Source organism: Thamnophis sirtalis, unplaced genomic scaffold, assembly GCF_051295495.1.
Source record: "Thamnophis sirtalis isolate CommonGarterSnake01/CBP01778 unplaced genomic scaffold, rThaSir2_p1.2 scaffold_3, whole genome shotgun sequence".
Classification (NCBI taxonomy): Eukaryota; Metazoa; Chordata; class Lepidosauria; order Squamata; family Natricidae; genus Thamnophis; species Thamnophis sirtalis.
The window spans coordinates 12,872,497-13,016,675 of NW_028261383.1; the positions used below are offsets into that span (position 1 = coordinate 12,872,497).

General features: G+C 44.3%; 4 protein-coding genes across 4 annotated transcripts; all 4 read right to left on the bottom strand.

Annotated features, from left to right (window-relative positions):
* Positions 1–11,530: 11,530 nt before the first annotated feature.
* LOC148047212 (uncharacterized) lies at positions 11,531–17,952 on the bottom strand. Its single transcript, XM_087711238.1, is given in 5 exon segments — positions 11,531–12,771; positions 12,774–14,380; positions 15,201–15,327; positions 16,908–17,021; positions 17,308–17,952. Coding segments are annotated over 5 exon segments (2,349 nt in total). The 5' UTR covers positions 17,662–17,952; the 3' UTR covers positions 11,531–12,624.
* A 791-nt stretch (positions 17,953–18,743) lies between these two features.
* On the bottom strand, positions 18,744–27,011 carry LOC106545174 (uncharacterized). The gene is made up of 4 exons (XM_087711250.1): positions 26,427–27,011; positions 22,704–22,823; positions 21,809–21,935; positions 18,744–21,379 (listed from the first exon to the last, which is right to left on the bottom strand). The coding sequence occupies exons 1-4, from the start codon at positions 26,778–26,780 to the stop codon at positions 19,929–19,931; spliced, it is 2,052 nt and encodes a 683-aa protein (XP_087567376.1). The 5' UTR covers positions 26,781–27,011; the 3' UTR covers positions 18,744–19,928.
* A 7,994-nt stretch (positions 27,012–35,005) lies between these two features.
* On the bottom strand, positions 35,006–98,556 carry LOC106538675 (alpha-1-macroglobulin). The gene is made up of 19 exons (XM_087711236.1): positions 98,351–98,556; positions 95,474–95,675; positions 95,143–95,308; positions 91,022–91,074; positions 90,329–90,349; positions 88,940–89,108; positions 87,709–87,793; positions 84,946–85,042; positions 75,881–75,995; positions 74,125–74,234; positions 70,613–70,774; positions 63,527–63,751; positions 60,356–60,419; positions 58,884–59,029; positions 57,511–57,660; positions 48,226–48,390; positions 46,152–46,215; positions 44,276–44,486; positions 35,006–35,346 (listed from the first exon to the last, which is right to left on the bottom strand). The coding sequence occupies exons 1-19, from the start codon at positions 98,443–98,445 to the stop codon at positions 35,136–35,138; spliced, it is 2,511 nt and encodes an 836-aa protein (XP_087567362.1). The 5' UTR covers positions 98,446–98,556; the 3' UTR covers positions 35,006–35,135.
* A 32,981-nt stretch (positions 98,557–131,537) lies between these two features.
* Positions 131,538–137,905, bottom strand: LOC106538681 (uncharacterized). Its single transcript, XM_087711239.1, is given in 5 exon segments — positions 131,538–132,979; positions 132,982–134,648; positions 135,286–135,412; positions 136,241–136,354; positions 137,389–137,905. Coding segments are annotated over 5 exon segments (2,337 nt in total). The 5' UTR covers positions 137,704–137,905; the 3' UTR covers positions 131,538–132,865.
* Between the last annotated feature and the right edge of the window lie 6,274 nt (positions 137,906–144,179).

Genomic DNA, 144,179 nt, shown 5'->3' on the forward strand with positions numbered 1-144,179 from the left:
AATGGTAAGGAAGAATTGCCATGGTAACTGCACAAATAGAGGTTGCTATTATAGGGCTAATCAATATTCCCTTACTTCCACTTTATGAGTGCTTCTGCCTCATGGGAAAGTAACAAAGGGAAAGTTTTGTTGAGCCCGTGGAGGGGTGAAAACAGTCCACAACTAACTTATTAAAGTCTGGCTGAGGAGCTTCTCAGACAGTACCTGTACTTGGCAAACAAAGGTTAAAACCAATCCTGTTTTCCAGCTATTCCTTAAAAATGTAGATCACTTTTAGGACACTCAGATAAAAGAGGAACCCAACCTTAAGACTAACAACAAAATTAATTAATGATCTTTCCAAGATAGAAAGTGGCAACACTTGGTAGCTTCCTGGTTGAGAAGGTAAATATGCTGTGGGAGGTAAGATAACTTCTTGGCTATAAATGAAAAGTCAGTTCTTTTTTAACATATCCTAATAAAATGGTGAAATTGCCTGAGCAAAGGAGTCCAACCCCAGCCATCTCAATTCACTGGTGCCAAAGATGTCAGTATATAGATGTTACAGCATTGAGCTTTTCTATGTTGACACTTCATATGTTCCACTATAATTTTGCTTTGGATGTTCTCTTCCTTCATGGAACCATCAGCAACAAGGCTTTAATCTTGTTTTAAAGATGCTTTAATCTAGCAATTCTTGAAAAGCCCCTTCTACACTGCATGCATTTATAAAGTTTCTCCCCTTTGTGAATTTATAATTTATTTGTTCCTCATATTTATAGGGGTTTTATCTCCCAAAACATGACTCTGGGCACATACAATGAAAGAGCATATAATTAACAATATTTTTAAAAAATTCTAATATTTTAAAAAATCATGCAGAGGAAGAATTCATCTTCAGATGGCAAGTCAGATATGCATCTTTTGCTACTGAAGCTTTTTCCACACTTCATACACAGTTTTATCTTTTGGCTTAAACTACAATCCATTCCAAATTTTACAAACACGTGGCTTGTGTGTCCTATGAAATATTTTAGGTAAAGTAAAAGAGAAGGAATAATTTATGTATTTTCTATGCTGTCTGGAGCTATGCTGTCTTCCTTAAGTTTGTCTTCTGTTATATTCACGTAATTCAAATTCATTTTTCTCTCTTTTGCTGTATTTTCTCTTTCTCTTCCCTTTCTGATCTTGCTGGGTAAAGAAGCCATGGATTTTAACAAGAAGGCAAGTGAAGAACTTCTCTTTATCTTTTCTGTGGCTTCTCTCTTGCATTTGTGGATCCCCTTGATAGCCAAACATCTCCTCCTCTTCCTCTTCTTGATTTGCTCTGCAATGTCAGTAACCTTGGCTGCTTGTCATTCTCATTCTCCTGTCCATCACCATCAGCTGCTTGGAAAAAATAAAGGAGAAATTGTCATTAGAATTTATATGTTTATCTCCTCTCCTTCACTTGTTAGATGTGGCCTTTCCTTCTTTGTGGATATGTTTGTTTGTTCTATCTCATCCTGTTTTTCCTTTAGATTTGGGGCCATTATCTCTTGAGAGGGACAGGATCATCTCTCTTTGCTTTTGTGGTAGGTTCTTTGGCTTCTTGCAGTAAAGACACCACTAGCCTGGTAATTAAGGGAGAGACTTTAGGATGAAAATGGAGATGCTTTGGGGACTAAAATGCATCTTTTGAAAACAGTTTTGGACAAATATCAAATTGCAGTGGGAAACAACAAATGCAATAGTGTGCAATATTCCTCCTAATCTGACCACAACCTGAGATCTCTTATCCTGAGATCTTCTTGATCAAATAAGAATATGGACCTTTCGCATTGTTGCAGCAGATTGTGGTTTGTAATCTACTTACGAAAGATCAGGACTTGAGACCACGAAGGAAGAGAAACAGGTTTATTGGATGCATCGAGTTCAGCGTGTTCACACACCAACATCTGAACTGAACTGGCTATGCCCAGGGCAGTGATTTTATACCTTTAATCAAACTTCATCAATCAGAGGGCGTTTAAAGAGGCGTATTCATACAAAACGTAAAAACCCCTGTTCAGAACAGGGAAGTACATCTTGGAAAAATACAAAAGCAGATATTCATACCAACAGTTTTCTGCAACTTCTCTGTTGTATCTCTACCCCACGCCTGGCTTCCTGTGCCCCTCCTTTACAGAGTCTTGCCACACTGTCAGCCCTATTTATAATATGAGGAAGTTAAAAGTCAACTTTGGGACTCCAGGGCACTGGAGTAAAAGGCCAAACTAAAATGAATCTATAAGGTCCATTCTATTAAGACCACCTAACCTGGCCAGCCACTGGTGGGTTTACCTGTGCAACCCATGCTGTATCATTCCCCCCTATTGAAACTTCACCCAATCCTAAGATTACTGTGTAGTTTCATAAATGGCAGGTTCCTCTCCATGAAGCATGAGCCCAACATATTTGCTCGAGCGTCCTTCTTCTGAGCGTCCCACCAGGCCAGGACCTTTGCAGTGGCCCATTTCTCCATCAAGAGGGGTGAAACCCTGGCAATTTCGGGAACCAGGAGTTAGAAGTGGAGGTTAAATCAAAACCTTTCCATTCCTGCCCTGGGACATGAGTGAGTTGCCTTATTTCTGTGGTGAGCTGCTTAATGACACGTTCAGTCTCATCAATGTGAAGGCAGCAATTAAACAAGTTGAACTTCCCACAGACCCTCCTTCCCTTGCGTGGAAGTAATCAAGAGCCAATCGATTTTGGTACACTGCAGTACAGAGTTTGCCAGTGGCACTGGAGAGGATATTCAGAGATTTATCAATCCTCTCCCCAGCCAAGTCCAATACTACCTGCAAATGCATGATCCAATTGATCATGTAGATTGGGGTGCGGTAACCCCAAGACCCATCCTCAGCCCAAGTGGCCCTCCCATATGTGCATACGATTCTCTCTGAGCTCCACATGTCAGATTTCTCGTATTCAGCCAGTTCCTTACAAGGAAAGTTAGAGAAGGCTGTGTCCACCTTCCTCTTCTGATGGATGGGGCCTACTGAGTCATCAGGACCCCTAGCACCTGTTGTGATTGGATGGGCAATAGAAAGAACGAAAGTTTTATCCATCCAAGAACACAGGGAGGACTTGGTAGGCCAATGTGCCACGAATCCAATACATGTTCTCCCCAAGTGCTAGATGGGGTTTTGTGGCTTTTTTTTTCCCCCCATGTTGTCCTTCTGTGGATCCTGCAGGCATTGAGTGCATTCCAATGGAGAGGGGGTAATGGCCTCCCTTGTGGCCCTGGGTTCCCTTGGGGCTCCCTTTTCCTTCCCTTGCGGGCCGCCCATCCCACCCTCCTGAGGGTCCACGTGGGATGGGGGTTCCTACCCTGTTGTAGGAGTGGCTCCAGAACCACCGTTCCCTTTCCCTGTGTATTTAGGGTGGCTATAGCTGTTCTGCTGAGGTTCTTGTCAAGTGTCCCTGCATGGCATTGATATGTTTCCAAGTAGTTGGATTGGGTTATCCAGACCTCCAGGCAACTGGCTTTAGCACTAGTGTTGCACGTTACACCTATGTGCCAGTACTTACTCAGGTCTTGTGCATCCATGCTTGACAGATTTTCATTCTCTGACCACCATTGTAGAAACCACTGATTCCCTATATCCCCAATAAGCTGATAAGTTATTTCCACTATTATGGGAATCTGGTCATAAGTTATATCATATTCCATTTTCAGACTGAAATCAAGGGGGGCCCACTTCACCTGAGCCCTTGTCCTTTCTGGAAAGGGTTCTGGGAAGGGTCTCTGAATGGACTTTTTTCGATGGCACCTAATGGTCAAAGTGTATCATTTGTTTAGTGCCCAAGTTGTGACATGGGGTTCATGCAACACTGCCAATAGTTCCCTGTCTCCTCTGAACAGGGCGATGGCCCCTCCTCCGGATGGCAATTTAATAACCAGCGTTCATTATACACAAAATGCAGTCCCTGTTCACCCTGATAAAAGCAGTCTTTGCAAAGGGGGAAAGGCCCTGAACCCATTTTTTACCCATAGAGTTGAGGGGCCTAGCTTCCGTTTGTTGGGGAGTACCCTCATTATCCTCATTCCCCCCTATAGGAAAGGATGGAGCGGGGGTCCTCGTAATCATTCGGAACTTCCCACACCACCAATGGGCCTCACCCTTTGCTCTGGCCAAGATTGCCTGATAGAGATAAAGAGAGTCAATGAGAATAGAAATGAATAGGAGAAAAACCACGATCAGCACTGCTGGCATCAGGCCTCTCCTAATGCACGCAGCTCGGCGTAGGCGCTAGTCAGTCTTCATGGTTGTGCCTGGGCATTGGACGGGGTGGAGTGTCCATGGTAGACGCAATATGTTGCCTGTGCGATGGGTGTCAACGGCACCTGGAGCGACACCTGCAGAGGGCGCTGGTTCTTCACCACCTGTTCGTAGAGCGACAGCTTCCCGTTGTCCGCAGAAGAGGTGGCGTTCCTCCTGGTGTTTCCGAAACGTGAGGTATAGAGGCTTGGCAGGGTCACTGGAGGCCTTCCAGTAAGCTTTCGCAGCCAATTTAAAACAGGTCCAGTGAATCCAAGGCCTAATTTCAGTTACCTTAACAACAAGGGGAGAAAAAACAACAACAGTATACGGCCCCCACCATTTGGGGCCCAATAGTGACTTCTACCAGTCCTTCACCCAGACTTCTTGTCCTGGGTGGAAGTTGTGGACTGGAGTTACAATTCCATGAGAACGACAAGACAGAACATATTTTTGCAATTTGTGGACTATGGCATCCAGGGCTGGCAACTGTTTGAGCTTCACCATGTCTGTAACTTGGGGTTGGGCAACACCTGTGGGCCACGCAAATTAGGAACCCTCCCATACAACAATTCAAATGGCGAGACACCCAACTCCTCGGTGAGAGTGCACCTCTTTGCCAGCAACGCCATGCTGTGGGCATCATCCGGCCATTTGAGATGGGTTTCCTGACAAATTTTGGCCAACTTATCCTCTATGGTGTGATCTGCCCTCTTGACCCTCCCACCTGAACTGGGCCTTGACGGAGGGTTATTAGCAGCACATACCTGACATTGAGAGCAAACAGCAGCTGCCAGGCTAGACAAATTGTTGATATAGACCTCCCTGAGCCAAGGCTTTTTCCAAAACCGTTTTTCCTAAGTGCAAATGCTTATGCAGGGAGGAGACAGCATCCCATGTCAACTGCTGGGAAACAAACACCTTTTTTTTTGTCCAGCAGAACCCACCACCCATCCAGTAGTTCCACCCCTATTGCTTCAGCTTGCCGGGTTCCTGAGTGACTATACGATGGGGGTTGTTCTTCCTGAGCCGGGGTCCACAGAGTAAGGCATGTGGCCTGTAAAGAAGGGGGATCCAAGGCTGCTGCTCTGGCAACTTGATCAACTTTGTTGTTTCCTCTTTCAGTTGTTGAAACCCCTTTCTGATGACACTATACATGCATAATGGCAACTTGTTTGGGGGCCAATACACTGTCCAACAAACGCATAATTTGGGCCATATTTGATGTCCTTTTCTCCAGCTGTGATGAGGCCCTTTTCCTGTGAAGAGCTTTTCCCTAAAGCTCCATGGACTTGGACGGTTAGGAAGGCCTATTTGGACTCTGTGTAAATGTTGACTCGTAGATCTCATGCCAATTCCAAAGCTTTGTGAGTTCTGCCAAGTGGGCACTGGTCTCTGGTGGTAGGGGCATGGCTTCCCACACATCATCAAGGGTGACTACAGCATAAGCTGCTTTTTGCATGCCCTCATGTAGAAAGCTGGTTCCATCTGTACAAAGAGATGCATCTTTGTGTGATGGGGGTTCATCCTTCAAATCTGGGTGACTGGCATAGGTCTCTTCAATAGTTTGCAAACAGTCATGAGTAATTTCAGAGTCTGGTTCAGGCAACAGAGTGGCAGGATTCAAAGCATAGATTGGACAAACTTGATGAGGGGGTTATGTGTAATAAGCCCCTGATACTTCAACATTCGTGGATTGGTAAGCCACAAATGACCTTTCTGGTCTAAGACAACTCGAAAAGCATGGGGGGTGTAGATATTTAATTGCTGTCCAAAAGTGAGCTTATTGGCTACCTGGGTAAGTAGGGCAGTTCCTGTCACAGCCTTGAGACAGGCTGACCACCCTTTGGCCACCGGATCCAGCTGTTTGGACAAATATGCAACCAGACGATACCATGTTCCCAACTTTTGGGTCAGTATCCCAATGGCCATATTCTGCTTAATGTCCACAAACAACTGAAAAGGCTGTCAAGTCAGAAAACTAGGAGCCTGAGTCACAGCATGCTTCAATTCCAAAAAGCTGTTCTGTTCCTCTTCCTCCTAACTCAAGGGTTCCTTTTCCATTCCCCTTGGTAGCTTCATAAAGTGGCTTTGCTAACAATGCAAAGTTGAGAATCCAAATGCGGCAAAATTCTGCTGCCCCCAAAAAGCTCCTTAATTCCTTCCTATTTCGTGGGGCTGGCAATTGGCAAATGGCTTCCTTCCTCTCATGGCCCAAAGTTCTTTGTCCCTGCTGGATGTTGTAGCCCAAATATTTAACTTCCAATTGGACTAATTGGGCTTTGGTCCGAGAGGCCTCGTAGGCTTTCTCCTGTAGGAGGAGCAGTAGGGCTGCTGCATTGGCATGACAGGTTTCCTCCATCTGGCCTGTGACCAACAGGTCAGCTACATCTTGCAAAACCACATCAGGTGGGGCAATGTCTAAAAGTTTCAAATCCATGGCTAATGCAGCTCCAAATAAGGTGGGGGAGTTTTTTCCAAAGCCTTGATGCAAGCGTGTCCAAGCATATTGCTGCTTTCTACCTGTGACTGGGCATTCGAAGACAAACAAGAAAGCATCTTTTGAATCAATGACTGAAAACCATTTTCCTCTGCATGCCATTGAAGGGCCTCCTGTGAGATTCACGTCTCCTGGGGCAGCTTGGTAGGGGGGATCCCTTGGCATCCTAGGGCGGTCATCTTCCCTTTCCTCAGGGGGTGGAGCCCAGTCCCGGTTGAGGCACTCCCCTCCCCAGTGGCCATGTTCGTAACAGATGGCACATCGGTTCCGTCCCAAGGGTGGGGGCCTGTTCCCCTCCCTAATTGCTGCCACGAGCACTTCTGCTTTTTTTCTGCATCTTTTGATTTTTTTTTCTTTTCCTCCAACAAGTCTCTATTGACGAGAGTTTTTCTAGCTACTTTCATAAGCTCATTGAGGGGCTTCCCCAGTGCCCCTTCCAGCTTCTACAGCTTGTGTCGGATGACTGAGAAACAAAGGCCATAACCAGCATCCGAGCATTTTCAGGAAGGTTAGTGGTTACCATAAATAAAAACCTCGGGGCTTTCAGCAGAGTTTAGACATTTTAGTGGCTGGCTTTCCTCCCAGCCAGACAGCCCTTACAATTAACTGTTGATGATTACGTAGCAGAGTCAACTGGTGGGGGTCATAGGGGCTCCATCTCGGGTCCCTTGAAGGGAAGCGTTGCTCAATAAAGTCAGCCAGATTGGTGTGAGCAGGAACATCAGGTTCTAGAATGTTAGACACTGCAATTCTAATCTTCTCCCTCTCTTCAGACTGCTCTATCTCCTCTTCCTTCTTCTCCCAAAATTCTCAGAGGGTCCCCACCCTCTGTCCCTCTGACAGGACTTTCTTCTGACATCATAGAGGTCACACCGTCCAGCCCTCACTCTATCCACTCCACAGATGCTTGGCTTGTTGATGCCCTCAAGTCTCTTGAGCTACTAGGTGTAGCCCCCCCTTTGGCATGGTCGTGGTGAGGGTCGTGGTGATCCTCTTCCTGTTCTGGCAAGTCTTCTGGGGCACTAGCTAGGATTGGTGGTCTCTGCTTGGGACATCTGGGGTGTGCAACCCAAGCAGCCATAAGAATACACTGTTGGTCTTTTGCATTTGTTTTTTTAGCCAAGCTGTCTCCTCAACAAATTGTACTACACGTCAATATACAGATCCTGTTTGATCAGGATTAAACACTAACCTATGGACATTCAAAGCTATGTTGGGATCAAAAATTGCCTTTGTTAGGCCTCCCAAAACCAAAAGTGGGCCATTCAGATTCACAAAATTTTTTAAGCTCATGCCTGCTTCACTCAATGCCATAGTCCTGAGTCACATATCCTTCTTTAAAATGATTTAACATACATTGTAATGGGATCCAGGGAACACTGCTGCCCCCACCCATGTCCTCCCAGGGCACCAAACAACAAAAATTTAGCAATCACCCCACACAGGCTTCTGACCCAGGATACCGGATGGACACGGCTATCGTAGGGAAATGCAGTAGCCCCCCCTCAATCACACACACACACACACATACACTAGACAATCCTCCCCAAAACCTTCCACCTAGTGAGGGAGATCAGGCCTCACCTCCGGCTCAACAAGGAGTCCGGGTCTAAATAGGGTTCCCACAGTACTTGCCTCATGTACTTGGCTTCCCTCCTGCGATGCTGGCCAGCCTTTTAGATGCCTGGTCTCTGGTCCTTCTCTGGTGGTTCTTGGAATCGCCAAACGCTGCTGCCAGAGCCCTCTGTCGCTGGGAAGTCCCTCGGATCAAACGGGTCCGTTGGCGCCAGGGAGGTTCCCCTTGACAAGATGAGCTCTGACACCGGGGTGGACGTTCCAGAGGGTCCCAAAGACCCCTCAACTCCTGGCTGGCTCGCCAAAAATGTTGCAGCAGATTGTGGTTTGTAATCTACTTACGAAAGATCAGGACTTGAGACCACGAAGGAAGAGAAACAGGTTTATTGGATGCATCGAGTTCAGCGTGTTCACACACCAACATCTGAACTGAACTGGCTATGCCCAGGGCAGTGATTTTATACCTTTAATCAAACTTCATCAATCAGAGGGCGTTTAAAGAGGCGTATTCATACAAAACGTAAAAACCCCTGTTCAGAACAGGGAAGTACATCTTGGAAAAATACAAAAGCAGATATTCATACCAACAGTTTTCTGCAACTTCTCTGTTGTATCTCTACCCCACGCCTGGCTTCCTGTGCCCCTCCTTTACAGAGTCTTGCCACACTGTCAGCCCTATTTATAATATGAGGAAGTTAAAAGTCAACTTTGGGACTCCAGGGCACTGGAGTAAAAGGCCAAACTAAAATGAATCTATAAGGTCCATTCTATTAAGACCACCTAACCTGGCCAGCCACTGGTGGGTTTACCTGTGCAACCCATGCTGTATCAGCATAAGATTACCACTTTAAGTGAACAAATGCTAAACCATGTCTCAACTGTGCCTGAACTGTAGTCATTTCTATCATGGTGGCTAACCAGATGTTTGAACTCATCTCTAATTAATTATGCTGAAATCGAGCAATGGCAATAACTATATTCAAACTTGATTTAGTTGTTTACTGTATATAATTACTTTCTCTGGTAACTGTGCTTACTGAAATCAAAAATCTTGAAGAGGAGGGGGAAAACCACTGTCTTTTTGCCCAGAAGTTCAATTTGGACCATCTAACCATAACTTTCATCTTTTATTTAATAACTTTGTCATTGGTTGTTGCTTTTTTACACTAAATGGCAGCTATGTAATTAACATACCTGCCCTTCATTGTTTGCTGCTTTCTCCGAAAATATTTTTTTAAAATATAAATATAAGAAAATAATATAACTGTTTAATATCTGATCCAATCCTTCCATGGAATTTTCACCAATGTGAAACAGAAGTGTTTGCCTGCCTCAAAAGGAAATCAGTTCCAAACTATTAGGATTTCCAGATAAGCGTGTCTGCGATTTTTTTTTATTTTTTTACAAAGGCTGGGAAATACATCAGCGTCCCACGGTGAACTGTTCTCACCTGCCGCCCCTTTGCGGGCTCAGGGCCACCGCCTAAGCGCAGCTCTCCGCCCCGCACTCCCTCAGCCAGCCCGCCAACTCCGGGGGTAGCAGGGCCAGCAGCTGCTCCAGCACCACCAGGTCCAGCATCTCGGCTTTGCTGCTCCGCTCGGGCCGCAGCCACCCCCGGCACAGCCGGCTGCAGAGCGCCCGCGGCCACTCGGGGAGGCCGCTCAGGCTGCCGCTTCCTCCGCCGGCCTCCCAGCCGCCGTTCCCCGCCAGAAGAGCTGCCGCTGCTCCCGGCCTCGGAGACTCCCGGGCTTCTTCGGTCTCGGGCTTCGCTGAAGCCGGAGGGGAAGCTCCCTCCAAAGGCCGCCTTTAGTCACGGCAGTCCCAACATTCCCCACTCCCCGCCCTTTTCCCGGTTTCCAGATGGAAAGAAGGCGATCTCCGTTTCCTCAGAGCTTTTCAGGGCAATTAGAATCGTTCCCGCCAAAACTTCCCGCGCTTTCAAGGCACGCGCGACCTTCATTTCCTGCCCTGGGGAAGAGAGCCGTACACACCCCCCCCACACTCAAAAGAAAACAACCCACAGCAGTGAGCACTGACAGGGACTTTCTGCGCGTGTTCCGTTCGTTGCCGACCGTTGAAAGCCGTTGGAACTCGGTCTTCAGGAGCACGCGCGGGAAGGGGAGAACGAGAGTATGTGGAGAACGAGCCGGGGATGTTGGTCAAGACAGAGGCTGAGTGGGGGCTGGAATGAAGAAAGCGGCCTTGGATGGAGATTGGTTTAATTGAAGCTTGTCTACATCTCGGATTTCTCTTTGGAATTCCTTTGGAAATGCGGATGCGTTCCTGGGACAGGTGGAAGGTGCGTATACACGCACGCACTCAGAGTTTAATAGTAAATTATATATATTTAATATATTAATAGATATATTTAATAGTAAATTTTATATCTATCTATCTGTTCCTGGGACAGGTGTAAGGTGTAACATATATATACACATACATTAGGTGTTTTGTCAAAGCACCTGGTATGTCCAAATATGTTGTAAAATAGCCCAAGTTCAAATCCCAGTAAGGGTATGGCTAGTTGATGAGAGCTAAATAGCTTGAAATAGATTTATACTAGTCTCCATTTATTTATCAGCAAAAAAATGTAACACACACATACACACACACACACACACACACCCCTATGAGGGAGCTGCTAATATGAGCAATGGAAAGACAAGAGCAGGCATTTCAGTGCAATTAATGGTCAAATCCAGCTCAGGGGCAAATTTTGGTTCCGGAGGTTGTACACACCTTCAAAATCAGATTGCGTAATCTGGGAAGACATCTGCACAGAAACAGAGAAAAAGATGGGGCCAAAAGATGAAAATAAGAAAAAAGTCTCCTTTATAGACCTTTTCTTTTAGTTGTCTGAGTTTAGGAGTATTGGTACCAAAGCACATGTTTTCATCTTGTGTTATGGCAAGGCTTGCTCAACACAGTGGTTCAGAAAAGGGGATTGACTTGTTGAATCCCCAGTCTGTGTGCAATTTGAAGTTTGTAGGGTTGGCAGGTTAGAGGCTTTTTAGGGAGCATTCAGTGATGGCATGGAGGAAGCCTTGCTAGAATGCAAAAAAGGTACACATGATGGATGTGAGCTACACCTATTCTTAGAGATAGTTAATATTTATTTTCTCTTCCAATCTGAATTCCTATTTTTCTGATCAACTGCCAAGGGTAGAGGGAGTACCCAAAACATCTCGAGAAATCATGGAACAAAATTATTTATATAATTTATACAAACCAAATGTTTCTGCTGGTTTTATTCGGTAAAACGTTTCCTCCTGTGTCTGCATCCTTTGATGATGAAAAAGTTGACTGTTTTGGATTAACTTTATTTCATGGGAGTTACAGGTAATCATAGATTCACGACCACAATTGAGCCCAAAATTTGTGTTGCTAAATGATTCATTTATTGAGTTTGCCCCATTTTATGACCTTTGTTGCCATAGTTGTTAAGTGAACTACTGTAGTTGTTAATAACAATAGCAATAACACTTAGACTTATATACCGCTTCACAGTGCTTTACAGCCCTGACTTTACAGAGTCAAAATATTGTCTCCCAACAATCTGGGTCCTCATTTTACCCAGCTCAGAAGGATGGAAGACTGAGTCAACCTTGAGCCTGGTGAGATTCGATGTGCCAAATTGCAGGCAGCTGACAGTCAGCAGAAGTAACCTTAAATTAGTCATTGTTGTTAAGTACATCTGGCTTCCCCACTGACTTTCTTGTCAGGTCACAAAAGGGGATCATGGGACCCTGGGACACTGCAACATCATAAGTATGAGTCAATTGCCTAGTATCTGAATTTTGATCACATGACCATTGGAATGCTACAACAGTCAGGTGAAAACTGGTCAGAAGTCACATTTTTCAGTGCTGTTAACTTTGAACAATCATTAAACGAATTGTTGAAAGTCAAGGACTACCCAGATATGGTTTTTCCCATGTGCATCTTTTTATGAGACACACACTACAGGTAGTCCTTGCTTTACGACAGTTCATTTAGCGACTGTTCAAAGTTACAATGGCACTGAAAAATGTGAGAGTTTTTCAGTTACAACCTTTGCAGCATCCCTATGATCATGTGATCAAAATTCAGACACTTGGTAATCGTTTAATCTTTATGACTCTTGCTGTGTCCCAGGTCATATGATCTCCTTTTGTGGCCTTCAGACGAACAAAGTCAGTGGGGAAGCCATATTCACTTAACAACTATATTAATAACTTTATCAACTGCAGTGATTCATTTAACAACTGTGGCAAAACAGATTGTAAAATGGGGCAAAACTCAAATGTCTCACTTAGCAGCAGAAATTTTGGGCTCAATTGTCATAAGTTGAAGAATACCTGTATTCTCAATGAAGTTTATTCCACATTCCATGCATTTATAATTTCCTCCTCTGTGGATGTCTTCATGACAAATAAAGGCCCTGCAGTCATTAAAAAGTTGTTTTCATCCTCACTGCATTTATAAGGACTCTCTCCTGTGTAGATCCTTTGGTGGCAATTAAGGTCTTTGTTCTCCATAAAGCTGTCTTCATACTCCATATATTTATATGGTCCCTCCCCCGTGTGGATCCTTTTATGAGAATTCAGTTTTCCTTTCTGAGTAAAGCTCTTTCCACACTCCAGGCATTTATATGGCCTCTCTCCTGAATGGATACTTTTATGAGAAATAAGTTTTCCTTTCTCAGTAAAGCTTTTTCCGCACTCCAGACATTTAAACGGCTTATCCCCTATGTGAATCATTTGGTGACGAATAAGATCTTTGTTGCCAAAAAAGCTCTTTCCACACTCTAGACATTTATATGGTCTGTTTCCTGTGTGGATCCTTTGATGGGAAGTTAGCTCTCTATTCTCAATGAATCTTTTCCCACATTCTCTGCAACCATATGGTTTTTCACCTGTGTGGATCCTCTGATGACGGTTCAGATAAGAGTTTCTACTGAAACCCTTTCCACATACTGTGCATTTATAAGGTTTCTCCCCTGTGTGGACCCTTTCATGACAAGTAAGATGTTCTTTCTGAGTGAAGCTCTTTTCACACTCCATGCATTTGTATGGTCTTTCACCTGTGTGAATCCTTTTATGAGAATTAAGTCGTCCTTCTTCAGCAAAGCTCTTTCCACATTCTCTGCATTTATATGGTCTTTCCCCTGTATGGATTCGTTCATGACGAGTAAGATGTCCTTTCTGAGTAAATCCTTTTCCACATGACATGCACTTGTAGGGAGTCTCTACAGGGTGGCTCCTTTCATGATGGGTAAAGTTGTCAGTAAAGCTTTTTTCACACTCCAGGCACCTATATTGACTCCGCTCTGTATTGATCCTTTCATGGCAAGTAAGGTCTCTGTTCTCAATAAACCTCTTTCCACATTCTACACATTTATATAGTCTCTCGCCTGTGTGGATCCTTCTATGAGAACTAAGTTGTCCTTTCTGTGCAAAGCTCTTTCCGCACTCTGTGCATATATATGGTTTCTCCCCTGTGTGAATCCTTCTATGATGAGTAAGATGTCCTTTCTGACTGAACTGCTTTCCGCACTCCATGCATTTATATGGTTTATCACCAGTGTGGACCTTCTGATGGCGATTGAGATTACTTTTGCTACTGAAGCTCTTTCCACACCTCATGCAGAGTTTTATCTTTCTGCCCAAAACGAAATCCCTCCCAAATTTTACAAAGGTATGTGCTTTGTGTTTCCCGTAGAGTTTTGTATGTAAAGCAACAGAGAAAAACTGATTGACATACTGTTTGGTGACATACTCTTTTCCTGTGCTCTGACCTCTGTCATATTCCCCTACATCAAATTCACTTTGCTCTCTTTTGCCATATTTTCCTTTTCTCTTCCCTTTGTGACCTTGCTGGGTAAGGAAGCCATGGATTTCAAAAGGGAAGGAAATGGAAGAGATCTCTCCATCTTCTGGGGGGCTTCTCACTTGCATTTGTGGATCCCTTTGATGGCCAAACATCATTTCTTCCATTTCATATTTTGCGGTTTGCATTGGCATTAATCTTGGCTGCTTGTCTTTCTCATTCTCCAGCCCACCACCTGGGGAAGAAAAGAAAATAGAAATTCCTATTAGAATTTAGATGTCAAGCAACAGAGAAATCAGGAGATTCAGGCAGTTCAAATGGGTATAAAGATTTATTGCAAACTTAAGCTCTCTAGAAGAATCTGAACTACTGATGGTTAAAGCAACTGGCGGTAGATAATAATCGAAGGAATTCTAGGTGGGCTGGACTTAAATATCTTGTGGGCTCAAAGGGATTCATGACTGATGACACGTTTGATCCCTCCCTCAGGCTCAGCTTGGTCCTCTGCTACGTTACAACTGTTAAGGAGAGGCAATTCCTTTTTTCAAATACATGCCATGTGTTTGGCTAGGAGACGTTGGGTGCAAGTTGTTATCTAGGAATTTTAATGAAATCCTAGGAATTTTTAGTTGGGAGTCTGGTTGATTTGTTATTCTGCCCAGGAATTTCCATGGAGCATCTAAGGCTTTCCCCAAAGCTACGATCAGTGTTTCTGCCAAGGCCTAGCTGTGATGAGAACCTTGGACAAAATTGCCCCTGAATTGTCTCTGCCCCTGAATTGTGATCCAGCAAGGTCCTGGCAGTTGAAAGGAATCAAGGAGAAATGGATGTTCTTTCCTGCAGTAGCTCTTTCATGGATATTTGCTAACTCCAAAACATGTGTCACCTTGATTGTTTCCTTGAGATTAGAAAAGGTTTTAAAGATGTGCTACTATTCAGATGACCGGGCAGAGTCCTCACCACCTTAAGCAAATAAGTGAAGGTATCTTCACTGTTTACCTTCCACTGAAAACACCTTTCCCAATGAATGGACCCAGAGCAAAGAGGGTTCTTACCCAGAATGGCCATATTCTTAGAAACCTCCAGCATGACTTCCCTGCATAAAGCCTTCTGGCCAGAATCCAGCAGTGCCCACTCCTCTTCTGTAAAGTCCACAGCCACCTCCTCAAAGGGAGCAGAACTCTAGAAAGAGAAACAACATCTTCATTAGCAGACAATATGTTTCAGGCACAAACCAGAAAAAGAGTTTTGCAAGAGACCAAATAGACATTTTATGGAAAAGCAGGCTTAAGTTTACTTCTCCCCATAATTAATTTGGCTGTGAAGCTCCAAGTTCAGGCTGTTGCTTTCGCTGTAACAATTTTGGCATCTAAGTAACAGAATGACAATACTGCTCTCACTGGGGAGCCTCTCCCTGGTCCAGAATAATTCAGCAAGGAAGTTGGGGAGAGAGTATCCTTGGCCTCACCTGTCGGGTTCAGCAAACTGATTAGAAAAATACATTTCTAAGTAGATGTGTTAGCATATTTCTGAAGCAGTTTTAATCCAACTTGGTATTGTTTCACTGCATGGTTTTTATTCTTTAACTTGTTTTGAAAAACATTAAGAAAGATGGAACTCTTTCAGCGCGATAAATTACAAAAAAAAAGGTTGAGACTCTAGAAAGAGTGCAGAGAAGAGCAACAAAGATGATTAGGGGACTGGAGGCTAAAACATAAAGTATAAAGAACGGTTGCTGGAACTGGATATGTCTAGTCTGATGAAAAGAAGGACTAGGGAAGACAAGATAGCAGTGTTCCAATATCTCAGGGGCTGCCACAAAGAAGAGGGAGTCACACTATTCTTCAAAGCACCTGAGGGCAGGACAAGAAACTAATCAAGGAGAGAAGCAACTTAGAACTGAGGAGAAATTTCCTGACAGTTAGAACAATTAATTAGTGAAACAACTTGTCTCCAGAAGTTGTAATGCACCAACACTGAAAGTTTTTAAGAAGAGATTGGATAATCATTTGTCTGAAGTGGTGTAGGGTTTCGTGCCTAAGCAGGGGCTTGGGCTAGAATCTCCAAAATCCCTTCCAACTCTGTTATTCTAAACATTTCCTAATACAGAATAACAGATTTGGAAGGAGGTCTTCTAGTCCAACCCTCTACTCAAACAGAAGACACTACAATTGCAGACAAGTGGCTGTCCAGTCTTTTCTCAAAAGCCTCCAGTGATGGCGAACCAGCAGCTTCTGAAAACAAGTTGTTCCACTGGTTAATTGTTCTCAATGCTAGGAAATTTCTCCTTAATTCCCAGTTGCTTCCCTTCTTGATTAGTTTCCATCCATTGTTTTTTTTGCCTTCCCTTCAGATGCATTGGAAAATAGGTTGATTCCCTCGTCCTTGTGCGAGCTGTTCAAATATTGGAACAATACTATGATGTCACCCGTAATTGTCCTTTACACTAAACATACACAATTCCTGCAATGCTCTTTATATGCTTTTGGCTGCAATATTCTTTTGCTCTTTTCTGCACTCTTTCCTAAGTCCCAACCTCTATTTTTATAATATAATATATGATTACCTTATATTATTTTACTATATTATTATTGTGAATAGTATGTTTGCATTCATAGAACAATCTTAAAAGATGAATGAATGTGACTCAGTGGGCCATTCTGGGGAGACACCATGTTCAAGTGCACAAACTCAGCATTTATTTGTAAGAACAGTTTATGAATGGAAGGAATTTAAACTTCTCATAAGAAACCCACACTTACCTGGCAAGGTGGCCCCAGTTGTATCCTTCTGAAAAAAAGCTCTTTAGAAGGATTGGATTGATCTCCTGTTTCCTGGAGCTCTGCTGAGATCTCCCCCATGAATGGCTCCTGCAACTGAAAGAACAGCCTGGTTTATGATCCACTTTCAAATGACTGTAACCCTGACAGATCACTTGCCTTACATTTTGCCTCTCCACTTGTACTACCCCAACCCAAGTCAGAGAACTTGAGCACGAAAACATTTCAGTTATGACTGTTCAGTCTGTGACTTGTCCTCATTCTGCAAAGTTATTCCCACATACTTTTTACACCACCGCAACAAGTGTTCTCTGGATGTTTGTTGCGACTATGTATAAAGAAGAGACACAAGAGGCGTAAGAAGAGGATGACATTCCCTCACCTGCCGCTCCTTTCCGGGTTCTGGGACGGCTCCGGGGCCGAGGAGGCAGCCTTCGGCCAGGGCCACGGCCTGGGCGCAGCTCTCAGCCCCGCACTCCCTCAGCCAGCCCGCCAGCTCCGGGGGCAGCAGGGCCAGCAACTGTTCCAGCACCACCAGGTCCAGCATCTCAGCTTTGCTGCTCCGCTCGGGCCGCAGCCACCCCCGGCACAGCTGGTGCAGGCGGCTGCAAAGCGCCCGCGGCCCCTCGGCCTCCCGGGTGCCGCAGCTGCGAAAGCGCCAGCGCTCAGCCTCGGAGCTGCGGGGGCCCTCGGAGAGGCCGCTCCCCGCCTGAAGGGGAGACCCCCAGGCCTCCATTCTATCTCCGGCTTCAGCGCAGCCCCGATAGGGATTACACTCCCTCCGAGGCCGCCGCCTTCGGTCCCGGCCGACTCTCCCCTGCCCACTTGCCACGCCCCTCTCCCGGTTTCACGGAGGGGAGAGAGGAGGGGTCTGCTCCTTCAGGGCTTCTGAGGCTGAGAAGATCAGCTGCAAATCGGTTCCTCCACAGGTTCCCCCTGCCCTCCCAGACACTGGGCCAGAGACGGCTGCATCCTAGAGGGGCAAAACCCTATTACTGTTCCTGTCTAGAGCGGCTCCTAATACAACTACAGTCTTTCCGGTCCTCTGCTCGGACTGGGAAAAAAGATCTCTGCGCATGCCCTATTCCATGCTGACGTTTAAAGGATGCCCGAGCATAGTTGCTGCGGAAGTTTTTAGTTAGGAGCGGGAGGGGAGGCGAGTATGAAGGCCTGGAAAGCTGGCGATTGAGCTGAAATGAATAAAGCAGCTTTGAATGAAACCTGTCGCTTCTGCATACCTGGGAGTTCTCTTTCTACTGCAATCCTCTGGAAAGGGGGATTCCTGGTACACATGGAAGAAATTTGGGGGAGGATGAAGACTTGAGGAAGGGCCCCATGGCAGGGATCCAGGCAGTAAATGTATATGTGTGTGTATGTATGTATGTATATATACATATATATACATACAATTAATGTATAAACAATAAATGATTTGGGATTCTTTCAGGCTAATTTATTTGTCCTTTCTGTTGTCTGTATTCCTGTGGTGATCCTCTTTAAACACCCCTCCCCCGCTTTTCTTGCAGAATACAATCTGCTCCATATCTTTTTAGATGCTATTTCTGTTCTACTGGAAGTCTTTACTTTTTTATTCATCATTTCACTTGATCTTTCCTGGATGATTGATTCTTAAAAAGCTGATCTGGTTTCAAGGGGCTGCGCTACCTAAAAAAAACAAAAAAACAAAAACAAAAACGAGAAATTGATCTCCTGAAGTTGGTTTCTCCCCCTAGTGGATTCAAAATTTGGGCTCCATATCATTGGCCATGATAACTGGGTCAGATAGTGAAAAAATACACGGAAGGAGACAGCAGGAAATTTACCGTATATGTCATAAGTTTATTAATAAGGTTCCAAGAGTAAAGAGTTTCTTCTCCAAAATGTGTTGGTGGTGAATAATTGCATTGGCAACTGCTCAAAAGGAGGCAGTATTTCGGAGGCTGATCTTTCTCCTGGTCAGAAGATATCAAAAGGAAATGAGTTTTCTTTAGCTAAAGAAGTGAAGAAACACAAACACTATTTTGTGGGAATTAACATCTGCAGATTGAAATACTTTCCAAATTTGGTAAATTTATGCAATTTCAGATACATGCTCATCACAAGACAAGATAGAAAGACATCGACTACAGAACAAATGAAAATATATGATGCCATCTAAACAGTAAAAACTCAAATGAAAATGGGCTGATCACATCACAAAGAACTACTAGTGAACAAAGGCAATCATAGAATGGATTCCATGTGATGTGTCCACAAAAGAGAGCCACAAGAAGACATAGTGACGACATCAGCGTCTATTGCAAGCCCAATTGGCAAGGCAAATCTCAAGACCATATTGGTTGGAATCATGCAGAATAGACTTCATCCTGCAGTGGATAGATAACGATTAGGATGATGATGATTCAATTTCTGTTTTATATAGTTTTTTCCAGTAAATTAAGAGGGAATCAAGGAAGCCAACAGTCCTCCAGTTGGAAAAGATAACGAGCTGGTGAAGGGCAACAGGGAGGAAACTGAAGGGCTTCATTGCTATTTTGCATCCCTCTTTCCACATCATGGGGAAGGAGAAGAAAAATGCAAGTTAAAACAGGCAATGGAAGAGCTGGCTGCTTTGAATGAATTCCAGTATTTGGGACCAGAAATGTTGTTCTGAAGTTCCTTCCATGGATTTATATTGTTTCTTCTGTGGATATTCTTTAATGAATATCCAGAGATATTCTTTAATGAGAATTATGGTGCCTTTCTCAAGGAAAGTTTTTTCCACATTACATACATTTACATGATTTCTCCCCAGTAGATCCTCAAATTTTAAGATAAGTTTCTACTGGAGACCTTTCCACTTTGTTCATTTGGAAGAATTCCTCCCAGCATGGATCCTTTCATGATGAGTAAGATGCTCTTTCCCATTAAAATTATTTCCACACTCCATTCATTTATATGGAATTTTTCTATGTGGATTCTTTCATGAGTAAATGTATTGTCATTGTTAAAGCTTTCTCCACACTACATGCATTTATATGGTCCCGCCTCCATGTGGATCCTTTTATGGGAATTAAGTGCCCCTATTTGAGCAAAGCTTCTTCCACACTGTGTGCATTTATATGGTCTGTCTCCTGTATGGATTCTTTCGTGATTGATAAGAGCCCTATTCTGACTGAATTGCTTTCCACACTCCATGCACTTGAATGGTCTCTCCACAGTGTGGATTCTTTCATGACGAGTAAGATCTCTGTTCCAGTTAAAGCTTTTTCCACATACCAAGCATTTATATGGTTTCTCTACTGAGTGGGTCCTTTTGTGAGAATAAAGATGTCCTGTCCGAGCAAAGCTCTTTCCACACTCCGTGCATTTATATGGTTTGTCCCCTGTGTGAATTGTTTCATGACCAGCAAGACATCCTTTCCGAGCAAAACTCTTACCACACACCAAGCACTTATATGGTCTCTCTCCTGTGTGGATCCTTTTATGAGAATTAAGATGCGCTGTTTGAGCAAAGCTTTTTCCACACTCTGTACATTTATATGGTCTCTCCCCAGTGTGGATCCTTTCATGATGTATTAGACCTCTGCTCCAATTAAAGCTCTTTCCACATACTAAGCATTTATATGGTCTCTCCCCCGTGTGCATTCTTTTATGAGCATTAAGTTGTACTGTTTGAGCAAAGCTTTTCCCACACTCTGTGCACTTATATGGTTTCTCCCCTGTGTGGATCCTTTCATGACCAGTAAGACATCCTTTCTGAGCAAAACTCTTTCCACATACCAAGCATTTATACGGTCTCTCCCCAGTGTGGATCCTTTCATGACGAATAAGATCTTTGCTCCAGTTAAAGCTTTTCCCACACTCCAAACATTTATATGGTCTTTCTCCCGTGTGCATCCTTTGGTGGAAAGTAAGGTGCCAGTTGTCAATAAAGCTCTTTCCACACTCCATGCATTTATATGGTCTCTCCCCAGTGTGGATCTTTTTATGAAAATTAAGTTTTCCTTTATGAGCAAAGCTCTTTCCACACTCCAGGCATTTATACGGTTTGTCCACTGTATGGATCCTTTGATGTCGAATAAGATCACTGTTCTCAAAAAAGCTCTTTCCACATTCCAGGGAATTATATGGTCTGAGCCCTGTGTGGATCTTTTTAGGACAAATCATCTCTGTTTTCTGACAAAAGCTTTTTTCACATTCTGGACATTTACATAGCCTCTCACCTATGTAGATATTCTGATGGCAATTAAGATTATTCATGCTAATGAAGCTCTTTCCACAGTTCATGCATGGTTTCATCATTTTGCTTAGATTGAAATCCCCCTCATATTCTGAAAACGTGTGTGGTTTCCAATGCGGTATGTTAGGTAATGCAAAAGAGAAGGAATGACTCTTTGCAGATAGTGCATTTTGCAGTGTAAATAATGGTGGCTGCTTTTCATTCTCATTCCTCAGATCATCACCATCACCTGCTTAGAAAAAGGAAAATAATTTTTCATTAGCGTTTAGAATGATGGAGAGGTGGGGTCTCCCCAGTGCAAAATATGCCCATCTGAGCATCAGATTTGGCACCAGCTATGTGTCAGCTAGGATATAGTTGGTGCAAATTGATATCCAGGTGACTCTTACGGTATCCAAGGGATTTTTCAGCCCTGAATCAGATTAAGGTTTTGCTGTTGATAGGTCAATCCGGCCAGGCATTTCCATGGAACATCTAAGGCCTTTCACAAAGCTATGGTGAATGTTTCTGCCAAGGCCTTAGTTGTGTCCTAGAAGAGCAGGTGATGGCCAGGTAGAGTTCTGACTGTTTTATTCAATTTAGTGCAGGTAACTTCCCCATTTACCTCCCAATGAAAGCACCTTTCCCAATGATTGGAACACAGAGCAAAGAAGATCTTTACCCAGAGTGGCCAAATTCATAGAAACCTCCAGCATGACTTCCCTGCATAAGGCTTTCTGGCCAGAATCCAGCAGTGCCCACTCCTCCTCTGTAAAGTCCACAGCCACCTCCTCAAAGGGATCAGAGTCCTAGAAAGAAAAAGAAAAACTTCCCCATAAGACAGTCCTCTCTAATGTTCCCTTTCTTACTTCCAAAAGAGAAAAGAGAGCTTTGTAAGAGATCAAATTGAAATTTTCTTATAGGACAGGCATAGGCCCTGCAGGTCCACAACATCTTTAAGGGTGGGAAGCCCCCCTCCAGCTCCTCCATGCTGCTGTTGGAAACATGGCTTAGATGTATCCAATTGGTAGAATGGCATTACCCCCTCCCCGCCCGAAGGCTGGAATAACTCACCAAGGAGGTTTTGGGCAGAGACCTCGTGTCGCTGGCTAACCAAAATACAATTTTTTTAGAAAATAACATACGTACTAAGAATTTTTCACCTGGCCTATTTCAAAATATTGTAAATGACCCTGGAAAAATCAAGCCACTTGACCAACAGTCTTTCCATTAAAATTTGTCAGCTTTGAATTAGTTTTTATGAGAGAAATTTGTCCTTTCTGTAATTTATTTTAAAGTGGATATATTTGGGTATTTCTGAATCAGTTTTTGTATAATTGGTATTGCTTCACTTCATGGCTTTTATTTTTTAACTTTTTCCAGATCTTTAGGAAAATGTTAGGAAAGATTTAAATCTTCTAATGTACAGATAACATTTCCAAATTCAAGACTCTTGTGAGTTGTCCTTCATTTGCATCCCCAAAACAACCTTGGAGGTTGAACCAGGTTCCAATTTACACAGACTTGGCATTTGGCTCATGAGTGAAAGTAGTTTAAACTTCTCACAAGAAACCCACATTTAAGTGGCAAGGTGTCCCCAGTTGGATCCTCCTGAAAAGAATCTCTTCAGAATCATTGGATGGATCTCCTCTTCCCTGGAGCTCTGCTGAGATCTCCCCAATGAATGGCTCCTGCAACTGAAAGAAAAGTCTGGCTTTGATCCACTTTCAAATGACTTGAATCATGTTAGTTCACTTGCCTTATGTTTTTACTCTCCAACTATACTTTTCCAACCCAAATCAAAATGAGAGAACTTGAGAATTCTTACTCTCTGGGTTGCTGTTATTTCTGGATAAATGCCTGCCACTTTTGTGAGTTGTGAGTCTTTTTTTATTTCCTATTTTCTTTCTGATCAGGAGATGCTTCTGTATCTCCTCCCCTTTACTTGACAATTGTGGGCTTTCCTTCTTTGTGAATGTATTTATGACTATCGGACCTTGTCTTTTTTCTCCTTTATATTTCAGGGCTATTATCTCCTGAAAAGGACAGAATCAATCTCTCTTTTGGAGTGGCTTCTCTGTGCCTCTTGCAGTGAGGAGACCACCAACCTGACATTTCAGGGGGCGATCTTGGAATGAACACTGAGATTAGTGGTAAAATGCACCCCCTGAAAATTTTATAACTATAATCAAAAGGCAATTTGGATACTTCATTCTTTTTCACCTTCAATTCCCAATCAGGTTAAGCTTGTAATGAGAAATGTTTTAGGAAAATTTTGAAAATATAGAAAGATAAAGCTGAAATAGGGAGAATTTCTCTTGCAATGGAACGTAACCTTTCAACAGATTTGGCCAATAAGCCATTTTTGCAAAATAATTCTGAAGGATATTCAACTTTAAAGAATGATATACTCTCTATATCAAAGCACAGGGACCATACAGAGTGCAATAATATTCTAAGATGGACTGAAAGAATGACGTGCCATAAATTGAGAATAGATCAAACTAGAATGAAAATCATAACAGGAACTTCCATAACCAACATATAGTTTCCCAAACTGCTTTTTGGAATAATATTATGTAATATGATTGATAACTGACAGGTCACAATTCCACATTTTAGGGTAATAAATTACGAAATGTAAGGGATTTAGGACCACAAACTGCATATGTGTGCAAATTATAAAGGTGTGTTTAATTTGTTGTTTTTTTCTCACTATTGTGGTAGTATAGGGCATATCAAAGCCTAAATATTCCATTTCATTTATTACATATAGCATAATGCAGTATGTAGATAGATAACAGCAGAGTAAATATGTAATCTAATACCTAGTGCTGTGGCCATGTAACAGTGGTAGTTCACATAATCTAGATGCTTGGTTGTATTCGGCTAGAATTAAATGACAGGAAACCATAATGTAAACACTGATTTTATGACATATGTTGATAATATCAGGAAGGATATAAAAGTGTGTAAAGTAAGAGAAAGTTCAGTTTAATAGCTTATCAAAACAGTTCAGGGAAATAATCATGTATAATTTGCATTAGTTATTTTATCTTTTTCTTATATTTCTGTTTGAAAGTGTAATGCCAATATATATTTAATATGAAAAGTAGGTTTCAATCAGAATAGAGTTGGAAGGGATCTTGGCGGTTTAGTGCTCAAGCAGACGACCTTACACCATTTCAGACAAGTGGCTGTCCAGTCTTTTCTTAAAAACCTCCAGTAATGAAGTACCCATAACTTCTGACTGGGAGCTGTTCTGCTGGTTAATTGTCCTCACTGTTAGGAACTTTTTCTTTAACTCCAGGTTGTTACCCTCCTTGATTTGTTTCCATCCATTGTTTCTTGTCTTGTCTTCTGGTGCTTTGGAAAATAAGTCAATCCCTTATTTGTGGCAGCCCCTCAAATATTGGAAGACTGCTATCATGTCCCCCCTAGTCCTTTTTTTCTCTCACCTAGCCAAATCCTGCAACTGTTCTTCATATGTTTTATTCTCCAGGCCTTTAATCATCTTAGTTGCTGTTTGTACTTTTTCAAAAGTTTGCTCAGGTCTCTTTCCTGCTATTGACAGGTAGGACAGGGGTCTCCAACCTGCCATCCTTGGATTGGCACCGGGTTGTGGCATGCCAGAAACTGCGCCATGGAAATAAGCAAAGCCTCATCTGTGGGATGCAGGCAGCACATGAAACTATGCCCCTCTGTTTTGCGGAAAAACATCTCCTCATGGAACCTGTCCCTGGTGCCCAAAAAGTTGGAGGTCATTGAGGTGAGGAGTCCCATGATCAAGCTAACGGAATATGAATAAAATATACTTCGTTGTTTCTCTCTGCAAGTTTTTCTATCTACACTGGAAACTCTGCTTAGAATCCAGGAAATACAAGACCTTTTGGTAAGTAATAATCAGACAATCTTTTCACTTACATTATTTGGGAAAGTCACAAAGGCTTAGGATTTACATCTCTACTTAATTTTGCTGAAATTAAGCAATCTAAAAAATGGATAACTATATTCACACTGTGATTTGGTAACATATTTTAATGTACATGACTGCTTTCTGGGATGTCTGCGCACAATGGAGCCAAAAAGCTTGAGGAGGATAAAAAAGAGTTTTCAATGTTTTTGCTTCATAACATCAAAAATAGGTTTTGAAATATGCATGTTAAGCACTATTTGATCCACCTAAACACTATTTTCATATATTATTTCATAACTTTTTATAATGCTCTGTTCATTCTTTGTACAGATAACCCTTGACATTTGAGCCCAAAATTTATGTTGCTGAGACAGTTGTGAGTTTTGCCCCAATTTACAACATTTCTTGCTGAATCACTGCAGCTGTTAAGTTAGTAATGTGGTTGTTAAGTGAGTCTGGCTTCCCCATTGACTTTGCATGACAGGAGGTCACAAAAGATGATCACATAACCCAGGGATACTGCAACCATCATAAATATGCGACAGGTGCCAAGCATCTGAATTTTGATCATGTGTGACTCTGGTGATGCTGCAATGGTTGTAAATGTGAAAATGGTCAAAAGTTACTAATGATGTTTTACTTTAAATGGTCACTAAGCGAATGGATGTAACTCAAGGACTACCTGTACTAATTTGCACATGTGTGAAATACCTATGTGTCCTTGTTTCCTGCTTCTTGCCAGAAATATTATGGTATTTAGGAGGAGAAATATAATTTCCAACATCCAGTTTGGTTAAGAGGTCTTGTTCATGAGAAGAAGGGTTCATGTGTCTTAAGTTCAATGCTAATCATAGTAACCAAACCAAAAATTAGTAGTAACCAAAGAGGACCAGAAAACAGGGATGTTCCAACTTAGACAGGGACACGTGCTTTTGTAAGTGGGTGGATATTTGGCAAGACCTATTGTTGGATTCAGGATTGGGGAATGAGCCCCTGGTCTGGGAATCCTGACTGAAGGAATCGTTTATCAGGTCTTCAAGGTGGACCCTGTCAATGAATACTAGCTCTAAGGTCATGATAAAGTCACATTAACAGAATATTATTATTCTCAAAGTATTGTTCCCATCCTCTCCTTTTACTTGCAGCAAAACTAGGATAGACTTTTATGATCCCCCTCCCCAATCTCTCCATCTCCATCACCATGTGGCAATTGAGATTATCTTTTAAATTATGACTGTCCAGTCTATGACTTGTCCCCATCCTGCAAAGTTATTCTCACATACTATTACACCATCCCAACACGTGTTGTCTGGATGTCTTTTCTCTGGGATGATCTGTAAGGAAGAGACACAAGAGGCGTAAGAAGAGGATGACATTCCCTCACCTTTCGCTCTTTTGCGGGCTCCGGGGCGGCTGCGGGGCCGAGCAGGCAGCCTTCGGCCAGGGCCACGGCCTGGGCGCAGCTCTCAGCCCCGCACTCCCTCAGCCAGCCCGCCAGCTCCGGGGGCAGCAGGGCCAGCAGCTGCTCCAGCACCACCAGGTCCAGCATCTCGGCTTTACTGCTCCGCTCGGGGCGCAGCCACCCCCGGCACAGCTGGTGCAGGCGGCTGCAAAGCGCCCGCGGCCCCTCGGCCTCCCGGGTGCCGCTGCTGCGGAAGCGCCAGCGCTCAGCCTCGGAGCTGCGGGGGCCCTCGGAGAGGCCGCTCCCCGCCTGAAGGGGAGACCCCCAGGCCTCCATTCGGTCTCCGGTTTCAGCGCAGCCCCGACAGAGAGAAACGGCCGACCCTCCCCCGCCCACTAGCCCCGCCCCTTTCCCGGCTTCAGGGAGGATAGGAAGGGGCGGAGCCCTCTCTCTCCGGGCTTCTGATATTGAGAAGAGCAGCTGCAAATCGACCCCTCCACAGGTTTCCCCTGTCCTCCCAGATACGTCTTCATCCTAGAAGGGCAAATCTCCCTTGTTTATTGCTCCTCCCTAGAGTGTCTCCTAAAGCAACTACGGCCTTTCCGGTCCTCTGCTCGGCTTCAAGGGTTGGCAAAGGTGCTCTGCGCATGTCTTGTTCCATGTTGACAGTTAAAGGTCTCCCGAACTCCGTTGCAGCGGAATTATGCTGGGAGCGGGAGGTGTGCGCGGGTGGAAAAGGCCTAGAAGGCCGGCAATGATGTCTACGGCGGAGATTGAGCGGGGCTGAATTGAGCAAAGCTGCTTGGAATGAAACTTGGTTTGATTTCTCGTTCTGGACACTCCCGCAATCCTCTTCAAAATGTGGAATGTGTTCCTGGAATAGGCGGAAGAAGGCGAGGGGGACGAAATGGGTGATGCTTCCAATGTGGGAAAAGGAAAGAGGGCAGGGAAAGCCTAACCAATACATGCTTTGGAGATTCCTTCACAGTTGTTTATTTGTCCTGTTATCTATTATCGTATCCCGGGAGCCGCGTAACTGAGTGAGCTTATCCCAGTTTCTGCCAACCTAGCAGTTGAAAAGCAGGTAAAAATGCAAATAGAAAAATACGGACCACCTTTGGTGGGAAGGTAACCGCGTTCTGTGTTCCTTCGGTGTTTAATCATGCCGGCCACTTCGGACAGTGCTAGCACTTCAGCTTTGAAAAGGAGATGAGCACTGCCCCTTAAGTCGGGAATGACTAGCACATATGTCCCAGGGGAACATTTACCTTTATCTGTATTACCTGCGGTGGCACTCAATGAAGGACTCCCAAAGGTGCTTTTCCAAAAGACAACTGGACTTTGTTTTTGCTGGAAGGTGGTATAGTTTCTCATCCCAGAAGCCTCTTTAGTTCTCGGCTTCTTGGATGAGAAGTGAAAAGTCTTCAAGCAAAAACAAAATCCAGATGCCTTTTGAAAAATCACCTTTGGAAGAAGCATGACCCAGATTGGGGGTCCCTAACGCCCCACCCCTAAGCCATGGCCCACTACTGGGAATTGGGCCTTTAGAAATGGGGCTGCAGAAAGTATTGGCCAGTTCTGTGGCAAAAATGGGAGTGAGAGAAATACACAGTGTCTTAGAGATTTATGAAAGTTTGAAATGTGTAGAATCCAGTGGGTAGTAGGGTTTTTTTGTTTGGAAATTAGGGCAGGATAATTTTAGGCAGTTTTGAGACTTGAATGCAAACAATGGACAGTTAAAAATTAAGCACCTGATGGCAGAACAAGAAACAATGGATGGAAACTAATCAAGGAGAGAAGCAACGCCTGAGAATGAGAATAATCAGTGGCATAACCTGCCTCCAGAAATTGTGGGTGCTCCATCACTGGATATTTTAAAGAAGAGATTGGACAGCCATCTGTCCAAAATAGGGGTGTCAAACTTGCTGCCCACAGGCTGGATACACCACATGGTAGCTACACCCCCATCCAATTTAGCAAAGGGGGGGGTCGTGATATATCACGTGACACCAAAAGCTTGACACCCCTGGTCAAGAATGGTATAGATTCCTGCTAGAAGTGGGGGGTGTCATGCTCCAGCATATAACTTTTATATACGGTTGCTCTCTATCCCCACCTAGTGGCTGGAAGGACAATTGCCAATTATATTGCTTGAAGCTGATCCAATCTCTTTACCCATCAGCCCGCTGAATCTGCGGGGAAAGATGAACTGGGACAAGAGCTGACAGAGATGGAGAGGATAGCTTCGTTGGCCTTGGAGGAACTTGGGAAAGGGCAGAGTCCATCCAGGCAAGGCTTTTGTGAATTAGTAAAGTGAGACGTGAGATCAATGCAGATTGAGCCAGCTACGAGGGAGGAGTGCCCCACCCCCTTTCACAAGGTACACCTGGAGCCTGAGATGTAAGGAGGTGCCAGTGGGAGGGGCATTTGTCAGGAACAAACCTTGAATCTGTTTTGAGACTTGTGTGCACTTGCCCAAGCCTGAAAATTGCTGTACTCTCTCTTGTGGGGCTTGCCAGTTTGTTTGCTTTGCTGAACGTCTTACTCTGATTACCGTTTGACTAACCTGGCTTATTGGACTACTGACCCTGGTTGCTGTGTGACTAACCATGCTTACTGGACTACTTGCAGCCAGAGGCTTCTGAAGGTGCGTGTGAGAGCTTTGCTCCAGGACCTGTAGTGAATGTGGGAATGTTGAGGGGGCACAGTTGGAGCAATAAAAAGGAGTTAGACCTATTCTCTGCTTGTGTTGCCTTTGTGCCATGCCCCGGGTCATCACACCCGCACTCTAAACAAGTGCACACTGGAAAGCCAGACTTCATTTCCTTTAGCATTTAGAGAAGGCAGAAGCACAAAGAAGAATCCATCTTAATCTGTGGCACATGATCATCCAAGGACAAATCCACATCCCACCCACAGAGCATCGCTGGTGAGATTTAAATTACTTGTATTTACTAACTGTTATGTTCAGCAGTAACTCCATACTGCCTATCTTGTATTTGGGTCTCATTGTATGTATTCCTATTTTCCATAGTGAGGGGGGAGGAGTATCCAGAACGGGTTGACTTTGTCCTCTCATGATTGGGTGAGTCAGATAAGCTCTTTGGGTAACGCCCCCTGGCCAGCAGGCCCTCCCAGATTTGACTCATCCACTCAAGGGAAAGGATGCACTACTCTGGACTCCAGTAATTTACAGAGGATTAAGGAAAATAAACTTGGACCCGGCGAATCCTGCCTCCCTACATCGCACACAGCCTCCTCCTGCAAGGACTGGACTGCCACAAGCCCTCTGGGGCGGCACGCTGCCCTGGCCATTGAGTGAGACGGAGTCACTCAGTGAGGACCCTTGCCGGGCAAGCAGGAGAACCGGGCACACATGCCTCCTAGAGGCAGCCCTTGATGCAGAGGCTTCTCAGGAGCAGAAGCACTCCTCCGCTCCCCTCAGAGGTTGAGCCACGAGGGTTTTTAAAAAGAAAAACCTGTGCTGGCAGCTATCACCAGTGGACAAGGTGAGAGCCGGAAAGGCTCAAAAACAGCTGCGGGAGGTGAGCGGCAGCTGCATGGCAAGCCTGCAAAGGCAAAACCCATTTCCATGTGCTCCAGCAAAGAGGAGCCTTTTGAATTTGGAGCCGGGGGCCATCTTGAAACCACGTGGTCCAAGATGGCAGCCCCCAGCAGCTCAGGAGTCCGGCAGGACAACAACCACCACTTGAGGAGCCCTTAGAAAGGTGAGAGACGATTGCAGAGGCATTAGCCAAGAGCGAGGGAGGCAGCAAAGGGCCAAAAGGAGGCCTATGAAGGAGTTAAAGAGGCAGGCGGTGGATCAATCCCCCTCCCCCAAGCCTACCTCCTTGTTGAATCACAGAGGCAGCTGCCATAAGGCTTGCAGGAAGACCCCCCCCACCCTCTGTACCTTTTCTGGCTGCTAAGTAACAGGAGAAGGCTTCCCCCTTAAGAACATTCTCCTTTAAGTAGGAGACAGAGCGGGAGGGGCGAGAGGCTGACTGGCACCAGTAGCAAGCTATGTTTGTCGGTGGCTAATTCTTGATTCCCCCTTAAGAAAACTCTCCTTTAATTAGGAGACAGAGCGGGAGAGTGAGAGGCTGACTGGCCCCAGTAGCAAAAGCTGTGTTTTGTTTTGTTAATCCCAAGCCGGCAGCCCCCCTGCAGCCTGGAAAAACACAGGGGGGGGGGAGGAATATTCAGCCCAGCTGCTAAAGTGCAGCTCCCAATGGAGCCTCCAATCAGGTTACTGAAGACCTTCCAAGGGTGGGGGTGACTAGGCAAACGGCTAATGCAATGCAATACAATACAATACTATGCAATACAATAGCAGAATGGGAAGGGACCTGCAGGCCTTCTAGCCCAATCCCCTGCCCAGGCAGGATATCCTATACCATTTCAGACAAATGGCTATTGTTACTATGGTTGATTAGGCTGACTCTGTAAACCAGTTAGAGAGGGCTGAAAGCCCTATGAAGCGGTATATAAATCTAACTGCTATTGTCATGCCACCCAACAGCTTCTTAAAAACTTCCACTGTTGGGGCTTTCACAATGTCTGGAGGCAGGTGGTTCCACTGATTAATTGTTCTAACTGTCACGAAATTTCTCCTCAGCTCTAAGTTGCTTCTCTCCTTGATTAGTTTCCACCCATTGCTTCTTGTTCTGCACTCAAGTGCCTTGGAGGATAGTCGGGCAGCCTCTTCTCTGTGGCAATCCCAGAGATATTGGAACACTGCTATCACATCTCCCCTAGTCCTTCCTTCCAGTAGACTAGACCTACCCAGTTCCTGCAACCGTTCTTCATAGGCCTTAGTCTCCAGTACCCTGATCCCCTGTTGCCTTTCTCTGCACTCTCCTTAGAGTCTCCACATCCCTTCTACATCATGGTGACCAAACTGAGTGCAGAATTCCAAGTGTGGCCTCCCAAGACCTTATAAGGTGGGATTAACACTTCACAGGAGCTTGATTCTATTCCTCTGTTTGTGCTGCCAAAAACTGTGTTGCTCTTTCTGGCAGCTGTTGCACACTGCTGACTCACATTAAAGGGGTTGTCCACTAGGACTCCCAAGATCCCCTTCACAGTTACTACTGTGGAGCAAGGTATTCTGTACCTGTGCACTTCACCTTCGTTGCCTAAAGGTAGAACCTTACTTTATTGAATCCCATTTTCCTAGGTAGTGCCCAATGTTCAAGGGTATCAAGATCCTTCTGTATCTTTAGCCTGTATTCTGAAGTGTTGGCTATTCCTGCCAGCCTGGGGTCATCTGCTAACCTGATGACCCCCCCCCCCTCCATCAGCATTTAACAAACAGAGAGCTAACAGTCATTCCGGCTCCTTCTTATGACCACTTGAGATAACAGCAGTTCTTAAAGAAACAGTACTACTATCATGGCATATATTTTGCTATCCCAAATGTTAGCTTACACACCTAACACCCTCATTCAAATCACTGATGAAGATGTTGAAGAGTACTGGGCTCAACACTGAGCCTTGGGGGACTCACTGCACTCTTCCCTCCATGAAGAGGCAGTTCCATTGAGGAATACAGGTGTGTGCACCAGTTACCAAGGCACCTGGGGTGACTAGGTCTAACCCACATTCTTCTACTTTATCTAGTAGTAGGTTATGGTCTACCTTATGAGGACTTGCTGAAGTCCAAGTTAACTATATCAATGGCATTCCTATGGTCCACTAGGGTTGTCACCGTAATCTAAGAAGGCAATATGGCTAGTCTGGTATGATCTGGTTTTGACAAACCCATGTTGGCTTTGGGCTCTCGAGCCGGTTTTTCTTCTTTTCTGAAGGGGGGGAAATCACATAAGCAATTCTATAGTGGTTCTCCGGTACTCCAGGATCTCTGATAGATATAGTTTCAGTTGTTTGGAGATCTCGTCCGCCAGCTCCTTCAGATCCCTGGGGTGTAACCCACCCGGTCCTGGGAATTGGACCTTGCCTAAGATAGACAGGCTACCATTTCTTCCCTATCTCATCTTGGGTTCCTAATCTGAATTTGGGGTGCTGTTCTTGATAGGTTGGATTGTTTATCCCTTCGGGTAAAGACAGATGCCAAGCACGAGTTAAATAGTTCGGCTTTACCCCTGCTGCTTGTCACCTTCGGGCCACTTTCTCCCAGCAAGGGACCAATCGTTTCCTTAATCTTTCTTAGTTTTATCAGGCGGGAAGATGCCCCCTTTTGTATTTTATTTTATTTTATTTTATTATATTATTATTATTGTGGTTGTGGTTCTTGTTGTTATTATTATTAATTTACCTTTGTGGCAGGCCTTTATTGTGAGCCTTAGCTCCCCTCACTCCATCTTTACACACACTCTAGTGGCCGCCCATTAAACTCCGTCTGTGTTCACATTCTGAATATCTCTGTGCTAATCCTAGCCATAGAATCATAGCACCCTTATGGCCGGGGGGAAAAAGGGTCAGACAGACTGGTCCCCATGCCAGAACCCACCACAAACTCAGAATGGGATGCCCGACTATGAGAGATCGCAGAAGCACCTCAGATAGCCTATGAATTTAGACAACATTTGCTGAGGGCAGAACATATAGCAGGGGTGGGTTCATCAGAGCCGACAGGCTCAACCGGACCAAGGGGACAATTTGGAGCAGAAGCTGCAGCCAGCAATCTTCAAGGAGCTGACAGAGTGCTTTGGACACCCGGAGATCGACTTATTCGCCACGCCCCTCAACGCTCAGCTCCTGAGGGTCTTCTCCAGGTACCAGACATGGGGGGGGGGCGCAGAAGGGGCGGACGATCTGCGAAGCCCCCGGACCAGGGGTTGTCGGTATGCCTTGTCGGATTCCCAGGGTCATAGGGGAAACCCTTCGGGAAGGGGCGGAAGGGGTTCTTTTGGCGCCTCACTGGCCCCGGAGGCTGTGGTTGCAGATCTCCAGTCGCTTCAGTGGAGAGGCCATGGAGAATCCCCCAGGAGGGGATATCCCTTAACCAGGGGTTACTGGAGTACCCAGACCTTCAATGGCTCCAGCTGACTGCTTAGCTCTTGAGCGGAGCATCCTGGGGAAACACCTCTTCCCCCCAGGGTGATGCAGACTATCCAGACTGCCCGCACACCCTCCACAGAGCGTATCTATGGCTCCATGTGGCAGGCCTCTGCCTCATGGTGTAATCTCCTGGGGCACAATCCTAGCCAGGCCTCAGTGCCTCAGATTCTGGACCTCCTCCAGGCAGGCCGGGACAGAGGGTTAGCTTCTAACACAATTAGGAGACAGGTTTCAGCCATCTCATCAGTTCTCCTGCATGGCAGGAACCAGAGCCTGACTCACCATCCTATGGTCAGGCAATTCCTCAAGGGAGCTTCCAACCCCAAACCGCACACAGCATTCAGGTACCATTCCTGGGACTTACACAGGGTAGGGGACGCTCCAATAGGCACTCCATCTGAGCCTTTATGAACAATTTCCCTTAAGTTCCTGATTCTCACGGTGGCCTTTCTGGTGGCCATCCCCTCCGCCAGGCAGATATACGAACTGCAAGCTCTGTCCACTGGGGAGGATCTCTGCTTCTTCCACCAAGACAGAGTGGGGTTATGTCCTTCATCCCCAGGGTGGGCCCCTGCTTCCATCAAACCCAGGAACTGATTTGCCCAACTTCTGTCCAGACACTTCCCACCCATTAGGAAAGAAGTGGTTCACTCTGGGCGTAAGGAGGGCTCTGAAGATTACCTCAGGAGAACCAGGCCAGACAGGAAATCCGAAGCCCTATTTGTCTCCTTCCAAATAGGGGCCTGGGTAACAGGGTGACTTCCACCACAATAGGTAGGTGGTTGCGAACCTGCGTTGCCACTGCATACCAATCGCAGGGCTTACAGACACCAATCATATCACAGCTCGCTCCACGTGGAGCGCAGCCAGGGCCTGGGCCACGCAGACACCCCTGGCCGGAATCTGCAGGGCAGCCATGTGGGCCTTCCCCTCTCCCTTTGCTAGGAACTATAAACTGGACTCTTTTGCCTCAGCAGAAGCCTCTTTGGACGCAGGGCATTGCAGGCGGTTCACAGGGCGGGGCCCATGCCTCAACTGGCATGAGCGGGGGACATGGGGCCTCTTGGGTATCCCTCCCTAGGGACGTGCAGGCTTTGGTACGTCACATTCTGGATACTCCTCCCCCCTCACTATGGAGAAAGGGCGTTGGTACTTATCTGATACGCCTCTTCTCATAGTGGGGGGAGGAGTATCCAGTCCCCCCCCGACTATGTTTGTACGACTAAGTTTTATGTTCACAGTTTTATGAAGTTATATAAATATTGATGTTGAAGACGATAAAAACTAAGAACTGAATTAAGAGTCTGGAGTGAATGGTGCAACGAGTCGGATGGAGCTCTTCGTCAAATCTGGGAGGGCCTGCTGGCCAGGGGGCGTTACCCAAAGAGCTTATCTGACTCACTCAATCATGAGAGGACAAAGTCAACCTGTTCTGGATACTCCTCCCCCCACTATGAGAAGAGGCGTATCAGGTAAGTACCAACGCCCTTTTTCCCCAGTTTCACCACATCCTGTTCTTTCAATAAAGCATTCAGATCTATGCACACGGTCTGTTTTATTGGAGGATAAGTGGGTTTAGCTGCATGTCAAGCTGCAGACAGACTAACGTGTAGTGAGGACAGAACAGGGGGTTGGCCTAGAAGACCTCCAAGGTCTCTTCCAACTCTGTTATTCTGAATTGCTGGGTGGCTGGGAGACCTTCAGAAAAGTGGGGTTGACCAATTCGAAGCTGCTCCTTTCTGATAAGCAGAAAGCTCCAGCTTTCCATTTGGTGATGGTGTCCGGGATGGTCACAGGAAGAACAATTTCATAGGTTGCTTCAACTAGTTGCCTCTTTCTTCTAGAACTATGGCCTTGAGAATGTCTTTTTTCTTGAAATCTATGGAGGGACACAAGAGAATAGAAAGTGAGGGAAGCAATCCACTACAGGTAGTCCTCGACTTACAACCGTTTGTTTACTGACCATTTTCCACATTACAACAGCACTAAAAAGTGGGTTATGACCATTTTTCACACTTATGACCATTGCCACCTCCTCATGGTCACATGATCAAAATTTGGACACTTCACAATTGGCTCATATTTATGATGCGGTGTCCTGGGGTCATGCCATCCCCTTTGGTGACCTTAGTGAATGGGGAAGCCAGATTCACTTAACAATCATGTCACTAACTAACAAGTTGTAAAATGGGGCAAAATTCATCTAACTGTCTCACTTAGCAACAGTAATGTTGGGTTCAGTTGTGGTCGTAAGTCAACGACTACCTGCAATGAATTCCATCAAGGAGACACAGGATAATTGCTAACACTGACTACAGGTAGTCGCTTAACACTTGCTTGAAGTTGGTGTTACATACCGATGTATGTCAGAAATCTACATAGGTTTTCATGCTCGCCACAGATTGACTAGAATCTACATAAGATTTCATGCTTGCCACGGATTGGCTAGAATCTACTTAGGTTTTCATGCTTGCCGCTGATTGGCTGTCCGGACCGCGGGAGATTTAAATTGCTGTCATTGGCTGGCTGGTCTGCCTGGAGCTCCTTAAAGGGCGAGCTCTGGCAGCCCAGCCAGCAGAGCGCAGGCACATTTTGCTGGAAATAAAAAGTGCTGAAATCACTAGCGGCTCTTGCCTGCTGCATTCGTGCCGATCTAACACTGGCGACGAAGGATAAAAGGGACCTGAGAACCTCCTCGTGAACCATGCAGCTATCTTGCAACAAGGACCCCCGACCACCTGCACGAATGGCAAGTATCGCCTGCTCCAGCGATCTTCGACCCGCAGACGGAAGACTGCCACACATACATGGGCTGTTTCAGAATGTTCCTGGAGGCCAACAATTACCAGGACAGGCTGGACAAGAGGAAGCGAGCGTTATTCCTGACCTAATGTGGCACCAAAATCTACAAAATGGCACAGATACTGATCGCCCCAGCAGATGTGGAGACCATTGCCTGGGCCACCCTGCAACATGCCCGGAAGACCACTACGCACCCTCTGCCACCCCCATGATCCGCCAAAATGAGTTTTACCACTGGCACCAATGAGAGGGAGAAACCGTCAATGATTTTGTGGCCAGCCTCTGGGAGATCACTACTAGGTGCGAGTTTATAAATCCTGAAGAAATGATGAAGGACCGGATCATCCTGGGGATGAGAGACCTCTCTTTACAAAAGAAACTGTTGATAAGGAGTTTCATTCAAGGATGTTGTCGAGGAGAATCATCAGACCACTTGGCAGAAAACGGGAGGAAGACCAGCAGGGTGCACCACACATACCAGAGCCCAACTGGTCAACCGAAGTCCCTGAGTACAATGACGACTGGGACGACGCAGACGACACCATCCACTGCGTGTACCCAGAAAAGCGGCAGAGCCCCAGGGATGCAGAGAGCAGGCAGCCACGTTGCCCGGGTTGCATGGGTTTCCACACAAGGGTGGCTTGCCATTTCCGGGACGTGACATGCCACTGATGCCAGAAAAAGGGCCACATTGCCGAAGCCTGCAAAGTACCCCAACCCATTCCTTTTCAGCCAAAGCCTATAGCCCCATCAGGAAGACCAGAGAACCCAAGAGCCATCCAACAATGGAGCAGATGAAGAGAGGACTGTGGGACACATAGATGCATATGAGCAGGAGAAATACCACACTGTTGTGACTATTGAAGGGGGACCATGCAAAATGGAGTTGGACACAGTGTCATATTTCATAATAATATCCTGGCAAACAATCAAGAAGTTGAATCCAGCCGCAAGCAGGAAATTCCTGAAGCTGCGAAATGTCTGCCTGAATGATTATCAAGGGAACCGGATAGAGGTACTAAGCAGAATGGTGGTCAAAGTAATGTTCCATGAGTTCCAGGGCCGGCTGCCATTCATGGTTGTTGGCAGCCACCGGCCATCACTGCTGGGAGTAGAATAGATTAAACCCCTGGGCCTGGACATCATCGGACTGCACCGCGTAACCACCCACAAACTAGACCAGCTGTTGGCGGAGTTCACGTACATCTACGATAGGGGCTTAGGTAAATATACGGGGAAACGCAGTTCATTTAACCTAGACTCCCATGTGACCCCCCATCAGGCTCAAACCCCGAAGGGTACCATTTGCTTTGCGGCCCAAGGTCGAGAAACAATTAGACAAACTCATTGCCTAGGGAATCCTCGTGCCAACCGACCAGGCAGTGTGGGAGACCCCATAGTCACCCCTGTGAAGACAGATGGGTCTGTCTGCCTCTGCGTGGATTACAAGTATACACTGAACAAGGCCCTCCAGCAGAGTGTGTACCCAGTGCCAGTGGTGCAACATCTGTTGCATTCCATAGGAAGCGGGAAGATATTCACCAAGCTGGACCTTGCCCAGCCCTATCAGCAGCTGCCAGTAGACAAAGCCACCTGTGAAGTTTCCAAGAGTTGGCCTAATTAATTTACGAGCCCTGAGACAAGGTTCAAAAAACCCCCATTCATTTATTAGGACTAACATCTTGGCACGGACTTCTGTGTAGCCGAAACTAAATCCCACTTAATGGTGTCTGAACTTTACCCCTATCTCCCCTCCCCTCTGGCTGAGGTCATCAATCACATTCTCCAAAAGGATGTTATGGCAGGGTTCTGGACATGCGCATTCACATCCCAGTACAGAAATATGAGACTTTTACTCTGGCCAAAAGTATGCATGGCATCCCCCCCCCCCTTTCTCAAGTTGATAGTAATCATGGAAATGCTTTACACCACCGCTGACACCACCGCTGAAGCACAAACCATAGTGACTCACAGGGGGGCATTTAAATGTACCAAGTTGCTTGGGGTCAGCGTAGCCCCAGGACTTTTCCAGTGCCTAATGGAGCAGCTACTGCACGGGATCCCAGGGGTGATGCCATACTTCGATGACAGTTTTATATCAGGGGAGTCAATAGGCCAGTTGATGGAACGCGTGCGTGAGACCTTGGGAAAGTTCCAGAAAAAAGGACTCAAAGTGAACCCTAATAAATGCAAAATCGGCATAAGGCAGGTAGAGTTCCTGGGCTACCTAATAGATGGGTTGGGCATCCACCTGACTGAAAGCAAGATGAAAGCCAATAAGAACGCCCCCACCCCAAAGAATAAGGCAGAACTGCAAGCCTTCTTGGGACTGTTAAATTACTACAGCATTTTTTTACAACAGAAGGCCACCGTTGCTGAACCGATCCACAACCTCCGGGGGAAGACGATGCCGTGGACCTGGGGACGGAGGGAAGACTAAGCATTCGCAGCAGTTAAAGACCTCCTCTCGTCCGACAGCATCCCGATTCAATACAACCACACATTGCCGGTCCAGATCACCTGTGACGCTTCCCCCTTCGGAGTTGGGGCAGTCCTCAGCCACCACCTACCAGGCAGAACAGAAGCACCGATAGCTTATTATTCAAAGACTCTGTCACCGGCTGAGTGCAACTACAGTCAAATTGATAAAGAGGCCTTGGCCGTGGTGACAGGAATCAAGCGGTTCCACGAGTACATATACGGAAGACACTTCGAGCTGGTCACCGACCATAAGCCCCTATTAGGACTTCTCACTGGAAACCAACAGATCCCTCCATACATGTCCCCGAAAATGACCAGTTGGGCCATTTTCCTCACTGCATATGACTACGAGCTGATCCACCGCCCCAGCAAAGACATCAGCCATGTCGATGTGCTCAGCCGCTGCCTGCTGCCAGAACTAGTGGAAGACCCTGCACCCACTGCCCAAGTACTGCTGATCAACATTGACCCAGCCAGCCCAGTAACTGCCAGAGACATCGCCAAACACACCCCAAAAGACAAAACATTATGGAAAGTTCTGAGCTGGGTGTTGAGGGGGTGGCCACAGGAGAGACTGAGGAAGGAGTTCCAGAGTTACCACAGCGAGCTAACCAAACTGTCAACCATAAAAGGCTGTATGCTGTGGGGAGAAAGGGTCATCATTCCCCAAAAGCTTCAGAGGCGAGCCATGGATGTGTTACATGTGGGGCACCCTGGGATCATGAGAATGAAGGCATTAGCCTGGAGCTACATCTGGTGACCCCAGATGGACAAGGACAATACTGAGTGGGTGGCCACATGCAAACCCTGCCAGGAGACGCAACCAGCAGCACCACGGCACCCACTCATGAATGGGAAGTGGCCAAGGGACCCTGGTCCCGCATACATATTGACTTTGCAGGGCCAGTAGGACAAACATTCCTAATTGTCGTGGATGCATACTCCAAATGGCTAGAAGTAATCATTATGCAGACAACCACGGCAGAAGCCACCATTCGAGTCCTTTGATGACTCTTCGCCACCCCCAGTCTACCCGACATCATGGTTTCCAATAACGGCTCACAACTGATGGCGAAGACCATGCAGGCATTCCTCGCGGAGCAAGAGATCTGGCACATACTCATCTCTCCTTTCCACCTGGCAAGCAATGGGCAGGCCTAGCGGATGGTGAGACTAATCAAGGAAACCCTCACCCAGGTGGGCCCAGGTAATTGGCAGGAAAAAGTTGACCAGTTCCTCCTCACTTAACACATCACCCTCCATGCGACCACCAACAAGACGCCAGCGGAGTTGCTGATGGGAAGAAGGCTGAGGTCACGACTTGACCGATACCACCCAGACTACCTTCCTGAGACCCCCCCCCCGGACTCTGCACGACGCATGCGGGCATTCAACATACAGGACCAGGTATTTGCACACAACTATGCGGGGTACCTGACCTGGCTGTCAGGCTGAGTCATGGCTGTCACTGGCCCCAAGTCATACTGCATTGAGCTGGAGGATGAGCGAATCTGGAGGAGGCATATCGACCAACTCAGACACTGCCTTAGGGACACCGAGCTTAGGAACCAGGGCGACTGGACTGCAACCAGAGGGCCAGAGCAACTGTCACAGAACCTGAGGTCTCCGCCCCAACGAGCATGTTCAGCCGCCGGCTGGGAAGCAGACAAGTGGGAAACAGGCCTACTCGGTGTCCCAACAGGGGAACTACATGCCAAACTGAGCCGTGATCACTTATCTAGGATCGAGGGCATCCAGTGGGGAGTGACGGTCTTGGAAACTGAAAGAACCAGGCTAGAACCCGACTTGTGGGCCGAGGAGCTCCAGAAGGTTCCTTCCCAGGCAGCCAGAGAAATAGCAGACTCGACCGCTGCAGCCGAGATCCTGGGGACAAGTGAACTGCGCAGGTCCAGTTGGAAGCTGGTGTGCCCTGCCTACCTGGAGGACTACGTCACATATGTAGGCAAGGGATTGGACACTGTTCATTCTAGAAGGTTACGTACGTATGTACATCAGAAATCTACATAGGTTTTCATGCTCGCCATGGATTGGCTAGAATCTACATAAGCAATGTTCCCTCTAATTTTTTTTCTGCGGAAAAGTATAGTATTTGAGCAGCACATTTTCATGCCTGAGCACCTGAATTTTTTTCACAGATGTTTCACAGAGCAATTGATTTATAGGATCCGAATTGGAATGGAGAAAAATGGTTTTGTGCGTGTGTGTGTGTGTGTGTGTGTCTGTGTGTTTGAGTGAGCGAGGGATCCAGTAAGGGAACTGCGCCTATTTAGGAAAGAAGGTAAATTATTGCAAACATGATCAATCAAAGATAAGTATGGGGTCAGGTTGGGCAGTAGAGAGAAAGTGATAAAAGAGTGGGAGAGAGGAAGAAAAAAAGAGGGAAGAGAGACAGAAAGAGACAGAGAAGGACAGAGAAAGTGACAGAAGAGTGGGAAAGAAGGAGAGAGAAAGAGAGACAAAGAGAAAGAGTGTGAAAGAGACAAAAAGAGACAAAGAGGAGAGAGAAGAGAGGAGGAGAGAGAAAGTGACAAAAGAATGGAAAAGAGGGAGAGGACGCCAAGGCTGCAAGGCTCCCGCTCCTTCCTCTATGACTTTGGCCTCGGGAAGTCCGTAGCGCGGTCTAGAAGGGACGCCACAGTCTGGGCGACGGTGGGCGCAGAAAGCCAGCCTGGATCCCGGAAACAGCGAGTGAAAATGATCCCCTGGGAGTTTGGGTCCTGCTTGAACCTTCATCCTTTGGCCGCACGGCGGGAGGGACCCGCTCAGGATCCTTTCCTTTCCCTCCCTTTTCTTCGGTCTTTCCTCTGGTTATAAATGCAAGAATACATTTCCATTCACCCAACGCGGCTGAAAATCAAAGCGAAGGAAGAGGCTGAAACACCTCCCTTACTCCCCTCGGAAGAGAGTGCGGAGGTGCCAAGATCCCCTTTTCCCTCCTCGGAGGATCGAGGAGGATCCGGCCTCAGTTCTTCCTCCTCCAGGGCCCTGGAAGGCGCGCAAAGGAACACAGCGCTGTTTCCTCTCCCCCAAACTTTACGGACAGAAGGCATAGCTGTCCTGGGTGGATTTTGGCGATCCTTTCAGTCGCTGAACGCAAACTAGTGGCTCCGGTCGCAGGTGCAAAAGGCCTCCCTATTCGGGCGGGGGGGAGACGATGCCGCTGTGCCCGGGACCCCTCCTGTCCCTCGGGGTGGCGCTGCATATCTACATAAGGTTTCATGCTTGCCACGGATTGGCTAGAATCGGCAAGTTTTCATGCTCACCGCTGATTGGCTGTCCTGACTGCATGAGATTTAAACTGCTATCATTAGCTGGCTGGTCTGCCTAGAGCTCCTTAAAGAGCAAGCTCTGGCAGCCCAGCTGGCAGAGCGCAGTCATATTTTGCTGGAAATAAAAAGTGCTAAAATCTCTAGCGACTCTCACCTGCGGCATTCGCGCCGATCTAAAAGTTATGATGGTGTCTCCTATCCCAAAGCTACATCTTTTCAAAGGTATGATGGCTGAACACGTGCACACTCACACACATAAACAGACAAAACACACTTTGAACACTTGGCAACCAGCCATTTGCAGCCTCCTATGGTCACATGACTGAGATTTGCAGTGGTTTTTTTTGCTGATTTCTGGCATTTACTTCTGGTCTCCAGCAAGCAACCCCCATTGGGGGAAAAAGGATTTGCTTAACAACCCCGGTATTTGTTTAGTGACCACATCAAAAAAAATCAGGGCCAGGTCATTGTGCCTCAATTTACAACTGCAGTGACTTATGACCATAATTCCTGGCTCAATTAGGATTATAAATTTAGCACTAACCATACATTTTTTGGGTGAAAGAACAGCAGAAAAGATTGCTCTGTCCTGGAGCAGTTGTGCGAAACACCTCAATGAATCAGATGTCCACACAATAATACAGGTGGTCCTCAATTTACAACAGTTCGCTTAGTGACTGTTAAAAGTTACAACGGCACCGAAAAATGTGACTTATGACCATTTTTCAAAGTTACGACCTTTGCAGCCTCTTCATTGCCATGTGATGAAAATTCAGGCGCTTGGCAACTGCTTCATACTTATGATCGCTGCTATGTCCTAAGGTTTTGTGATCTCCTTTTGCGATCTTCTGTCAAGCAAAGTCAATGGGGAAGCCAGATTCACTTAAGAACCGTGTTACTAACTTATCAACTGCAGCGATTTGCATAATAACTATGGCAAAGAAGGTCATTAAAGTGGCAAAAATCACTTAAGAAAATGTCTCGCTTAACCACAGAAATGTTGGTCTTAATTGTGGTCATAAGTCAAGGACTAGCTGTATAGAGTTAGAATGCTGTGACATGAACTGTTTGGAGAGTTTTAATATTTAATACATGTAGTCCTCAACTTAGAACAGCTCATTTAGTGACCATTCAAAGTTAGAATGACACTGAAAAAAAAGCAACTTATCACCATTTTTTTCACTTATGACCTTTGTTCCCCATGATCACATGATTTGCATTTGGATTCATACTTATAACTCTTGCAGTGAACACCTTCTGCAACTTTCTGACAAGCAAAGTCAATAGGGAAGCCAGATTTATTTAATAACCGTGTTGCTAATTGAATAACTGCAGTAAAATGTAACCCTCAACTGCCTTAACCAGGGGGAAGGGAAACGTGCTGGAGGTGTGAAAGGATGCTATGGGAAATTGGGGAGTGTGGACACTAACACTGAGCTTCAAGGACGCCAGACCTGGGAAAGGAATTTGCACCGGTGCCTGAGACATCAAGTTCCCAAAACATTGGAACAGAGCCTGATTGGGAATTGCTTTCAATATACAATTTGTCAGTGTATAAGAGTTCATGAATTGGAATAGACATGGTGACAGGTGGGACTGTTTGGTGACTGAGACAGTTTGGAGCCTGGGTGTGGCTTAACTGTTCTATATATAAGAGCTTGAGTGCACTGGCACTAGCTTGCTTCCATCCTGGCCTGTGTTGCTTTTACTTGCTGCTACTTCTTCTTCTCTCTACCATGTTGGAAAAAGCTGCATGGGTATTGTATACGTGCATCATGTGTTGTATTATTGTATATAAAGAAGTTTCTTATATATAATTGAATCCTGCTGAATTATTTGTTTGTGTGCTGGCAGCAACAAACTCTGACATGATTTTCATACGATTTTTCTTTAGAGCTTGCCTCATCCATGCTGCATTCAGCATCTCTAGTAAAAAATACCTTTTCTCTAAAACCTATGGAGTCAAGAGTCTTTCTTTCCCTAGGGAGTAGTTGTGGCCAGACTGACACAGAATGAATTGCAGGCAGACTCCTCCCAATTTTAAGCAACTGACTTCTCCTGGTGCCTTCCAGGAATATTGGATTACGACTGCCTTCATGCTCAGCCAAGCCAGCTCAAACTTGCCATTAGGGAGGATGGGATCAGGGGCAGTTATAGCCCTCCATGGCTGGAAGCCCTTCTAGGCTGGAGAAATTAGTCTCCAGGGGAATCTCTTAGACTGTGTCATCCACTTACCTTACAGTAACGAGTTCCCATATCCACGGTTCAGGAAGGAAGCGCCGAGGTGTCCTTTTAGGAGCAGACTCATCCTCATCACTAGTGATAACAATAAGAGGAGGAACTCCAGGGATTCGCAAGGGGTCAATTCTCGGGGGAGAGACACTCTGAACAAAAACAGACTCTCCAGGTTTTGTGAAAGCATTAAAGTCCCACTCCATTGGCAAATCTGTAACACAGAGAGAAAGCCATTTGATTATTTGTACTCAAAGGATAATAGCCCCTCCCCTCCCAGATCCAGTTTTGGTCTTTGTTTGCATAAATTAATGGCGGATGACTGGAGGCGTCCGGACAGTTGGGCAACGGGGGAGCAATGTCCTAATTTCACCACTGAAAGCCTCAACCTTTCCACTTTCTTTGATTTATGGAACTCTATTCCAGAGCTCAAACATCACCTGTTATATTCCCCCATAAACTTCGCCCTCTTTGTGATGGTTACTACCAAACCTCAATTAAAGCAGTGTTGTTGGATTTGGGTCCTCAACAAGTCAGGAATAGCAGCAGCACTTAGACTTGTATACTGCTTCACAGTGCTTTACAGCCCTCTCTTAGTGGTTTACAGAGTCAACCTCTTACCCCCAACAATCTGGGTCCTCATTTTACCCACCTCGGAAGGATGGAAGGCTGAATCAACCTTGAGCCTGATGAGATTTGAACTGCTGGCAGTCGGCAGAATTAGCCTACAATACTGCATTCTAACCACTGTGCCACCACGGCTCTTCTCAATTGCTTAAGAGACTTCAGGAAAAGGATTTTGGGCATCAAGAGAAAGTAAGTGGCATTGCCCACGTGGTGACATAATTTTTAACAAAGACACGGGGCAGATCATGTGGATTCTAGGGTACGGAAAAATGAAACAACAGAGCTGGAAGGGACATTGGAGGTCTTTTACCCACTGCTCAAGCAGAAGACTACACCATTTCAGACATGTGGTTGGCCAATCTCTTCTTCAAAATCTTCAGTGCTGGAGAAACCAGAACTTCTGAACACAAGCAGTTCCACTGGTTAATTGTTCTACCTGTCGGGAAAGACCACCTTATTTCTAGGTTGGTCCTCTCCTTGATTAGTTCTCAACCACTGATTCTTGTCTTGCCTTCAGATGCTTAGGAGAATAGTCCCAAAGGTGCCTTTTCAATAGGCAACTGGACTTTCTGGTTTTTAACAGATTAACAGAGTTGGAAGGGATCTTGTAGGTCATTTAGTCCAACCCCATGCCCAAGCAGGAAACCTTATACAATTTCTGACTGATGTCTCTTCTTGAAAGTTTCCAGTGATGAAGCTCCCATAACTTCTGAAGGCAAGCTATTCCATTGGTTGATTGCTCTCAGGGTCAGAAAATTTAAAAAAATCAGCTCTGAAGAAGTTTCTTAAATGACAAGTGAAATGTCTTCCAAGAAAAACCCAGAAAGTCCAGTTGCACCTTTCGATCAACCATGACATGGATGACGGAAAATCTACATAGACTTTGGAGAATAGATTGACACCCCCCCTCTTCTCTCTTGCAGACCCTCAAATATTGGAAGACCACGATCTGAGGACAGGACAAGAAGCAATGGGTGGAAACTAAAGAGAGAAGCAACTAGAACTAAGGAGACATCACCTGACAATTGGAATAATTAATCAGTGGAACAACTTGCTTCCAGAAGTTGTGAATGCTCCAACAACTGGAAGTTTTAAAGAAGAGATTGGATAACCATTTGTCTGAATGGTAGAGGGTTTTCTGCCTAAGCAAGGGTTGGACTAGAAAATTTCCAAGGTCCCTTCCAACTTTTATTCTATTTCAATTTCTATCGTATCTTTTCATTAGACTAGATATATCCATTCCAGATCTTACCACGGTCAGAGCAGTATCCCGGGATGCGTAGCCTGGTGTTGGTAAAAATGTTCAAGCCGAATTCCTACCAGATGAAGCAAACAAGCCATTGAGGAACAGTCCTTTCTGCTCATGAAAACTACTTATCAATGTTTATTTTTCAGTACGTTCTAATATACCCAATCACAAGGAATATATTATTGTCCCAGTAATTTTTTTTCAAAAAAATTGGCATTGTCAACCACCACCTATAGCCAGAAAGCCAATCCTTTGATGGGTCTGTGGCAGAGAAGCAATGGGAGAGACATCTCACAGCTGTTAAACTTTATCATGTCCCATGATGTCTCGGGATGTCTCATGATGTTTTTTGCCTTTGCAGAGCTGAGGTAGGCGTAGCCTGTGTGTGATGCATCTGGCCTGTAGGCCATCAGTTTGACAGGCCTGTCTTAGCAGATGGCAGCTCTTGGCTGATAGCAATAGCACGTAGAATTATATACCATCTCACTGCTTTTCAGCCCTCTCTGAGAGTCAGAGAGTTTACAGAGTCAGCACATTGCCCCCAACAATCTGGGTCCTCATTTTATCCACCTCAGAAGGATGGGCCGGTCGGGTTCGAACTCCTGGAGTGAGCAGTGAGTTAGCCTGCAATACTGCACTCTAACCACTGCACCACCATGGCTCTGGTGCTATAGCAGCTTGGAAATTAAATTAATACAGGTAGGTCTCTACTTACAACAGTTTGTTTAGTGACCATTCAAAATTGAAAGAAGTTACTTACGATTGTTTTTCATACGCCCATTACAGCATCCCCTTGGTCATATGATCAAAATTCAGATGTCGGGCAACTGACTCATATTTATGACAGTTGCAGTGACTTGGGGTCAAGTCAATGGGGCAGCCAGATTTACTTAACAATCATGTTATTAATAGCAATATCACTTAGACTTTTATGCCGCTTCATAGTGCTTTACAGCCCTCTCTAAGAGGTTTATATACTGGCCCCAACAATCTGGGTCCTCGTTTTACTGACCTCGGAAGCATGGAAGGCTTGACCTTGAGCTGCTCGAAATCGAACTCATGGAGTAAACAGTGAGTTAGCTCACAGTACTGCATTCTAACCACTGTGCCATCATGATTTTTAACTGCTGTTGCAGTAATTCACTTAACAATTGTGGCAAGAAAAGTCATAAAATGGGGCAAAACTAACGCGTCTCCCTTCGCAATAGAATTTTGGGCCTCAATTATGGTCATAAATTGAGGACCAGGGTAAGGTCAGATTAAATCCCAGGGCAAATGGTTAGGAAGGGCAAACCATTGAGAAAAAAGGAAAGTATATCATGAATGAAGGCAAATACACGTGACCCAGGATAATGTTGCAGGATCCAATCTCGGTCAGTCACCGGGACAAGAGATTTTGTCTTCCGAGCTTTCGGACTCATGCTGGCACCCATCTTCAGGGAACATCTCCCTACCAGAACGTGTGCTGGTTTCCTGAGAATAGCCTCCAGCACAAGACTCAGAAGACAAAACCTCTGGTCCCAGTGACTGACCCAGATTAGATCCTGCAAAGAAACCATATCTCTATGAATCTGCCCAGGAAGATACCAGAAGTCTACTTCAGCTAAGCAGAGAACCTACTATGCACTTCTCCTTGCTTAATGAGAGCATCTCCCATGTGGAGAATCATAGCTGTCAAGTAAAGAGGATTTAATAGCTACCAGCTGATGTAAGGTTGTAATCTGTAATCTGTAAACTGATGCAATGAGGATGATCAGCATTACAGGTATCGCTTCTTTAAGACTCTGGTGGCGTTCACACATCATTTACTGTTGTAAGAGTTGTCTATTTAAGGGAGGCAATGAGGGCGTGTTTCTCTCTCCTAATGTATCTCTCATCATGTATCTCATTTCTCTCCTTGTGTCTGTAGCTGAGCGGTAAGGGATTTATCTCCATGTATATTTATGTATATATTTGTATATAAACTACTATTAATTCTATAAAAGGTTTTGTGTGTTGTGTGCTCTGTTTTGCTCCTGGGTTTATCTCATTATAATAGTCACACTGCCAAAACTCTGACAATAGCTTTGATGCTTACCCTGAATATCTTGTAAGCATCCCCATCTTCAGGGAGAAAATGCACTGGGTGGCCAATTCTTTCATCCCTCAATGGTTTTTCTGTAGGACAGGGATGAAGATTGAATGCATCCATAAAGCGGTCAACAGAGAAGGTGTGATCCTTCTTGGGAAAGAGGCTGTAAAACTGAAATGAGAAAGAATGCAATGCAACTGAGGATGGAGATTTGGGCTAGAGGAACTTCCTGTCCATCAAGCTATCAGCCAATGAAACAGATTGTGCAATAGCAATAGCACTTAGACTTATATACCGCTTCATAGTGTTTTACAACCCTCTCTAAGTGGTTTACAGAGTTAGCCTATTCCCCCCAACAATCTGGGTCCTCATTTTTACCAACCTCGGAAGGATGGAAGGCTGAGTCAACCTTGAGCCGGTCAGAATCGAACACCTGAAGTGAGCAATGAGTTAGACTGCAGTACCCGCATTCTAACCACTGCGCCACCCTGGCTCTTGATATAATGGGAGAATGACCTTGGGAGATGAGAGAAGGCAGAGAAATCAGATAAAAGAAGGACGAACCTGAAGCTGAGTAATGGACAGAGAAAGAAATATAGTGAGGATCCACCGTGACCAATCAGATGGTAAAAAGAGAGAGCAGGTGAGTTGCACTTTCAAACCTGCAAGGTTGGTATCAGCCTCTCAGGTTCAGCAGACCAAACAATAAACACAATAAGATTAGTTAACTGTAAGGCCACATCAATAGAGTCTTGCAAGCCTGAAAGTTATCCTGCCACATCTTTTTAGCAGTTGATCAATTAGGACAGGTCCCCTCTACATTTCTTTCTGTGCTCATTACTTCATTTTGAGCTCCTTAGGCAGAATCTCTTCTGTCTGTCTTCCAAGGTAATTTTCACGTTCCATTTCAAGCCACCACATGAAATGATGAGTTCTCTTTTACTGGAAATCTCAAAGCAGAGGCCATCTTGGTCTTCTGGCCAAGGTGATCCAGATGATTCTACCTCTGAGACAGCCTCGATTAAGAATTCAGGAGTGATCCAAGGAAGCATCTATGTTTGATGGAGAACCAGAATTTGGCTTCTTGTTCTGCTTCCTTCCCCAGTACTCCACACTGGCTCTGGGACTCTGTGTCAACTTCAAAGGGAGATTTTACTTATTGCAGCCATTGCCACTTTTCAGCTGCCACAGAGTCAGGGAGTGGAAGGATGTCATTTCCAGACAGCAACAAGAAATCGTCCCCTAGGAACCAAGGTCATCTAACCAGATGTTCTACTAAGACTCGGACAGTTTTCCATAACAACAGTTGGACATTTAATTGGACAACATGACCTGCAATTATGGGGAGGGAGGGAGATTCTATTCATTATTATTATTATTGTTGTTGTTATTTTATTTTTATTTACATACAAAATACACACACACAAAACTTAGACGTACACTACATTTACACAAAACAGTACAAACGGGAACTTCCTGTTCTTTCTAATAGCAATTGCAAATCGATACAATTATCCATATGTTATTTCTCCTAATATATTTCATTTGCGTTTCACCATTTTTAACCCTCTTATTTTATTCATCTATCTGCTATATTGGGTGATTACCTCTAATAAATTTAAACTCTCTTGAGTGTGTGTGTGTGTGTGTGTGTGTGTGTGTGTGTGTTTGTGTGTCTGTGTGCATGTATGTTAATTTTCCTTAACTTCTATTTGGGTTTTATTGACTTCTTTTATTGATCCTTGTTTCTTTCCTCCATCCACCTAAACTATTTCCCCCAAATCTGGTAATATTCTGTTTCTTCTTTTCCCTGGATTTTTTTTGTTAATTTGTCCATTTTAGGACAGTCCAAAACCTTTCTTACTATTTCATCTTCTCTTGGTATCAATTTATTTTTTCATTTCTGAGTGAAGGCAATCCTCACTGCCGTAATTATGTATAAAATTAAATACTGGATTTCTTTTTAAAACTTCGCAGTCATTTGATCTGGTTTCAGATCAATTTTGACTCCTGTTATTGACTCTAGCCAATTTTTAATCCTTTTCCAATACTTTTTAGCCTCCTCACACGTCCACCATATGTGATAATATGTTCAGTGTGTTAATTCACATTTCCAACATTTTGGTGAACTATTTGCTGAAATTTTTGCTAGCCTTACTGATGCTAAGTGCCATCTGTAAAACATTTTGTACTGGTTTTCCTTGTATGCAACCAATAGTATTATTTTTAAATTTGTCCCCCACATTTTTTCCTATTTATCTAATTCAATATTGTAGCCAAAGTTCTGTGCTCATTTTACCATTTGTTCTGTCACAATTTCTACTTCCATTTTATACTTCATAAGAAATTTATATATTTTCCCTATCATCTTTCTTTCTGAGCTTTGGATTATTTTATTTAATTTGTGTGGTTCCATTTGGATGCCGTACAATTTAATATCGTTATTGTGTTTAGTTTTGATTTGCAAGTAGGTTAGCCAGTCAACTTTCATGTTTTGTTGTGCCAATTTTTTTATTGTTTTTAAATTTCTCTGTATCTTAACACTTTATTCATATCTGTAAAATTTGGGTGCATCGTCCTTTCTGTCGGGGATAGCCAATTTGGGATTTTCACATAGTGGGTTTTTTAAAATTTTGAGCCAGTTTTGCAATAACACATTTCTAATTAGATGTTTTTTAAAGTATTTGTGCGTTTTATTTTTATCATCCCATAGGAACGTATGCCAACCTGCTTGCAGATCATGGCCTTCTAAGGTCAAAATTCTTTTATTCTTTAATTCTATCTAATCCTTCACCCATCTGCGCATGTGCGGGACTCGGATGGCTGCCTGGCTTCTCGCTCTATAGAAATCACTGCCAAATATAGAAGATCTCGAGAGCCTCCGGATCCCTTTTACATCGCTAACAAACCTTCCCGGTGGGGCTTGGTCCTAGGAATCGCGTAAGGCTCGGCTGTCATCCGGTAGCTATCCATGGCCGTCTCCCGAGCAGCGGAATTGCTGCAGCCTGGAACGGTCATTGCGGCGTGAGGGGGAAGATGGCGGCGCTGCGCTACTGAATCATAGCAACTGCAAATCCTTTGGTGCCCCTTCCCCCTTGCCTGCCTGACTGATCCGAATGGCGCAGTGAGCCTGGGGACTCAATTTCAGCTGTGAAGCTATGAAGAACGAGGGGTCGTCGGAAACTTTGAGATCGTGGAGCGGCGGATTGGACGGCTGGCTGTGTTTGCCGCCGCCGTAGCCACCCCAGATGCCCCCCCCCGTTCTATTCTGCTTGCCTCGCCGCCTGCTGCCTTGCTGTCCTGCGATCCTCTGGCGAAAAGATCTGGCCGTTCATTTGTCTGGTGTGGTTGCTCGGGTGGAGAGGAAGAATGGTGCTCTGAATTCCAGCCGAGGAAGCGAGAGGCCTGGATGCACCCCCTTTTTTTCCAACTTCTGGCCTCCGTGTCATCATAGCCTCTTCTGGACATTGCTCCTTTGCCTCCCTCCCTAGCCGACAGGAAGCCTTTTACCATCTCCCTAGCCGCTTTGACTCTCCTCTACCTTGGCCTGTGTCCGATGTCCTGCCTGTAACATCTGCTCTCCCCCGCCCGTCTGCCGCCTGCCATTGCTCTGGTTAGTTAGATAGGTTTAGATAAGAGATAGATATAGTTAGTTATAGGCATAGGTATAATTAGATAGTTAGATACAGTTTAGAAATAGTTACGAGGGCAACGATTGGTTGCACCCGAGGTGCGGGAGGGATTGAATGGCAGGGATTAGGGCTAGGGTCAGGGCTTGAGGTAGAGTTAGGGCTGGGCTAGGGCCAGGTTAATGTAGGATTAGTATTAGATTAGGTTGGTGCTGGGTTAAGATTGGGTGGGGTTAGGGTGTAGGTTAGTGTGAGGCTAGTGTTAGATTAGTGATTAGGTTTAGGAGTAGGATTGGGAGTGGGAGTGGGTTGGGATTAGGAGCGATAGAGGATGGCGGCTGCAAGGGTGAGGACTTGGTTTCGGAAAGATCCACGCTCTCTCCCCCCCTCCTAGAGCGGCTCAGGCCAGTTTCAGACTTTGGCCCCCCAGACTATAAACCTTATTTAATATCAGGAAAGAGACTTCTGTGCATGCGGTCCACTGACCTTCTTTTGGACTCTAAGAGGGATGAGACTGACCGGTTGCTACTTGTGAACATCAGACTTTCATGCCTTATCCTTTCCCATGCACGACTGCCCTGTACACTATCGACTTTTGGTCTGGTAGCCGTGGATGTCTCTCCGGGACATAGAGGAGAGAGAGGAGCGGAACAGTTCTCTCTCCACTTTTACATCATAGTTTGATAGCGCACTATCACAGTGCTCCGTGTATTTTTAACGTATGATGAGTGCTTGAGGTGTGACTGTGATGTATGTATGTACCCACTTTTATCATATAGCTGTGTTTTTTAAATTGTCGTGGGGGAGTGTTTGTTTGGATGAGTGAGTACGTTTGAGAAGGCTGGACTACAACCAGGTACCTCCTACACTGAGTGCCTTGCAGAAGTGTTAGGGGGGCCTGGTTTAACCCCCAGCCTTAGAATGTATGGTTCGAAGGGTTTGCCAGGGATGTTGATAGCCCTGGGGGAGGGTAGGGGGCCTATGGACACGGGAGTGGGCCGGAGCAATACGGTCTTAACTGGGAGGGGTAGATATGGCGGGGACTTTAGGGCAAGCCATTACCGGGGAAGGAGGGTTCGCTATGTTACAGAGATCCCTCCTTCCGGCCCTATTAGTCCCACTCCAAGGCCAGATGGCACGAGTCGTCAGGGCCCTGGTCTCAGGCTGCTGTTGCTAAATGCCAGGTCTGTGGTTCACAAGGCTCCCCTTGTCCGGGACTTAATTTTAGACGAGGGGGCAGACCTGGCATGTATTACTAAAACCTGGCTGGGCCCGGAGGGAGGAATCCCCCTCACCAAGATGTGCCCAGAGGGTTTTCAGGTGCTTCACCAGCCGCGACCCCAGGAAGGGGTGGGGGAGTGGCTGTGGTTATCCGAGAGTCTTTAATTCCTCGTAGGATCCCTGCTCTGGAGCTTGTCGGGTGTGAGTCCTTGCTGGTGAGGTTGGACCCTGGGGGTCAAGTGGGCTTGCTGCTAACGTACCTGCCTTCCAACAGCGTCGCAGCAGCTCTCCCCTCGCACCTCGAGTCAGTAGCCGAGCTGGCAGTTGAGTTCCCCAGGCTTGTGGTGCTGGGGGATTTCAACTTGCCTTCACTCGGCGAGCACTCTGATGGGGCGCAGGAGTTCATGGCTTCCATGACAGCCATGGGCTTGACCCAAGTAATTCAGGATCCGACTCACTCGGCGGGTCACACTTGACCTCATATTCCTCTCGGAGCAGTGGAGTTGTGATCTTGGTCTGAGGGGTATTGAGATCTTGCCCCTGTCGTGGTCGGACTACTGCCTACTGAGGCTTGACTTTCGGAGGCCGATCCTCCACTGTAGGGAGGAGGAACCGATTAGGTGGTTCCACCCCAGGCGCCTTATGGACCCTATGGGCTTTCAGACGGCGCTTGGTGTTATACCTGATACTCTCGCCCGCGATTCGGTTGGGACGCTGATCGCTGCTTGGAACTCGGTGGTGGCAGGGGCCCTTAACCAGATTGCGCCTTTACGGCCGATCCGAGGCAGTGGATCCAGGAGGGCTCCTTGGTTTACTGAGGAACTCCGGGAGATGAAGCGCCAAAAGAGACGTCTCTAGAGCACCGCTGGGGATCCAGTAAGTCCGAGTCAGACCAAGCACTGTTAAAATCCTGCATCAGAGCCTACCTCCGGGCAATTCAGACGTCAAAAAGAACTTACATTGTCGCTCTGAAAGCTTCCGCTGAGTCACGCCCAGCCGCCTTGTTTAGGATAGCCCATTCCCTCCTCAAAGGGAGAGATACGGGCACTCCTTTACAAGGTAAGGCTGAGGAATTCGTCCAATTTCTCGCGGATAAAGTGGCTTGGCTTCGGGCAAACTTGGACTCCAATTGCGCAGAGCCAGCCGAGGTACCGGGGGAGGATCTTGAACGACACCGTTGGATTGATTTCCAGTCTGTTACCCTTGAGGAAGTGGACAAGGCCATCGGAGCAGTGAGTGCCTCCACATGTGTACTGGACCCGTGCCCCTCCTGGCTGGTCGCGAACAGCAGGGAGGTGACATGGGGCTGGATCCAGGCGATAGTGACCACATCTCTCCGGGAAGGGTCCTTTCCCCCCTTTTAAAGGAGGCGGTGGTGAGACCCCTTCTGAAGAGACCGTCCTTGGATCCAGCTGTTTTAAATTACTACCGTCCAGTCTCCAACCTCCCCTTTGTTGGGAAGGTTGTTGAGAAAGTGGTGGCCTCTCAGCTCCGGCGGTCCTTGGAAGAAGCCGATTATCTAGACGCCTTCCAATCTGGTTTCAGGCCTGGCTACAGCACGGAAACTGCTTTGGTCGCACTGACCGATGATCTCTGGAGAGCCAGAGACGGGGGCCAGGCCTCCGTTCTGGTCCTCCTGGACCTCTCAGCGGCCTTCGATACCATCGACCATGGTATCCTTCTGCGGCAGTTGCGAGAGGTGGGAGTGGGAGGCACCGTTTTTCGGTGGTTCTCCTCCTACCTCTCGGGCAGGTCGCAGTCGGTGTTGGTTGGGGGACAGAGGTCGACCCCTAGGCCCCTTAACTATGGGGTGCCGCAGCGGTCGGTCCTGTCCCCCCTCCTGTTTAACATTTACATGAAGCCGCTGGGAGAGATCATCCGACGGCATGGGATAAAATACCACCAGTATGCGGACGATACTCAATTGTATCTGTCCACCCCGTGCCAGCTCAGTGAAGCAGTTGACGTGATGGGTCAGTGCCTGGAGGATGTGAGGGTCTGGATGGGGGTTAACAAGATGGCTCTCAATCCTGATAAGACCGAGTGGCTTGTGTTTTTTCCTCCCACAAATTGGCAAGGTATTCCATCTCTCAGGCTGGGGGGTGAAATTATACGCCCCTCAGACAGGGTTTGCAATCTGGGAGTCCTCCTGGACCCACAGCTGACCTTAGATCATCATTTGTCAGCTGTGACCAGGGGGGCATTTGCCCAGGTCCGCCTGGTGCACCAATTGCATCCCTACCTGAACCGGGAGGATCTTACAACACTCACTCATGCCCTTGTGACCTCAAGATTGGACTACTGTACTGCGCTCTACATGGGGCAGCCCTTGAAGAGTGTTCGGAGACTTCAGCTGGTCCAGAATGCAGCTGCGCGAGCGATTGTGGGTGCGCCACGGTACACCCACATTACATCTATCCTCCATGAGCTGCACTGGCTGCCTATTGGTCTCCGGATATGCTTCAAGGTGCTAATTATCACTTATAAAGCCCTACATGGTATTGGACCTGGGTACTTGAGAGACCGCCTCCTGCCAATTACCTCCCATAGACCCATTAGATCCCCCAGATTAGGCCTCCTCCGAATTCCATTTGCCGGCCAATGCCGGCTGTCGACCACCCAGAGGAGGGCCTTCTCTGTGGCTGCTCCGGCCCTTTGGAACGAGCTCCCCATGAAGATTCGGACCCTTGCCACCCTTCAGGCCTTCCGGACAGCCGTTAAGACCTGGCTGTCCCAGCAAACCTAGGCTTGAGTCCCCCTCCCGCTCGAATTTGCTATGCTTGCTGTGTTTTTTAAATTTCTTGTATTATTGTCCTGTTTGTCTTATTTTCTGTATTTGTTCCCCTTTCCCTGGTTTTTGTTCAGCCAACCTGAGTCCCTTCGTGGAATAGGGTGGCTTACAAATCGAATAAATACCAAATACCAAATTCCAAATGTTGTTGTTAATGCTAATGCGTATAGCTCCCAGTTTGGTAATGCTAAACCTCCTCTCTCCTTGCTATCTTGCATTGACTTTAATTTAATCCTCGCTTTTCATCCTTGCCATATGAACCTAGCAGTTAGTTTGTTTAATTTCAGAAAAAAAGTTTTACCTGGATTATAGTTTTGTGAAGTATTTTTGAATAATATGCTTCTTTTCTTCCGATTTATGTTGAATATTTCCCTCATCATCTTTTAATTGATATATCATTCTTTTTTCTCTTTCATTTTTCAATCTGTATGCCAGCCGTCATCCAGGTTTGTTGGCTTGTTCAAAGTAATTTTGTTTGGCCGCTTTAATTTTCTGTGTTAATTCTTTTTGAGTTATTTAGTTAATTTTATGTTTTATCATCTCTCTTTTTTCTTTTTTAATTTTATTCTTTGGGTCTTTCTGTAATTCAGCTTCGGCTTCCTTCAGTTATTTTGCATACGTTCTTGTTGCTCTTTTTGTTTTCTGATTTTCCCCGCAATGTAGACGATCATGAGGCCTCTTATATATGCTTTCATGGTATCCCAGAGATCTTAAATTGAGGTGTCTTCTTTTTTATTTATTCTAAAAAATAATTTTAATTCTTTCTCTAGCATTTGAGTGTATTCTATGTCATTTACGATATTTAGGTTCCTCACCCATCTTTTTCTTCTTTTTTGGCCTTTCCATTTTAATTTTATTGGGTTATGATCTGCCCACTCATTTATTTCAATTTTGATTTCCTCTTATTGATTACATAGTCCAGATGATATCCAGGCCATGTCAATTCTCGATAAGGACTGGTGGGGGTTCGAATAAAAGGTATATTGCTTTCTTGTTTTCTGTCTTTCTCTCCAAATATCATGTAGTTTATATTCCATTGCCATCTCAAAAAAGGATTTAGGTCACATATTTTTTGTCTTATTATTTCTTTTACTTTCATAGTCCATCTTTTTATCCACTATTGCATTATAATCTCCAATTAAGCAAATATTTTCATATTATAATTCATTTATTTTGTTGTGTAATTTCCTGTAGAATTCCTCTTGTTTCTGATTTGGTGCATATCTCACTACTTAATAATATTGATTTTTCTGTTGTCTCTAATTCAATCATTAGTATCCTGCCTTCTTCATCAGAATAGACTGCTTTGGAGTTTATTTTTTTCTTTATATAGGTTGCTATCCCTATGGCAAAATTTCTGGACTGTGACATTGGGCTACCCTCGGTCCACATGCTTTGTCCTTCTATTTTTCCTACATTTTCTTCCCCGAAAATTAATTTATGGACAATTTCCTTTGCTTCTCCTACCCTGAAGTCCTCCCCCAGCTTCTTATATTTAGTTGTGACCGCTATCTTCTGCTGTAAATTGTAAATAAACGGCTGCAAGTGATCCTATTTGAAGCACACCTCTATGGACAAGTAAATCTTGGGATAAAACCAGCAGGAGGCAGGATCTATCTGGACCCCAAATGAAATGCAGTCAGAACTCACCTTCTCAGGGGAGAACTCAGCGTCAGGCTTCAAGAGATAGACATTCTCATCAACGGCATGGATGGCACAGATGTAATCATACAGGCGTGACATATGGAGTTGGGTTTCCCCTCCAGGCATACCTTCTTGATCAGAGAACCACAGTTTTGCCTGTAAACATAAACCAGGTCTTTGAAAAAGCCACTTCCTCTCGGTGTGGAATGAATGGAAGGAGAAATGAATGGGATGAAGTCATCCTTGTTGTCATGCATATTGTAACCTTGAATTGCCCTCTGTGACTAATCTCAAACTACAGTTTGACAGGCTCAATGGAACTATTGGCTGACACCCCCCCCCCCAAAAATAGGTTTAAGGTGACTTCCAGTTTGACGTCGTTGCGATACAATTGTAGGTACCGGGGCTCCACTACCCTAGGCTGAACTCTCTTCATTGGGTTTGAGTTTGAGTTTTATTTCATTTATATGCCGCCCTTTTCCCTAAGGGGACTCAGGGTGGCTCACAACTCAAAAAGGGAAGGGGGGATACAAACAGTTTAACAAGAACACAAAACTATACATAGTTAAAAAGCACAACAATCATACCATTCGAGATAGGGGCAGCTGATCTTTAGCCCCAGGCCTGTCGGAACAGCCAGGTTTTAAGGGCTATGGGGGCCCCTTAAAGGGCTAAAGTCACTTTGGAGGGGTGACAAAGAAAGGAGTGACATCTTGTAGACCGCAGAAAGTCACAACTCTCTTGCCTGATCTGAGGCTTATCCTCCCATCCAACAATGAAGAAAAGATATTGATTGATATTAATATTTTTTTAATTGCGATATTAAAACAGACAAGAGATGAAGGATAGAAATAGAGTATCTACCAATATAAGGTTTGTGATATTAAGATATAGAATAGAGGTAGAAATTAGAAAGGAAGGGAAGATAATCATACATATTTCTATACAATATGTTACAATTACCGGTAGTAGGTAGATGAAAGGACCAGAAGTTGAAAGATGATTGTATTATGTACAATGTTATTATAATTATGGGAATAGGATTAATGTAATGAAGGCTATCAAAATTGTTTAAAAAAAGGCTTAAGGTTAGCAGATGTTTGGGTTTTCTTTCCATTGCAATTTATTTATGACCCACTGAGATACCAGTAGTCAAGGGAACAGGTCTGGCTAGGATATAACTGATTACATCAGCCTGGGCCAGCAGATAGAAAAAGCGTAACTCAAGAGCTTTTTTTTCTCAAAGGATCAGGAGCTAAGAAGGCTTTGTGGATATTAGCATCAATAAAGCGAAGGAGCACCAGCTTAGAGAAGACCTGTTCTGGGTCATTAAGATTCTGCCTTTCTTTAACAGTACAACACAAAATACACAATGTTACCCCATCAGGGAAGCACTTTTCTACGGTGAAGTCTCTCGAGTCAGCAATGAGTTCTCCGCTGGGCAAAATGGTGTAGATGAGCCACTGGGTGTTGACAGCATTTTCGACAAAAATCCAGTGTGTCAAAACGAACTCCCCTTTGGTTTCTAAAGGATGAAATTCCCGGGTGAAGGGGATTGAAAGAGACATATAAATTTAATCAGGTAGGTAGATAGGTAGACAGACAGACAGAAAAGGAACAGATATAAACAGAGATGGATGGATGAATAGAGATAGAGGGATAGATGGATGATAGAGATAGAGATAGATAGATAGATAGATAGATAGATAGATAGATAGATAGATAGACAGACAGACAGACAGACAGACAGACAGACAGACAGACAGACAGACGGACACATAGATAGAATTAGTTCCAGTTGGAATACATCAGACTTCACCAGGACGACAACAACATGCTGGGAAATGTGAGTCAAAAATGGATCAATGGAGAACCAGGAGCTGAAGGAATTCAGCTGCTGTCTTCTTCTCAATTGTGAGGGCTTGTCTTCTCCTCCACAATAAATGTTAGGTTTGTGGTGGCAATGATCAAGTCGGTGGTCCTTCTTGTTTTGGGGATCCATGAAGCAGCAGGTGAATCTCCCTCCAGTAACATCTCCCACTGCACAGGAGGGCAACGGACATAAAACAGGCCCCATGGCACATGCCATGGAGTCCTTCAACCCTTTGCCATCCTAAAAACCCTAAATGCTGCCTAAGACCCATGAGTCACTGCTGTTAGTAGTGCCTTCCCATGGCTCTCCAGGGTTTCTGGGTTGAACTTGGGGTCTTCTGGGTACCAGGTGATTGGGAACTGCATCCCATTCTCTAGCCTTCATTCTTTCACCTTGCATGTTTTGGTTATCCTTGAAAACAAAGTCACATCCAGTGTGCCAGCCTGCTGACTACAAGACACTGAGCCCCTTATCCCCTCTGTGGATCTCTGAGAAGGGCCTGTCCCAGAGGAAATGGAGCATAGGCATCTGGGCAGCCTTTTAACATAATTGCAAAGAGGCATCACTGCGATGCGCAGCAAAAACTCAGAGCGAAGGAAGCGGCTGTGGAAATTTGAGGGAAATGACCTGTTTCTACTGCTTGAGACTATACCTTTCTTCTGCCCGATGGCAGGGCTGGCTATGTGTGCCCACCTCCCTTGCCCTGCCAGTGTGAAATCAGATATAGTGAACCCAGCTGTGAGTGGGAAAAGGAAGAGAGGTTTGTCAGACATGAAAGAGGCACCCAGCATTCAGCAAGAGAGAACTGGAGCCCTGGGTGGGATTCAGCTGATTCGGATCGGTTTGAGCGAACCGATTGTTAAATGGGTTGAATCCTACCACTGACTGGAGCTCTATAGATGGAGACACCCTGGGAACCTCTGGGAATCTTTTTGTCAAGCAGGAGGAGGGAGGGTCATTTGGAGGGAGAACATTTACCTTTTCCCTGTTCCACTCGTTGCCTGTGTCTCCCTGTTCCTACGATGTTCTCATTAGACTTCATCTGCATGGAAAGACAAAACTCCTGTTAGATATGCAAGGGCTTGGAGAAATCAATTGATTGGTTGATTGGTAGATAGATAGATAGATAGATAGATAGATAGATAGATAGATAGATAGATAGATAGATAGATAGATATTGATTGATTGATTGATTTTCAACTCTAACCACTGGCTGTCATGCTAGATATGCGGCCCCCTAGGATTGCGGAGCTGCAATTGTCTAGCTTAATCTTTTGATTAAAAGAATAGAATAATAATTCACCCATGGTGTTGATCAGGAATCTGGTGAATTTGATGATTGCCTGAAGGGAACATATGTTGAAATGACAAGGCTAAAATCCAGGCCTATGCGGCCTTTGTGGCCATGGCAGATCCCAAAGGAAAAGACTAGCCTGTGGATTAGGCTTGTGACCAAAAGCACGGAAGGCGTGCTTGACTATTTTTATAATTTCTGTATTTCTATATCATCTGTTGCATGCAAGCTTCCTCTTATGTCACCAAGCAGAAGCAAAGAAATGTGTAAATATCTGCCTCAGCCTGTGTTTGGGATTTCTCCACCTTTAGGGAGGACCAGGGGTGAAATCCTCCCAGTTTGGCCAAACTGGAAGGGACAATTGTCGTTGGTTCTGCAAACCAGTAGTAAAATAAAAGCTTCCTAGGATAGCATGGCTCAGCTGTGAGCCGCACAATTGTCGGAAACCTTTTCCCTGCTTTTTAAAGCATTTTTCCTGCCTATCTGCCTGAACGAGCAGGTAAAACCAGTTCAGGAGCGTGGCCAGTCAAGTTACTACCTACTCGTCCGAACCGGTCCAAACCGGTAGGAACCCACCTCTGCCTCCCACCAGTCAACAAAGCCAGAAATGTTTGAGAATGTGTGTGCTCCTGCTACTGAACCGGTAGTGAAGAAAATAGAATACCATTGGTTGGCTCCCGCTTTCAACGATCGAACGGAGAAGCGAAGAGGCAGGAGAGACGAAGCGGGAGCCAAGCCGGGTCATTCCTTCCAAGAGGCAAGTTTCCCATTGAATGACTCGCTGCCCTAGACCCTCTGCAGTACCTCTCGTCTGGCCAGAATGCCAGCGAGAGTGTTGGGCTGAAGGAAGGAGGGATACACACACTCGCATTCTCCCCCTCCCTCCCTCCCTCCCTCCCTCTCTCTCTCTCTCAAATGGCAAATCTGAGCAGCCGCTGCTGGGAGCCCGTCCCATGCCTTCTCCCAACCCCCACCCCATTCTCTTAGCTACTTTCTGCCTTGTGATTGCTGTCTCCAGGCTCTCCTCTCCTATTATCGTGGAAGGCATCTCATTGGGGTGGGGGGGAAGCAGGCCTTTTTCCATTTCAAGGAGCTGCCGCTCCTCCCTCCACCTCTTAGAAGGCCAGCCAGCTGCCCGCCAAGCTCTCCGCAGAAACTCACCCAGAGTTTTCACCGCGATTTGCCTGGTGAGGGGAGGTGGCAGGTTGATGCAGACCAAATCCACAGTATAATAAATACAAGTATAATAAATACCTTCCTCCTCCTTCTTCTCGCTGCGATCTGGATGCCCGACGCGCCTTCCTTTTCTCCGTGTTCGGCCCTTTCGCATGGAGCCTCAAGATTATCAGCAATGCAGGGTTGCTACGTTAAGGGCGCCCGGTCCCAACTGGGAACTGCTGCTGCGGCACCCGATCCCTGCAGCAGTGGCTGGCTCTGCTCCCGGCCACGGGCCCCTGCCCTGCCGCGTCCAGCACGTCTTCAACAGCATGACCCGGCATCCCAAGGGGAGTTCTCCCCCCACCTAGCTGCGTTGTGCACACACGCGGGGATTCAAGGTATCCGGCTGGATTCCTTGAATCCCCGCGCATGTGGGCAACGCAGCTAGGCGGGGGGTAGCTTTGCTTGAGATGACCAGGCTATGCCCTCCATAGCCTGGTCATCCCAAGCGAAGCTCCCCCCCCGCCTAGCTGTGTTGCCCACATGCGCGGGGATTCAAGGTAACCGGCTGGATTTTTTGAATCCCTGCGCGTGTGGGCAACGCAGCTAGGCGGGCTCTGCTTGGGATAACCAGGCTATGGAGGGCATAGCCTGGTCATCTCAAGCGAAGCTCCCCCCCTGCCTAGCTGTGTTGCCCACACCCGTGGGGATTCAAGGTATCCAGCTGGATTCCTTGAATCCCCACGTGTGTGGGCAACGCAGCTAGGTGGGCTCTGCTTGGGATGACCAGGCTATGGAGGGCATAGCCTGCTCATCTCAAGCGAAGTTCCCCCCCCCTAGCTGCGGGTCGTTCACGTTTGGGATGACCTGGCTAGGGAGGGGCAGCGGCAGCGAGCTGGGCGGGGCAACCCGCTTGCTGTTGAAGACACACTGGACGCGGCAGGGCAGGGGCCCGCGGCCGGGAGCGGCTTCTGGCAGCTCCCAGGCGGCGATCCCACCACCATCCGCTCGCGGCTCTTCCCGCCCAGACGCCCAAAGCCTCCCAGCCCGCCTGGGGCGAGTCAGCTGCAGTGCAGCCGGTGGTGGGCAGGAAGGCTTCTGGTGGCTTCCGGGCGGCGATCCCCACCCACTCATTCGCTAAGCTATCCCATGCGAGCGCAGCGGATGGGCAGGGGAGTGAGCCATCGAAGAAGGCGCCAAAATGAAGCGGGATCTTTTGGGAATGGCCCGGGACGCGGGAAAAATGATGAGAAAGCATGCCTGTCCCACCAAATGCGGGACGTCTGGTCACCCTGGACATGATAGCAGTCTTCCAGTATTTGAGAGGCTGCCGCAAAGAGGAGGGGGGTTCAATTTATTTTCCAAAGCACCAGAAGGCAGGACCAGAAACAATGGATTGAAATTAATTTAGGAGAAAAGCAACCTGGAATTAAGGAGTAACTTCCTAACAGTGAGGACAATTAACCAGTGGAACAGCTTTGCCTTCGGAGGTTCTGGGTGCTTCATCACTGGAGGTTTTAAGAAGAGACTGGATAGTCACTTGTCTGAAATGGTATAGGATCTGCTGTTTGAGCAGGGGGTTGGATTAGAAGACCTCCAAAGTCCCTTCCATCTCTATTCTGATTGATTGATTGATAGCTGTTTAACAAAGCGAAGCAAACATGCCTTGTAAATGCAGCTTTGGCCTGAAGACTCACCATGTAATAGAAGACAATCTCATCCTCCTTCTCATCACCTAGGTTAAGGCTGTATTGCACCCGAATGTGCTCCAAGTGGCGGCAGCGGAGCGTCTTTGAGGCAGGCTTGATATTTAGGTAACTTTTGCTTGGAGAATAAAGTATGTACACTGTGTGACTTGCTCTACCGTGACTGGGTGTAATCCAGTGCTCACTATTACACCAAGGTTTCTCTTGATATGAAGCCTGAGAGGAAAAGCACAGATTTAGAGAAAATAGGTGGGAAACTGGCTGAGAACATTTCGCTGACAAGGGCGAGAGAGGTGGATGATAGATGATAGAGATCAGTGGTGGATTCCAGATTCCGGTTCCCTTTCCAACCGGTAGGGTTGGAATGGGCCCGGCGTCACCCACATGGAAATGCATGGCACGAACGCACATGCGTGCAGCACGTGCTTCCATCATACCCACCTGCGATGGTTCTGCAAGCCTCTGCAATGCTCCAGCTGCTCGGTGGAGCGTCACGTAGGGGCTGTAAGTGCCACGCACGTGCGCGGAAGTGCCAAAAGCTTACAGCACAGGTAAGGAGCGAGGGTGGGCGGGCCCTCCAGAGCACCATATTATAATGGTACCTAGTGCTCTGGGCAAGCTCCGGTACACATGTACCGGGGCATACTGCCTGCAACCCACCACTTAGAGATAGACAATAGATATATTTATAAAGTAGATATTCAGTAGATATAGAAATAGATAGATAATGGATGGATGGAAGAGAGAGAAAGAGAGGGGGGAGAGAGAAGATATAGAAAGATGGCTAGATAGAGAGAAAGGAATAGATAGAGATGATAGATAGATAGATAGATAGATAGATAGATAGATAGATAGATAGATAGATAGATAGATGGATGGATGGATGGATGGATGGATGGATGGATGGATGGATGGATGGATAGATGGACGGACACACACACACACACGCACATACACGGGTGGTATTCAGCAGGTTCTGACAAGTTCTGGAGAACCGATAATGGAACTCTTGAGTAGTTCAGAGAATCGGTAAAGAACACCTCTGACTAGCTCCATCCACATCTATTCTCTGCCTCCCAAGTCCCAGATGATCAGGAGGAAATGGGGATTTTGCAGTAATCTTCGCCTGCCATGCCCACCAAACCATGCCCACCAAGCCATGTCACGCCCACCAAGCCACGCCCACAGAACCTGTAGTAACAATTTTTGAACCCCACTTTTGGATAGATGATAGATAGATAGATAGATGTAATGTGATATCATATGATATGAGAGAGATATAGAAAAAGAGAGAGATAGAGAAGCAACCAAAAGTCAAGAGGGGGTTTGTGACTGTGCTCTGGAAGCCACACTCCATTTGTTTTACCCTGTCACACACACAACCCCAAAAGATTGGGCTGGTTGTCTTGGTTGCAGTCAGCAGGCTGATTTTCTCACATGTAAATTTCATCATATGTAGAAATACACCACTTTGCATAGTAGTGGCTTCCCTCATGGCTTTTTTCCCCTCTGCAGACATCCCTGATTGATGTTTGAGTACTGGACCATCGAATTGTAATTCTCCTCCCTACAGTCAATGGGCCAGGCTGGCCAGAGGGGAACACTCCCCCTATCCCAGTGGAATGGAATAGTCCTGACACCTGGAAGGTGTGAAAAAAGGAAGGATCCCTAAGTACTTTTAACTAACTAACCAGAATAACTTTATCTTTATTGTCACTTTAAATCTATACTAATCGGCACATATTAAAATGAAATTTCTTTGCATATAGCTCTCAAAGGGTCATCATCTCCAAAATACACTGCATAAACATAACTAAAATATAAGTAAATAAAATAATAACAACAACAACAACAACAACAACAACAACAATAATTGATTCAGTTCCCCACAGCTGGATCAAAAAATGCCTGAAAATCTTGGGCATCAGCAGCAACATACAAAAATTCATGGAAACTTCAATCAACCTCTGGAAAATGAAGCTTATGGCTAATGAAGAAGAACTGGGTGAAGTTGAAATTAAACGAGGCATTTTCCAGGGTGATTCCCTTTCACCCCTACTTTTTATACTCTGAATGCTGCCACTGACAATCATTTTAAAGAAGGTGAACTGTGGATACGAACTTGCAAACAAAGGACTGAAAATTTCACACTTGGTGTACATGGATGATCTGAAGCTGTTTGGTAAAACAAAAGCTGAACTAAATTTATTAATTGAAAGCACAAAAGAATTTAGCCAAGACATTGGTATGCAGTTTGGAATTGACAAACGTGCAACAATGGCATCCAAAGCAGGCAAGGTCATAGAAGTTGATGGAATACAACTTGAGAATGAAGAAATGATAAAGGCAGTAAAACCAGAAGAAGGCTACAAGTACTTGGGATTTTAGAGGGCTCTCAACTCTCTTCATCATCGTGATGATCCCACTATCAGTAAGCTTTAAAAAAATGAAATTAGGCTACCAAACAGCCAAAGAAGCTGAAAAAGTTCGCATTTATTATATATGGATGATTTGAAACTCTATGGAAAGTCAGAAATAGAAATCCAATCACTGAGAAACACAGTCCGAGTATTCAGCACCGATATTTCAATGCAGTTTGGCATGGAAAAATGTGCCACTGTATCCATAAAAAGGGACAAAATCACTACATGTGAGGGAATTGAAATGCCCAATGGCCAACTAATTAAATGCAACGAAAATGAAGCCTACAAATATTTAGGCATTCTGCAGTTGGATAACATCAAGCATGGAGAAGTAAAAACTATTGTCGGGAGGGTACACCAACAGAATTAGGAAAATTTTGAAATCTAAACTGAATGGTGGAAATACAATCAAGGCCATAAATACCTGGGCAATACCAGTTATAAGATACAGAGCTGGTATAGTTAACTGTACACAAGCTGATTTGGACATTTTGGACCGAAAAAACAGGAAACTAATGACAATGCACTACAGTTTACATCCACGTGGTGACACTGATAGACTATACCTGCCCCGAAAATCAGGTGGCAGAGGATTATTACAAGTGAAACAAACAGTTGAAGAAGAAAAACATGCATTGGCTGATTATTTAAAAGAAAGTCAAAAACATCTATTAATCGAAGTAAAGAACAAAAATCTATTGAAGATCCAACAGACGAAACAAGAATACAGAAAAGTTGTGATAAAATCAAGAATGGCAGAACAAAGCATTGCATGGCCAATTTCTGGAAAAAATAAAAGATAAAGTGGACAGTGAAAAAACTTGGTTATGGTTAACAGCAGGTACATTAAAGAAAGAAACAGAGTCACTAATCCTGGCTGTGCAAGAACAAGCTATCCGCACAAATGCCATTAAAGCCAGAATCGAAAAATCCTCTGATGATGCCAAATGCAGACTTTGCAAAGAAGCTGATGAAACTGTTGATCACATACTCAGCTGCTGTAAAAAAAATCACGTAGACTGATTATAAATTGTGGCACAATTCAGTAGCACAAATGATCCATTGGAATTTGTGCAAAAATTATAATATTAAAACAGCAACAAACTGGTGGGAACATAAGCCTGAAAAAGTCACCGAAAATCAGATGGTCAAGATCTTGTGGGATTTTAACATACAAACGGACAAAATACTGGCGCATAATACACCAAACATCACACTGGTTGAGAAAAATAAGGTCACAATCATAGACATCGCAATACCAGGTGATAGCAGGGTCGACAAGAAGGAATATGAAAAAATTGCAAAATACCAGGACTTAAAAATCGAAATTCAACGATTATGGCACAAACAGCAGTGGTAATTCCAGTGGTAATTCACACACTGGGTGCTATTCCAAAAGCACTGGAATTACATTTAAAACAGTTAAAAATTGACAAAATCACCATGCAAAAAGCCGCACTGCTTGGATCTGCATGCATATTACGAAAATACATTACGACGTCCTAGGCCCCTGGGTGGGGCCCGACTAGTAATCAATGCCAAATCCAGCGAAACAGCTGGCCGCTGTGATACAATCTGTTGTTGTGAAGAATAATAAATAAACAAGCAGGTCAAAAGCAGCCTGGAAGCAAGATACGATTTGGAGAATAGGAGATTGCAGTAGTAATTGAAGAGCTGAAGTAGAGGGTTGTTGCCATTGCTGAAAATATTAAACGGTATGAAATTCGAGTAACTCAGTTCAAAGAAAACTCACAGTTCAGAGCATATCACCACCAGTTTTATAAGAGCTTAGAAAATGGAGATGGAATAACAACAAATAAAAAGCTTGATAAAGAGAAAGCTCTGAAATTCTGGAAGAATTTGTGGGAAAACAACAAGAAGCACAACAGAAATGCAAAATGGATCAAGCAGGTTGAGGATTCTATTAAAGTGCATAAAATGGAAGATGTGAAAATAATAAAAGAAATGGTGCAAAGGCAGTCAAGAAAAGTGAAGAATTGGAGTGCACCTGGACAAGATGAGCTACATAGTTTCTGGCTAAAGACACTTACAAATATGCACGTAAGATTGGCAGCCCAAATGAACCAGATCTTAAAAACACCTGAAAATGATGAATGGATGACAACTGGAAGGACATTTTTGATCCAAAAAAGATAAAGAAAAAGGAAAGAACCCTGGAAACTATAGGCCAATCACCTGTTTGCCAACAACATACAAGCTCCTTACTGGTATCATTGCAAACCAAATTTACAGACACTAGGAAAGATATGACTTGCTTCCTGTAGAACAGAAAGGATGCTGCAAAAATTCAAGAGGAACAAAGGACCAACTGCTGATTGACAAGCTAATCCTAAAGAATTCAAAGAAAAGACGAACAAGCTGTTCATAGGTTGGATAGACTATAAGAAAGCATTTGATTCAGTTCCCCACAGCTGGATCAAGAAATGCCTGAAAATCTTTGGCATCAGCAGCATACAAAAATTCATGGAAACTTCAATTAACCTCTGGAAAATGAAGCTTATGGCTAATGGAGAAAAACTGGGTGAAGTTGAAATTAAACAAGGCATTTTCTAGGGTGATTCCCTTTCACCCCTACTTTTTATACTCTCAATGCTACCAATGACAACCATTTTGAAGAAGGTGAACTGTGGATACGAACTTGCAAAGAAAGGACTGAAAATTTCACACTTGGTGTACATGGATTATTTGAAGCTGTTTGGTAAAACAAAAGCTGAACTAAATTTATTAATTGAAAGCACAAAAGAATTTAGCCAAGACATTGGTATGCAGTTTGGAATTGACAAATGGGCAACAATGGCAATCAAGGCAGACAAGGTCCTAGAAGATGATGGAATAGAACTTGAGAATGAAGAAATGATAAAGGCAGTAAAACCTGACTTGATGCATAATAAAGTCAAGGAATTAACCTCAGCCAAGTACATTCAACGAATTAGCAAGATATTGAAGTCCAAACTGAGTGGAGGAAACATCATAAAAGCCCAAAATACCTGTGCTATACCTGTAATTCGATACTCTGCAGGAATATTTGACTGGACCCAGTTGGAGTTGGACAATTTGGACAGAAAACAAGGAAGCTTATGACAATGAATCATGCTTTGCACCCTAAAAGTGATGTTGACCGATTGTATCTACCAAGAGCAGAGCGTGGTCGAGGACTCCTACAAGTAAAGCAGACTGTGGAAGAAGAAAGACACAGCTTGAATGATTACATCCAGAAAAGTGAAGAACCAATGATTAAGGAAGTAAATAAAGGAGGTCTTTTGAAGACGACTAAGTTAAAAGCTGAATATAAGAAAGAAGTAATTGAGAAGCGAGCTGAAAATTGGAAAAGCAAAGCTATGCATGGCCAATACTTGAAAGGTATTGAAGGCAAAGCTAACCAAAAACTAATTTTGAACTGGTTAAGATCAGGAGTACTGAAAAAAGAAACAGAAGGCTTTATTTTGGCAGCTCAAGAACAAGCCTGAGCCACAAACTCCATGAAGGCAAAAATTCAACATGTTACCACCAACAGCAAATGTTTCCTCTGTAATGAGAAAGATGAGACAGTCGACAACTTGATCAGCTGGTGCAGCAAAATTTCACAAACTGACTACCTACAATGCCATGACCGCGTTGCTAAGATTATTCACTGGAAATTGTGCCAAAAGTTTGGATTTGAGTACAGCAAAAACCACTGGGAACATCAGGTTGAGAAGGATTTAGAGAATGAGAAAGTCAAGATCTTGAGGGACTTCAGAATCCAGACTGAAAGGCACTTAGTCTACAACATACCTGACATAACAATAATTGAAAAGAAAAAAGTATAGTTCATTGACATTGCAATACCTAGTGATGCCTGAATTGAAGATAAACAGCAAGAAAAAAATCACAAAATACCGGGATTTGCAAATTGAGGTTGAGCGACTGTGGAAAAAGAAATCATGTGTTGTCCCAATTGTAATTGGAGCCCTTGGAGCAATACCTAAAGGGCTACCTCGCTATTTGGAAAATCTAAATTTACCTTACTTGAACATTCTGACTTTACAAAAAACTACCCTACTTGGCACAACTTATATTCTCCAACATTACCTTAACAGCTCCTAAGTCCTTGTTACTACTCAAGCTGTTGAGCTACCAACCAGCCCCAAAGGCTGTGAATCTCACCAAAGATTAACCACATAATAATAATAAAATGAAACATGTAACAGTGATACCCATTGTCATTGGGGCACTTGGTACCATGACCAAGAATTTGGTACATCAACAAATTGTAGTTTCTTGCAATAACACCAGTGGAATTGCAAAAAACTGCGCTACTCGGAACATCTTATATTTTAAGAAGATACTTGGTTGATACCAAGGATGCTGGCAGCAACCCGTATCAACCATTAGCACCAGTCAATGGTATTTGTGATGCATTTTTGAATGTTCAGTTGACTGAGTTTCTTGTTTAATTAATAAAGCAAAACATAAACATAAATAATATATACCCACAGTTTACTGGATGGATGGCATAGGGAATAAAGCTGTTACAGAATCTGCTTGTCCTGCCAGAAATACTTTGAAATCTGATTCCTGGAGGGAGCAACAGAAACAAACCATCAAGTGGGAATGTCATAAAATACAGTCAATGCAAAGCGAGAAGACTAACCGTAAAATAAAAATCGCCGTTTGTGAAATCATTGGTTTCTATGGAAAATTCAGCTCTCCCCTGAGCGTCCGTCACTTGATTCAGCCGCTGGTGATTTGTCAGTATAAAAATCTCCACTGTTCCATTGTTGATCGGTACGTCGTTGATGTCTACCAGCTTCACCTGCACATGAAAAACTGCTACATGAACCCAACTGGTTGTGGCCTGAATATTTCACAATTTACCAAGGCAATTTCTATTCTGCTTTTCCTTCAGGACGCCAAGCTTTCCCACCACGCCATCCTAATTTTTCCCTATCACTACAACTCTGTGAAAAAGGGGAGACTAGCAGGAGAGACTTGGGCCTGGGAGTAGCTTTTGGGGCTGCGGCTGAGAAAGAAAGGGAACGATTTCTAAACCCAAACAAGGAGTCGCGGAGAGATGGGTGTTACATCTTGGTTTGATAAACTGACTCTTCATTAGGGAAAAAGGGCTTTGGGAGTTTCAAAGCAGAGCAGCTGCAGGGGATGATAGCCATAGCACTTCTATACTGCCCCATGGTGCTTTACATACTCTCTGGATATTATACAATGTCAGCATTTTGCCCCCAACCATCTGGGTCTTCAGCTGCTGGCTAACTCACTACTCGCCACCAGCAGTTTGATGTCCTGAGTGGCTCGATGTTGACTCAGCCTTCCATCCTTCCAAAGTGGGCAAAATGAGGACCCAGATGGCAATATGCTGACTCTGTAAACCTTAGAGAAGGCTGTAAAGCACTTCAAAGTGGTATATAAGCCTAAGTTCTATTGCTATTGCACTGAGGCATGATTGGGACTTTGTGGTGGCTGCCATCTTGACTTTTTGGGGTCACCACTATTATTTCCATGAATACCCCTGCTTAATAATCCTGGAGGGGGGCAGGGAGCTGAGGCTCTGAGTCAGGATTTAGGCCTGGCTACAGCACAGAAACCGCTTTGGTCGCATTGATTGATGATCTCTGGAGAGCCAGGGATGGAGGTCATGCCTCCGTCCTAGTGCTCCTTGACCTCTCAGCGGCTTTCGATACCATCGACCATGGTATCCTTCTGCGACAACTGCGGGAGGTTGGGGTGGGAGGCACTGTTCTACGGTGGTTCTCCTCTTACCTCTCGGACAGGTTGCAGTCGGTGTTGGCCGGAGGGCAGAGATCGACCCCTAGGCCCCTGATGTGTGGGGTACTGCAGGGTTCGGTCCTGTCCCCCCTCCTATTTAATATCTACATGAAACCGCTGGGTGAGATCATTCAAGGGCACGGGATAAAATACCACTAGTACGCGGACGATACGCAGCTGTATCTGTCCTCCCCGTGCCAAACTCAATGAAGCGATGGACGTGATGTGCCAGGGCCTCAAGGCTGTTAGGGACTGGATGGGGGTTAACAAGCTTGTACTCAATCCAGATAAGACCGAGTGGCTGCTGTGCTTCCCTCCTACTAATTGGCCAAGTGTTCCATCTCTCAGGCTGGGGGGTCAAACAGTATGCCCCTCAGACAGGGTCCGCAATTTGGGAGTCCTCCTGGACCCACAGCTGACTTTTGAACACCACTTGTCAGCTGTGACCAGGGGGGCATTTGCCCAGGTTTGCCTGGTGCACCAGTTGCATCCCTACCTGAACCGGGAGGCTCTCACAACAGTCACTCGCGCCCTTGTGACCTCCAGACTGGACTACTGCAACGTGCTCTACATGGGGCAGCCCTTGAAGAGTATTCGGAGACTTCAGCTTGTCCAGAATGCAGCCGCGCGAGCGATTGTGGGTGCACCTCGGTTCACCCATGTAATACCTATCCTCCGCGAGCTGCACTGGCTGCCTATTGGTCTCCGAATACTCTTCAAGGCGCTAGTCGTCACTTATAAAGCCCTTCATGGTATTGGACCTGGGTACTTGAGAGACCGCCTGCTGCCAATTACCTCCACCAGACCGATTAGATCGCACAGACTAGGCCTCCTCTGAATTCCATCTGCCGGCCAGTGTCAACTGGCGACTACCCGGAGGAGAGCCTTCTCTGTTGTTGCTCCGATCCTCTGGAACGAACTCCCCGTGGAGATTCGCACCCTCACCACCCTCCAGGCCTTCCGCGTAGCCCTTAAAACCTGGCTGTTCCGACAGGCCTGGGGCTAAAGAATCGTTGCCCCTATCTGAATGGTATGATTGTTGCGTTTTTAATTATGTATTGTTTTGTGTTGTTGTCAATGGTCTGTATCCCCCTTCCCTTGTTTGAGTTGTGAGCCGCCCTGAGTCCCTTTAGGGAAAAGGGTAGCATACAAATGAAATAAAACTCTAAAACACTCACTCTTTATGTCTGAAACAGGAAAAATATAATATTCTGCCTTTTTAATATTTCCCAGAATATTTCATTCTTCTAGGAGAAGGGTGGGTGCAAACTTTCTATAATCCCTCCTTTGGGCCATAAAAGTGTGGGTTGAATGCTTTTTCTCGCCCAAGATTAGGAATTGATCTGATCACGGAGAAAGATGCTGGAAACACGGAGGCTGCTTGGAAAGATGGTTTAATGGTGGACAGGACCACATGGGTTTTTGGGTCCTGAGCAAATGAGCACATGGGTGAGTGAAAGAGAAAGATTTATACCCTCTCTTGGGCTTTGGATTTGAGTTTCCTGTTCTTGTGGCAAGGACCCGTTTGGACCCGTTTGGGCGAACCAGCAGGGGAGCGAACCGGTTCGGTCCGCTGATCAGGTGGGCCTGGGCCCACGTACCCCTGCGCTTTACTTACCTATATCCTCTTAGCTGATTTGCATGGCAGAGCGGATTGCTGCACCTCAACTATGTTACTCCCCAGAAGTAATGTGAAAGGTAAGTTTTGCCCGCACATCAGGCACAGGCACGTGCAGAACACACGATCACCAAACCGGTTGTTAAACCAGCAGGATCTCACACTGGGGAAGGGCCTGTATTCTGATTGGTTGTAGACTCCCATGTGGCCATGTGGGATCATAGGTAAAGTTTGATCGACACTTTGGGCTGATACAATGATGGGGCTTTGTTTGTGGCTGAATGGCTTTGCCCTGAAGGATAATCCCATCATCCTGGAGCTGAGGTCTTTTATCCCTCCTCCCTCCCTCCTTTGATTGAAATGGTATAAGATCTTCTGCTTAAGGCCTTTTGGGCACCAGAGCCCCATTCCAAGGAAATAGGCTTTTCCATGGACCAAAGTGGGTGTGGTTTCACATGCTGCCTGCCTCCCACAGATGGGGCTTCGCTTGTTTGTCCGGCCCTGTTTCTGGCATACTGTGGCCCGATACTGGTCCATGGACCAGAGGACGGGGGGATTCCTGAATTACAAGACCTCCCAGGTCCCTTCCAAGTCTGTTATTCTTATTCCTTAATGCTTTTACTCTGCTTTTGATCATTCTAGCTCAGGGCAGCTGGGCAGCTGCTGTTAGGGTGAAGAAATGGCATTGGAGCAGATTGGAGGGGCTGGCTGGGCTGATATGGCTTAAATCCAGTTATGCAGAAAAACCACAGCTCCCATCTTACCTTCACGATGTAGGGAATGCCGAGTCTATAGTAACGGTCTCGGTTTTCAAAGATAATTTTGCTCAATGTGGACGTGATCCCAATGTATTCTGTAGCGTTCATCTCCACTCCTGTTGAAGAGAAATGTCATCTGCAAAAGGCTTTTCCCTTCCTCTCCAATTTCCCAGAAACTCCTTGTCTCTGGAGTGCCAGGAAGCCTGACTCTTTTGATGGACACCCTGCATTTATGGATTTCTGCTTTGGAGATTTGAATAGTTGATCTCAGGGTCCTCCCTTGTGCAGATTTCTCTGACTTGTCTATGGAGATTCTCAGTCATCCAGGTTATGGTTGTCCCAAAGATGATTTTTTTTCAAGAGGCAACTGGACTTTCTGGTTTTTCTTTGAAGACATTTCGCTTTTCAAGCCAAGAAAGTCCTTCAAAGAATGGAAGAAGCTTCTTGGATGAGAAAGGAAATGTTTTCAAAGAAAAACAAGAAACTCCAGTTGCCTCTTGAAAAAGCACCTTATGGATTTCTGATATACTAATTCCCTCTGTTGGATTGAATTTGGCAATTGGTAGCCCTTTAAAGGTTTCCCCCCATTGTGACTGGCTCAAAGGGGAAATGCGCAGCCCAGGGAATCTGTTGTCTGAGAGACACATCCATCATCATTTGGCCAGCACAAAAGTGTGGAATTTGGTAACTTTTCCTTCTGAAGGGAGATCTGTTTTTCTACCTACATTGGCATGCTTTCAAACTGCTAGCTTGGCAGGAGCTGGGGCGAGGACGGGAGCTCACCCAATCCTGCAATGCTAGGGACTCGAACCTGAGCTGCCAGTTTTCCAGCTGATAAGCCCAGACTCTTAACCACTGAACCAACATGCTCTTTACGGGATATCAAATTTGATTCGTATGTCTCAGACTGCTTGCAACCAGCTTATTTCCCCCCTCCCCCGCAAAATCTCATCACTTCCTGTTCTGTGAAATGGGTGTTGGAACCGAGAACAGTTTTCTCATTGATAACTCAGATACTCTCTTAGACTTAGACACAGGGTGTTTTTTTCTATCAAGGTTGATTCAGCCATCTATCCTTCCGAGGTGGGTAAAATGGGGACCCATATTGTTGGGGACAACAGGCTGACTCTGAAAACCGCTTAGAGAGGGCTGCAACAGCCATAGCCCTTAGACTATATACCACTTCACAGTGTTTTATAGCTCTCTCTAAGTGGTTTTACAGTCAGCCTCTTGCCCCCAATAATCTGGGTCCTCATTGTACCCACCTCGGAAGGATAGATGGCTGAGTCAACCTTGAGCCTGGCGAGATTCAAACTGGGAAATTGCAGGCTGCCGGCATTCAGCAGAAGTAGCCTGCAGTACTACATTCTAACCACTACGCCACCAAGCACTGTAAAATGGTGTATATATATGTGTGTGTGTGTGTGTGTGTGTTTTATTTTATATATATATATATAATATATTTATATTTGTGTTTTTTTATTTGTGCTGATAAATAAATAAAGGGAGACTAGTATAGATCTATTTCAAGCTATTTAGCTCTCATCAGCTAGCCACACCCTTACTGGGATTCGAACCTGTGCTGTATTGCATCTTAGGCAAACGTCTTAGCCATCAATACCATCTTACCATATATATGGTAAGTCTAAATGCTATTGCTTTTGCTATCTCCCAAACCTTCCTTGTAGGAAACGGGAGCTTTAGGTCTGGTTCTGGGCCATTCTGTCAGCCCGTTGGTGCTCTTTTGTTTCATGAAGGTTACCTGTCTCTTTCTCTGTGACTTTGCCTTCTACGGCGATGTTCATCAAAAAGCCGCGCCACCTCAGGTGGAATGGCTCCATGTTCACCGTCTTGGAGAAACAGCCATTTCCATCTGCCTGCATGACACAACAACCAAGAAACAGCAGTCTGTGACCCCTCTTCAAATAACCTTGCGTTCCTTGTTTTTCAGCAACACAACTTTTTCATGCCTTCTACGGGGGTTGGAAATCCACTCTCTGGTTCATGGACAGCAGAGTCAAGCCAAGGAAGTGGAACCCCTGTAGGAAAGTAATTCAGCAGAACTTCCCTTCTGAACACCTGTCTAAACTCCTTAGGTCTCATCTGCTTTTTAAGTAGGCAATTTAAAGGTAGTCTGAACCCCGATTTGTTCTTCCCTTGGCCATTACTTTTACCTCAAGCATTCTTCGACTTAGGACGATAATTTAGCTCAATATCTCACTCTCCTTAGTGAGACATATGTTAAATGAGTTTTACCCAATTTTACAACCTTTCTTGTCATAATTGGTAAGTAGATCACTGCTTGTTAATTCTTAAGTCCATAACATGGTTGCTAAGTGGATCTGGCTTCGCATTACCTTTGCTTGTCAGAAGGTTACAAAAGGCGGTCACATGATCTCTGGAACACTGCAAGTGAACACTGCAAGTATCAAGGCCCAAGGGCTTGCTAGGTACTTAGATCTGGCTTGCAGGGCTGCCTTGGAAACAGCGAAGCACTGGCCCGCAGTGCCTCTGCAAGCAAAACCGGAGCTGGGGCGGGTCGCGCTCACCCTCACAGGTGCCAGTAATATGAGTGATGTTGAGCTGGCCACGCCCACCATGGCCACATCCACCTGACCCACCGAGGTCAAACACAGCCCTGATGTGGCCCTTAATGAAATTAAGTTGCTCTAACATCAGATTAAACTAAAAGATTCCATCTTTATTCGGTATCTAAACTGGGTTTTTTGGCTTTTCTCTGGTGAACTGCAGTAGGATGATCCCTGGGGAGATTCCAGCAAAATTTCCCGAGGGATGAAGTATGGATGGACTCCGTTTCACTCGGTATCTTCCCTTCACGTCTGTGATATCCTGGTGGAATGTCTCCTCATGCTCCTCACTCCCTTTTCAAAGGGAAATAGCCTAAATGTGAGCGTAAGAGGTGAATTTTCGGTGACATGTTTGCACCAAGTGCTTTATAGGATCTAAGCAAATTTTTCCACGTCATTTTCATAGTCCTCTGTCTTTCTATTCTCAAAGTGAAGGTAAATTTATACACAGCCACATGGCACCATTTTCATTGTTCTACCATACTTTATCAAGAAGTTACAAGGCATCATGATCATGAGATACCTCTCTCCCTTGTAGGTAAATATTCTCAGCTGTGCATAAATCTTCATTGTGAAACATCTTGAGAACTTTAGCCACCCAGTACCTTTACCACATGTGTTTTCATTCATCTAATCACAATATGTAAGAATTAACATGTTTTATCTCGGACTTTGATAACTTCCCAAAATTTGTAGACCAGTGTTAATTCATTATGTGCCATCAAGCCCATTTTGACTCCTTGTTACCACCTAGATAGATTGGCCCTGTGACAATATCTATTTCTAATTGGTTCTTTCAGGTCTCTCAGTGCTGTAACTGAGACCTTCCAGCTAGATATCCTCTTTCCTTACACCTTTCCCAACATTAGAGCTTTATTTCTCTCTCTCTCTCTCTCTCTCTCTCTCTCTCTCTTTCCCTCCCACTCTCACTCTGCCTCTCTCTGGTTTTCCCTCTCTCTTTCCCTCACTTTCCCCCTTCTCGCCTCTCTTTTCCCCTCTCTCTCTCTTCCACTCTCTCTTTCCCTCTCCCTGTCTCTCTCTTTCCCTCCTCTTCTCTCTTTCCCTCTTCCCCCCTCTCTTCCCCCCCCACCCCCTGAGGGGGATAAGGAATCCCTGAACTGGTGCTGGGTGGTAGGAATCTGACGTCTGGAGGCCCAGGAGCCCAGGAGTAGTGCACCAAAGACCAGCTGGCCGGCAGAGTAGTGTGACATCATAACACCGACTGCTCTGCAGGAAAAGCAACTGACATCTGGGAAACGAGAGTGAGCTGATGACAACACACGGTCACATTGTGGCTCTGTTATAATGAGCTCCAGGAGGAGGAGACCCCATCTCCCCCATTGTGAAGCAAGCTAAATTTCAATTCCAACTTCTCGAGAACTTTTTCTTTTGTGAGTAGTTGGAATTGATTGAGTGAACTTTGTTTTTTAGTCCCACAAACTTTTTTCCCCTGCAAATGACAGCAAGAAATGCAGCAGAGAAATGTAATGGAGCTGGGCTGGGGAAACGGCAGACATAAGTGCAAAGACTGGTCATAAATCACTCTTTTCATCACCATCATATTTTTGAATGATTGCCAAACAAATGGTTGTAAGTCAAGAACTAACTCTATTTTCCCTCCCAGTTTACCGCTATACAACCTATCTTCAAACAATATTGGCCCATACATTGGCCCATGAAGGTTGCTTCAGCCAGAAATGGAGATTTCTTCTACTTGAAGATGTCCCTTTTTAGCTAAATGGTGTTTGTGCTAATATTGTTGGAGGGTTCAAATCCTGTATGAAACAAAAAATATTATTTCAGAAGAAATAGTAAGCAGGGATAAGGGAAAAGATGAGGAAGCTGCACAAAGAGAAGACAAGAGAAGAATTACAGAATGCCGCAGAAGTGCATGGAGTTACACTGAAGTGGAAGAGGCTGTGGATGAGAATTAGGTTAGAAAATGCTTGGCATAAACCATAAAGATGGGAGAAAGACACTGTGTGGTATGTCTATAAAGCAAAAGGTGATTGCAAAAAACATAGTCAAAGAGAGCATGGAATGGTTGATGTTGTGGTCCAGCAGGAGCCGTTGGAGCTGACGATGGACTCCGATAGTGAGGAACCTTATGAGTCTGCTGTGGAAGATGTGGAAGACCCTGGGCGGGGTTCAGACTCAGAGCAGGGACCAGAGAGGCTGTTTGGCCACCAGGAGGCACCTGAGGCATGGAGCAGTGGGAAAGATCAAAGGGAGTTTGTCCCTGATGCCAGGCAACGAAGGGTGGAGAAACAGAGGCAGCAGTTATGGAGACAGACACATAAGAGATAATCAAGCCCAGGTGGTTGTGGCTTGGCCCCTCCCAAGAGGGTATATAAGAAGAGACTTTGGGAGGAGTCCTTATGCAGGAGACAACCGTTCGTAGTAATCTGGAGAACTCCTTGCCTGGTCTGCCTTGTGTTCCCGTGTCTGTTGGAGTCTGGGTTGCTGCCAACGTCTTGCCAGTGAGTCATGTCTGGGCTTTCAGCCAACAGGATTATAATTGCTGTGAATAAAGAGTGGCAAACAGCTAAAGCTGTGTCTGCGTTCATTACCAAACGGAGAGGGGGCAGAACAGTTTAGATGAAAAGAAATGGGGAAAATGCAGCAATTGCATATGTTGGTGGAATTGGGAATGCTTAGTTTAAGGAAAAGAAAGACTAGGGGGTGACATGATAGCACAGTTCCAATATCTCAGGAGTTGCCACAAAGAAGAGAGAGTCAAGTTAAGCATAAGAGCAATGAATGGAAACGACTCAAGGAGAGAAGCAACTTAGAACTAAGGAGAAGGATGTTCCGGAGGTGACGTCACATTGGAGCAGCTACAGGGGAACGAGTCTCTGTTCTCCCTGACAGCTTTAAAGAGGGGAAAATCCAGCGGTGATGGAGGAAAAGGTGATCTCCTGTTCCGAAGGGTGAAATCCCTGAAATCCAACACGGAAGAGGCCAGTTGTCATGGCTTGGTCACAACCTGGTCCAGAGATGTGACAGCCTGATTAATGGTGGAAGGAATAAAAAGTGAAAAGCAGCAGAATCTACCTGCAGACAGTGTTAAAAAATTTGATACTCCAAGACACTTCTCCAAGTTGATGGAATTTACGATAGAGCAATAAAGTGAGTCTCCAAAGAGAGAACAAACGGACTGAACTGTGAGGAGCAGAAAGACTAAGATGAAATACAGAATCTGTAGAGAGTGAAAGGGATTGTAATGGCTGAGTGGAGAATTTCTATTGATTTCTGAGACTGGATCTATGGTGATAAATTGAGAGTTTTGTGTGGGTGGTGAACGGATTGAGAAAGAAGGAAAGAACATTTCCCTTTTGCAATAGAAGAGATAAAGGTGGAAAAAAGAAAGAGAAAGGGACAATGACTGCAATTTTGAGGAAAGGAGTCATTTTGAAAGCACAAGGAACAGAGAAATTGCAAGGGAGTAGAGAGATCGAGGAAAAAGAACTGTTGTATTCCCAACGTAGGACTTTGGTTTGGACTCATTTATAACCAAGTTTGTGTACTTCTGATATCTCTACATTATTTAATTTGGTATTTAAATATTGTTATATTTACCACAGTGATCTTTAGATCAAATAATTTAATATTTTATAAGCTATACATTTTATATATCCTATATATCTATACTCCACATATATTTAATGTAGATTCAAGCATATTTAAAACAGGATAGAATTTATAACCACTCCATTTATTACTGCATTAGAAAATTAAAACAGGAATTGTTGATTAACAATAACATTTAATTAATTTAATTGATTTCATATGCCGATTTATATATTTATGAACTTTTAGCAAATTTATTATATAGTGAAAAAGTGTAATAAACTATTTAACAATCTAATAGATATTATAAATATTTATTTATTTCTCTCCTTTGCTTCCTCTTCCCCTTTAATACAGTTGTTAGAACAATCCATAATAATTAACTACAAATATAATAATCTATAATTGTGATACAATTTATAGCTGTTTATATAATTGTCTATAATTGTCTATAGAAAATTGATATTAAGGGTTGGATTTAATCAGTGACTATTGTTAACTATCAGATTAAAAAAGAGAGAGAGAGATAAGAGAAGGGACAGTACTTAGGGAGAAACCTAGTGTGAAAAATTGGAAACTTATAGTATTACAATACAATACAATAATATAGCAGAGTTGGAAGGGACCTTGGAGGTCTTCTAGTCCAACGCGCTGCCTAGGCAGGAAACCTTATACCATTTCAGACAAATGGCTATCCAACATCTTCTTAAAGACTTGCAGTGTTGGGGCATTCACAACTTTTGGAGGCAAGCTGTTCCACTGATTAATTGTTCTAACTGTCAGGAAATTTCTCCTCAGTTCTAAGTTGCTTCTCTCCTTGATTAGTTTCCACCCATTGCTTCTTGTTCTACACTTGGGTGCCTTGGAGAAAAGTTTGACTCCCTCTTCTTTGTGGCAACCCCTGAGATATTGGAACACTGCTATTATGTCTCCCTTCCTTTTTATTAAAATAGACATATGCAGTTCCTGTAACCGTTCTTCATATGTTTTAGTCTCCAGACTCCTAATCATCTTTGTTGCTCTTCTCTGCACTCTTTCTAGAGTCTCCACATCTTTTCTACATCATGGTGACCAAAACTGAACGCAACATTCCAAATGTGGCCTTACCAAGACATTATAAAGTGATATTAACACTTCACATGATCTTGATTCTATCCCTCTTTTTATGCAGCCTAGAACTGTGTTGGCTTTTTTGGCAGTTGCTGCACACAGCTGGCTCATATTTAAATGGTTTTCCACTAGGACTCCAAGATCCCTCTCACAGTTACTACTATTGAGCAAGGTACTACCTATACTGTACCTGTGCATTTTGTTTTTCTTGCCTAAATGTAGAACCTTACTCTTTTCACCATTGAATTTCATTTTATTAAATAGTGCCCAATGTTCAAGTTTCTCAAGATCCCTCTGTATCTTAAGCCTATCCTCTGGAGTGTTGGCTATTCCTGCCAGCTATTGTGGAATATTTTTTTCCAAAAGCTAAAGATGGCAAACACATCCACAGCTACCAAAACTGTAAAGAAAACGCTGCCAATGATAGCCCCTCCAGCAGGACGGAATTTAAAAACAGACATGTCGAGCAATGAAAAACCAGGATCTGCATCAACCCTTCGAAGCCTACAAGTCTCATTAAACATAATTCAAGAATTTATGATAAAAACACAAGAATCAATAACTAAAAATCATGAGGACATGAAAGGCAATCTAGGGGAAGTGAAAGATGATATAAAGAAGTTGGATGATAGAATGGGGAAGATACAGGAAACAATAGCTAAAAATGAGAAGATAAAAATGGTAGAAGCAAGGACAGAACAAGCTGAAAAGAAATTGGAAGAAAGAGAAGAAAGACTGGCAGCAGCCATTAGAGAACTGGGGGAGGCAATAGTCCATTTAGAATTAGAATGATCCTTGTTCTATTTAAGATTTCAGAACATAGTAGAGACAAAAGATGAAGATCTACCAAAACTCATGAGCGATCTTCTAGCTGACCAACTGCAAATGGACAAAAGTGAACTGAGGAACAATATTGACGAAATCTATAGAGTGCATACTAATTATGCATGAAGAAATAGGTTGCCCCATGAAATACATATAAGATTTGCAAAAAAAAGCTGTCAGAGACAAAATTTATAAAAGAACAGGAAAAGGAAAAGAAGGAAAAGGAAGGAAGGAAAAGAAGGAAAAGAAGTCATAACCCTTAAACAGATACCAAAGAGAATCAGAGAGCAAAGAAAGAACTACCAATTCCTCTCACACAACTGATAAAATATAAAATAAAGTTCCACTGGTTTATACCGGAAGGAATGTTAATAACCTGGCTAGATAAGAAAATGAGGATTGACATGGTAGAGAAAGCCTGGGAATTCTATGAACACTACATAGAGGGAGAATCAGACAGCAGATAGGAGTTGGAAACCCAAAGCCAAGAGGAGCAGCTGAAGGAGGAAAAAGGATTAGACCAAGATGCGAGAAACAAGACCGGTACAGAAGCCCAGGAAAGAGAAGGAGTGAGGACAAGAAACCAAAGGGAAGTAGAGGAACAAAAGTGACAAACAAGTAACAGAATGGAGGAAGAAGTGAAATTAATATCGGTCAATATAAATGAACTAAATTCACCTATAAAAAGAAGACAAACAATTTCTAAGCTCCAAAAACAAAACATGGACATCACATGTCTACAGGAAGTTCATTATTAAAAAAGGAAATGGTAGTATTTTGGAATCTCCAAAGTTAGGGAAATTACATCTGGCCCTGGCTGATACAAAGAAAAGAGGAATTGCAGTATATATAAAGGTCTGGCTAAAACCTAAACAGGTATATGCAGATGAAAAGGGAAGAACATTATTAATTGAAGTATCAATAAAACAAAGAAGAGTACTAATTGCAGACATATATGTACCAAATACAAACCAGAAAGAATACTACAGTAAACTACATAAGCTGATTGCAGAACTGGAACTGGACAACATATGTCTATTAGGGGACTTCAATGCGGTGGTAGACCCAAAGAAAGACTATAAAATGGATAATTAAAGAAATTATGAAAGGATAACTCTATCAAATGTATTCTTTGAAATGGCCCAAGAATTAAATCTAAAAGATGTCTGGAGAGAAATCAATCCACAGAAGAGTCAATGCACATTCTTTTCAAACCCCCATAATTCATGGTCCAGGATTGACATGGTGTGGATGGATCCAGAAATGGAGAAGGGTGTAGAGGAGGTAGAAATAACACTGAACTTGTGGGCGGACCATAACCCGTTAATAATCAAATGGAAAGGAGGAGCAAAAAGGAAAAAGAGATGGACCATGAATCAGAGGGTTGTAAAAGAAAAGAACTATGTACAGTATGTGGAAAAAGAATTAGTGTTTTTCCTAAAGGAAAACTGGAATGAACAGACAACCATTCAAAACCTATGGGATACAACCAAAGCCTATGTGCGAGGCATTACGATAGCATATACGTTAAGAAGAAACAAAGATAAAAAGAAACGATATACAGAGCTCCAGGAGAAACTGGGGAAATTAGAATATAAAATCCAGAAAGAACCTCAAAACCAAGAAGCCAAAGAAGAAAAAGAAATAGATTAAACTTAATTACACAAGAAGAAGTGGCCCAGAAAATTAGATCAACTAGGCAAAATTATTTTGAAAATGCCAATAAACCAGGGAGATGGCTAGCCTATAAACTAAAAAAAGAGAAAGAAAAGAAATTAATACAGCAATCAGAGGATGAAGAAGGGGTGATACACCACCAAAAGGAAGGGGAAAAAAGTATAGCAGTATAATACTTTCAAGCACTGTATTGCCAAGAGGAAGTAGAAGAGGAGGATATTAAAAGATACCTTCAGAGAAGGAATCTTCCAACCCTACTGGAAACAACAAAAGAAACATTAAATGAGAAAATAAAGAGGCAAGAATTAAAAAGGGCAATCCAAAAACAAAAAAATAATAAAACCTCAGGCCCAGATGGAATTCCAGCAGAATTTTAAAGATCATAATAAACACCTTGAATCACATCCGGAAAACAACCAGCAACTGGAAAACAACCGGCAACCAGTGCCTAAAAGGGGTGTAACACCTAGCTACTCCCATGACAACCCGCGCGGCCGCATTCTGGACCAGCTGGAGCCTCCGGGTGCTTTTGAAGGGCAGCCCCATATAGAGAGCATTACTGTAGTCCAGGCGAAAAAGGATGAGGGCATTAGTGACTGTGCACGGGGCATCCCGATCCAGGAAGGGGCGCAACTGGTTTACCAGGTGGACCTGGTAGAAGGCCCCCCAGGTCATGGCCGTAAGATGTTTTTCTAAACTAGGCCGCATATCCAGGATGACTCCCAGATTGTGGGCCCTCTCTGAGGGGGCTAAAATTTCTCCCCCATCATCAAAGATGGTACATGATGCAGAAATCAGTCTTGGAGGGATTAAGCTTGAGCCTGTTCGTCCCCACCCAGATCCGTAAAGCCTCCACACACCGGGACATCAAGGGCATCAATGGGGTGGTTTGGGGTAGAGATGAAAAGTTGGATATCATCAACATATTGATGATAACGTCATCAATCAAAAGATGGCATTTGCCTCCAGCGAGATTATAAAATATACCCAAATTTATCCTCCAAATGTTGGCGATGCTACAAAGATATCCGAGGTGTGGAAACTCGACGTCCCTTACCTCGTCTTCAAATTCTTCACAGAGATTTTCATTAGTATCACGATTCCGGCAAACCCTCATTCGCACTGTGCCAGGCACAGGTTTCCCATTGGTATACCTGGAGTTAGAATCCACCAATGTGGACAAAAAGACAGAAAGGGAGATGGTTTGCATAGAGAAAGAAGATCAAAGGGAGCTGCAGGATCCAAAGGAAGCAATGTGGTTTTTTTTTTTTTACAGGATCCAATCTGACTTAGTCACCTGGACCAGAAATTTAGAGAATTTAAGCTTTCGGAGTCGGGTTAGAGCCCATCCACAGAAACCCCACCTCTCCCTTTCTCTTTCTCCCCCCTCTCTCTCTTCCTCTCTCTTCCTCTTCCTCTCACTCTCTTTCTCCCTCTTTCTCTCTCCATCTTTTTTTCTATCTCCCCCCTTTTCTTTCTATTTCCCTCCATCTTTCTCTCTCTTTCTCTTTCCCTCTTTCTCCCTCTCCTTCTCTCGCCCTCTCCCTCCCTCTCCCTCTCTTACTCTCCACTCCCCCTCTATTTCTCTTTTATTCTTTCTCTCTCCCTCCTTCTTCCCCCTTCTCTCTCCCTATTTCTCTCCCCTCTCTCTCCCTCTCTTTCTCTATCCCTCCCTCTCTCTTTTTCTCTTTCTCTGCCTCTCTTTCGCGTTTACTCTTTCTCTCTCCCTCTCTTTCTCCCTGTCCCTATTTCTCCCTGTCCCTCTCTCTCCCTCCCACCGTCCCCTTTCTCTCTTTCTCTCCCTCTCCCTTCCTCTCTTTCTCTCTCCCTCTCCCTCCTTCTCTCTTCTCTCTCTCCCTCTCCCTCTCCCTCTTTTCCTCTTTCTCTCTCTCTCTTTCTTGCTTTCTCTTTTACTTTCTCACCCCCTCTTCCTCTTTCTTTCTCTCCCCTTCTCTCCCCCCTCCCCCTCTCTGCTTTTTCCTCCAGAATGTGGCCATTGCGCTGTTCTATGTGTACTATTTATATGGTGCCCAGTTATGTGTGGCTTTTAGTTGTTAATTGATGGCCAGATATTAAGTCATTATTGTTTCCAAACAACAACCAACCAGGGAAATAATAATGTCTTAATAAGCAGAGAAACAACAACCAACAATCTAATAGCCAGATATTAGCACCCTGATTAACATAAAAAAGGCACACAGAACTAGGCACTACATAAATACTACGCATAGAACAGCAGCCTGTGCATACATTCTGCATAGAGAGAGTAATTCCCTGAGGATGGACTCCAGCATGACTCCAAAACTCAGAAGATTGAAACTCTCTTCCCGGTGACCGACTCAGATTGGATCCTGCAACATTATCTTGGGACACATATATTTTCCTTGAATTCATTTTTTAAAAAAGCAATGTTTTAATTTATATGGCTCATATATATCTAAGTCTGGCTTTGCATTTGATTTCTTTAACCTGTATGGTCATGTATTGTATTTCTTATTTTTCTTTCTTTCATAATCAGTTATCTTTTTTAAATTATGTCAGGTTATCATTGATCTTATATTGAATTATGTTATTTTTTGCCATTTATCCATCATCTCAGTCCAGAATGACTCTGGGCAATTTCCCAATACTATTAAAGAGCAAATATTGAAGGCGGAATTTTTTTTAAATTTCTGCTTGTTTATACTGTCTTTGTTTAAACAACCCTTGTTCACCCAGCCTTTCACCATAACTACCTGACTAGGACTTTGCTTAATACTTTTATACATCTTCTCTCACCAGCTTCCTCAATATTTATCAGTTAGGTTTATTACCTCCAGAGCTTCCGGGTATATTTATTTATTTATACCTATGGGTTATTTTATCTTATTATTTCTTATAAAAGATGATTTTATTACTCTGCTCCAGTTTCCTTCAGAAGAAAGTAAATTATTACCATCATCATTATCACCTTCACCACTACCCTGCCTTTCTATCTATGCTCCACAAGAGGGCAATGCAAAGCTAACCTTGGCTGATCTCTGAGCCTGATACAGGATATGGCCTGTTGGGTATTTGGACAGGAGGCCACCAGGAGATCCCAGGCCAGGATACTGAATATTACATTCTCAGAAGAAATCATCATCAAACCACTTCCGTGTTTCTGTCAAAAAAACTATATGGGCATGAAATCACCAAGAGGAGAGAAAAACCCGAACAGGAGCAGATTTTCCACCCTCCCTTTCTTCTGCTGTTATGGCCCATCGGCTGCCAGCAGAGCTAGCAGCAGAGCCAGGCGAGGAGGAGGTTGAGGGAGGGCCTGGGTCAGCTTCGGAGCCTTTGGAAGGCTCTGATAAGGAAGCGGCAGCAGAGCCAGGACCTTCCGTCCTCCCCCAGGTGGAGAGGCAGCTGCCTTTGGCGCCTGAGCTGAGTGAGGGGGAGGAACAGATGGGGCCCATCCCAGATGTGCCTATGCGTAGAGAGGAAAGGAGAGGAGAGCAAAGGAAAGCAATGTGCCGGCTCTCAGGGAAAAGCAGACCTAGACACCAGTCAGCACCTCCCTGGCTAGGAAATAAATAGGAAGGATTTGGGAGTGGCCTGTTGTCACGGAGAACCATTTGAGTTGTATACAGCAAGCAATTTGGATTCCTTAGCCAGAGCCAGCTTTGTTGGGACTAATTACGTTTTTGTTACTGTTCCTGCCTTGTTTTGAAAAAGGGTTTATTTTACTCATGAGTAAGCAGCCTATCATTACTTGCGAAGGCTGGGCCAGAACACACACCGGAAAATCTTGCACCGTCTGTTGACAATGGCAGAAGGAGAGTAGATGAGCATCACGTACCTGCCACACAATTTGATTGTTATTTCCTCAGTCATAACCGTGATGAGCTTCGGGGCATTTATCCAAACCTCAAATTTGGGCATAACTAGAAAGAGGGAAGGGAAGAAAATCATGAGATGAACCTTGTGGAAGCGCAAACTGCCCAGTTCTCCCCTGTGATCTCCCTTGAGGGCTAAGGAGATGGGAGAAATTGGCCACACAATTGAGGTCTGAAAGGAAAAGTAAGTTGTAAATCTAAGTGAGACAAATTAAACCTTGCATTAATAAAGCAGCAAACATTCTGCCAGAATGAATTTAACAATTGCGTTTGGACAACCTTCTAAAATGTTTGGCTTCAGTCTTAGGTAATTTGTCTTTGTTTTGGTGGTTTATTTTTTGTAGAAGTTCAACCCGCTGAATTAGTTGAATTCAGGGGTGGGGGGAGTTGAGTGAAGCTCAAATGAAGCTTCAGTCCCCAAACACTACCTTAAATTCCTGGCCCAGAGACTCCATATTCATCTGGGATCTGTATATGTAAATCATAATCTCTAATCTCAGAAAACAGGTTAATTTAGCTAAGTAACCAGATCAATGTAAAATTTGTTGGAGAAAGTGAGTCTTAGAATTAAACTGAATAAAGAGAATTGTACTGTTTCTGGCCTGTTAAATCCCTCATTGCCAAATATTATTTATTTATTTATCCATCCATCCATCCATTCATCCATCCATCCATCCATCCATCCATCCATCCATTTATTCCATCCTTCTTTCTTTCCTTCCTTCCCTCTCTCTCCATCCTTCCTTCCCTCCATCCCACTCTCCTTCCTTCATTCTTTTTCCCATCCTTTTTTTCCTTCCTTCCCTCCCTACTTTCCTCACTCCTTTTCTTTCTTCCCCTGCCCTTCCTCCTTCCTTCCATTTCCATTTTGCTTTTTCCATCCTTAAAAATAATCCTAAATATAAATGTTAAAGGAGTAATGTTTTTTTAAATCAACATGAAGAGGCATTTAAATCTTCAAACTTCAGTATGCAGATTAAGCTTCTACAACTTTGTTGGGACAAATCAACCTTAATTCAACAAGATAGAATAATCTGGACTGTCCAAAAGAAAGAAAGGAAGGAAGGATGGATGGAAGAGGAAAAGAGGAGGGAGGGAGGAAAGAAAGGGGGAAGAAAGGAAGGAGGGAGGGAGGAAAGGAAGGAAGGAGGGAGAAGGAAGAAAAGAAGGACAAACTTGATCTCCCCTTCTTACCATATTCGTCCACATCAAAGCTGTGTTCTGCAACTTTCGTGGAGTCTTCCTCTACCACCACTTTGTAGGTGCCCAAGAGGGAATCAGAAGACAGAGAATAGGAAAGCTGGATTATGCCCAACGGAATCTCCACATCTCTCCATTGGAACACCTGGTTGTTTTGAGGATCCTGGAAAGAACAAGATAACAAGTTCCAAAGTTTGTCCATATCCCAGAATTGTTCTAGAATCAGCAGTTCATAATCCGGAAAATGTAGTCCTACAATCCCATTCTCTGAGCGCTTTGAGTAGTGTATCTGGATACACTACTCAAGTGGCCTAGAAGGCCACATATGTTTGGGATTAAACTCTCAATATTGGAACCCAGCAAGGACAATTGCTGTGCTAGCTTGAAATTCGGGGAGTTGTACCTTTTCTGAACTTCCCAAGTTGGAGATGGTGGCTGTAGGTCTTAGAGCCATGGTGGTGCAGTGGTTAGAGTGCAGTACTGCAGGCTACTTCTGCTTACTGCCAGCTGCCTGCAATTTGGCAGTTCGAACCTCACCAGGCTCAAGTTGACTCAGCCTTCCATCCTTCCGAAGTCAGTAAAATGAGGACCCAGATTGTTGAGGGCAATATGCTGACTCTGTAACTGCTTAGAGAGGGAGTGAAGCACTGTGAAGCAGTATATGTGCTATTGGTATTAGCAGGAAGGCTCTGCCATTAGACAAAGGGATGTTTGAGCTCAGATTGTACAAGCTGAGGGAGGCTGGGACATAGTTCTTTGAACACTTTAACAACTTTAGAGCAACTAATTTAAGAAAGAAAGGAGCTAAACGAAACAAGCCTCTTAGCTGGTTGCCAGATCAGCACTGCATTACTCCAGAGGACCACTAGATGGAAGGAATGTGTTCACCGAGTAGTTCACCATTCTGCTGCCATCTGGTGGACACCTTGAGGAATTGCAGCTCAGAAATGGTAGCACTAAAGCTATGAACTACTTTTGAGTTGAGTCATGTCTTTAGTTGATTTCCTTGATCGATGCTATTGTTTCTGTGATCAAATGCAAGGAGAGGGCTCTCATTCAGCCCAATTCCTAGTAAAGAAGATGGGAACAAACCTCTCAAAGACAAAATATCCCACGTTTCCAGACAGTTTGCTACTTTGTGGGACTGTGTGAAATAGCCCCGTTCTTAACAAAGTGAAATGGGACTCGATATTAGCTACTTTAAACATCTCTCTCCGTCGCCACCAAGAGATCTGCTTGTATCATTTTCTGGGCAACCATGGTTGGTCCTTTTGATTTCCCAAGAGCCTGTAGCCCTCAGATTTCCTGGTGGCCTTCCATCCGAAGATTAATGAGGTCCAATCAGCCATGGAGCTGGCACTGCTATGGCCTTTCAGCACATACCTGGATGTACACAACTGTAAACTGTGGAGACAAAAAAAGCACAGGGAAATCAGACACCAAGGAATGAAAATGAGGATAGAGAAGAAAAGTAGATAGAAAAAGGGGCATGGGAGATTCTTTTATGTTGCATTATGGTTTTGATATGTATTTATTTGTATCTTGTCTTACCTCAAGGGACTGCTCTTAGAATTCCCACCACACACACCCATAACAACCACCCTGTGAGGTTGGTTGGTTGACAGTGCCTAGCCACAAGGTCACCCAGCCAGTTTTCATGACTAAGGGTAGATTTAAGGTCAGCACTAATCCAAATTCAATTACTCCATGAGTCTTCACTAGTTTTCACCCAAGGGTATCTCCACACCAGAGGTGGGTTTCTGCCAGTTCGCCTTGGATCGGGTGAACCGGTAGTTGCAAAGGTGGCAGCGGGAGGCCCTGCCCACCCACCTGGATGCTTCTGTACATGTGCAAAAGTGCTGCATGAGCATGTGCACGCACAAGCAAACCAGTAGTAAAATAAATTGAAACCCACCACTGCTCCACACATGGGCTGGGCTCAATGTTATATGTGATGGGGGAGGGGTCCATAGAATTCCCCTGGAGGGGAATTGACCCCGGGGAGAGCATGAATTGAATGTTTTCTCACGGAGATGCCATCATCTCTGTCTGTCTGAGTAACCCCCCAAAATTTACCTTCTTCTTCATGGGATGGAACTTTTTATCCATAGAAACGATGCGAAACTGAACTGCAAAAGACAGAGGGAGAATAGGTGGGGAAAATAGCCACTGAATACAGAAATATTAAAATATAGAAGGAATCTTGGAGATCATTTACTGTGTTTACCCAAAAAGAAGACAGGGTCTTATTTTCTTTTGACCTCTCTCCCCCCACTCAAAATAAGTGCTTGGTCTCATTTCAAGGAGGTCTTACTATTTTTGAGGTGCAGGAGGTGGTGAGCATGGTCACCTCATGGCTGCTGCTATGTTGCAATATTTTCAGGGGAGGGCTTATTTTAGCGCATGCACTCAAAGCCCAATTGGGCTTATTATCCAGGGAGGTCTTATTTTCAGGCAAACAGGATACTGTAGTCCAATATTTTCTCATACTTGAGTATTTGAAGACGTGTGGACTTCTGCTCCCAGAATTCCCTGACCAGCGCTGGCTGTTGAATTCTGGGAAGTGAAGTCTAAACATCTTCATGTTGCTACAATTGAAAAACATTAATCTGACCGCTGCCCAGGGCAGTAATAGACTGTTGCAGCATTTCTGGTAGGTGGCCATCCAGCTTTTGTTTAAATCCTTCCATCAATCCTTCCTCCTGGGTAGTCAAGCCCATCCAGCTCCATTAAGACATTTTATTTATCTGATGTCCAACCATAATGTATCTTTCTGACATTTAGACCATTGTTTCATGTCTCCTAGAAAGACCCCCAAAATTGAGCAGCTAAGAGATACATGAAGACTGCTGTCCGACCTCCACTTAGTCTTCTCTGCTCCAAGGGGAAGAGCGTATCCACTATCTCCAATCATTTCTCATAGATCTTTTTTTTTCCCTCCTTCCCTTTGATTGCCCTAATCTGGAGACACTGTGGTTTGTCTGTTTTCCTTGATGAAATGCAGGGTCCAGCCAACCAGAGAAGAGCAATAAGGATTCCTGACATTGAAGAAGTCACGTGATTATGCCTATCCTGGCTCTATTCCACTTGGTAGATGGTGTTGGAAACTGATTACAGGCAGGGGTGGGATTGAAAAATTTTAGCAACTGATTCTTTGCCCGGTTGCTGGTTGGAAGTGGCTATGGGGATATGGCCACTTGGCCTACTGCACCACAGTGGGAAGGGGGCGTTTTTGGCCTCCCCAGGCTCCGGAGGCTTTCTTCAAGCCTCTGGGAGGGAACAAACAGTCTCCCCTGGGCTCCGGAGGCCCACTGGAGGCTGGAAACGGACTCGTTTCTAGACTTTCAGAACTTCCTGGAGGCCCATTTTTCACCCTCCCAGAGCCTCCATGCTGGCCCTGTACTTACCCCACATCCAAAACAGGCCACATGAAGACTCCTGGGGGGCCGGGGTGGGGGGGGGGGCAGCCAATCCTTGCAACTACTGGTTTGGCAAACTAGATGTAAAATTAGCATCCAGTTCACTGAACCAGTCCGAACTGTCTGAAACCTATGCCTAATTACTTGTCATCTCCAAGTTACATACAGGTAGTATTCAATTTACGACCACAATTGAGCCCAAAATTTACATTGTTCAGTGAGACATTTGTTAAGTGCCATTTGCCCCATTTTACAACCTTTCTTTCCTCAGATGTTAAGTGAACCACTGCAGTTGATTAGTTAGTAACCTGGTTGTTAAGTGAATCTGACTCATTCCCCACTTTGGGACACTGCAACCATCATAAATATGAGTCAGTTATCAAGCATCTAAATTTTGATTATGGGATTATAGGATTAAGATTGTAACTGTGAAAAATGGTCATAAATCACTTTTTTCACTGCTGTTGTAATTTTGAACAGTGACTAAATGGACTGTTGTAAACCAGAACTACCTGTAGTTTGTATGCACTAAGATCAGAGGAAGCAAACACACTCTTCCACACTCAATCCACCTAGCAAAAATGTCCTTTGATGTTTACTTATGAAACATCAGCAAAGCTGAAAAACAGTTGACTGGCCAAATTGGAAGATGTCACAGGCAAAATTGGGGACACGTGGACCATGTATAAGAATGAACCTTATTTCCATTTCTCTTGCTATACATCAAAAGGCAGAGCACCTTCCAAAGCCACTCAAAGCAATATGAGTCATTCCTAAAGTATGTTTCATGATGTTAAAGGTTATTGTCCCAAGCTCCATTTTCGCAGTCAGAGGCACAGCAGGGCAGTCCTTCACTGTTTCCAGGGCAGTCCCAGAGCCAGATCTAAGCAGCCCGTGGGCCAGATCCAGCCATTTGGCTAAGTGTTAAATGATACGGTGCCCTTCGAAACCAAATTATTAGATAGTCGTCATTTCCATTTGTTATCCCCATGTTGTGGGTAACTGAGCAGGGTGAACGTGCTTGCTCTGATCTGGGCATAGGGTCTGACATGGAGAAGATGGGGTGGGTGTGAACTAAACTGAAAATGCCCACAGTCATTTTCCAACATTTTCTGTGGCGCATAGCTGTAGCTTGAGTATAGATTCGTTCTTTGAGCTTGTGGTTGGTTTCCGAACATTTCGTTACCAGGTTAGGTAACATCTTCATCCGAGTTTGGGGGATGTCTATGTCAATGTTCTTTTGCCTCTAAGGGCTTCAGCTGTGGCAGTGTCAAGTGAGGGTCTTGTGATGTAAACGCAAGAATGCTGACATCCCCTAAACACGGCTGAAGATGTTACCTAGCGCGGTAATGATACGTTCAGAAACCAACCCACAAGCTGGGAGAATGAACCTCCACCCTCATTTTCCCCTACTTTTTGTGGCATGTTGGAATCCATCATCCGGGTGTGTGTGTGCAGGGCAGTTTGCCTGCCTGAAACACACACACACACAGGGATGGAGAAAAACATCGCACCAGAAACATCTTTCCGGCCTAACGGTCAGAACTCACTATGCAGCCTCATGTAACATGAACTATGTGAGCCAGCTACTCCCACACCTGCCCCTTCTCCCCCCTATGCTGTGCTGTAACTTTCTATTCCCCTTTTCCCCTCCCAATGCCATGCAGCTTGTAACTTTCTATTCCCCCTTTGCCCATCCTTTGTCATGATGTGATTTTCTATTGGTTTATTTGTAGAATGCTGTGATTTTTCATTAGTTTACTTGTACCATGTGTGATTATATATGCCTTCTGATACGCTTCTTTTGATGACGCTGTAACTAACTTTTCTAATAAAAGAGATGTTCATTTGAAGTTCGCTCATCCTGAGGACTTCTGCCTGGTGTTTTCCTTTCAATTCGGCCAAGGACACATGAGCGGTCCTCCAGTGTGGCGACAACGCCGCAGTGGCAATAGGTGGGCTGCATTGAATATGGTACTTCTGTACTTAATGCATTGATACATAATTATTCTTCCCCACCAGCTTTGGAGAAATCCGCTCACATTGAGGCGCCCACAGAGGGATTTCATGCTGGGGACAGTTGACAGATTAACAACAGATCCCCACTTCCTCCCCTTCTCATCTCTTTAGCTAGGTCAATTTTTTATCATATTATATTTATATCATTAAAGTTTTATACAGTTTTAAAATTGCAAGCCGACCAGAGTTATGATGTGGTAAGATTGGCAGCTAATAAAGTTTACAATAATTAATAATTTTAAAAAAAATCCAGCTTCAGCTTATGCTCACACAGAGGTGAGAGGAGAAACAAGGAATGAATCTTCATCTTAACCACCATTAATTTAGTGACGGTTCAAAATTACAATGGCAGTGAAAAAAATGGCTTACACTTATCTCACAGTTCTGACCATCTTCACGTGTTCATCTTTGGACACTTGGCAACAAGCATGCATTTACAATAGTTACAAGCATCCAGGAATCATAGGATCAACAATTTGCAGCCTTCCCAGCTGCCTTCCAACAACAGGATCAAGAGCGGAATTCAGGCTCACTTCACAACGGCACCATTCACTTCACAAATGCAGTGATTCGCTTAACAACCGGGGGGGAACAAAGATTGTAAAAGTCAGGCGTGACTCGCTTAACAATAGCCTGGTTTAGCAATGGAAATTCTAAAATTGAAAAGCAAAACCTGTAAAAATTGTAACGATCAAGTTTTGAAAAGATTAGAAAAGCAAGAATTTCAGGAGCAGGTTTCACACTCGAGTCGCCCTTTACCTTGTTGTCCCGTTCTGTAGAAGGGTTTGTCCATCTGGATGAAAAGCAGATTCTTTGGTTTCTCAATCCGCACTTTTTTGCGGATCTGGAAACTGTGAATCAAGTCATTTCCACGGAACTCGAGAAGAACTTCCGATGGGACAGAAATATTGCTCTCCCTGGGAACCTGCAGGATGAAAAAGAGACAAAATCAAATGGTTTGAGAGGTATTGTTATCATGATGTTCTATTGCTTTATGTTTGCATTATGTTGAATGAAACAACATAAAAGGATGAGGAAGGAAGAGAGAGAGAGAGGGAGAGGAGGGAGGGAGGGAGACAGAGAGACTTACCTGGAAAGTACGACAATGAAGAAAATCTGGAATAAAATCTTCATCTTCCTCTGTTATTGTCAGTTGCTTCAGGATCAAATCCTTGATCGCGGGTTCCAGCACAAGAGTGACGTTGACTGTTCCCTTCAAATTTTTTATCTGGATGCAGACGTTCTCAGGGGTCTCCATGTGGATTGTGCTGGGTACCAGCGCCACATATCGCCTTGGAAAGAGGGGCAGGGGCTCTGATTAGGAAATAAGCTGAGCAAATGCAAGAGGGTTTCCTAAGATTTGGGCAACTTCATCAGTCAGAGCAAATTAGTCAGGAAGAGTCAAAGAGTCATAGGAAGGTACCAACTTTTGCGACACCAGCTTCCCCAAAACGGGTTGCAATCTGGGGACAAACCCTTGGAATTGGTATAGCAAGAGTTTGTAGCTTCCAACGACTCTCGGGCTAATTAATTTTGCTCTGATTGATGAACTTGCTTGGATGAGCAACTAAACATCTCAGATTAATAAAGATTGGACCAGTTGCTATGATTCAACGCTTTGACACCTTTGGCCAGGGAGACTGAGTCTTCAGCGACACATTTCTCTAAAGCAACCTTGGCAACTTTAAGGTGTGTGGATTTCAGCTCCCAGAATTCCCCAGCCAGCATACTCACTGGGGAATTACAGAATAACAGAGTTGGACGGGACCTTGTAGGTCATCTAGTCCAACCCTCAGCTCAAGCAGGAGACCCGATACCATTTCTGACAGGCTAAAAGGCCTCCAGGGATGAAACTCCCACATCTTCCAAAGGCAAGCTGTTCCACTGGTTAATTGTTCTAAGTCTCAGAAGGCTTCTCATTATTTCTAGGTTGAATTTCTCCTTGATCAGTTTTCATCCATTATTCCTTGTCTGGCCTTCAGGTGCCTTGGAAAATAGCTTGACCCCCTCCTCTCTTTGGCAGCCCCTCAAATATTGGAACACTGCTATCATGTCACTCCTGGTCCTTCTGTTCATTAGACTAGCCATAGCTTCCAGTCCACTAATCATCTTTCTTGCTCTTCTCTGCACTTTTTCTAGAGTCTCAACATCTTTTTTATAGTGTGGTGACTGAAACTGGATGCATTATTCTACGTGAGGTTTTACGAGGGCTTTATAGAGTGGTATTAGTACTTCTTGATTCAATCTTGATTCAATCTGTTAATGCAATTTAGGATTGCATTGGCTTTTTTAGGATTACTGTGCCATTGCATGTGTGAGCCATGGCATTGCCATGAGGTTTGTCACATCAACGCAGCCTCTTCAAGCAGGACTCTGCAAGGATTGCTGTTCCATTGTGTGCATGAGTAGCAGCAGCACCGCAAGTTTGGACACACTGACCCATCCGCTTGGCCCACCCATCCGCTTGTGTTCCTTACAGCTTTTTGAGGCAAATGGGCCAGTAGCACATGCATGCACAACGTATGGCACCTGCACGACCTCTGCCGAGCAGCTGGGGTGTCGCAGGGCGGTAGCGTGCGCATGTGCGTGCAGTGCGCATGCCCGACAAGGATTCCCAGCCCCATCACAGCATACTGATTGCGAAAGGATCCAGAACCCACCACTGAGTTTGATGCTATGTAGCCAAAACAAAATTCCTTTCTAGAAAGCCAAGGTCATCTGCACCTGACCAGAACTGGGTGGGTGGAACTTCCAGCATGGCAGTGGAAGATTGGAACATGTGATGGGCTTGTGGGAGTGGGGCAAGATCTAGAACTTTCAACTGGGTGTGAAAAACCGGGAAGCTTTTAGATTCGGGTTTTATCAGATGTGCCAACATGGCTCTTTTAATAAATTGGAACTTTGAGCAATACTTTGCCTTGGACTCTGATTTAATTTTGGATGTTATTTGGAACCCTAACAAACAGCTCCATTCCAAGACTTCAGCATATCCCCAGATAGCACAGCTGAAGCAGAGGCATGGGGGAGACAAAAGCAATCCCAATGCACTGATCCCTTCATCCCGTTATCTCTTGGATTGCCTGCAGCTGGCCCAAACAAGCACCAGCGTGGAACATCTGGATTGCCTGCCTCCCCGATGCCCGTGCTGCCACACAAGCCTCCCCATAAGCCCCCCCAAAAGCAGGAAATAAGCAAAGTAGCTGGCCGTGGAACTACCAGCTTCAGGGAAGCAGCCCAACAAGCAGAAGTGCTGAGCCCAGAAAGAGAAAGGTAAAAGTGTTTGTGGTGCCCCAAGGGTTGGGCTTATTATTGGGGTGGGTCATATTTTCGGAGAAACATGGTACTATCTTTAAAATAAGCACTAAACATGTGTTACAGAAATGATCCTTCCATTTTCAGGAAAGGACTGTGATCTAACATTATTTTATGTTATGTTTAGTTATCTATTTTTCACATTTCGGAAAAAAACAACACCATCTCCCTCAAAGAGTATGTCCTGTGCATTACGCTTCAAAGTCGCACTGCATTCTCTGGGGGCCCTTCTCAATTTAATACATAAGGTGGCTATCCCTCCACCTCCTCAGGGTCCAAAGCCAAAATGGAAACTAATCTTACAGATGTCCCAAAGGTGCTTTTTCAAGAGGCAAAGCTGAAGAAGCTTCTTGGATAAGAAGCAAAATGTCTTCAAAGAAAAACCAGAATGTTCAGTTGCCTCTTGAAAAATCACCTTTGGGACAACCACGACCTGGATGACTGAGAAGCTCCATAAATCTTACAGATATTTTTTTTTAATCCTACCTCTCCCCTTCCTCCCAACCACCACCAAATATCTCTGGGGCACTGCTCCTCCTTAAGTTTCCCTTTGGAAATATCCTGTACTGAGAGATGCTTACTTTAAAAATAAAACAGAGCGGAGTTTGAAGCCTAAATCTTTCCCAGCCAAAGAAGAGAGAAAAAATCAACTTACATTTCGCGCTCAAGAGCAGCTTCAGTGGTCCTGAGAAGGACAGACAGGAGAAGGAGAAGGAAGATGTTTTTTCCATGTTGCCAGCTTTCCCCCATGATATTGAAGAGAGAGGCTGCCTGCAAAGCTGAGCTGAAAAGTCTCAGCTGTTCCCTCTTCAGCTCTGACTGCCTCTCTGCAAACAGTCTGTGTGGAAGAACAGGTAAAACCCAGGAACGGGGACAGTTTTTATGTCCCAGCCCAGCAGTGGGTCCTTGCCAATGTTCAAGGCCAAAAGAACACACGGGGGTGGAGACTGAAACAACCCAACTTTATTCTGCACAGAACAAGGATCCGGGGAGGTTTCCTTCGAAGCTTGTGTAACCTAGTGGTTTACAGCTGGTTTTTTTTTTATACCTTCAACCCCCAAAACTGAACAACCTGAATGTCATAGTGCGGTGATGGCAAACCTTTTAGAGACTGAGTGCCCAAACTGCAAGTCTCTCTCTCTCTCTCTCTCTCTCTCTCTCTCTCTCTCTCTCTCTCTCTCTCTCTCTCTCTCTCTCTCTCTCTCTCTCTCTCTCTCTCTCCCTCTCTCTCTCCCTCTCTCTCTCCCTCTCTCTCTCCCTCTCTCTCTCTCTCTCTCTCACTCTCTCTCTCTCTCTGGCGCTCACATGCGCAGCAGCACCCCAAAGACCAGTTGGCCGGTGGGAGGCAGGGCATCCCAACACCAGTAGCTCTGCAAGAGGTGAGATCTTTTTCTTTCATGAGCTTCTGTTTCCCTGCAAACAACGACGAGAAACGCCATGGAGAAACGCGGTGGAGCTGAGCTGGGGCAACACTACACGTACCCACAGAGAGGGCTCTGAGTGCCACCTCTAGCACATGTGCCATAGGTTCACCACCACTGTCATAGTGACATGCGTCGCTCCGTTTTCTCATACATACCGTTACAAAAGTAGACATACAAGCTTTTCTAATACGGTATAACTCATTTCAGCCAATGCTTTTGTGAGCTTTATTAAGCTTTGACTCAATATAAGACTCAGAAATAAAGTCTATAGTAAAACGGGAGAGGTAAAAGTGGGAAAGTGAGGGGAAAAAGGGAGATAAAGGGGCAAAAAGAAAGAAAGAAAGCAGACTTCCAACTTTTTTGGTGCAGTAAAATTTAGGTCATCTTCGACTCATAAGAGTTCATTTAGTAGAATAGAATAGTAGATTTGGGAAGGACATTGAAGGTCTTCTAGTCCAACCCTCTGCTCAGATAAATGGTTGTGCAACCTCTTGTGTGTGTGTGTACTGTATCATGTTTATATGTGTGTTATGTATATGTATGAGAAAATATATACTTTCTTTGGAGAGCAGGCCCCAGAATTTCATTTTTAATGTGGGCCAGTGTGCTCACAAACATGATTTGTATACCTGTCTGTGTGTGTGAGAGAGGGAGGGAAGGCGGGAGAGACAGACAGACAGACTTTGTAATGGCTAAGTGAAAAGAGGCTGTGAAGCTGGGGATATGAAAGTTTCCCAAATTCTTTGCCTATTTTGACTTGCATTCCTGTTCTGTCTCCCATAGTGCTGCTTTGTTCTACTTGGCTATTCCGCCCCCTTTCATGTGAAGACAAAGAAGGAATTAAGAAGTTCCGCTTTCTCCCTGCTGCACATCACCATCTTGCCACCTTATCCCATTAGTGAATCTGTCATTTTGCTGATTTTCTTCTTATGCCTTAAAGACTAAACAAAAACTTATTTTGGGCATTTTTTTTGCAAGTCTTAGTTCATTCTGAACCTTTAGCATTTCTGACTCCATCCTTGCAGATTTCGGATATTTGCTGGTATTTTATTTGAGTTTATATGCCCTTCTTTCCCTTTTTCATTCTTGTCCTTTTTGTCTCTCAATTTGTCAGAAAGCTCTTTGTGCAGCCATGCTGGTCTTGTCCTGGGTCTCTTATTTATCTTTCTGTGATTTTTTAAAAAAAGACCTTTATCTTGGTCTTTAGTTTCCCAAGCATCCTAAATTGTTTTTCCTTTTAGGATTTCCATCTGTGGATTCCTTCCTAAGTTCTTTCTTAGTTTGTTGAAGTAGCTGTCTTAAAAGTCTAAAACACTAGTCTGACTTTGTTCAGGTACCTACATCATTATGATGAATTCCAGTACAACTTGGTCACTCTCTCCTAAAGTTCCTGCCTCTTCAACCCCCTCTATCATTTCATCTCGGTTAATAAGAATTAATCCAATAGAGCTGATCTCTAGTTCCCTCGTCTTCTTTTTGGATGATAAAAGTGAAAAATGGTATAGTTATCTACTTAAGGAAGGATATGAAAGCTGAACTAATCGAAACAGATCCCCAAGGAAGATATATCGCAATAGATTTGGTATTAGAAGGGAAAAAGACATTGCTACTAGGAATATATGCTCCCAATCAACAACAAGATGGATTTTATAGAAAGCTTCATGCCAAATTAGTACAGTGGGATTATAGGTCCTGCATACTATTGGGTGACTGGAATGGTGTTATGGACACTAAGAAAGATAAGAAGGCTTCTCGGCCAAATACCCAAATGCGAGCGAAACTACCCAAGTCCTTTTTCGATATGATGGATGATTTTGAACTCAGAGATATTTGGCGAGAATGAAATGCAGAATAATACGATTTTACCTTCTTTTCTGATAGACATCAATCCTTTTCTAAAATTGATTTCATACTAACTACCAATGATTTGCTTTCTAGGGTAAAGAAGACAAAGATATGTGCCAGAGTTTTATCAGATCATAACCCGGTTTGGATGGAGTTGGGAGGGGTGACGCAAGCAAGAAGGTCTTGGAGATTGAATGAAAATTTATTCAGATATGAGAAATATATTAATGAATGTAAAAAATTGTTAACAGAATACTTTGTTTTTAATATGAATAAGGGTACATCTATGGAAATTGGGATGCAAGTAAAGCGTATATGAGAAGAGCTTTGATAAATCTAAATAGATTACATAGATGTAAACAGGGGGAAATGCGAACAGAACTGGAAGATGAAATTAGGAAGAAAGAACAAGAGTTAACTTTAAAACCAGGAGATATAAAGATTAAAGAAGCAATTACCTTATTAAAAGACCAATTTAATATGCTGATCTCAGACCAAGTAGCAACTAGTCTGTTATATGCAAAACATAACACTTTCTGCAATGCAAATAAATCTGGTAGATGGTTAGCATATCTGATTAGGAAAAAACAAAAGTCTTGTAACGTAGCCAAATTACACTACAGAGGGAAAGAAGTGTATCAACAGGATGAGATTCAAAAGGTTTTCCGTGAATTTACAGCATTGTTCAAGGGTGACAAAATTAAAGGTCTAGATATAGAGAGATACTTGTATAAAGAAAAAATACCCATAGTTAAAGAAGAGCAGAGGGAAAGATTGAATCAACCAATAACCTCGGGGGAAGTTCTACAGGTAATCAAGCAGTTAAAGGTAGGGAAGGCACCAGGTACAGATGGCTTGACAGCGGCATACTATAAAAATCTAAATTTAGAAATGGTAGAACCTCTTAAGCAATGTTCCCTCTAAGGTGCATACCTGCACGGCCGCGCACATAACATGAAAACACCACGCCGCAGTTTCCAACTGTCGCGCAGTGATTTTCAATGTCACGCTCCTGGGCTTTCTTTGCATAACGGCTGGAGTCCCTGCTGATTCTGCTCCAAGCTGCGGAGCATCCAGGCTGATTTCTGTCCCAGAAGTTATACCTCTCCACTCTCGGGGCAGAGGCAGGGAAAGTTTTGGTCTGTGGTTGGTTGCGCAGCCGGACTTAGGCGGCGGGGGAGAGAAAGCGGGTGTCTCCCTCCCTCTCTTGCTTGCGCTTACCGGTTCCCAGGACAATCTAGAGCCAGCGGGGAATGAGCAACAGCTGTTGGTTGCCATTCAGATTGGATTGCGCCCACCCCCTCCTGGCAGAGGCTTCACTTGACTGAAGCGGGGAAGCTCATTATACTAAACAAAAGAAAGAACTAGAAGGAATGATGTGAAATAGTTAAAAAGGTCAAATATTTAGAAGTTCATATGTCAACCTCAAACGGCAAGTTATATAAGTATAATTATGAACCACTTTGGCATAAGAGCCGAGGTGGCGCAGTGGTTAAATGCAGCACTGCAGGCTACTTCAGCCTAAAAAAAAAAAAAGTTGTCAGCCAGGCAGGTTAGGAATCTATCCAATCTCCCACTCATGGCAGAGTTTGCTTCCCAGTTGATGTTCCCTATTACTGCACTGGTGTTTCCTGCACATTTCAGCTAGCTGATTAGCAAAAAAATCAGCTATTGCCTCTGCTTGGTTGAGTGGTCTGTAATAATTGGCCTAGTGTTCCATCTCTCAGGCTGGGGGGTCAAATTGTACGCCCCTCAGACAGGGTTCGCAACTTGGGAGTCCTCCTGGACCCACAGCTGACTTTCGAACATCATCTGTCAGCTGTGACCAGGGGGGCATTTGCCCAGGTTCGCCTGGTACACCAGTTGCGTCTCTACCTGAACCGGGAGGCCCTCAGAACAGTCACTCGTGCCCTTGTGACCTCTAGGCTGGAGTACTGCAATGTGCTCTACATGGGGCTGCCCTTGAAGAGTATTCGGCGACTTCAGCTGGTCCAGAATGCGGCCGCGCGAGCGATCGTGGGTGCACCTCATTTCACCCACGTAACACCTATCCTCCGCAAGCTGCACTGGCTGCCTGTTGATCTCCGAGTGCAATTCAAGGTGCTACTTATCACCTACAAAGCCCTTCATGGTATTGGACTTGGGTACTTGAGAGACCGCCTACTGCCAATTACCTCCACTAGACCGATACGATTGCATAGATTAGGCCTCCTCCGAATTCCATCATCCAGCCAGTGTAGACTGGCAACTACCCGGAGGAGGGCCTTCTCGGTGGCTGCTCCGACCCTCTGGAACGAACTCCCCGTGGAGATTTGGACCCTCACCACCCTCCAGTCCTTCCGCGCCGCCCTAAAGATCTGGCTGTCCCGGCTGGCCTGGGGTTAAGACCCTAACCCCACTCAAATTGTGTGACTGTTGTGTTTTTAAATGATGTAGTGTTTTTATGTTGTAAAACGTTTGTCCTTCCCCCCCCTTTTTTGAACTGTGAGCCGCCCTGAGTCCCCCCAGGGAAAAGGGCGGCATACAAATAAAGGGAAAATGAAAATGAAATGAAATGAAATATGCACTTATAGCAATGATCTTTCTTTTCCTCTCAATATTCACCCAAATACTCTGAAGAAGGCTTTTATCCCTGACATCATATATTTGTATGTAGCTGTAGTTATTCTTTGTATGTATGTATGTATGTATGTATGTATGTATGTATGTATGTATGTATCTATCTATCTATCTATCTATCTATCTATCTATCTATCTATCTATCTATCTATCTATCTATCTATCTACACACACACACCAGTGGTAGGTTCCTACCGGTTCAGATTGGTTCGGCCAAACTGGTAATGGTTTGGCGGCCCAGGTCGGTGGAATCGGCAGCAACCCAGACCTGCCATACCCACAAACCTGTTCTCTGGGTGGCGCCATAGGTGCTGCCATCTTGTTTTTTTGCTTCTACGCATGCACAGACCAATTTTTATTGCACTGTGCCTACACGCGAAGCGCACATCAAGCACGGGCACACAAATCCCATGCATAGCCATGAGTGAGCCAGCAGTAGCAACTGCCAGAACCCATCCCTGATACATACATACATACATACATGCATGCATAATTTCTGCGCAGCTATACATGTAGTCCTCAACTTACCACAACTGAGCCCAAAATTTTTGTTGTTGTGAGACTTTTCTTAAGTGAGTTTTGCCCCCTTTTACAACATTTTTGCCACAGTTGTTAAGTGAATCACTGCAGTTGATAAGGTAGTAACATGGTTGCTAAGTGAATCTGGCTTCCCTATTGATTTTGCATGTTGTAAGGTTGCAGCAGGTGATCACATGACCTTGGGACACAGCAACGGTCATAAGTATGAACCAGTTGCCAAGCATATAAATTTTTGATCACATGATCATGGGGATGCTACAAAGGTCATAGCTGTGAAAAATTGCCATAAGTCATAATTTACTGTTGTAAGTCGAGGACTACCTGTAGTAATTTTTTACATACAGAAATCTTTACATACTATGCATACATAGAACTATTGCTACTCTTTTGTTGGATCCATGAGAATCAAGAAATATAGGCTATTGATCCATTGGATTCAATAAGTCCTATGGATAATAGAAGACCCCAGAAGAAGGAGATATGAAGCAAAGTTTTCAGCTAGGATGATTTCAAAATTTACCAGAAATATTTGTAATCCTGCTGAACCGTTGCTAACTGTGAAATATGTTTTTTGCAAAATATGCACTTCTATGGATTCATTTAAAACAGGAAGGATGAAACTGTTGGAAATGAGGAATTGAAGTAATGTTCACAGGGGTCCACAAAAAGTGACAGTTAGTAAAGTGGTGAAGGATGTATATGGTTAGAGGAACAGCATAAAAGAGAGGGTTCAAGATCGGCTCGGGGCTCTTTGATTTATAGCAGTCCTTGTAGGCCTTGCTATTTCTCATTGGCCAACTGCAATTATTTGTTGATGCAGTGTATTACTGCTATTATATCTTTTACATCGATTGATTTCTAATGTTCCAAAGTATTAGAAACAATAAACCTCTGATCTTAAAGTAAGAATTATTGCTTGTGTTGTTGCCTTTGTTTCCTGTTGAAATTTTCCTAAGACAGATCTGTTTCTTCTGAACAAATCATATCCTTCTAGTAATATATTATAATCATGGGCTCCATCTCATCAAGTTTCAGTGATAATATCCATGTTCATCTTCGGGTCATTGGAGGGGAGAGGATTAACCTTGACTTGCAGTCAAAGAGGTGATCATCCTGCCAACACAACCAGGGAAGGCTGCCAGTTAGTGGGGGGGAAACCAACAGATTTACCCTTGGCTTTGCACTCTGCCCAAGGAAACTGTGCTCTTCTGAAAGACAGGGAGGTTTTGGCATGTAATTAATTGTTTGGTTATTTCATCAGCCTTCCTCTGGATTCATTCTTTTGCCTCCCACATTTGGCCAAAGAACAAATTGATTCAGGGGGAGTAGGTAAATAACCAATATTTGTTAAAGTAATATTTAGATTACATGGACTTTCAACCAAAAGTTGGGCAGCTCTTGGCATCCTTCCTTTTTTTTGGCATAGTTTTTTGTTTCACAATATATAAAAATTCGCTGCAGTTATTAAGTACAAAATCAAGTTAATCTCTACCGCTGTACAGTCGGTAATTATACCTAACAAAAATAACTGAGGAGTAAACTTTATCTTTTTTTTAAGAACATTTTGCATAATTCACCATATTTTTATCCAAAATGCCTTAACTTTTTGGCAAGTCCACCATATGTGGAAATATGTAGCATCGAGAGAACCACATCTCCAGCATTTGGGTTGCAAATTCGGATACATAGAAGCCAACTTTTTAGGATCTAAATGCCATCTATAGAACATCTTGTAAAAATTTTCTTTCAGGTTTTGGGCTTGTGTAAATTTTACATTTCTTACCCAAATTCTTTCCCATGTCTCCAACATTATTGGTTCTTCAATATTTTGAGCCCATTTTATCATACAATCTTTAACTAGTTCTGTTTCGGAATCCATCTGTACTAATACATTGTATATCCTCTTTATATGCATTAAACTTTGATCTCTTATTTGTTTAAATAAATTATCCTCGACTTGCATGAAACCAATTTTTTGATCTGTTTTCCACCTGGCCTGTAGCTGTCCATACTGGAACCATGTTTGAATTACCTTTTCCTCTTTTAGTACATCTAAGGATTTTAGTTGTCATACACCCGTTTCTAGAGTAAGAAGCTGTCTGTAAGTAATTATATCCTGTTTTTGTGCTATGTTCATACTTTCTATTGTGTGTCTAGGAATTGCCCACATGGGTATCTTGTCATTTAATTTGTATTGATATTTTTTCCAAACCCGCAGTAAAGCATTCCTTAAAATATGACTTTTAAAGTTTTTGTCCACTTTTTTGTTGTATAACAGGTAAGCATGCCAGCCATATACCAAATCATGTCCCTCGATATTAAGTATCCTATCATTAGTTAAGTCAATCCAATCACTAATTACAGATAATACTACTGCATCATAATATAATTTTAGGTTGGGTAATTTCAAACCTCCTCTCTCACGGTCATCTTGCATTATTTTTAGCTTTACTCTCGGCTTCTTTCTTGCCCATACAAATTTATTAATACCCTTCTGCCATTCTAGCAGGTTCGCATATTTTTTAAGTATAGGTAAAATTTGGAAAAGAAATAAAAATTTAAGTAAGATATTCATTTTCACTGCTGTTATTCTTCCCAACAAAGAACTGCAACTTGTCCCATTTTTTCATCTCTGTCTGTATCCTATGCCAAAGTGGTTCATAATTATACTTATATAATTTCCCATTTGAAGTTGAGATATTAACTCCCAAGTATTTGACCTTCTTAACTGTTACAAATCCTATCATTCCTCCTAGTTCTTCCTTTTGTTTAGTATTCATATTTATAGCTAGTATTTTTGTTTTTCCTAGATTTATTTTAAAGCCAGACACTTGACCATATTGGTTAATTGTATTCATTAAGATCATACTGGATTCCTGCGGTTGATCTAATATTATAACCAAGTCATCTGCTAAAGCACGCACTCTATATTCTTGCTGCCTAATCTTAATTCCCTTTAGACCCTCCAAGCCCCGTATTTTGTTCAGCAGTATTTCCAAAGTTATAATAAACAGTAGTGGAGACAAGGGACAACCCTGTCTTGTACCTTTTCCAATTTGAAAAGAGTCTGTTAAACTTCCATTGACTATAATTTGAGTCGTTTGATATATTGTTTTGATTGATTGTAAAAAACTTTCTCCTATTTGCATTTTTTGCAGTGTTTTCAACAGGAATTGCCAATTAACTCGATCAAAGGCTTTCTCAGCATCCAGAAATATGAACGCGGAATTTGATTGTTCTTTCCCAAGTATTCTAGTGCATTAATAATTAATCTTACGTTACTTCTCATTTGTCTCCCTTGAATAAAACCTGTTTGATCACTGTGAATCAACTGTTGAATAACCAACATTAACTTATTTGCTAGTATTTTAGTAAAGATTTTATAATCTACATTAAGTAATGGGATAGGTCTATAGTTTTTTTGGTTGAGTAATATAATGGCCTTCTTTAGGTATCAGGGATATAAAAGCTGTCTTCCAAATGGGGGTACCTTACCTTCCATTTGAATCTTATTAAATAATTCCTTAAGAGGTTCTACCATTTCTAATTGTAGATTTTTGTAGTAAGCCGCTGTCAAGCCATCTGTGCCATCTGCCTTCCCTGCCTTTAACTGCTTAATTACCTGCAGAATTTTCCCCGAAGTTATTGGTTGATTCAATTTTTGCCTCTGCTCTTCTTTAACTATGGGTATTTTTTCTTTGTCCAAGTATCTCTCTATATCTAGGCCGTTAATTTTATCACCCTTATGCAGCACTGTAAAAAATTCCCGGAAGGCCTTTTGAATCTCATCCTGTTGGAACACTTCCTTCCCTCTGTAGAGCAATTTAGTTATGTTTTGAGAATTTTGTTTTTTCCTAATCTGATATGCTAACCATCTGCCAGATTTATTTGCATTACAAAAGGTATTATGTTTTGCGTATAACAGACTAGTGGCTACCTGGTCTGAGATCAACATGTTGAATTGGTCTTTGCAGCTTTTACATGCTTCTGATGGGCCGCTCATGTTTGTAGCCGAATGAGAAGAAAGACACCGGACAAATCTCTCTTGGGATGAGCTTGGCTTGGCCCCGAGCAATGCCCGGGGGGCTCTTTTTATTAGTTCCAAACAAAGAGAAGGTGTATACAAGTTACATCAAAAGGCACATGACTAAATAATCCAATAATAATAATGCAGCGTGGCAAAAGGCTTCGTCTCTGGGCAAAAGAGGATGAAAAAGGGGGGCTGCTTCGTCCTTGGGCAGGAGAAGATAGATAGATGAGAAGGGAGGGAAGTGAAGGAATAGGGAGGGGTAGTGGGGGAAGGCGAGCAGCTCACATTCCTGCATTCCTTTGAAGTGCTAACTGCTAGATAAACTGGTACTGAGAAGCACACTAATTAATAGGAAAACTTTTTATTGCTAACAAGAATGTTTTTGTTAGCATCCATCTCTGGGCCTGTGTTTCCAGGCAGCCATAGCCGCCCTATACACAGAACTGGTAATGGATCTCAACATCTCCTCATTTTTGTTTTAAAATGAGGAGGAAAACAAACATATCAAAATGCAGATTCTTCATCATCATGGGTTATAGCAAACACCTTTACAAACAGATTGTTGTCCAGCTCATGCTCATCCTCAGCGTCCAGAAGGGATTTAGTTTCGTTGATAAGAGCGTCCTTCCTAGCTGAGGAAAAAAAGGCTTTTGCATAGCTGAAAAAGGGAATGCAGGCATTGAATGCAGCAGCACAGCATTATTAGCAAAGCAACAAGGGTTATAATGATCTTGGCAACATTTCCCAACCAGCTAAAATTGGGTAACCAAGAGGTCAGCCAATCCCACCAGGAATCCGAGGCCTTATATGTTTGTCTAACTGTTTGAACAATATCATGTAATTTTTCCACACTGGTTTCAATTTCTCCGGACTGGTTCAAATAATGACAACAGGTAGCATTCAACCAAACACATAGGCCTCCTTCCTTGCTTAACAAGTAATCCAAAGCTAATCTATGTTGAGTTAATATTCCAGCTAAAGAGTCCACTTCGGCCTGCAGGGCTTGTAGCCCAAATATCGTGGTGTTAGCTAGAGTTTCCAGTTGAGCAGATAGAATACGCAGTTGTTTAACATTCCATGCGACACCCAAGAGTGGTAGGGCTATAGCAATAAATCTTTCACCTTCTGTCAGATAGGTATTGTCAGGATCATAACCTAAGGCTGGATCGATTGCTTTCTTTTGTCTGGCCCACCCAAATTGTTTCTCCCAGGCACTATCGGGTTGAGACATGGGATGTGCTGAGATTCCGGCAGGTGCCAGAGTTCCAATAGTGCAAGTACCATTCCATACAAGGGGCAACACCTTTCCAGCCCAATGACCACAAAGCCAGTACAGACCAGGTGGTAACCCATACAAGTAATGCCCATTATGGCCCCAGATTTGTTCCTGTATGCTGTTAAAGGCAACTATCCCTCTCCTGTTAGAGAATAAATCTATGATTATACTATCTTCTTTTCTACACTTAAAATGCTCAGGTAATGATAAGTGTGAACAATCGTAGCCAGTTTCTGTAATTTTGAAAGTAGCATTGCAGTGGGGATAATCCCCGACAGAAAAACGGGTCAGAGGAATTTGCTTGGTGATACAACCAATGGTTACTGCTTCATAACCTTCATGCGAAACATTCCACCATGTAATGCAAATGGGGGCAAGAGGGGGTAAAACCCGATGTGTCAAGATGTACTGGGCAGAATCGTAGATAGTATGTGCATGATCACTTGTTGTAGCATATAGCACAGTAACATTCCAGCCTGTGAGGTTTAAAGTTCCAGAGACTAGAATGGGCCAACCCTGCATGTTAGAGGAAGGGCCATGCGTACAAACCCAGCAATCAGACAGGTTATTAATACGGGTAAGGTTATGTATAAGATGATGAAACTCATTTACATGCCAATCTACTGTGCGTTTGGGCCGATGATGTGGGGTGGAGGCATCCTTTGCCCCAGCAGGAACTGCCCCACATTTCCCAGCCCAGATATGCAAAAACAAAATGACCATCAATAAAGCAAAGATAACCATGCAATATGAAAACGCTCTGCAGTCCACGGGCTTAGAAACTTCCTCCCACCATGTTCGAAAGTAGGAAGACCTGCGGCGAAACACGTGGCAGCCAGTCGGGGGAATGTAGGGTGGAGGGTGCTCTGCCCTGTTTTCCAGGTCAGAGACAGAGACAGCCTCAAGCTGTGGTTCCTGCTGGTTGGTCATGGTCAGGCTGCTTCTGTGTTTGTGAGGTGGTTGTGTAGGTGGTTTTGGCAAATATGGTCTTACGTGCCGTCCTGGGATCCAAAGAACCTTGTCTTTTAGTTGGATTGCAGCGTAGCCCCTTCCCCAGGTGATCAGGTCAGCAGGTCCTCGCCACGTCAGGTCAGGCAGGCAGCGATAGTAGACAGGTGGACGGGGGGTGTCTGCAGTAGGTGGAGCTGCAAAATGACGAGTCACTGCTGAGGATGGTGGGCTGCCGGTAAGATTTAAGAAATTCAGGGTATAAAGGCAAAGGTTAAGCGTGTCTTGCACCGCTGGGAGTCCAGGGGGCATTTTTCCCCTATTGCCAATATATCCGTCCAGGGCATGTTTTAATGTTTGGTTGGCGCGCTCAGCCAACGCCTGACCCTGGCTGTTATAAGGAATGCCAAATTTATGTACAATGCCCCATTGGTTACAAAAGGCAGCAAAGGCTGCACTTGTGTAAGTGGGACCATTGTCTGTTTTTAATTCTTTTGGGTGTCCCAGCGATGCAAAGGTCCGAATACAATGATTAATAACATGTTTGGTGGCTTCGCCCCTTTGGGGGGATGCCATAATGTAGCCTGAATACGTATCAATGGAAACATGTAAATATTTCCAAGGTGCAAATGGAGGATATTGGGTAACATCCATTTGCCAAATCTGGCAACACTCTGTCCCCCTGGGGTTTACCCCCATAGGGAGAGAGTTTGCATGCTGGCTACAGGAAGGGCACTGCTGAGTAATAGCAGAAGCCTCATTTGCAGTAATGCCAAATTGTTTCATGAGCGCTTTCTTGTTTTGATGAAAATAGGAATGACTCTCCCATGACGTGGGAGCTGTCAAAGTTAAAAGAGAAGAAAAGTTGGCAGCAGCCGCTGCTGCAGTGTCGGCCACATCATTGCCTTCCTGGAGAGGCCCAGGGAAGGGCTGATGGCTTCGAATGTGGGAAACATGAAAAAAGTGGGTGCGGGCAGAAATTGACTTCTGCAAAGATAAAAAGAGCGAGAGTAACTGTGGTTCCAATGAGGGAGAAAGATAGGCCTCATAAATTGATTTCACAATCTGAGTTACATAGAGGCTATCCAAAATCAAGTTAAAGGGTGTATTTGGAAAAGTTGAAAAAGCCAAAATAGAGGCAGCAAGCTCCGTCCCCGTTTCCTCGCCTGCCTGCCCGCCCGCTCACTCATTCGGTTTCCTTGCCAGCCTGCCCGCTCGTTCATTCCATTTCCTCCCCTGCCTGCACACTCATTCATTCCGTTTCCCCCCCTGCCTGCACGCTCGTTCATTCAGTTTCCTAGCCTGCCTGGCCACTCGTTCATTCCGTTTCCCCCCTGCCTGCACACTCGTTCATTCCGTTTCCTAGCCTGCCTGCCCACTCGTTCATTCCGTTTCCCCCCTGCCTGCACACTCGTTCATTCCGTTTCCTAGCCTGCCTGGCCACTCGTTCATTCCGTTCCCCCCCTGCCTGCACACTCGTTCATTCCGTTTCCTAGCCTGCCTGGCCACTCGTTCATTCCGTTCCCCCCCTGCCTGCACACTCGTTCATTCCGTTTCCTAGCCTGCCTGGCCACTCGTTCATTCCGTTTCCCCCCCTGCCTGCACACTCGTTCATTCCATTTCCTAGCCTTCCTGCCCGCTCGTTCATTCCGTTTCCCCCCTGTCTGCACACTCGTTCATTCCATTTCCTAGCCTGCCTGCCCGCTCGCTCGTTCATTCCGTTTCCCCCCCTGTCTGGCCGCTCGTTCATTCAGTTTCCTAGCCTGCCTGGCCACTCATTCATTCCGTTTCCTAGCCTGCCTGCCTGTAAGATAATAAATGACAGTAAAAATATAAAGCATAATTATTCTTTTTCTTTGCCATTCTTATATTATTATTATTCCATTTGGAAGGTTATAAGGTATAGTTTAAAATGCTTTGAAATCCCCATTCCCTCCCCACTCCAGGGGTAGGATACTATGAAATCCCCAAATCCTCCCCACTCCATGGGAAGGATACTATGAAATCCACGTTTCCTCCCCACTCCAGGGGTAGGATACTGCAAAATCCCCATTCCCTCCCCACTCCAGGGGAAGGATACTATGAAATCCACATTTCCTCCCCACTCCAGGGGTAGGATACTGCAAAATCCCCATTTCCTCCCCACTCCAGGGGTAGGATACTGCAAAATCCCCCATTCCTCCCCACTCCAGGGGAAGGATACTATGAAATCCCCATTTCCTCCCCACTCCAGGGGAAGGATACTATGAAATCCCCATTCCCTCCCCACTCCAGGGGAAGGATACTATAAAATCCACATTTCCTCCCCATTCCAGGGGTAGGATACTATGAAATCCCCATTCCCTCCCCACTCCAGGGGAAGGATACTTCCCTCGGCTTATATTCGGGTCGGCCTATACTCGAGTATATACGGTAACTCCCAAACTGACAGCCCCAAATTTCCTCTATTCTTAGATCTTTGTAACAGTTTCAAACTTATTCTTGATTTTTTACCTTGCCAAATAAATTTTGTCAGTAATCTGTTTAATTGCTCGAAATATTTCTTCTCCAGCTTTATTGGAATTGTTTGGAACAGGTATAATAATCTCGGTATTCATTTTAATGGCTGCTATTCTTCCTAGTAGTGACTTTTCCAAGTCAAGTTTAATTTGCTGTACCAATTTAACGTAATCTTCTTTTATAGTTACACAACTTGCTGATATATCAATGCCCAGATATTTTACTTTATTCATTATCTGAATGACTATCTTCTTTATTAACTCTTTTTTCTGTTTATTTGTAAATTTTTGACTAAAATTTTAGTTATATCTTTGTTTACTTTCAATCCTGCAACTTCCCCATAGTCATATATTTTCTTCATTAATTCGGGTACAGCTGTTTGCGGTTCCTCTATGATAAATACCAGGTCATTTGCAAATGCCTGTAGTTTATATTTTTCTTTTCTAATCTCCATCCCTTTTATGTCTATATCCTGCCTAATGTCTCTATTTAACTCTTTCAATGTCAAAATGAATAATAATGGGGAGAGTGGACATCCCTGTCTTGTGCCTTTATTAATATTAACATTCTGTGTTATGTTCCCATTTACAATCACTTTTGCAGTCCATTTGGTATATATTGCCTTGATCATTAGTAAATTTTTCACCAAATTCCATATATTTTAATTGCCATATCATAAATGGCCAATTTACATTATCAAATGCTTTCTGCACATCTAAAAAGATCAGCAACATTTTTTTTCCAGGATGTGCTTCATAATATTCCAACGTATTCAAAATTATTCATATTGCTTTTAATTTGTCTTAGGCAAAAATTCGTTTTGATCAGTGTGTATACATTCATTCAAAAATCTCTTTAATTTCAGCTATTATTGACGCATACATTTTATAGTACACATTTAGAAGTGAGATTGGTCTATAATTTTTAATTTGCAATACATCTGCATCTTCCTTAGTATAAGTGTATTATTTGTTTCCATCCAGGATTTTGGTACCTTAGCTTCGAGCAAGACTTCATTATATACTTCCAGCGTTGATGGTCCTAGGCCTAGGGTATCTTGTAATTGTTTGCAAACTTCCACTGGCAGACCATCTGGTCCTGGCATTTTATTGTTTTTCTATTGCTTAATCACCTGTTAATTCAAACATTGTTATCTTCCATTTAACACAATTCTTCCTGTTTCAGGCACTTTAGGCAACCTGGCTTCTTCCAAATATTGTTTTGTTTTATCTTCTGATAGCTCCTCTTGATTATACAAATTTTCATAATAGTTCTGGATTATTTTCTCTTTTTATCATTTTGGTGCTGAAGCATACCCTTCTCATCACCAGTCTTTGTAGCTGTTTCTTTTCTTTCACCTTTTTTAATTTAGATGCCAGCCACCTCCTTGGTTTGTTAGCATTTTCAAAGAAATTTTGTTTTATACTTTTAATTTTTTGTGCCAATTCTTCTTTTTCAATTAAGCATAATTTATGTTTTATTAATTGCATTTGATTTTTTAATTTCTTTTTTTGTGGTTCTTTCTGTAGCTCTAATCCTAATCTTTTTACTCTTCTTCCAGTGTATTTTGATATACTTTCTTTTCCTTATTTTTCCTTCCTGTGTGTTTTGACTAATCCTGCCTTTGATAAAGATAGAAAAAAACCAACATTTACACTTGCACTCTGGTCAAGGAAATTGTGGCGCTTGTGAAAGACAGGGACGTTTTGGCATGTAATTAATTGTTTAGTTTTTCAGCAGCCTTCCTCTGGATTGGTCAGATTAAAGAAAAAATAGCTGCCTCCCACCTGTGGCAAAAAACAAATTGATTCAGGTGAAGTAGGTAAATAACCAACATTCCTTAAAATAATATTTAGATTACATGGAATTTCAGCCAAAATTTGGGCAACTGTTGGCATCCTTCCTGATCGTTTAAATTCTACTTTCATTGCTCCTACTTTAAAGAACTTTAATGAGACTTGAGAGAGGGTGAAGGGGGAAGATGAGGTGTATAAGGAGGAGTGGTAAGGGGAGAGAGGAGGAGAAAGGAAGGGGAAGTAGAGTAGAAAATGATGGAGGGAAGACAGGATGTAGAAAGGGGGAGGAGAGAGGAGGAAGAAAGTGTCGGATAAGGTATTAATATGGTGTATGGAGAACAGAAGAACCAATAACTGGGTTTTTCTTTTCTTTGGTAGTTGATGGTAAGATGAATTGATGTAAATACTTAATAATACAAGTTGATATAGACTATGTAATAGTATACATGTGATTATATGCTATGAAAATGGAAAATAAAAACTTTTTATGCAAAAAAAAGAACTTTAATGATACTAGATGTACCTATTAGATGTAACCACTTTTATTCTGGAGGTGAGAAGGCCCACTGGAATTGAGCAGTCAATAAATTTAAACAAATCAACCTTATCATCAAAAAACCGTTAAAGAAACCATGGATGCTATACATACCAGTTTTGATGCTGCAAAGAATAGAAGATCTCATTAGCAGAAGTTATCAGTGGACTTCCGTGTATTAAAGGCTAACGTTTTATTTGAAAGACAATCATAACAAACAACATTGGCTTGTCAAAAAGAAAAAGTTAAAACCCAGAAAGTAGAATATTTTAACTTGGAAAAATGCAATCTTTTCATCCACTTTTGCTTATGTGTGAGAATGTAGTGCAAACATCTATCTAATCCAAGAGCTACCCATGCATGAGGAGTTCTAAGAGAACAGAAGTTATCTTATTCTGGCTCCTAAAGATCAATACTAAAGTAACCATTTCTACATTTATTTATTTATAGCCATAATGTAGATTATGTGCATGAGTATGTGTAGAAGGCAGCAAAATCCCTTCCACGTGCACATTCTGTCCATACATAAATATATGTGTGGTGTTTTGACTGAGAAAAGAAACCATTCCATAAGTAGGATTTCCTTGTACAAAGCCCACTGGACAGTAAACACCCCCTCTCCTCCATGTTGAAAATGGAAGGCGGAGAAAATAATAGGTAGTATGAATACTGCTACCATTCGGGGGGGGGGGGACATTTTTCATCAGGGAGAAAAAGAGGACAAAATCTAATAAAAAATGGATAAAAGCATCTTCATGAGCAACAATGAAAAATCACTGTTTCTTTCGGAAGATTCTTGGGAGTTAAAAGTCCAGCTTAAAAAGGAATTGATTAAACTGCACTTTATATTTCAATTTGCAATCCATGTTTTTGAGTCAGTCCTGAGGCCTGATGGCTTCTTGGATGGGTCCCTGCAGTTTTATGATGGCTATATTTTGCAATAGGCTTCAGTGTCCTAAAGTCATGTGATCAGCTTTTGCTACCTTCTGACAAGCAAAATCAATAGGGAATCCAAATTCAATTAGCAGCCATGTTACTTGCTTAAACGCAATGATTCACTTAACTGTGGCAAGAAAAGTTGTAAAAGGGGGCAAATTCACTTAACAAATGTTTCCCTTAACAACATACATTTTGGGCTCCATTGTGATTGTAACTCGAGGAATGCCTGTAAAGAGAAGGGACTCTTCTTTCTACAAGAACCATGCTCAAGGGAAAACCTTTATGCAAGTCTAAGTCATAAGATTCCTCCATTTCTTTTAGCATGTTTGTCAAGGGGATCCTTGCACCCATGGCCATTATTTACCCTTTGTTTTAATAGACTTTTATATATGTCTTGTTTTCCCTAGCTATCATCATATGCTTTTTCTGTACAGCACTTAACCCTGTTCTTTGTGAAATTTACTGAATCATGTGAAAATTATTAAACTCTTCCAGAAAAACCACCAAATTTGGTTACTTCCATTACAAAGTAATTCGTTTAGTAAATCCTCCACTGAATCTTAATTCATCTTGGATCTAGGATCACTTTGGAATCATACAACTGTGGGGCTGGAAGGGACCACAAGGAATAGCCATTACAATTTTCTGCAATGCCTTGGAAAATCAGCTAAACACCCCTCTCCCGAGAAATGATTGTCCAGTCTTTGGAAAATCTCCAGATATGGAGAACCACAACTTCCATAAGTAGACTGCACCATTGTTGTACAAATCTTACCATTAGGAAGTTTTTTTCCTTATAGTTAAACAAAATTTAATTACAGGCAGTACTTGCTTAACCGCCTGTCATTTTACCAGCATTCTTACAACCACAATTCTGGGCTCAATTATAGTAGAAAGTTGAGGACTACCTATATTGTCAACATATGTCTGTTATTTCTAGTCCTATTTTCTGTGTCCAAGGAAAATATATCTTAATCATCTTCTCTGAAGCTTCTCTTTAGTCATCTGATTACAGCTATCATGTCTCCTCAAACTCTTTTTGTTTCCTCAGATGAATATTCCAAGTTCCTTCCCACAGAATCCCTGGTATGAAAATGTCTTTGCAGACTGATGGGAGGGATGTTGAAAAATAACTTATGATCCAGTTGAGAGGACCCTTTACAATTTTTGGAGCACCCAGACTTAAAGCATCTTTAAGACAACCATGACCTGGATGACTGAGAATCTCCATAGACTCAGTGAAGAATCCACCTTTTTCTAAGAGTACAATCTGCCCTACATCGTTTTCTATTTTCTATTTATTTCTGTTCTGTTGAAGTCTTTTATTCACCTTTTCTGCTTGAGCTTTCCTGCTGGGTGGATTCCTGAAGAGCTAATCTTTTTTCAAGAGGCTACATTACCAAAAAAGAAAGAAATTGACTTCCTGAAGTGGGTTTGTCCCCCTAGAATAGATGGACTCAAATATGGATTTGGTATTGCTGCCCATGATGACAGGATCAGATAATGAAAAAATACATGGAAGGAGACTATAGAATTACAGGTTCATAAGAGTTTATTAGTGAAGTCCCAAAACAATAAGAGTATAAAGAGTTTCTGCCTCGAAATATGTTGGGAAGCTCAAGTGATGAATAATTGCCTGCTCAACTGCTCAAAAAGAGGTTATCTTTCTGGGGATGATCTCATTTCTCTTTCTCCTGGTCAAGATAACAAAGGAAAATGATATGGTTTCTTTAGCTAAATCTTAAGAGGAAAGGATATGAGCAGTATTTTGTGGGAATTAACATAACTCTATAGATTGAAATGTCTTAGTAGATATAGTTCATACCTTTTTTAATGAAAATTATCAGTACTTTTGATCAGTGACGTCATCGAAGTAAACAAGCTCACGTGCTGATTACGTCACCAGATAGCAATAGCAATAGCAGTAGACTTATATACCGCTTCATAGGCCTTTCAGGCCTCTCAAAGCGGTTTACAGAGAGTCAGCATATTGCCCCCAACAATCTGGGTCCTCATTTTACCCACCTCGGAAGGATGGAAGGCTGAGTCAACCCTGAGCCGGTGAGATTTGAACCGCTGACCTGCTGATCTAGCAGTAGCCTGCAGTGCTGCATTTAACCACTGCGCCACCTTGGCTCTTATCATGCCCCCTAAGAGGAAGTGACGTGCACAGCCCCCACCCTCCGGATGTGATGTGCATACCCCTCCTCCCCGGCTGGGATGTGCATAATTGACCCCACGTGTCAATTGACAGCGGTTTACTATAAAAACTTACAGTTAGAAATGGTAGAACCTCTTAGAGAATTATTTAATATGATTCAAACGGAAGGTAAAGTCCCTCCATCTTGGAAGACAGCGTTTATATCTTTGATACCCAAAGAAGAACAAGATACTACTCAACCCAAAAATTATAGACCTATTTCATTACTGAATGTAGATTATAAAATTTTTACTAAAATATTAGCAAATAGGTTAATGTTGGTCATTCAACAATTGATACACACGGACCAAACAGGTTTTATACAAGGGAGACAGATGAAAAGTAATGTTAGATTAATTATTAATGCATTAGAATATTTGGGAAAGAACAACCAGATCCCTGCTGCGTTTATATTTTTGGATGCTGAGAAGGCCTTTGATCGAGTTAACTGGCAATTTCTGTTGAAGATACTGCAAAAAATGCAGATAGGAGATAACTTTCTACAGTCAATTAAAGCAATATACCAACAGCAAACAGCACAAATTATAGTCAATGGAAGTCTAACAGACTCTTTTCAAATTGGAAAAGGTACAAGACAGGGCTGTCCTTTGTCCCCATTATTGTTTATTATAACTTTGGAAGTATTGTTGAATAAAATACGGGGCTTGGATGGTTTAAAAGGGATCAAGATTAGGCAGCAAGAATATAGAGTCCGCGCTTTTGCGGATGATTTGGTCATAATATTGGAACAACCGCAGGAATCTAGTATGGTTTTAATGAATATGATTAATCAATATGGTCAAGTGTCGGGCTTTAAAATAAACTTAGGAAAAACCAAAATATTAGCTATAAATATGAATATTAAACAAAAGGAAGAATTAGGAGTGATGCTAGGATGTGAGGTAGTTAAAAAAGTTAAATATCTTGGAGTTAACATTTTAACTTCAAATGGGAAATTATATAAGCATAATTATGAACCACTTTGGCATAGCATACAGACAGAGATGAAAAAATGGGAGAAATTGCACTTATCTTTGCTGGGTAGGATAGCGGCAGTGAAAATGAACATTTTACCAAAATTTTTATTTCTCTTCCAAATGTTACCTATACTTAAAAAAGATGCGAACCTTTTAGAATGGCAGAAGGGTATCAACAAATTTGTGTGGGCAGGAAAGAAGCCGAGGGTAAAGATGAAAATAATGCAAGATGTACGTGAGAGAGGAGGACTGAAACTACCTAATTTAAAAATATATTATGATGCAGTGGTATTATCTGTAATTAGTGACTGGATTCACTTAACCAATGATAGAATATTGAACATTGAGGGACACGATCTGGTATTTGGTTGGCATGCTTACCTGTTATTCAACAAAAAATTGGATAAGAACTTTAAAAGTCATATTTTAAGAAATGCTTTATTGCGGGTCTGGAAGAAATATCAATATAAATTAAATGACAAGATACCCATGTGGGCAATTCCTAGACACGCAATTGAAAATATGAATACAGCACAAAAACAGGACAGAATTACCTACAGACAGCTTCTTACCTCGGAAAGGGGGGTATTACAATTAAAATCTTTAGAGGTATTAAAAGAGGAGAAGGTAGTTCAAACATGGTTCCAGTATGGGCAATTACAGGCTAGGTGGAAAATAGATCAAAAAATTGGTTTTATTCAAGTTGAGGATAATTTGTTTAAACAAATAAGAGATCAAAGCTTAATGCATATAAAGAGGATATATAATGTATTGATACAGATGGATTCGGAAACAGAATTAGTTAAAGATTGTATGATAAAATGGGCTCAAAATATTGAGGAACCAATAATGTTGGATACATGGGAAAGAATCTGGGTAAGAAATGTGAAATTTACACAAGCTCAAAATCTGAGAGAAAATTTTTACAAGATGTTCTATAGATGGCATTTAGATCCTAAAAAGTTGGCTTCTATGTATCCGAATGTACAGCCTAAATGTTGGAGATGTGGTTCTCTCGATGCTACATATTATCATATATGGTGGACCTGCCAAAAGGTTAAAGCATTTTGGATAAAAATATGGTGGGTCATGCAAAATGTTTTTAAAAGAAGGATAAAGTTTAGTCCTCAGTTATTTTTACTAGGTATATGTACTGACTTTACAGTGGTAGAGACCAATTTGACTCTGCACCTGATAACTGCAGCAAGACTGTTGGTGGCGCAATATTGGAAGAAGGAAGACTTGCCTACAATTCAAGAATGGACATTGAAAGTAACAAACTTAGCTGAAATGGCTAAAATATCGGCATATCTCAAAGATCATTCAAATGAGAGATATAAACGAGACTGGAAAAAATGGATTGATTATATACAAAATAAATACGGGACTAAGAAATTCCAGTTAGCCTATGCTTAAGATCAGAAATGATTTAAATTGTTTAAAGTTAGCTCAGTAAGAAGAAGCTAAGGTCAATCTAGAATGTCATTAATTTCTTTATTTCTTTTTTCTCAATAGATTTTAGACTGTGTTAGTTAAAATTCTATACCGTGTACGGGTTCTGGGAAGTCGGGGGGGGGGGAAGGAGGAGGGGGGGTGGGGGGTGGAGGGAGGGAGGGGTACACACAAAAAAAATTGTACTTCAATGTTTTAATGATTGACAAATGATGACATATTTGTGTTTTTTTTTAAAGAAAAATAAAAAAAGTTCTGTTAAAAATTGACCCCACGTGGTGCAGATTTCACAAGATCATAACCCTAGCCGGATATGTGTAATGGCTTAAGCAACCCTAGCCGGATATGTGTAATGGCCTAAGCCCATAATGATGAGTAGCCCTAACTGATAAGTTGTTGTGCAATATCCTAACTCTATTTCTCAGATAGGGTTGAAACTTACCCCATCAAGAAAGATGCCAAGACTCTGTGTACATGATTAGTTTAACCCTAGATTAATTCTATGGACATTCAAGGGTGGTGGGAGTGGGGTTGTGAAATAAAAAAATGTTTTTTATTTGTAATCAATCTCCTAAGGCAGTGATGGGCAACCTTTTTGGCATGGTGTGTCAAAAATCTGCAAAAAATCGAGCATAACTCGCGTTGTGTGTCACTTCGACAAAAACATAATTTTGCGCAATTTATAGTTTAAACTACAAAAATGTATAATTGCAATATATAATTGTATTTAATAAACCAAAAACAAATTATTTAACATACCTGCTTAGTAACTTCTTTCATCCTCACTTTTTTCCAAGAGCTGGGAATGATTAGTTTCAAAATGTCTATTTGTATTCCACGTTCTGCTTACTACCGTTTCAGTACATAGAACGCAAAATGATCTGCCATTTTTTTCTATATTGCCATACATCTCGCTCCATGTCTCTTGAAAGGGTCGGCCACTGCCACTACCACTCCCTTTACTTAACCTTTGTTTTTTATTTTTTGGGTGCTCCATCAGTGGGCCAGTGACAGCAGATAGAATTATAGATAGCCAATTAGGGGTTAACTAGCCTAACAAGCTAACACAACCTCCCCCTCACTTACCTCAGTTATTGTGGGCAATTACAAGTCCATGGCACCCCAATAGTTGCTGCTAATGGCGCTCACAGTTCCCGTTGGCACTCCGCTGTTCCCTGCTGTGGTGCGGTCGTAACCGACAGTCCCAGGAGTAGACTCTCTGTGCTGGCCTGACTGGAGAGAGGTGCGCACTGTTCCCGCGCTCCTCTCCTGCGGGTCTTCCCTCGCCGCGCTGATGACGTGTGTGCGCACGGCACGCATGCCTTACCAGCAGCCCCTGCGCTCAGAAAGGGGCGGCGGCGATACAGTAAGTGAGTGTGGGCGGGGGAGATCACACGTCCCACCCCCCCGTTCCTCCAGCACAGATTCTTTCATCCTCGGCGGCCGTGCAGGAGCCGAGGATGAATCGCATGAAATCCTGTGCGTGTCACCCCAAATGGCTACGCGTGTCAGCACTGACACGCGTGTCATAGGTTCGCCATCACTGTCCTAAGGGCTGCATTTAAACCCACTTTTTTCCCTAGAAGGAATTTATTTCTAGGCAATGTTGGTTTTAATTTTTGTTGAGACATGGGGTCTGAATTTAATAATTAAAATAATTTAATTTTTTTCTCTAAAAGGTATTTACTTCTAGGTAGATTGAAGCCCGCCAACAGGAAAAGACAAGGAATATTAACAGGAATTAAAATGTTCACAATAGGCAACCCCGCCAGGTTGCATGCAGTGGATAAGCTTGTTCATTCATGCCTGGGATATGCCCTGACATGCCTTACTCGCCCACCCACCCCACTCCTCTGGCGCAAGAGACATGTGTGGGACATGCCCGGACATGTCTTACCTGCCCCACCCCACCCCTCCCCTGTGATTCTGCGCATGCGCAAGGCACACTTGTCATTACAAGAGCTGGTTAGTTTGCCTTAATTTCAGCAGTCTCTTGAAGATGGCAACCTCTGATTCCAAAGATGTTTTTAAAACAACAGCAAAAGCCAGCATCGAATGCTCTGACACAAGACCCCTGCCACCAGAATGCAACAAACCCTGTTGCAAGGGGTATGATAAAGAAAGTTTTTTATGCGCTTTATATTTTGCAGACTCCCAAATAAGCGCATCTTGTTAGTGAGTTATCCACTCCAGTGTCATTTACAACATCATAAATAAAAAACATATTTACTTACCATTGCAGGGCGATAATGAAGCATCATTCGCTGTTTCACATACTGTCCGGTAAGTACTCTGCACATCATCGTTAAAATTACAACACTCCATGCTGCAGCCGTGCAAAACAGGTCTGAATAAAAAACTTTCTTTATCATACCCCTTGCAACAGGGTTTGTTGTATTCTGGTGGCAGGGGTCTTGTGTCAGAGCATTCGATGCTGGCTTTTGCTGTTGTTTTAAAAACATCTTTGGAATCAGAGGTTGCCATCTTCAAGAGACTGCTGAAATTAAGGCAAACTAACCAGCTCTTGTAATGACAAGTGTGCCTTGCGCATGCCCAGAATCACAGGGGAGGGGTGGGGTGGGGCGGGTAAGACATGTCCGGGCATGTCCCACACATGTCTCTTGCGCCAGAGGAGTGGGGTGGGTGGGCGAGTAAGGCATGTCAGGGCATATCCCAGGCATGAATGAACAGGCTTATCCACTGCATGCAACCTGGCGGGGTTGCCTATTGTGAACATTTTAATTCCTGTTAATATTCCTTGTCTTTTCCTGTTGGCGGGCTTCAATCTACCTAGAAGCAAATACCTTTTAGAGAAAAAATGGTTAAATTCAGACCCCATGTCTCAACAAAAATTAAAACCAAGGTGGCGCAGTGGTTAAATGCAGCACTGCAGGCTACTGCTAGATCAGCAGGTCAGCGGTTCAAATCTCACCGGCTCAGGGTTGACTCAGCCTTCCATCCTTCCGAGGTGGGTAAAATGAGGACCCAGATTGTTGGGGGCAATATGCTGACTCTCTGTAAACCGCTTAGAGAGGCCTGAAAGGCCTATGAAGCGGTATATAAGTCTACTGCTATTGCTATAAAAAAAAAAAAACATTGCCTAGAAATAAATTCCTTCTACGGAAAAAAGTGGGTTTAAATGCAGCTCTTAGAAGATTGATTACAAATAAAAAACATTTTTTTATTTCACAACCCCACTCCCACCACCCTTGAATGTCCATAGAATTAATCTAGGGTTAAACTAATCATGTACACAGAGTCTTGGCATCTTTCTTGATGGGGTAAGTTTCAACCCTATCTGAAAAATAGAGTTAGGATATTGCACAATAACTTATCTGTTAGGGCTACTCATCATTATGGGCTTAGGCCATTACACATATCCGGCTAGGGTTGCTTAAGCCATTACACATATCCGGCTAGGGTTATGATCTTGTGAAATCTGCACCACGTGGGGTCAATTATGCACATCCCAGCCGGGGAGGAGGGGTATGCACATCACATCTGGAGGGTGGGGGCTGTGCACGTCACTTCCGCTTAGGGGGCATGATCTGGTGACATAATCAGCACGTGGGCTTGTTTACTTTGATGACGTCACTGATCAAAAGTACTGATAATTTTCATTAAAAAAGGTATGAACTATATCTACTTGTCTTCTAAATTTGAATTGTGTTAATTCTGTTTTATATAGATATTTTTTTTGTAAATTAAGAAGGAAGCAAGGAAGCCCAGTCCATCCCTTCAAAAAAGATAGAAATAGTGATGGGCAACAAGGAGGAAATTGAACAACCTCATTCATATTTTGCATCCCGTTCCCGTTATCCTTCTTCTTCTTGTGCCAAATCTGTCATTGGACGGTGGTGATCATGTGGCAATCCTATTTTTGTCAACAGCTGCATGAAAATGTGCTGCTGAGTTTTATCCGAACTAGTCCCTTAGGTTTTAAAAATTTATCCAGGAGACTCTAATGGTTTCCAAAGGATTTTTCAAGACAGAAACTTAGTTGTTGATTGGTCAATCTGTCCAGGCATTTCCACAGAGCATCTAAGGCCTTTCACAAAGTTATGGTGAGCATTTCTGCCAAAACCTTAGTTGTGTTCTAGAAGAGTGGCTCAGGTGACAGCCTTGGACAAAATTCCCCAAGAAGTGCCTTAACTGGTTTGTCATCCAGAGTGGCCCTGGCAGTGCAGAATCAAGGGGAAGTGTATGGCGGTTCTTTGCGGCAGTGGCTCCTCCACTGGACATTAGCTACACACTAAACATTCTGACTTTGATTTTTGTGAAATTAGGAAAGGTTTTACAGGTGAAGGTCAGGTAGAGTTCTCACTACTTTATGCAATTTAGTGCAGGTAACTTCCCCATTTACCTCCCAATGAAAACACCTTTCCCAATGATTGGAACGCAGAGCATTGAGGGTCCTTACCCAGAGCAGCCACATTCCTAGAAACCTCCAGCATGACTTCCCTGCACAAGGCCAGAATCCAGCAGTGCCCAATCTTCCTCTGTGAAGTCCACAGCCATCTCCTCAAAGGGAGCAGAATCCTATAAAAAAATCAAAAATCTTCCCCAGCAGACAATCCTGTTATGTTTTCATTCTTACTTCCTCCAAGGCTGCCGCCTTCGGTCATGGCGGAACCTCCCCCGCCCACTCCGTTTTCCCGGTTTCAGTGTGGGAGGAGAAGCAGAGGTTCCACTCCCTCAGGCCTTCTGAGGCTGAGAAGGGAGGCTGCAAGCACTCCCGCCAAAATTTCGCGTGCCCTGCCGGCCTTCTGAGACGCTCGGCCAGAGAGTGCTGCTCCCTAGAGAGGCAAAACTCTATAGCCCCTTCATGTATAGATTTTGGATGGAGCATTTCTTAGGCAATTACAGCCTTGCCTGTCTTCTGAGCACGCCCTCATCCACGATAACGCTAAAGAGTCGACTAGGTTTTGGATATGGCAAAGCTTTTATTCGGGGAGTGAGAGGAGATACTAGAGGGTGGCGGACGGCTACTGGGTCAGATTAACATTAAGAGATGTTAAGGTGGGTGAAGATTGAGCGGGACTAAAATGAGCAAAGCGCCTTTATTGATGAAACCTGATTTAATTGTTGCTTTTTGCTATTTCTCCCCCCCCCCCGCCCCAAAACCTTCCTGTAAATGGGGACCTGTTCTTGGGAACCGATGGAAAAAGCTGGAATGGGGAGGAACTGATGGATTGCGCTGCAAGTGTGAGAAAAGGAAAGAGCCAGAGGGCAGCTGCCCAGCCAGTAAATTTATTTTTAAATTGATAAACAATAAATGCTCTGGGGATTCATTCAGGCCAGTTTGTTTATCCTCTCTCTGGTCTGTTAAAACCCCCTTTTTCTACAGAGTACAATGTGCCCTATACATAGGGTGACCAGACGTCCCGCATTTGGCAGGACAGGCACGATTTTTCATCGTTTTTCCTGCGTCCCGCCCGCTTCTCAAAAAACCCCGCTTTATTTCGGCGCTCGCTGGCTCCCCGGCCCATCATCAGCTGCCGCTAGCTCGCTCGTTCCGTTCCCCAATCTATTCTATCTACACTAAAAATCTAAGCCAGCCCAGCCTGCCGCTCACTGATTGGCCTGGACTCCAGCCAATCAGTGAGCTGGCTGGGATGGAAAACTTTAAGCACGCATGAGGGTGCTTAAAATTTTCCATCCCAGCCAGCTCACTGATTGGCTGGAGTCCGCTTAAGCACGCCACGCGAGTCGTGACTCTCACGAGTCTCCATTTCATTTCGCCTTTGCTGTTTGTTTTTGCTGCACTGCCCTGGTGAGTAACTCCGGTGCCGGTGGGAATCGGGAGGCTTCGCCGCTTCGGGTGGGCGGCGGCGGCCTTTAGCAAGGGAAGGGAAGGCCTTCCCTTGCGAGCTACTCATGAGAGGAACTGGGGGGGGGAACCGGGCAACCTGAGAGAGGGGAAGAAGATCGTCCCTCCCCGCAACTCCCCGGATTTTGGAAGCTGGGTGTGTGTGGAAGGCGGGGTTTTTGAGGAAAGCACTTGGCCGTCCCTGTTAGCCGCAGCCCCAGACAGAGGAGCGAAGCCTGAGCTTTCATTGCCGTTCCCGCCAGTCGCAGCGGGGAAGCCGGCATTGGTGACTCCGAGGTGCGCTAACTGAAATGCGGTCTTCCTTCAGTCTCTGCTTGGAGCCTCTGGGATGATCGTTGGTGGGTGGGGGAAGCGAGGGCGCAACTGAGCCGGGGAGGCAGAGATGAGAAGTGAGGGCTAAAATGCAAAGCGCGCCGAAGAGAGCAAGCGAAGCATCCCCAAAGCGAAGGACGGGCGGGAAGCACTTGACCAGCATGTGAGAAGGCAGGCTGGAAGTGGCCGCGGAAGGGAAAAGAGGCAGCCACGTGTATCGGTTCTCCTTGCGGTAGATAAGGGAGGTTCGTAGCAAGGGTCCGCTGGCAGGTAGGCTTGGGCGGGGCGAAGGCCTCAGTCGGGGGAGCGAGAATGGGCAGGGAGGAAACGGAGCCAAGCCCGGGGAAAGCAGCGAGACTAGCCGCGAGGAAGCCACAGTGCCTGCCCTCCAGCTCAATGGATACCTGGCCGGTAAACTCATGGTATGGGCGAGGGTTGGCCGGCTGGGGGTTGGGGTGTGGGTGGCTGCTGCCGAGGCCTCCAGCCTTGCAATCCTGGGCGGGGAAGGTGAAGGTTAGCTCCGGAGCTGCGGAAGACCATTGCACCGGGAGGCCTCCGCCCCGGGGATCCCCCGCTCCACCCATTCGGATTAGCCCCAAACCCAAAGGAGCCTGGGTGCAGGGGTGCAGGCCAGGGAAGACGGGGTTTGGGGGCTCGGAGGAGGAAGGGGTGATCTCCCCCTCCATTCATCTGTCCCGCTGCAGAGCTCCTCCCGGGGGAGGGGGAGGCGGTGAGTGTGCTGATCCCCGTTTGCAAGGGAAGCGCCGCCGCCCACCCGAAGCCTCCCGATTCCCACCACCGGAGTTACTCACTCACGTGAAGCTGCCCGCCCTTCCCTTTTTCTTTAAACGAGCTTCAGTTTCCGAGGGGGGAAAAAAGCTTTATGTGCCAGGATTATTGAGTTCCTCATCAATTGAGATCCGCCCACAATCAGGGGCAACTGAGGCACCTGCAAAGGCATCACATCGCCACCACCCATGTTCACGAGGCGCCAGGCATCGCAGGGCACAGAGGAACTCAGCAGACAGACGGGAGATGGGGGGGGGAGGAAGAGATCCCGTCCAGGGTAAAAAGAGGGAAAAGCGGAGAGCCTACCCTGGACGGGATCTCTTTTTTCCCCGGTGCCTTCCCCAGGCTCGGCCATCTCTGTTTCCTCCCCAATTCTCGCTCCCCCGACCTGAGGCCTTCGCCCCGCCCAAGGCTACCAGCCGGCGGACCCTTGCTACAAACCTCCCTTATCTACCGCAAGGAGAACCGATACCCGTGGCCGCCTCTTTTCCCTTCCGCAGCCACTTCCAGCCTGCCTTCTCACATACTGGCCAAGCGCTTCCCACCCGTCCTTCGCTTTGGGGATGCTTCGCTTGCTCTCTTCGGCGCGCTTTGCATTTAGCCCTCACTTCTCATCTCTGCCTCCCCGGCTCAGTTGTGCCCTCGCTTCCCCCACCCGCCAACGATCATCCCAGAGGCTCCAAGCAGAGACTGAAGGAAGACCGCATTTCAGTTAGCGCACCTCGGAGTCACCGAAAACTCGATGCCGGCTTCCCCGTGTTTTGTTTGTAGCGAAGAATAAACTGACAGTTGGTCGGAGGGAAGGTGGGGGTGGAGGCTGAGTGTCCAAGGAAGCCAACCCAAACGGGCATCGCAGGGCGCAGAGGAACCCATCAGACAGACGGGAGACCGGGGGGGTGGGGGAGGAAGAGATCCTGTCCAGGGTAGGCTCTCCGCTTTTCCCTCTTTTTACCCTGGATGGGATCTCTTCCTTCCCCCCTCCCCCGGTCTCCCATCTGTCTGCTGGGTTCCTCTGCGCCCCCCAACTGGCAACGATCAATTCCAGACCCTCTAACTGGTAAATAGACCTGAGGCCATAAGTGGAATTGGGGTCCATGGGGTCCGTGCAGGGAGGAGAAGAGAGATTCCTCCCAGCACAAACTCCACTGACTAAAGCGCTTTCACGTGCAGGGAGGAATCTCCTGTCCTCCCAGCTCCCTTTCGCCCGCAGCAGAGATCAGGCGGGCCAGAGGAAGCACTTCATTCAGTGGATGCGTGTAGGGAGGAGGGGATATATTAGTCCCTGCGCGTAGCCCACTGATTAAAATACTTGCTTTTGCTCGCCCGAGCTCTGATGCCGGCAAAAGAAAAGTCCTTTCCTTCACCTGAATCCCGCCCGAGCTCTGATGCAGGCACCGTGGGGTCCATGCAGGGAGGAGAAGAGAGATTCCTCCCAGCACACACTCCACTGACTAAAGCGCTTTCACGTGCAGGAAGAATAAACTGACAGTTGGTCGGAGGGAAGGTGGGGGTGGGGGTGGTAGCTGAGTGTCCAAGGAAGCCAACCCAGACGGGCATCGCAGGGCGCAGAGGAATCCAGCAGACAGACGGGAGACTGGGGGGGAGAGGGAGGAAGAGATCCCGTCCAGGGTAGGCTCTCCGCTTTTCCCTCTTTTTACCCTGGACGGGATCTCTTCCTTCCCCCCTCCCCAAGTCTCCCGTCTGTCTGCTGGCTTCCTCTGTGCCCTGCAATGCCCGGCGCCTCGTGAACATGGGTAGCGGCGATGTGACACCTTTGCATCCGTATTGAGGTTGGCGTGTTTCCGGTGGTGCTCTGGGAGGAGGGGGAATGATGGAGGGGAGGACGGCGGCGCGGCGGCCGGTGCCTAGAGCGGAGCCAAAAGAGGTCCGTGACGGTGGCTCGGAGCCGAACGGGAAGAAAAGGCGCTGCAGGCCTGGGGAGTGGGGGAGCGGGAGGAGCGCTGGTGGTTTGTTTTTGGGGTGGGGGGGCGTGACGGGGAAGGGGGTGACTGCGCGGAGAGGCTGAGGCGGACCGTGCAAGCTCCCTTTCCCAGCGCACGCCCCTTTCAGCACCGTCCCCACCGACTGCCAGGCGTATTCGCCTCTGAGCCTCTCCGTTTTGTTCCGAGAACGGGCTGCTCGGTGAGAGGAAAGGGAGCTCCCTGGGAAGCGAGAGCAGCGAAGAGGTGATGCAGTCGCAGAATTCCCCGACACTCGCTCTTTTTTTAACCCAGCCTACCTCGTAGGGTTGTCGTTACGGGGCTAGACTAGGAAAGGCAGCCTCTCTCCCGTTTTCGAGAAAAAGTAAGGATGTCCATCTGGTAGAACAACCACCTGTGCAATTGGTGGCGATCCGCGAACGTTCAAGCCATGTAATGCGTGGGAAGGCATAGAATAAAGTTAGCATACTTGAAATGAAATAGGCTTTGGTTATGTTTAGGTTGCATTAGCTAAAATGTGCCAATACCATCCTTGTTGGTAAGAATTGTTGTCATGTTAGAAGAATGACTAAGGCTGACAGCCTAATCTACTCTGTGTTAAATAAATAAAATGAATGGAAGCAAATGAAAGAATACAGAAAAGGTTGGTGAGGCATTTAGTGGCCTATGGATGAGAATGGTGGCTGTTTAGTAAGAAAATCTGTTTGGAATGTGCATATATATTCATATGTGGCCATAGCAAAATAATAAATAGAAATAAAAAAGCATGAGTGATTTTTATGAAAGTGAGAGGATTAGTGAAGGCTAGGTGCAGCAAGGATCCCACTATCTTACTATTTTATTTTTCTTTATGTACACTGAGAGCATATTCACCAAAGACAAATTCCTTATGTCCAATCACACTTGGCTAATAAACTATTCTATTTTACTCTACTCTATTCATTTCTATTTCAATTCTAACAAGTTTAGCTTCTCTCTCTTGAAAATGTAAGCTAGCATAAGGCATTATAATGCAAGCTAGCCTTAACTTTCAAACAGTTCATTTAGTGACCAAAGTTACAATGGCATTGAAAAAAGTGTCTGATGACCATTTTCACACTTAGCGACTGTTGCAGCATCCTCATGGTCACGTGATCAAAATTTTGATGTTTGGCAACAGATTCGTATTTATGATGGTTTCAGTGTCCTGGGGTCATGTTTGACAAAATATAAATTTTTTAATCAAGCCCCCCCCCCCCCGGGTCAATGGTGCCCCTCTTTACCAATCTGAAAATCTGGTCACCTTACTTATACATGTTTCTGTTTTATATGTATTTGTGTTCTGTTGAAGTCTTGACTTTTTGTTCAGTTTTTCTGCTTGATCCTTCCTTGCAGGTTGAATCTTGAAGTTGATCTGATTTCAAGGGGTGGCAATACTTTAAAAAAACCTCGGAATTTACCTCCTGAAGTGGGTTTATCCCACTAGGTGGAATGAAATATGGACCCATGAAAACTGGGTTAGATAATGTCAGGGAATTGTGCAGCTGTCCAAATGAACTCATAGATGCTGACATACTGTAGTTTTATATAAACAAACATATTCTACATCAATATATACAACAGGCTAGAAGATAGTCAGGCAGAGGAGCATCACCAGATAAATTGCAGAGCACAGGGGATACACAGAAGAAAAAGGGGGAGGGAAACTCCCCCCCTCAACACCCACAGCAACCATTCATGTGCAGATTTTCTCACACAGGAGCCAGCACTCTTCAATCAATCCACCAACCAACCAACCACAACTGCATGTTCTGGCTTATTGAACAACCCCATTGCTCCAGCTACTAAATTTAAATAGCTTAACAGTGAAAAAAGAATACATGGAAAGAGACTGCATGGAAATTACAACTAATAAAAGTCCTCCCACCATTTTTATTATACAAAATACAAAGAAGGAAATTGGAAATTAAGGGGGGGAAGGGAGTGGGGGAAAGTGGGGTGTGATATACAAGGAAAAAACGAAAGAAAAAAGGAGGCATTGATTTCCAATTCTTCTTAACACAGCACAGGATCAACACATCCCAAGCTCAACTTGCTTTTACACATTAATATATATAATATATATATAGCCATTCCTATAAAACTTCCTAATCAACAAAACCAAGGTCAAAGTTTCATATTTTCTCCTCACCAGCACAAATTCCAGAAGTGATATCCAAATAAGAACTTTGAATAAAATAATTTAACCATTCCTATTTAATTTTCCTTGCTATGGAAATGTGTATTTTCTATTGGTCCCTAGTAATCTTTGTGAACTGTCACCATTTTTTAAGAAAATTTATTGCTTTCTTTCAAATTCTTTGACCTTACTGGAAAAAAAGGGGGGACCCCTTTATTAGTAAGTTTCTTAATAAGGTTCCAAGACTATAAAATGAGTTTCCTCCACAAAATGTGTAGGGAGGTTCAAGTGGTGAGAAATAATTGCTTTGGTAACTGCTCAAAAACATGGTGCCTTTCTGAGGCTGAACTCACTCCTCTAACAAGGAGAAATGGCAAGATTTCTTTAGCTAAACCTTAAGAGGAATGAAAAGAAAATGAGCATGTGTTTTGCAAATTAAAACAACTGCAGATTGAACTGTTTTCTCAATTTGATATATGTATTCCATTTCTGTTTCATATAGAGCAGGGATGAGGAATCAGGACTTTTCCCCTTTGCTAAACTGAGCAGAGGCAGGGCCAGCACGTGAGGCATCTAGGTAGCAGGCTTAACACCTGATATAGAGACTTTAGGTAAATTAAGAGAGAAGTCAAGGAAGCCATTAGTCCTCCAATTGGAAAAGATAGTAAGATGGTAATGGGCAACAGGGAGGAAACTGAAGGGCTTAATTCCTATTTTGCATCCCTCTTTCCACAGGGAGAAGAAAAATGCAGGTTAAACTAGGAAAAGGAACACCTCGCTGTTCTGAATGAATTCCAGTATTTGGGACCAGAAAAGTTGCTCTGAAGCACCTTCCATGTATTTCTATGGGTTCTTCTATGGACATTCTTTTATGAGAATTATGGTGTCCTTCCAGAGTAAAGCTATTTACACACTGCCTGCATTTACATGATTTCTCCTGTGTGGATCCTCTAACGTTGAGTTAGGTATGGGTTTCTACTACTCAAAGTTACACTTTGTCCATTTAGAAGGCTTTCTCCTTGCAGAGATCCTTTAATGATGAGTAAGATGTTCTTTCCCAGTTAAATTATTTCCACATTCCATGCACTATGGATTTTCCTGTGCATTCTTTCATGAGTAAATGTCATGTTAAAGTTTTCTACACACTGCACACATTTATATGGTTTCTTCCCCTTTTATGAATCCTTTTATGCGAATTAAGTGGTCCTCTTTGAGTAAAGTCTTTTCCACACTCTGTGCATTTATATGGTTTCTCCCCTGTATGGATTCTCTCATGATTAATAAGACCACTTTTCTGAGTAAATTGCTTTCCGCACTCCATGCACCTGTATGGTCTCTCCCCAGTATGGATTCTTTCATGACGAATAAGATCTCTGTTCCAGTTAAAGCTTTTTCCACACTCCAAGCATTTATATGGTCTTTCCCCTGTGTGGGTCCTTTTATGAGAATAAAGATGTCCTGACCTAGCAAACATCTTTCCACACTCTGTGCATTTATATGGTTTCTCCCCTGTGTGAATTCTTTCATGACCAGTAAGACATCCTTTCCGAACAAAAGTCTTTCCACACTCTAAGCATTTATATGGTCTCTCCCCTGTGTGGATCCTTTTATGAGTATTAAGATGTCCTTTCCAAGCAAAGCTTTTTCCACACTCCATGCATTTATATGGTCTCTCCCCAGTGTGGATCCTCTTATGATAAATAAATTCTGCATTCCGACAAAAGCTTTTTCCACACTCCATGCATTTATACGGTCTTTCCCCTGTGTGAATTCTTTGATGGATAGTAAGGCGCCACTTGTCAATAAAGCTCTTTCCACACTCCATGCATTTATACGGTTTGTCTGCTATATGGATCATCTGATGTCGATTAAGGTCACCACTGTCAAAAAAGCTCTTTCCACATTCCAGGCATTTATATGGTTTCTTCCCTGTGTGGATCCTTTTATGAGCATTAAGATATGCTGTTTGAGCAAAACTTTTTCCACACACACTGCATTTATATGGTTTCTCCCCAGTGTGGGTTCTTTCATGAAGAATTAGACCTCTGCTCCAATTAAAGCTTTTTCCACACTCCAAGCATTTAAATAATCTCTCTCCTATGTGGATCCTTTTATGAGCATTAAGTTGTGCTCTTTGAGCAAAGGTTTTTCCACACTCTGTGCATTTATATGGTTTCTCCCCTGTATGGATTCTTTTATGATATATGAGATGACCTTTCTGTGTAAACTGTTTTGCACAGTCCATGCAGTTGTATGGTCTCTCCCCAGTGTGGATCCTTTCATGAACAATAAGATGTCTTTTCTGAGTAAAGTGTTTTCCACACTCTATGCATTTATATGGTCTCTCACCAGTGTGGATCTGCTTATGACGAATAAGTTCGGAGTTCCAATGAAAGCTTTTTCCACATTCCATGCATTTATACAATTTTTCCCCTGTGTGGATCCTTTGATGTAAAGTAAGGTGACAATTGTCAATACACTTCTTTCCATACTCCATGCATTTATATGGTCTCTCTCCTATATGGATTTTTTTATTACAAATAACATCTGCTTTCTGACAAAAGCTTTTTCCATATTCTGGACATTTATATGGCCTCTCACTTGTGTGGATCCTCCAATGGCTATGATTACTTTTGGTACTGAAGCTCTTCCCACACTGCATGCATAGTTTCATTTTTTTGCTTAGACGGAAATCCCTCTCATATTTTGTAAAAGTATGTGGTTTGTATTTTCTATTCAGTATTTTAGATAAAGTAAAAGAGAAGGAATGATCCTTTGCAGACACTGCTCTTTGCAATGTCAGTAACCTCGGCTGTTTTTCTTTCTCATTCACCATGCCATCACCTGCTTGGAAAAAAGAACAAATAGAAATTCTCATTAGAATTTACAATGATGGCAAAGGGGGAGGGGTTTTCTCCCTGAATAAAAAGTAAAAAATATACCCATCTTATCATCTTGGCACTAGCTATGCATCAAACTAGGATATGTTGGATGCAAATTGTTATCCAGGTGATTGTAATGGTATCCAAGGCACTTTACAGCCCTCAACCAGATTAAGATTTTGCTGTTGGTATGTCAATCTAACATGGGGTTGTCATGGAGTATTGAGAGACTTTCCCAAAGCCATGGTGAGCATTTCTGCCACAGTCTTGTGTTGTAGAAGAGTGTCTATGGCGACAGCCTTGGATAAAACTACTCATGAAGTGCCACTGTTGGTTTGTGTTCTATAGAGATGCGAGCCCTGGCCACTGAAGCGAATCAAAGAAACATGAATGAAGCTCTTTGCGGCCATGGTTCCTCCACTGGATATTAGCTACACAGTAAACATTCTGACCCCGATTTTCCCGAGATTAGGAAAGGTTAGAAAGGTGATGCTAGGTAGGGGTCAGGTAAGTAATTGAATGCAGGTATTTTCTATGTTTACCTCCCACTTAAAACACCTTTCCCAATGAATGGAACTCAGAGCAAACAGGATCCTTACACAGAACAGCCATATTCCTGAAAAGCTCCAGCATGACTTCCCTGCACAAAGCCTTCTGGTCAGAATCCAGCAGTGCCCACTCTTCTTCTGTAAAGTCCACAGCCACATCCTCAAAAGGATCAGAGTCCTAGAAAGAAAAATAAGATCTTCTCCAGCAGGCAATCCTTTCTTATGGTTTTTTCCCCTTACTTCCAAGAGAAAACAGAACTTTACAAGAGACCTGTTGGACATTTCCAATAAGACAGGCATAGGTTCTACAGGTCCACATACGGCTGTGAAGCCTGTTGTAAAGGCAGAAAACATGGCTTAGATGCATCCAAGTTGCAGTATGCCAGCACGTATCTCTCTCTCTCTCTCTCTCTCTCTCTCACACACACACACACACACACACACTCCTGGAATAACTCACCCAGAAACTTTTGGAGAGAGGAATCTCCTGGTCTTATCTCCCTGGCTCAGCAAAATAACATTTAGAAATCAGAATAAACTTACTAGGAATTTCTTATGTGGGCTATTTCAAAATGTTGGAAACGAGTCTGGAAATCTCAGATCATTAGACCAACAGTCTTATTGTTACAACCAGTTAGCGCTGACTTAGGGGTATTTACACAGACAACCTTCATATGAGTCTCTTTTTAAGCAGATATGTTGGCCTACGACTAGTACATTTTTTTTTACAATTGCTATTGTTTCACTTAATGGCCTTTGTTTTTTAAACTTCTTGTCCAAAGTCTTTTGAAAAATATTCCAACATATCAATTGCATTTTTTAATACAAGACTCTTCTGAATTGTCCTTCCTGTGCATCCACAGAACAGTTCTGAAGGTTGAAACAGTGAGATTCAACCCGAATCATTCTATGGGGAGACCAGGTTCAAATGCACAGACTCAGCATTTAGTTTTTGAAGTAGCTCATAAACAAAAGTTTAAACTTCTCACAAGAAATCTACACTTACCTGACAAGTTGTTCCTACTTGGATCCTTGAGAAAACAACCTCTTTAGAAAGACTGGATGGATCCCCTCTTCCCTGAAGCTCTGCTGAGATCTCACCCACAAATGGCTCCTGCAACTGAATGAACAGCCTGGTTTATCATCCACTTTGAGATGGTGAATCCACCTTCCCTTACATTTACCCTGTCTACTTATACTTCCCCAACTTGTCAAAGTGAGAGAACTTGGGAACTCCTGTTCTGTTGGTGGCTATTTTTTGATAAATGCCAGCCACTTTTGTGAAACCCTCCATTGTTTCTTTGTTTTTTTATTCCAATCAGGAGGTGTGTCTTCACTTCCTCCTCTTCACTTTTTTTGAGGGATAGGATCATTCTCCCCTTCCATTTTATGGAGGCTTCTCTGTGCCTCTTGTTGTGCAGGACCACAGCAGCCTGGCAGTTCAGGCAAAGACTTTGGAATGAACACAGGGATGCTTTTGGAAGTAAAGTGTACTCCTTGAAAACATGATCGTCATAAAAGGTAATTTCAATACTTCATTCTTTCCCACTTAAAATTCCCAATCAGATTTCAGTTACAAATCTTTTAAGATAATTTTGAATATATAGAAAGGAAGAGCTGAACCAGAGCATTTCTATTGGAATGTGTGGGAAGCAAATCCGTCCACTCTTCACACATTCTGCCTTCTGCAATTCAAAACCACAAATCAGAATAGGTTCTAATCTACATAAAGATCAAACAGCAATGGGAAACAACAAATGTAATAGTGTGCAACATTCCTCCTAATCTGAGGATAACCTGAGGTATCTTTTATCCTGAAATCTGTTTGGTGAAATAAGTAAATGGGCCTTTCTTCCAAGATTATAACTTTCAGTGAAAAAGCAGGGTGCCTCAACTGCAGCCATTTCTGTCATGATGCCTAACCAGATGTTTGCCCTAATCTCTCAATGTCCATGATTTCCTACAAAGTTTGCTACATATGTCAGCATCCCACAGAATTTTTACCACTGTGAAACTGAAGCATTTGCCTCAAGATGGAATGAGTTGCAAAATATTAGGAATTGCTGAAAATCTTCCGATGATGACTTCTTCATGGCTGCGATTTCTTACAAAGGCTGCGAAATACATCAGCGTCCCAGGGTATACTTGTCTCACCTGCCACCCCTTTCCGGGCTCCGGGGCGGCTGCGGGGCCGAGGAGGCAACCTTCGGCCAGGGCCACCGCCTGGGCGCAGTTCTCCGCCCCGCACTCCCTCAGCCAGCCCGCCAGCTCCGGGGGCAGCAGGGCCAGCAGCTGCTCCAGCACCACCAGGTCCAGCATCTCGGCTTTGCTGCTCCGCTCGGGCCGCAGCCACCCCCGGCACAGCCGGTGCAGGCGGCTGCAAAGCGCCCGCGGCCCCTCGGGGAGGCTGCTTAGGTCGCCGCTTCCCCCGCCGCTCCCCGCCTGAAGAGGAGACCACCCAGCCTCCATTCGGTCTCCGGCTTCAGCGCAGCCCTGACGGGGTAAAACTCCCTCCGAGGCCGCCGCCTTAAGTCACGGCGGATCCTCCCACGCCCACTCGCCCCGCCCCTTTCCTGGTTTCACGGGGTGGAGGGAAAGGGCGGGGTCTCCGCTCCCTCAGGGCTTCTGAGGCGAAAAGCAACTGCAACTCGGTCCCGCCAAAACCTCCCGCGCTCGCCAGGCTTTCCACAGACTCGGTGAGATATGATTGCTTCCTAGAGAGGCACAAGACTATGATCCCTCGTCCTTTATTGCTCTTGAGTAGAGCGTCTCATATGGCAACGACCGCCTCTCCTCCCCTCCGTTTAACATCCGGGCCTGGGAAAGGACTTCTGCGCATGCGCTACTCTTTGTCGCCGCTCAAAAGTCGGCGGAAGTCATGTGGTGGCAGAGTATTTGGGTGAGGGATTCTGAGAGTTGAAGTCTACAGGACTTAAAGTCGCCAAGGTTGAGAAACATTGGTATACAACATTCCTCCTAATTTGATCATAACCTGTCTTTTATCCTGAGATCTCATTGCCAAAGTAAGAAAATTGGCCTTTCATCCAAGATTTGTTCAGTGAACAAATGCTAAATCGCATCTCAGGAAAGTTCCTGAACTGCAGCCATTTCTGCCCTGGTGGCTAACCAGATTCTTGCGCTTATAGCAACTAATTATAGTTATGCTGAAACTGAGCAATGTGGATAACTATATTCAAGCTATGATTTGGTAAAGTATTTTATTGAATACCATTTCTTTCCAAAGCGATGGTGCTTGCGGGAGCCAAAAACCTTGAAGAGGAAGAAAAAGGATACTCCAGCTTTTCACTCCCTAAGAGGTTTTCCAATAACAACTCAATTGGATTGCTCATTTTCACACAAAGGCACTGGCTGCAGATGCAGACAGAGTCGTGGGTCGGGATGGCAGGTGATCTGGATGCACTGCGCAGGCTGTGGGAAAGCCAAGTTGGTCTGCTGGATCAGACGGTTGGCCACAGGAGGCTCGTCTTCACGTGGTGGCACTGGGAGCAGACAGAGGTAGAGGCATGGTTGTAGGAAGACAGGGTATCCTGATGCTGTGTGGACCACAGGCAAGCCGAGAGGTGCGAAGTGTCCCATGGCCACCTGCCCACTCTGTCCCACCCACACTCTGCTTGCCTGTAGCCCACAAAGCTCATCAGGATGGCATGCCTTCATCCCCACACCTCTGCCTCCATCTGTTGCCAATGCCACCATGCAAAGATAAGCCTCCCAGGACTTCCCACTCCGACCCACTAGCTCTCAACTTTCCCTTAGCCCATGCGGCACGTCCGGATTGCATGCTTCCCCCTGCGCTTCCTCTGCCGTTTGCTGCTTGGACAGGCAATCATCTCAACTGTGCTGCGCAGGCTGTGCAGCCCCCAAGTGTGCTGGCCAAGTGTCCAATAGCTTACAACTGCTGTTGGACATTGGTCCCCGCGCACTCATTGCCTTTTGTCCATGTGCCTGGGGGATGGGATGCCCAGTCAGGCTAATCACCCTGTAATTGTTTCTATGAAAATAAGCCCTAATGCTTATTTTGGAGCTCCCAAAAATACATGCTTTGGGGGTTCCTTCATGCCAGTTCATTTGTCCTGTTATCTGTATATCTGTGATGACACTCAAGGAAGAATTCCCAAAGGTGCTTTTTCAAAAGGCAACTGGATTTTAATTTTGCTTGAAGATGTTTTGTTTCTCATCCAAGAAGCCTATTCAGTTCTCAGCTTCTTGGATGAGAAGCAAAATGTCTTCAAAAGCAAAAACAAACTCCAGTTGTGTATTGAAAAATCACCTTTGGGACAACCATGGCCAGGATTGGGGGTCCCAACCCCCCTGGGCCATGGCCTACTACTGGGAATTGGACTTTTTTTTTAGCTTTTCATCCAAGAAGTTTCTTCCGTTTTATTCTTGCCAAGATGGCAACATGGACTGCAGCCTTGGTGAAATGCTCTGTGATAGTTTTTCTGTTTTTTATCATTCTCTGTGACTCACTATGGATTTCATACTCAAGAGACCAACTACTATGCATCAAACAAACTTTGTTGGGCAGCTTTCTGTGACTTCACACTGCCCCCCATATCTTTACACATGCAGAAGCTTCTAGCACCGGAAGAAGCAACTTCCTTTGAACAATGGATAAACACAAAGAAATGGAGGAGATGCCAGAGGCGAAGAAGCGGTAAGAGAGCGGGAATTTTAAATTGGCTAAGGAAAAGTGGGATAAAAACTCCTCTCCCTTCACTATTTCTGACTAATTTACATTCACACGCTAAAATGATGGATGAAATACATCTTTTAAACAGATGCAAGTCTGATGTTTACAACACAGCAGCTCTCTCTCCTTCATAGAAACCTGGCTAAATGAATCAATTGATGATAGCAGCCTGGATATCCCAGGATTTCAGTTACAAAGAGCAGACAGAGCAAAAACATCTGGTAAAAAGAAAGGAGGAGGCTTATGTTTATATATTAACAGTCACTGGTCCCAAGATATAACTATACTAAAGAAATTCTGTGATGTGGACTTAGAGACATTAATTATCAATTGCAAACCATTCTATTCCCCATGTGAGTTTTCCTCATTTCTCTTAATTGCTGTGTATGTTCCCCCACAAGCTTGTGTAAATAATGCATTATGAACTCTAGCTGACCAGATTATGTGGGCTGAAATTAAATACCCAGATTCTCTTCCAATTATTTTAGGTTATTTTAACCAATGTAACTTAAGGGTTTGAGTTTCAGGATGTTACCCCCGGGGACGTGAACAAGGCCATGAGGGCTGTGAGTGCCTCCACCTATGTACTGGACCCGTGTCCCTCCTGGCTGGTTGCTAACAGCAGGGAGGTGACACGGGGCTGGATCCAAGCGGTTATTACCGCCTCACTTCGGGAGGGGCACTTCCCCGCCGCACTTAAAACGGCAGTGGTGAGACCCCTCCTGAAGAAACCATCTTTGGATCCAGCCGTACTTAACAATTACCGTCCAGTCTCCAACCTCCCCTTTATTGGGAAGGTTGTTGAGAAGGTGGTGGCCTACCAGCTTCAGCGGTCCTTGGAGGAAGCCGATTACCTTGACCCCTTCCAGTCCGGCTTCAGACCTGGTTACAGCACAGAAACCGCTTTGGTCGCATTGACCGATGATCTCTGGAGAGCCAGGGATGGAGGCCACGCCTCCATCTTGGTTCTTCTTGACCTCTCGGCGGCTTTCGATACCATCGACCATGGTATCCTTCTGCGACGACTGCGGGAGGTGGGGGTGGGAGGCACTGTTTTGCAGTGGTTCTCCTCCTACCTCTCGGACAGGTCGCAGTCGGTGCTGGTTGGGGGACAGAGATCGACCACGAGGCCCCTAACATATGGGGTGCCACAGGGGTCGGTCCTGTCCCCCGTACTATTTAACATGAAACTGCTGGGCGAGATCATTCGGAGGCATGGTATAAGATACCATCAATATGCGGACGATACGCAGCTGTATCTGTCCGCCCCGTGCCAACTCAATGAAGCGGTGGACATGATGAACCAGGGTCTTGAGGCCGTCAGGGACTGGATGAGGGCTAACAAGCTTGTACTCAACCCGGAAAAGACCGAGTGGCTGTTGTGTTTCCCTCCCAATAATTTGGTTAGTGTTCCATCGCTCAGGCTGGGGGGCCAAATTTTACACCCCTCAGACAGGGTTCGCAACTTGGGAGTCCTCCTGGATCCACAGCTGACCTTTGATTACCACCTGTCGGCTGTGACCAGGGGGGCATTTGCCCAGGTTCGCCTGGTGCGCCAGTTGCGACCCTACCTGAATCGGGAGGCTCTCACAACAGTCACTCGCGCCCTCGTGACCTCAAGGCTGGAGTACTGCAACGTGCTCTACATGGGGCTGCCCTTGAAGAGCATCCGGCGGCTTCAGCTAGTCCAGAATGCGGCCGCGCGAGTGATTGTGGGTGCACCTCGGTTCGCCCACATAACACCTATCCTCCGCGAGCTGCACTGGCTACCTGTTGATCTCCGTGTGCGCTTCAAGGTGCTTCTTACCACCTATAAAGCCCTTCATGGTAGTCGATCTGGGTACTTGGGAGACCGCCTCCTGCCAATTACCTCCTCGAGACCCATTAGATCTCACAGATTAGGCCTCCTCCGAGTGCCATCTGCCAGCCAGTGCCGGCTGGCCACTACACGGAGGAGAGCCTTTTCAGTAGCAGCTCCGACCCTTTGGAACGATCTCCCCGTGGAGATTCGTACCCTCACCACCCTTCAGACCTTCCGCGCAGCCCTCAAAAACTGGCTATCCCGTCAGGCCTGGGGGTAAAGATTTGATTCGCCCCCACCCGAATGCTGAATGAATGTTGTTTATTCTTTTAATTACGTGTTATGTTATATGTTACTGTATGTATTCCCCTCCCATATAAGTTGTTAGCCGCCCTGAGTCCCCTCAGGGAAAAGGGTGGCCTATAAATAAACTTATTCCTATTCCTATTCCTATTCCTAAGGAAAGAGCTACCAAAATATTTTCAGCATGTCAATTATCACACGAGGGGCAAGACTACTTTAGATCATTGCTATACAACAGAGCGTGGCTTAGTGGCTAAGACTTGAGTCCCAGCTTCTGCCAACCTAGCAGTTCAAAAGCATATAAAATGCAAGTATAAAAATAGGGACTACTTTTGTGGGAAAGTAACTGTTCTGTGCAGCTTCTTGATCAGAAAGGTCAGCAATTCGATGGTTCGAATCCCTAGTGCCGTGTAACAGAGTGAGCTCCCGTTACCTGTCCCAGGTTCTGCCAACCTAGCAGTTCGAAAGCATGTAAAAATGCAAGTAGAAAAATAGTAATCACCTTTGGTGGGAAGGTAACAGCATTCCGTGCATCTTTGGCATCTAATCATGTCAGCCACATGACCACAGAGACGTCTTCAGACAGTGCTGGCTCTTCAGCTTTGAAATGGAGATGAGCACTGCTCTCTAGAGTCAGGAACAACTAGCACATATGTGTAAAGGGAATCTTTACCTTTATACAACATTAAAAGATGCTTATCGGTCTTTACCAATAGCAGCTGTGGGACACTCTGATCATTGCATGATTCACCTTGCATCTGCTTACAGACAAAGACTTAAAGTCATGAAACCAACAATTAAATCAGTGAGAATGACTGAGGAGGCAAAGCTAAACTTACAGGCTTGCCTTGGCTGCACTGGCTGGAATGTTTTCAAAGATACCTCTGTAGACATGGATGAACTTACAGATACTGTAACATCACGTCAGTTTTTGTGAAGACCTATGTGTGCCAACCAGAAACCTGCGAATATACAGTAACAATAAACCTTGGTTCACAGCTAAACTTTCAAGCAGCTACGTCATACCAAAGAAGACGTCTGCAAAGGCAATAGAATGCTGTACAATCAGGCCAGAAACGTATTAACAAGGGAGATCAGAGCAGCAAAAAGAAGCTACTCTGAAAAGCTGAGGAATCAGTTCTCAACAAATGAACCAGCAAACATGTGGAAAACTCTTAAAAATATCACCCATTATGGCAAACCTCCTTCTCATGGTGAAGGAAATCAACAACTGACAGATGATCTGAATGTGTTTTACTGTAGGTTTGAGAGAAAACTACTGCCCATCTCCATGATCCCCATCTTAGACACATCTATAACAGCCAAGTCTCCTACAACTGACCTCATCCCATTAGGTCCATCACCTTTGGTTATTACAGAAAATGAGGTGCAAGGTCTATTTCACAGACAAAAGCCAGAAAAAGCACCAGGCCCAGACAACTCCTTCTTGCTTAAAAGCTTGTGCTGACCATTTTTACCTGCATCTTTAATAAATCACTAGAGATGTGCTATGTTCCTTCTTCAAATGTTCTACTATCATCCCAGTGCTGAAGAAACCCCCTATCAAGAAACTAAATGACTTCAGACCAGTTGCTCTAATATCTGTAGTTATGAAAGCCTTTGAAAGGCTAATCCTGGCCCACCGGAAAACCATCACAAATCTGCTGTAAGATCCCTTGCAATTTGTCTACCAATAGATCGACAGACGATGCTGTTAATGACTGCACTACATCCTACAATATCTTGAATCACAAGAGACCTATGCAAGCGTCCTCTTTGTAGACTTCAGCTCAGCATTCAATATCATCATTCCAGATATTCTTCTAACTAAACTAAATCAGCTAGCAGTACCTGAAAACACTTGTAAATGGATCATAAGCTTCCTAACAGACAGGAAGCAGGAGGTGAAGCTAGGCAAAATTACATCAGATACCTGTACAATTAGCACAGGAGTCCCCCAAGGCTGACTGCATCTCAAAAGATCCCTCTATTAAAATACTGAAGTTTGCAGATATAACAGTGATTGGTCTCATTCGAGACAATGATGAATCTGCATACAGGTGGGAAGTTGAAGAACTAGCCTTGTGGTGCAACCAGAACAATCTTGAACTAAATACACTCAAAACTGTA

What these genes read in the sequence shown, in the direction of transcription:
- LOC106545174 (XM_087711250.1), bottom strand. Translation starts at nt 26,780, where the DNA reads ATGGAGGCCTGGGGGTCTCCCCTTCAGGCGGGGAGCGGCCTCTCCGAG. An exon ending in GGACACCTTGCCACTTAAAT is followed by an intron (nt 21,936 to 22,703) that starts GTGGGTTTCTTG and finishes TTTTCTTTCTAG; the next exon opens with GACTCTGATCCCTTTGAGGA. An exon ending in TATGAATTTGGCCACTCTGG is followed by an intron (nt 21,380 to 21,808) that starts GTAAAGATCTTC and finishes CCTTTTTCTAAG; the next exon opens with CAGGTGATGGTGATGATCTG.
- LOC106538675 (XM_087711236.1), bottom strand. Translation starts at nt 98,445, where the DNA reads ATGGGGGAAAGCTGGCAACATGGAAAAAACATCTTCCTTCTCCTTCTC. An exon ending in CTGAGTTCTCCCCTGAGAAG is followed by an intron (nt 48,391 to 57,510) that starts GTGAGTTCTGAC and finishes TTCTCATTTCAG; the next exon opens with TTTTACAGCCTCTTTCCCAA. An exon ending in GGGATACTGCTCTGACCGTG is followed by an intron (nt 44,487 to 46,151) that starts GTAAGATCTGGA and finishes TCTGTGTTACAG; the next exon opens with ATTTGCCAATGGAGTGGGAC.